This window comes from Photinus pyralis, unplaced genomic scaffold (genome assembly GCF_008802855.1).
Source record: "Photinus pyralis isolate 1611_PpyrPB1 unplaced genomic scaffold, Ppyr1.3 Ppyr1.4_LG1, whole genome shotgun sequence".
In the NCBI taxonomy this organism is placed as follows: domain Eukaryota; kingdom Metazoa; phylum Arthropoda; class Insecta; order Coleoptera; family Lampyridae; genus Photinus; species Photinus pyralis.
In genome coordinates, this window is record NW_022170249.1 from 41,625,379 (window position 1) to 41,769,557 (window position 144,179).

Genomic DNA, 144,179 nt, shown 5'->3' on the forward strand with positions numbered 1-144,179 from the left:
ATTAAAAAAAATATGCTAATTAGGTATGCTAGAATGTAGTTTATTTTATTATTGTGCATTTGTGCTACTAAATACCAACATATGTAAGCAAATGTGTCTAATAAATGACATCTTTGATACCTAAAATGGTTTCACTAATAACAACATATTTTGACAACTTTGTTTATGTAACAGCGCTCGAGAATTTTTGATATCTAGAATGGAGGCGATAAGAAGTCACCTTATTACGAAATCATCGCTAATTTCAAACGAACACACACTTTTAACCTGTCTTTGGACGCTGCCACTCCTCATCTATACGGACGTATAATAAAGATCCTTGTCACAATTTCCTACCGTTTGTCCATTTATGTCTGATACAGAAGTAAAAGAATTCGCATTTAGGATAGAAGGAATGGTATTTAATTAATCAGAATTTATTAGAAATGTAGATAATTTCCCATACGCAAAGCAGCCTATTACGGATATTGGGCGTTAATTACTAGATGATATACTTATGCAAAGTCGTTTTTAATAAGATACCGCACACTTGAAGAAGGAAATGAAATCTTGAATGGATGTAATTTGCATATAGGCTTAATGACTGTATAACTATAAATGTTACTATCAACCGAAGACGAAGGAAACGTAGAACAGGAAAAATGTGCACTCTCCTGTACTGTCCAAGTTGAAATGATTTTAAAAAAATGCCTTCATTACGGACATTTTGTTTGGAAAGTATGTCTTTTTTTACGGCCCATATAAAAAAGTAAAAAAATTTGATGCCGCTGCAGTGCAGGGCTACAACATTTTTTTTCTTTTCGTTTCCGACTTTCTGTATGCCTCATATTCAAAATTTGAACAAAACCTACGTACAGAAATGCAAAATTTGCTTAAAATCATCTAAAATGACGAATTTGATGAAATTTTAACATGTCCAAAAAACGGTAATCGTAATACCCACCAAGCTCGAGCTAGGAAGCTAAAAAGTTTCATGGTAATGTTTCTCATTCATGTGCCACTTAAAATTGCGACAACCCTACTGTTTCGTGCAAAAGAGAAGGACGCAGCGTAACAGCTGGTCGTGGCGTACGCATCGATGTAAGAGAGTGCGCGTGCGCTCTCTCTCTCTCTATGTGATAAAAGCAGAGAGATATATTAATTTCATTAATTTTCATTGAGGACATCTTTGATTTAATTTTTTTAGCACCCCCAAAATTGGGAGAAAAAGAGTTAGATTTTTCTTGCAATAATTAAAGTAATTTTACTTTATGCTATCCTGGATTTATCTATTTACACTTATCTGGAAAAAATCAGGTCTTGAATAAGAGGGGAGATTTCAAAGCATTTTATGATCTCTCCCCAAACATACATAAATTATGCATACAACATTATAGATGTGGGGTGATTGGTTAATTAATAAGTAATCCTTAATCGCTTAAAAATAAAACAACTTCATACAAAAGAACAAAACGGTACATTATTCAAACAAGGCACTGCTTCCATTAATGTATGAAACAAATAAGTGCAGGGAAGTAATGTTAATAAATTATCGCCTTTCTATGTTCATTTTCGAGTATAAGCAATGGAAAAAATGCGCATCAATCAATATTTTGGTCTTTGTCTACTTGCACATCAGTTCCAGAAAGGAAAGAAAAGGGACTATCACTATAATTATGACAATGGGAGATTTCCCTGTTTAACATAGGAAAACACTGACCCTATCACTCTATCTTAATAAGCAAAATAATTCTAATTTTTCTTCAACACTCCATAATTTGATTACGATTATGTTATAGTGTGTTCATTTTACATTTAGATTCGTTAGCACGTGAATATAAAAAATCGTACCTACCGATTAGGAACTAGAAATTTGAATGCCTAATTTAGTAGGTGCCATAAAAAGTAGTAATTAACTGATGCTTAAAAATGTATACATTTGAATTTATGATAAGCAGTTTTCATAAAGCATCCCGTATCAATTTATCAAAAGGTATAATCGAGCATTAGGACTTATGCTTGTAAAATAGCTTATTTATTTACTTTCCTCGCAGTATTTTCTGCAAATGTCAAATTTTAATAAAAATTGTAATTTATACGGTACTACTTTGTTTTCTTTAATATACCTGAATTCCGTATCGTAATTTATTCGAGATTTCGAAAATGTTAAGCAAATTTATGGAAGAGGAATCTTCTGGACGCATCTGATCTGTAATAGGATTGATCCTTTAACGACCGATGATAGGTGACAATTCATCCGGCAATTCTGCACGTGTATCCGGAAGTGAAAACAGGCGGAGATTTTATCGTCCTTTAACCAATGATCGGAAGCAAGTGGTTGTATGAACGCCCCCGCTGACGGCGGCGCGAATATACAAACTCAGTTCTAGCTTGGATTCTGTGGAAGTAAGTGCAGTGTTATTATTGTGAAATCGCGGCATGAAGCGTCGCGGCGCGGGACGTCTTGCTGCCGTCGCTTTATGGACGCTCCTACTACACCTCACCCACGCCGACTGGTGGTGAGTAAACAATTACACGTGAAATCCTTATTGTTGAGAGTTGCGATTCTGGTCTCAGGTAACAAAATTGTCGGGATTCGCCTTTCTTTGAAATGCAGCAGCTACCTACAGATTATCCCCGAAAACATACCTTTCCGTAATTATTTTAATTAAGAAGCGTTTCGCTCCGATGTTAATTTGAAAATTGTTTAAATACCTTGATGTTCTGCTTTGTACCTAAACAGGTTACCTACTTAATTATCCCGAAAACGTATCAGATTTTGAACCTACGCATTTTAGATGTGCGATGCATCCTCCATCGGCCTTATTATTAATAGAATTTCAAATTTTGAATTAGAGATCCTTGATCGTGTAAAGATAACGGTTTCACTTTTACAAGGCTCACAAATCACATATCACTAATAGACAAGTGGAAAAAATAGGAAATGTATGCAAAAGATGGACATTTAAATATTTAGTAAACTGTTTTCTTCTGCAGGTTTATGAATTATTAAATTCTGGAGACTATGGAAACTAATGTATTTAGATATACGATTGAAAGTAAACCGAGATGGTCAATCACGGTTGTAATTGAAGCGCGATAGTTCAGTAGTGCGACTATAAATCATTGAAAGAAAACCGAGTCAATTCCTTTCCCAGTGTGCGATTTACTCCCAATAAATAAAACCTGGACCATTTCGTCTAGAAATCTATTACTCTCAGTACTTCCAAAACAGTTGGATATTTCGGAGATTTCTAAATCTGCCCTTTGTGTTTTGCTCGTATAAGGCACAGATAATAAAATAAAAATTTTAATTAGTAGACCTTTCTATGATGACTGGTCCATCTATATGCGCGTGTTTTTACAAAAATCAGCAATATAATATTAGATATGGAATTAATCGAGCCACATTCCTTTGATGTGGAATGTATTTTATTGGAAATTGTTCACTGCAAAACAAGGTTTTTACTACATTTTTATTGTTGGAATATAAATTTTTACCCGCATCGCAAAAAATGTGGTTTTTTTGCAAGTCAAAATATTTAAATGAAAAAAGTACGTCGCGCGGAATTAAACACATAAGGTCCTACACAAAATGGGTAAGGCTTTTATCATTTTCGTATTTTCAATCATTATCAGACACATGCACTTTCAAAAATATGTTACGCACTTCACAAATCACAATAGGCCGTATATATAAAAATAGAGTATTTCCTTCTTAAAATATGGTAAAGGTAAAAGTAAAAAGTGGAGCGCACAAGCAGAAGGTTGAAAGAAAAGGTTTTGCTATATTTCGTACTCATAATCTTTTCTTTTTCCTGGCAAGTAAATCCTCTCAATAAAAGGGAAAAGATAGGAAGGCGCGGGATACGTTGCGCCACCGAATAAGTTACAAGTTGTAATCCAGATTTCACGATTTTACGATTTTTCTCACGATCTTACGATAAATGTAATGAATCTCACGATATTTAAAAAAAACTCAACTACCCCTTGCGGAAATATCAGCTCAACCTCAGCACAATAATTTTCATCTTTAATGACTTTTTCTATTTTCAAATATGAATTGATTTGTGGGTGGGAATTGCAGTAATTATAGGAATACAACGGCAAACAAGTTGTAAATCAGCATATGCATGATTAAAGCGCATTTTTGGTAATACAGGTCAGTATTTTATTAGCGAAGTTTAAAAATTATCGATCTCACGAGTAATTTTGGCTGCGTTAGTTGAGGGTATATCTTTATTTTGTAAAACAAATCACAAAGTAAATAATTAAGTTTTTATACTGGTAGCGCATCTAACGGTAAAATTATAGCACCTCCGAAAACCATATCTAAATTATTTTCTTAAATTATCGATCTCACAAGTAATCTAACTCAAAATAGACTAGAGCCTGCACATCTACACTACATTAGAAAGGTTTTAGTGAAAATTTGAAGTCTCTAGCTATTGTAGTTGCTGAGATCTCACCCGGACAGCCGGCCAGCCAGTCATAACGAATATAATAGCGTATTTTTTTTTCAAAAATGCGCTAAAAATGAACAGTGGTACATTGCATATCTTTCTAGTAAACAGTCTAGTTAGAATAAGAACCTAATATGAATTTCGTAGAGTCAATTTTTAATAAAAGAACAAATGTTTTTTTAATTGTTTAATAAATTATAGCTTTTGAATAAACAAAGATAATGGTTATTTATATGCAAGGCGATAAAGGGATGTCTTATCCATGGAGTGAAAGATGTTTTACAAGATGGTTTAAGTTTCTCTTTATCGTCGTGTATAACAAGACAACTTTATTTTATAGCAGAAGCCATAGAAATCACTATAAAACTTCTGAAAATTCTGTAGGTATTTAATTTAGACGTCCAAAATAGCAAGCTTAAGTTCTCCCGTCGTGTCCATGGAAATAACATAAATTTAGTTTTGAACTTCATTTTATTTTGTGCTCGGCGTCTTATTTTTTTTAAGAATGACATCATTGGAATGCACAATGTTTGTTTCTCTTTATCTACCCTTACTGTTAAAGAGATACTTAGCCTACTCATTTAAATCTAACATTTCAATTTAACATCTGCTATAAAATAAAAACTTTTATGCAACGTTGTTTTCTATTGCATCTCACCAGCCGTCAAATCTTTTAGAAAACACTAAACGCACAGATATACGCGTATATCTGTAGTAAACGTTAAACCGAGACGTAAACCTTCTGAATGCAGTAAAATCGCAGAACGCCTCCCTAACGTGGAATGGGTACACTTTTCGTGCTCGTCAGTCCACCATACCGTCATGGGGAGTATCTCGAAAACTGAACACCTTTGCTCTACAATTGCATGTATACCAATAAAGTAAACCAACAAAAGCGTCTGCGGACTAGATGCACATTTTCTGACGTAATTCCTTCAGTTTTAAAGCAAATGCAGTTTTGTATGAATTTTAAAAAAGTTAAACCTTTTTCTTTGGAGCAACCCCTTTTGCTTCTAGCACATACCTTTTTCTCCTTTTTCTTTTTGAATAAAATGTGAACTAAAAGCTTTGATTTTTGCAAGTAAAAGGTAATCCTTTTTCTTATAAATACGGCCTATTATGTTAAAGTATCAGAAAAACTTGAATCAATGATGCAATTTCTCGATCTTTTACGCAAATTACAAATTTACACGCTTATCGTAGGCGGCTACGAAATGTCCTTTCTTCTTAACTGTCGGCACCTGATAATAGATCCTGGAGATTGTACAATCTTTAAGTACATCAACGGTACGTAGGAGTATCTAATACCTTCCTACTGTACCCATGGCCTAATAAGAGTATATTAGGCCATGATTGTACCTATAATATGAATGACTTTCTAGACCTCTTGCGGCATTTTAAATTATGCAAAGAAGTCAAAATTATAAGAAACAGGTAAGTAGATAGTAGGTAGTTTCCAGAACAAAGTATCTTACATTCCAAAGCCATTCCCTTAAAACAGATGGCGTGTTTAATTGGAGAAAAATGGAGTTAAATAATGGGGATATCGAGGGGGATACTGTATGCACTAATTTAATAATTAAGTATAACAAAACATTTCATTGAAAGGAGGTGCTCCAGAAAAGCAAATTTCGCTTACTGAGAGGGTTTTCTCTTTGTAAAGTAATTTTTTGAATAAAAAATGTCTGTTGTACTTGTACGTATTCATGCTCATTATCTAGGTATTTCACTTATTCATATTTGATTTATTTTTATTTTGAGTTTAATCCAAGGCCGCTCTGCGAACCCAACCCTCTATAACGCTTGCCGGAACCCGAATTCGAAAAGGAAGGCCTTAGTGCCGTAATCGCGCAGCTGCTCCACTACACAATACGACCCGATATACCTAATGCATATAGTTAAACTACTCCATAGTAGTCATAAAAAAATATAGACCATAGCAGCTATCAATTAGCGAAAACCCGAAGACTGTAGGTGGCCCAGAGGCCGAGATCTCGTAGGAACAGACAGACAGACGACGGAAAATCGAGCACATAAGCGTTACTTCAAGTTCGGCTAAAAATATATGAAATCTATCGGTTTGCAACACGAAGGTTGCATTATTGATGTAAAAAGTACTAATCATTACTAATCACGGTCAGAGAAAATAAACAATTTTTTTACGCGATCGGTTAATGCTGACTACTTATACTTACCATGGGTGTTTCCATGACAGTAGTTGGAATTTACCATACCACTTCGACCATTTCGATTTATTTCGCTCATTAATGTTTCATATAATATTTATATTGCTTGCATAATTTTAATTCCGATCGCGCAGAAAATGTTATAAGCACGTCGAACGTAAGGGTTACCGTTCTCATACAATAATTGCAAACAATTGTCTTCGAACGGTAAAAACCCCTTACCATTATCCATACTTAATGTACTATCGTGTCTCCTTTTCTGCAAGCTTGGTTTTCCGTAGCCAAATGCATCACTTTCCGGCCTAGGTCGACAAAACTATCACTAAAAATTGTTTCTAGTCTAGTAGGTACTAGTCAAATTGTAGCCAAATTCATCAAATATCCAATTGCAAAGCCTTTGTAACTTTGTATACTCACACAAAAATATATTCTATTTAAGAATTCGACGAGCACCCATACATTAGCTCAACCCAAAAAGAAAGTCTAAAAACCTTCGCGGTGCCTGCCCACCTACGTAACGGTTCGTTTACACGGAGTCAAATTTTGTGTATATAGCAGGAAACGTTGGAACTAAAAAGCTTTGACACAGTTTTGCCTCTTGCAACACCAAATTTTGCAGTAAAAGCGCATGGTAAAACGCAATTGGTCCATTAACACTTTTCCAAAGACTGCTAGTAGCAAAAAAAACACGATGATGAGCGCGCGGAATTTTTCAAATATGAACTTGCTCCGTATCCACTTTCACTGTTTAAAGGTACAGGCGAAATCCGGAAGACAAAAAGTCGCCTGTTTATGATAAATGTTTCGTCCCATTGATCACCAGTTTGCTGAGCCCCATTGAAATTTATATTATTGATTGTGGATTTTTATTGCATCGGGTAATATAGAAAACAGCATTGGGCAAAATTCAGTAATACTATTTGATGGATACGAAAATGACCGGAGTATCAAAAAAAGATGATCAGTCTGATTGTCCCTCAAGATAAATTTTTGTCAAACGATAAGAATGAAATGAGGTTCTCCAAAATATATATAAATTTCTTTATAAAAAAACTCCCCTTAACTTTTTAGAACCAAAAAGCCAAAAGCTGCAATCGCGCTCAGAATGTCCCAAAGTGCCAAATTAGAGAAGCTGTGAACATCACCTATGAATGACTACCTATTTCATTTTTGAAAGTGTTTAAAGAAGTTTTCTGAATTTGACTGGTGCCACATTTCCCCCAGACTAAAAGCCCTTTCGAGCTCCAAACCTCTACTGAGAATGTATTCAGTCATATATTCAAGTGGTTTAATAGGACTATTCGTAACAACGGCTGAGAACCGGACACAATAAAAATACAATAAACAGTGGAATGACACGGTGAAAAAGACAAAAGGCCATTCACTCGACTAAAAAGATGGTGACATTGGTTTTTCAAATTGTTAGGTACCATATCTTTGTCGCTCGGTTGACATGTGATAGAGAATAATGAACTTTATTTGAAATTGGTTCACCAACTAGTAACGTTAAAGTCCTCTCTGGTGCAAACGACTATATTACTTTCGAAGAAAGTTTTCCACTTTTCAGTAGCGAATCAAAACGTTAAAAAACAAGTCTGTTGATTTTCGGGGGGATTATATTAATAAACAATGCCATCTTTAAAATTCATTTTTCTCTGATAAATAATCATGTCAGTCTATTTTGTTTAAAGGCGATCAGAAGGTTTTTAAAATGTCCGTATTCTAAATAAAAGCATTAAAATTAATTAAAATTTAATCATACCTTTTGACAGTTATCAAAAGTGAAGGTATTAAATTAAGAGTAGTAGGACGAAAGAAAAACAGCAATTAAAATATAAATGAACTAGTTGTATTTAATCAAATTGTTTTGAAAATGAAATAGTAATCAATCATGCTAGTTAGCGGAGCTAATAAATAATACGCAGTATAATCAATTAAGTGCCAAAAGAAATTATAAATCCGAATTAAAATTGTGGCAGCTTTCTTGTTTATAGACGTATTTTAATGCGTTAGAGCAAAATTATAAACTATTTAAAATAAAATTATTAGCAAAACTTGCAAATTCCTTTTCCATAAAGTTGTTTCCTTAATTTATTATGATCAACAAATTAAATATGCCTGCATTAATTTCGAATTTACAACACTTCCGTTTGTGTGGTTCGAAAAATTGTACAGATTCGTATATAATTTACAATTTTTTTTACCTAAGTATTTCCTAACAAAATTTTTTTTCCGTTTAGTCGCATATGCTGTCTGGATAGGAACCTGATTAGAAAATTTGCTAATGTCAGTAAATATAGTGTTGCTTGCTAATTCATTAGTTTCTTGACCGTTGTTGAATAATACTGAATACACGAGTGTTTAATTAATGGAAACTATAAGGTGCGCGATCGTGAATTATGCAGTCAACTTGCGGAGTCATTTATTTGTTGTTAGTTATATGCGGAACAGGAAAGTTGTAAAATTTTATTGTTTCCTTTGTTTCTAGACGTTCTACTATTACATGCTGTGATTTGCAGGATAATAGTATTCGCTAAAAGGTGTACAAATCGAATCTTATCTATGTAGTAGAATCCATACGTTTCATTATTAGAGGTTCGATCCTTTTTCCCTTACTGTTGGGATGTAGAACATGCGTGATCGAATAGTTTAAATGATTAGACAATTTGTTAACCTTTCTACAATGGTTTTAAAAGTAATGAATTATTCCTTGAATAGGTTGTGCGTGAGGCCAAATTAGTCAATTATTGCCAGCATTATTTTCTACATCACCGTTCTAGGTCGAATGTTACTATAGCTAGTTTGATTTTGATCACAAAAATTACAGCTTTGTATTGTTTGTGTAATTCATTTTTAGCACAATTTCCCAATGGTAAAAGTAGACATTTTTCCCGCCTTTGCGGTCCTTATACTACCAATTTGAGAATGAACATATAGGTAAGATCAATGTTTCCAATTCTTCTCGAAATGAAATGCGCTAGTTTTTTTGTTGTTTGTGTATCTACTTCTTCTACGTTGTTTGCTTTAATTGACTAATAATATGACAACCGAGCCGATCTTTCACGTTTCTGTCTAACATATCTGATAAATAACCTCCTACATGAATACATTTGTTTCCATAGAAGTTAACTTCCCCATTAACAGACTTATTTCTGAAAAAAATAGTTACCTACTCCAGCCAAATCTGTTACCGGCCATTTCCCAAAATGATGACATGATGAAATCTTGCTGGATTCTTTATCAAGTTCTGAAAATAGGGGTTTGTGAATTGGAAATGTAGGACAAAAAAATAACAAAGGCCCTTTTGACACCACCGTTAGTTATGAATCGAATTACATGAAATTCAAACTGGGCATAGCTTTACGATTACGATTCAACATTCAGAGTTCCTTTTTAGCGAGAATTGCAGGTGAAATTTTTAACGCACCCAAATGGTACGTTTCGACTGGCTAAATCCAGCTTGGAATCCCCGCTCTCCCACTTATCTCGCTATTTGAATCTTGCGGAACCTATATCCTGAACCTACCGACCTCGTAACTGTTTAAACGAATAGCAAATCTGCATAACCGAAATCAACGAGTGAAAATTGACTCAGTTCTATCTGATGTGTTGCCGGTTAACCAAGGGGTGCCGCAAGAGAGTATTCTTGGACCCATTTTATACATAATTTTTACTGCGGATCTACCCTACCACACAACATCTGAAATAAGCCTCTATCTCTATGCCGACGACACACAAATGTATATCAGCTGTAATCTTTTATGTATTAATGAATCTATTGATAAACTAAATACTAATTTACAACGTATATCTTCTCAATAGTCAAAAGATAACGGTCTATTAATTAATGCATCTAAAACAGAGGCGGTATATGCATAGGTTCCAACGCTGTGCGTGCTCTAGCCCTTTCAACTCTGTGCAACAAAATTAAATTAAACGACAGTGAAGTGCCACTATCGGAAGAAGTTAAAAGTCTTGGTCTAGTGATTGACTGTAACTTTTCTTTTAAATCTTTTGTGCGTTACTGTTACAGGTTACTGTTCTGCTGTATACTACAACTATTTAACAAATGAATACAAGCAGAAACTTCAGGTTCTCCAAAACAACTGTTTTAGATTCTCATTTAATGTAAATCGCAGGGACCATGTCACACCACAGTATAATGTACAAAAGTTACTTAAATTAGATTTCAGATTTTCTCTTTTATACTCTAGCTTGCTCTATAATATTGTAACTTGTAAGTGCCCATCTTATCTGTCTACATTGCTTACTCAAACACACTCAGTACACAAAAAAAAACCTTAGATATGCTGATTCTTATTGTATTCCACCCCACAAAAGTAGTAAATTCCAATGTGGATTTCATTACATAGCTTGTAAACTCCTAAATAACTTCAGAGTAATTTATCGAAATTGTACTTCTGTTAAGAGCTTCAAAAAGCAGTTAAAGTTAAAATTGTTAAACAATCAAGCCAATATCTGAGTAGTCAGAATATATACTCCTTTTTCTCTTTCTTTTTTTGCACTTAAATTTCATTCATTTATAGTAAGTATACTTAATCTTACATATAGTTGCTTCATATTTTTGGTAGGGTTGAAAAACGGTTAGTACCGATACCTCGCCTCTTCGATAAGAATTTCTTTGTAAATATGATCTAATAAAGTATAAATAAATAAAATAAAATTTTGCCACATGTTCGGCTTCACGCACACCGGAACGAAACTCTTAGGTTCGTAGAGATCGTGCAGCCGCGCTCACTTTCACCAATATGTTTCTTGTTGTCGCCTGCTATCGCCAGACATACTTTCGTCGACGGCGACGTTCGCTATTAAGCGGTATATGTGTAAGTTTCCCTGTTTAAATTATTTGCTTGACTTCGTTTATCTCCGTATACGTGATTAAACGTCCATTTGGGGCACCGATCTGGAGTGCCCCAGTAGGTACATGTTTAACTTTTGTGCGTGGTGTTAAATTCTTTTCTCTTGCTTTCCGGTTTCCGCGCGTATTTATCTACGTAACTTTGCATCTGACTTAGACGCAGCGCTTACAACGCAATATGAAAGGTTCACAGGCGAAATGGGGTTAAAAAACTATCCACAACGAATTTTTAGATGTAATGTAAATTTATTAGCAGGACATATTAAAAGAAAGCCAATCTGCATTCATTTTATGCGCATCAATAACAGTGCAAAAAAAGTAAAAAAATTTCCTTGTAAATTTGCAGTCATTTTCATTTTTTTTTTCGAGTTTTTGTCGGATTTTGTACCTTTACGTGTGCTAATCCGTTTTCTGGAGCCAAAATTGTCAGTGGTTCGCTTTCGTGCCTGATTACTCAGAGGCGGTTTTTTTGGCGAATATTCTGCCATTCAACGGGAACACATCTTGCCCGGTGGTGGGAGGTAAGAGGTATATATTCCTAGAAAAATATCACGAGGAGATTAATTTACTCGATGCCGATGAGATAAACTGTCAATTTCTTTAGTTTTCAGGTGGCGTGGAAAGCCATTCACATAACCGAAAACAAAAAAATTATATCTGAAGTAGAAACCATAGATTGGAAATACGATCATAAAATCGAAAGCCCCTGAATCAAAACGTAGTCAAAAACACGATGGCAGAATGTTTTGGAGGCTTGGGAACCCGTCTGGGGAAAACGTTTGTTTTGGTTCCCTCCACTACTCAATTTTGTTAGACCATGTATTTTAAGAAGGAAACATTAAGGAGCAGAAAATGCATTATCAGATGCTCTATACACTTTTTAGCGCATTTTACAAAAGTATTGCGATGATCCGTACACTATGTCCTTCCGCTCTCCATTCTTCAGAGGAACATCGTAGAAAGCTCGGAAAGGTCTCATTTACCAGGAGGATGTCCAATAGTACTTTTTTTGTTGCAGTAGAAATGGACGGTTATAATCCAACGTAAAAAAAAACCCCGGAAACGTATCATTTGATAGCTACGAGTATTTACCAGCGGATATTCAAATGGTTTTTTTTGCGCTGGCGGAGAGAATAGAGATTTATAAAACATCATTTTCGCTAAGATTTTTCAACGTGAAAAAGAGGCATAAATGTATATTTAATACGAACCACCTCGGAAGTTTCATTTGATTGAAATCTTATAACCAAAAGGCGGGAAAAAAACCACCGGTGAGGCCGAGGGCTGTACAAATAAGATTCACTATCGTATGCGTAGATCCTTCATTATTTGTTTGGTTTGTTAAGTTAAATTTAGGAATCACATTATGTGTCATTAAAGAAAAGAAAAGTTAGCAAACCGTTTTTGCTCCTAATTATGTACAGAACAGAATAATTCACAGTGCATTAGCTACCTCTTTTATAGACCTTCGCCTATTTTTTACCAACCCTTTCCTTTGTACTTTACGATCTAGACCCACTTTACAATTATTTAGTAATTTCATCTATGAAACACACATACAGCATTGTTATTTAGGGAATTCTATTAACTAAGAGTTCAGATGGTCCCACATTGTCAGCAAATTGCCGCAACCTTATCTCGAACCAGAAAAACAATATCATAAGGAAAGCTCTATCTGGAAATACATTATTTATCTTTTTCAATACGAATACGAACAACCCCCAATTTCTGCACGAATGAATGAAGCTCGCCGCAGTCGGCTAATAACGTTACATAAAAATGCATAACAATTACATTTTTAGTGCTTTTTAATAACCGCCGTGGTAGTTCACCTGTATTTAATGCTTTATTAAATGAACAAAAACGTGATTATCTCTTGTAATGGCATCTTGCAACCACTCCAAAGAAACGTTTCTCTTTCGAGTTTGTTAAAGTTTTATTACCAAAAACAAATAAGTTACAAATACCACCTTCGATGTTGTTTATCTTTCACTTTAACTCATTACATTTAACAACTTTCACGTGCATGTATTTCAGGGTGGATGTTTCCCATTACAAATCTTCTTACTTTATAGCACACAACGTATTGGAGACCTTGTCAAATTAATGTTCGTGAGTTAATTACTTTTAATTAAACTTCAAAGTAGTATGAATAATGTACCTTCCCATAGTGCAAATAATAGCATAATTGCATGACTAACAAAATAGCACAGGTCGCGATCGTTAAATGGCGGCTCGTTATTCCCAAATTTGTAAAGTAGTCAGGGCTAATGAAGATAATAAAAAAAACTAAATTACCAAAATTAGTGTATCCTCGCGTGTTTTGTAAAGTAATGAATCGGTTAGGCCATCATACGAAAATTCTTGGAAAGAAAATAACTTTTAGACATTAATGTATGCTATATCATTTCGACATGTGAATGTATGATTTTACACAACCCATCACTATATGTCCACTTCTTTTAGTCTTTCACCATACCTGTATTGAACTATTAACAAATATTTATAATTCAAGTCGCGGTCCAGCTAAAGTGGAATGTCTTGTCAGACATTTGTCTTGGGTCAAATGTTTGAATTCGTTTTATTGTTTCAAAAAAGCGCAGCGATACTCTTAGCTTAAACGAGTTCTGCTGGATGCTTACCCATTTCTATGTTTATTCTTTTGAACGTTCGCATTTTTATATTGCTTTATTACCATAAAATATTTCTATTTTTATGAGGGTTTTTGATGAGAACGAAACGGACAATCAAAACATCTCTTTATAAACTTCCTATTCCGGAATGACAAACAAACTTAATTTTTCGTTTCTAATTCGATGAAAGGTATGTTTGCCCTACTAAATTTGTCAGGTGGCGTCCTTGGTGTAAATAAGTGCATATTATTGATTTATCTTGAAATTAAGGTTCTTCCGACATTACTATGACAAGAATTTTCGAAATTATCGACTACAGCATTATTCATCAATCAGTGGTAGCGCACCGTGCAATCATCTGTTCAAGAGAGCAAACGTGCCGTGAGCTTTTTTAACGAATTCCCATGCGGTTCTTAATTAGATTTTAAGGAACAGCCGAACTGTTAATTAGCAGTAAATTTTAGATTATTACGTAATTTCTGATGTGTAATTTTTAATAACGTTTCAGATTAAAAATGTCGTAGGATGAATACTAATTACCTGCCCACTTGAGAATATGGCGGATACCCAAGGATTAAAATAAAAATGTTAAAAAGTAAAAGGTACTTACAAAGTAAGTTATTCAATAAACTTGCTTACGTTATTTTGATAATTATGATTACAAACATTGATCATTACAATGTGGTGTAAAAGTGAGAATGTGATGTGAAAAATATCAATTTTTCTGAATTAATTATAGGTTTCAAATTAATTATTATGAAAAGTAAATCTGAAAAAGTGTTCAAGCTCTCAATGATACCTTCTGAAAATTTGCACACTGACATAGTTCTTCATCATACATCGAAAGAAACCCATCAAACCCATAGTCAGGATAAAGTAACAGAGATGTTCCAAGTTTCCAATATTTCCTTTTTAAAGTTGTTGGCTACATCTTCTGATGTTATTCTATTTAGGGTTGTGGATGTTCCTGTAGCGCTTTTCGCTGCACTGTCCGCGATTTCATTGCCTTCAATTCCAACGTGTGCCGGTATCCACAAGAAGACAACAGTCTTTTTTTGGGCTATTAGTTCTTGTAGGCTTGATAGTATTGCTTGTGTTATCGGGTGGTATGAATATCTATTTTGAATGCTTTGTAGAGAGCTTTTAGAATCCGTGGAGATAAGGTAATGGTTTCCAGGATAGTGTATTAGAGATTTTAGGCATTGATCGATAGCCATTAGTTCAGCGTTCATTATACTTGACTTATTACTTAGCAGGTAGGTTGTCGTTTGATTATCAATTACATGAGCACAACTTGTTTTTCCGGCTGTTTTAGATCCATCTGTGTAGCATTTAATAAAGTTGCGGTAATCTTTGTTTATTTTTTCTTTGAAGTTTTGTTTGTGTTCAGTTGTGGTTGTCTCTGCCTTGGCTGATTTTGAAAGGCTGAAGTCAATTACTGGTTTTGATATGAGCCATGGGGGTATGTTTATAGGTGTATGAGGTAATGATCTAATGAGTGTAGTGGGGATTTGGCAGGTTCTCATAATCTGGGATAAGCGGGTGGAAACCGATGTTATTGTTTTGATATTGATGTTTGAGGAATACATTAAGGCATCGTTTATGATAGAATTTGTAGGGTTTGAGGGATTTGCAGCTATTTTACTTATATAGTTAGTAAGGAGTATTTTTCTTCTTACTGATAAAGGTGGCTCCCCTGAATCGATGTAAATACTTATGATAGGGCTAGTTCTAAAAGCTCCGATGGCAATGCGTAAACATGTGTTGTGTATTACATCAAGTTTTTTTAAGTGCACATTTTTTTTCGCTGGATACAAAATAGAGCCATAATCCAGCTTTGATCGTACTAGAGTTCTATATAAATTCAAAAGTGTAGCTCTGTCTGATCCCCAATTTTTGTTTGCAACTGTTTTAATTAGATTTATAGAGTTATTGCATTTGTTTTTTATTTTGTTGATATGTGGAACCCAATTTAGCTTCTGATCAAAGGTTATCCCAAGAAAGTTAACCGATGTTTCGAATTTTAATTGAACGTTGTTAATATGGAGTTTTGGAGTATATTGTGGGTTTCTTCGTTTGTGAAAATCTACGCATATTGTTTTCTTTGGTGATAGAGTAAATCCATTTTCAGTTACCCATTTATGGATGCCATCAACGCATGCTTGGAGGTCTCGTTCAGCTAATATTGTGTTGTGAGTTCTTACGAAAATAGCCAAGTCGTCCACATAGAGAGAAGTCTGTATTGGGGGTTTAATTGAGTTTGAAATTCCGTTTATAGCCATTGAAAATAAAGTTGCACTTAGAGTAGAACCTTGGGGAATTCCATCTTCTAACTGGTGTTCATCGGAGAGTTTTGTTCCTATTCTAACCATCATTTTCCTGTTTGATAAATAGTTTTTTATGAAAGTTGGTAAGTTTCCTTTAATATCGTTATTGTGGAAGTATTTTAGTATGTTTCTTTTCCGAGTGGTGTCGAACGCTTTTTGGAGGTCGAAAAAAACCGCAATGACATGTTCTTTTAGGTAGAAAGCTTTTTGGATTTCGTGCTCTATATTGGCTACGTTATCTAACGTGGATCTGCGTTTCCTTGATCCGCTTTGGTAAGGTGATATCAGATTTTTCATTTCTAACACCCAATATAGTCTCTTATTGATTATTTTTTCTAACAGTTTGCAGACACAGCTTGTTAATGCTATAGGTCTATAACTGTTGGTTGAAAATTTGTTTTGGTTTGGTTTTAGAATGGGAATAACTATTGCCATTCGCCATTTGGCTAAGAATAGATGTTGAGACCATACTTTGTTATATATGTTTAATAGGTGTTTTTTTGCTGTTAATGGTAGTTGCTTCAACATGATATTATGTATCTGATCAGGGCCGCATGCCGTATTTTTTAGATCAGCGAGTGACTCTTCTAATTCCTCCATTGTTATAGGTACATTATATGTTTCTTCTGGATTTTCGATGTCGGTATTTGTGGTCAGTATGTCATCGCATTTGTTATTTGGGTTTAGCGTCGGAAGCTGAAGAGTTGAGTATTCCGTAGCAAATAAATTAGCTATTTCTGTTAGATCTGTGATTATTTTATCGTTTTTTTGTATTGCAGTTATATGGTTGATTTTGCGTTTTCCAGAGATTTTGTGTACTGCGTTCCACACTTGTGATGTAGCCGTTTGAGAGTTTATAGAAGCGACAAATTTAGACCAAGATTCTTTCTTTTTTTGTTGCACTAAATACCTAGCATATGCCCGACATTTCTTGAAGTGAACAAAGTTTTCAATGATTGGGTTGGTTTTATATTTTCGTAGCGCTCGTTGCCGGTTTTTGATCGCTGTTGATATTTCCGTACACCACCATGGTACCCTTTTATTTCTTTTATTGTTTGCATAGGGAATGCTGTTTCTTGCCGAGTTTAAAATAGTGTCATTAAAGTGTTCAATTTCTTCATCTATGTTTTTCCACAATTTTTGCGTTGGTAAATTCATTTTTTGAAATGTATGCCAATCTGCTTTATCGAATAACCATTTCATTTGGGTTGGAAGTGCTTCTGTAGATTTTGTGAATGTTAGTAGTAGCGGGAAATGATCGGATGAGCATAAGTCTGAATGTACAGTCCAGTCAATGTCTTCTGCAATTGAAGAGCTAGCGATTGTGAGGTCAATCGATGTGAAGGTTCCATGAGTGGTGCTAAAATGGGTAGGGTTTCCGTTATTAAGAAGAATTATTCTAGAATTGTCATTTATTGATTTTTCTATTTCGTTTCCTCGGTGTGTAGAGAAAGTGCTTCCCCATAGGCTATTGTGAGCATTGAAGTCACCCAACATTATGAAGGGTGTGGTTAACTGGTTGGTGATTGATTCCAGGTCTTCCTTTTTGAATGCAATATTTTGTGGAATATAAATGTTGCATATTGATACCATTGCTTGTATCCCTGGTATTTTTGTTCTTATCGCGGTGGTTTGATATTGTGTGTTTATCTTTATTTCTTCTGTGTAAAGTGATTGTAAGGCGAAAATTAGTGTTCCTCCGCATGCTCGATCTCCTTCCAGGTGGTCGTTGCGGAACGCATTGTAACCGTTTATTTTGCAACTGTTACCGGTTTTTAGGTGACTTTCTTGTAGGCATATAAAGAAAGGGTTGAATTTTGATATAAGTTGTTTAATTTCTGCATGTCTAGCATAGTATCCGTTACAGTTCCATTGAATTATTACGCCCATTTTTATTTTATTTAAGAAATTTATTTAAGTGCGTGTTTTAACTTTAGGCTTGTTACTGGGTTAATTGTCATTGTCACATTCTGACGATGCGACGCTTGAAGAGTCTTCAAATGAGTCGAGGTCTAAGTTAGTAGAGTTTAATTTTTTAATTATTCTTGTGCACCTTGATTTCATGGCTCGGTGTGTTAGGTGCGGGTATACATCTTTTATCATTTGGATGAGACCAGCTGTATCTTCGGTGAAGTTTTTGGCTACGCTTTTTGGATCGTTGCTACCATGCACATATTCCATGAATTTTAAAAAGGCTCGGTATTGAAGAGTATATTTTTCTTGATTAGTTTCAATGAAACGTTTGGCGGGTAGAATTTGTTCTTCGATTGAGGGTTGTTGTATTGATGGTTCGCTTTGTGTGAGTTTTAAGTGTGGGTTTCTTTTTTCCGGTTTAAATCTTTTAGTGCGTGTTTTGCTTATCATATTAGGAGTGGAAAAGGTTGACTTGGTTGGTGACGATTTGGACTGGTGGTTATCTTTGGGTTGGCTCATTTCTGTTGTGTGGGGAGTATGGATTAGCGTTGTTGTTAAGGCAGTTTCTTGGGACTGTGATTGGCTACTAGTAAATTGGGGTTCGATAGCTTCTATTGGTGGAGATTCAGATACTGTGGATGAGGCATGTCTTTTGTTAGTGCTAATTGTAGTCTTTTCATGGTCATTATTTTGGTTTTCATTTTTGTCACATTCATGTGCTCTGTGGCCATTTCCTTTGCAGATGAAACACGTGAGAGCGTCGTTGATGAAGATTCTGTATTGTGTATTATCATAGTTAATTAATATAGTGGATGGAGTTTCACTAGTTTCATTGGGTATAATGTACGTTTGACGTCTAAAACTTAAAATGTGTGTATACTCTGGATCTGTAATTCCCGCTCTGATAAACGTTATAGGCGAGATCAGTTTCATGCCACTTCTTGCAAGCTCTTCTTCAAGAATTTCATGTGGTATGCTTGGGCAAACATTTGACAGAGTAATTCGTTGTGATGGGGTTATCATGCGCCTTACAGTTACGAGGTGTTCTTTAACGTGAATACTCTCGTTTTTCTGGATGAATTCGGTTACGGCTTGTTCACTTGAAAGGTACACGCAAATGCGATTGTTTGAAATTCGTGAAGCAAATTTAATGTGTCGTGCGCCACATATGACCCCTACGGCCTTAATATAATCAATAAGTTGTATTCCGTCAACTGAATTTAGGATAATGGCCTGCTCTTTCTTTGGGAAAAGTATTGTATTACTTTTAGCAACATTGGAAAAAGATCTTGGTTGGCTTATATTAATCGGTTGGTTGGTTACAAAGTTTTGCTGTTGCACATCCCTGTAGTCAGAGACGTGTTGAATCGATTGGTTCATGGTTTTAGGCCGCGTAAGAGCGACCAAAAAAAGGAAACTTAAACGTTGTATTCAAATTGCGGTTCGATTTTTAAAGTGAAATAAAATGAAAATGTTTACCTTAGATAAATATTTAATATCACTGATAACTTGTGCGTTCGCTTATCGTGACCGTTCACTTCAACGTTTTCTTAACCTTTATTCAAAATAACTGCAATTTTCGATTTTTCAAGATGCAAATCAATTTTTTGTCTCCTTTCTTTTTCAAAGGCTAGAAATGACAATTTGGACAACTTTGTGCCATTGCTATCCTTTGAGGTTTATTTATAATCGTCAAGACAGAAAAGTCGATTCGCACTACGAACCCAGGTGACTGATGACAATGATGTGTCTTTAGTTGCACTTATAGAAGGAACAATTTGAATATTAGTTGTCTTATTCGAAACGAATGACAAACTTATTATCCAAGATTGAATTAAAAGAAATAAATCCAGAAACTCAAAGAACAGAAGCGCATTTAAATTTGTTAAGTAAATATGGGGGGAAATTTATCTCATGTATAAAAAATCGCATAAGCCGCAGTTCTTCATTCTTCATCTTCACAGCGGCAAAAGTAACCTGCAACTTTTCTAGCGACAAATGCACTAGTGGTTTTTTCACTTAAATATTCATTTTCTAAACAATTATCGCATTATCCGTTCAATCAATAATTGATTGGTTTGGTGAATTTCTTGTTCGTTAAATTGTCCTGCCGAATTACACTCGAGGTTTGTATTTAAACCGAGTAAATTTGTGTTGTTGCAATTCAAATCTGTTTCCTTTTAGCAAATGGACTCGAAAAACTGTCAACCTAAAAATGTTTCACCTTCGGTCTATTTTTATTAGTTGATAGTTTTTCTCGTCCGATTGCTAGGCAACAGATTTTCATTACCTAAACAACCCAAATTTACAAACCTCTTGTGCAATTATATGTGATTATTTACGAACTAAGCACAGAATTAGTTCGTTTCATTTGAAGTTGTATTGCAATGTTTGTTTTTCATTTTAGAAATTGTTTGTAGTTGCGTAGTTCTTATTTAAATTTTATCGCCTTTCTAATTTATTCAATTTAGATAAGGTGTTAGAAGTAAGACTCATCTGGTTGTTGCGATAAGGAGTTTATCAGGGGAAAATTATCGTTGTTAAGAGATAACGAAGCCCCGGTGTTTCGAAGAATTGTGCGTTCCATATTAGAAGGTGGGGACGTTTGGCGCGTTCCGTCGTTGATTGGCGAGTTATTTGAAAATGCTTAAAGAAGGATATTATTTTAAGGTGGTAGCGGTGTTTCCTTAAATACTGAAGACAAAGAATAAACGGCGGTTGCTACTGCTGATAGGTTTCACGACGGTTAAAGAGCGTGTACATCGTGTTACGATAAATTACGGGCAGTCAGCCCTATTTGTTTTTTGATGACGCAGTTCGTCATTTTTATAATATTTCTGTGCAGAAACTAGTTAACCAAAGTTGTGTGAGAAGTTTAACGCGTGTTCCGATTACGGAAAAAGTTTTGTTATGTTGACAAAGGATAAATTCTGTTTTGAATCAAAATTATTAGTTGGTAATTTGTTTCAATAATTACTTTGTATTTTATTTATTTATTCCATTTTATTACATGTTATAAGATTAAGTTTATTGTTATTGTAAAAGCTATCTCCGGTCCTTATCGCTGCGTAAACGAATTAGTTTCAAGATAAGCACATGTTATCACCAAAGTAATCAGAAGTTAATTCTGTCGAAGACGCATATTTTGTTAAAGAAAGAGGAACGGAGGTGAGAAAGGGATTTTTTTTTAAATAGGGAGAAGACGTTAGTCGTGCCTTTTTGTTTGGTTAGCGTTAGTGTTGTACAAGAAAGTCTAGTCGAGTTACGCTCAAGTGTAGTTTAAAATATAAAGCTGTAATCTTCTTGTGCAGAATTCTTCTGGTTCGCACGTTGAGTTTGAATCTCCTGTTCGCCATATTGAATGAAAGTTCAGGTTGAGTGTATGTTACGTTAACATGGAGAAAAAGTGGAGTTAGGCGGAAGCATGTTTTACGTTTACGAAGAAATTTCCCAACACCCGTTACAGAGAGTTTAGTCAACCATCAAAGAGCCAATACTATAATTGTAATTACAACGAAATCAGTGTCGTTTAAATTTAGTGAAGTCAAAGAATTGAGGTTTCGAAGCATCATTCAGATCAGTGTTTGTGGTATGTCCCACATAGCATTCGATATCTTATGTATATACATTTTAAATCCATAATGTACAGGGAATATCCTGTACATCTTATGTATATACTATGTATATTCATTATAGACATTTGTATTTTATGTCCAGTATGGATATTCTATAAATAATCTATAAATATACATTTTCTGTGAATTACGGCGATGAAGATAGTAAGGTGCTATTGCAAATACAGTTCATTTTTCTAAAATCAGGAGTGTTATTCCGCGAGTTATTAATAAGTTTTTCTATTTCGGTGTTACAATGAGAATTTGTGCAACTGTTTTCGGCAAAAACAGTGTTTCGATGAGTTCCATTGTAACATTGTTTTTGGTAACTTTTCATCTCTAAGTTGGCAGTTCGCCAAGACGTCAACGTTAAATCATCAGATGTGAAATCAAATTACGTACGTAAAATATATGTGTTTTCCTTGATTTTTGGTACACGAAGAACTTAATACATTCCAAATCAGCAGTTTAGACATCCACCATAAATAAATTTATCTACGAGTAAAAAATTACACATTCACGGAATTTAAAGGTTCCAAATGTCAGTGTTGTGTTTATCTACGCTGCCAACTTAAAATTTGTCAACGTAAATGGTGTTGCCAACTTAAGACATATTAATTCTAAAGTTTCCTGTAGTTTTTAATAATTACTTTTTAATTAAATTAAAGCCCCGAAATAGAAAAAATTGTATGAAAAACACGTGTTACAATGCTTTATTGTATGTAATACTCCTATCTTGTGGACACTCGTGGCTCCGCTTCGCTACGCCACTCGTGCCACAAGATAGTCGTATTACAATAGGTCGCATTGTAACACTTGTCTTTCAATATACTATTGTTTGTCTAATTTGGACAGTGAAAGTAATGATTTTTATTTCGTGTGTGCATGACCTAACGTTCCAAATATGTGCTAGTGATATGTAAAGACTGAATGGGAATTAATATAAGGACAAGAATGGCAGGTATGTTAGCAACCTATTTGTTATGAACTCGCGCTATTATAGTGTTGAACAAGAACACGATCAAAATGACTCAAGACTACAGTGTTAAATAAAACCTCGAATAAAACAATAATAATTTCTTAAGCACATTTTCCATTGTATACTAGGAGACTTAATAAACAAAAAGCTCCACTCCGTGAAAAGAATTTATTTATGTAGGTATAGATGCTAGTAAACTTCCCGAATGTTAGAGGAATTTCTATAGAACATTCATTCTGAATGTATACAACATACATAGAATATCCTATTGAACATCTTTTGCATATTACAGGAATATTCATGGTATATCCAGTTGTCAGTACACCAATATACATAGCATGTCTGATGTATATACATGCATATACATAAGACATCCAAAACGTATATACTATGTATTATGTGAAGTCTGACAAACTTATATCCCATGCACATACATCGGACATTTGCGACATACTTTTCCACATTCTATGGATATACAATATCCCACGTGGAATGTACATGCTATATGCAATGTATATAGGACTGCTATGTGGGGTGCTAGTGCGTACCGGATGATACGGATTAGAACTTTAAATTTAATTTGTGCAATCGATCGCTTATTGCGTGGCGTGTGTTATCTGGCACCTAGTGCATATATTTCTTTCAGATAATTTAATTGTTGATGTTGAATACGTTTTTTCATCTGTAAATGGTTAATTTTATGCTAGTCCAAATTATGACCCGCCAGAAAAGAGTTTTCAGGATTTATTTATTAATTTCGTACCCGGAATTACATCAGGTACCTAGTAATTAAAATTTGTTAATTAATTCTTTGGAGTTATATAGGCGGTTAAGGTTGCTGAAAAACTAATAAAATGTACGTCAATATCGAGATTGCCGTCGTGGCGGAGGTTCGACGTGCCTTTTTTTATAAATTATTTCTTTTAAAGGTTTGGTTAGTACCTATACATAATTAAGCTAACTGGAAAGGTGCTTGTGAGTGGTTTTTGTAACAGTATCCCATTCCACATAGCAATATCTATAGTAGGTACTCTTACTTTCCTTACACATTTTCTATATGATACGGAATGAATGAATACTATCAGCTGATTACATAAACATTGGATTCTTTAAAAAAAAAAGATTAAATAATGATTAACATCAACCAAAAGTTAAGCTCGATCATATCGTTTAATATTCATACGATCCGGCATACGTAATTTTACAGTATATAGGGATTTTAATAAATCTTTTCGTAAACATAAGCGATATCGAAATCATAAAAATGTCTTAATTACAAATTCCTTAAGCAGCTAATGCAGAAAAATATTAATCAGTTTTAAAATTCTGCATTTTTGGTATACTACGAAGTAAAATTATGGATCAAGATTAGAGGTTGTTGGCTTATAGGCGTGAACGTAAATACAAAAATTCACCAACTTTCGACATTTATTTGTAAAACGTGTATAAGATGACTGATACAATTCGCGTTTCTTTTTCAATTCCAAAAATAAATATTAATTACACGTTTCGCTCTTACGATAGATGTGTTCATTAAGTTTTTAACAATTATTAACAAATTGGTAGCCTTCAGTATCTTAAAAAACGCATTCGTTATACCGTTTTAATTATAGACTGCGACGGTAATATCGAGCTGTGTGTATTCATTATGACAAGAATACCTACATGCTAGAATATGTAAAACTGTGGGTGGCAAAACTTATCAAACCCATTAGGATGCCATGTTTTCTATGTGCTATGACCATCTAAGAACGTGTAAACGGTACGGTTATTGTTTTAATTTCAGTCAATTTAACAGTAAAGTGAATAATTATTGGGGACGCTTCATTTATTATGCATTCTTTCTTAAAATGGTTGTTGTTTATAATTTATTGAAAAGAATGGCGTAGCTGAGAGCTGGTCTTAAAAGGTAGAATTCATCCCTTTAATTTCTGCGTGTGGGGTCTCAACGGCTTACGTGCTTTTATAATCCATGCCGGCGACAAAGTGCTAATCGTTACGTAATCACTCTCTAATTCAAAATTAAATAACTGTGTGGATACTTATTCTTTGTTTTGTGTTTATCCTTCCCCGAAAGAAAAATGCGGTTCAAGGTTTCATCTACAAGGCGTGAAAATATCCCGTCATTAGAGAGTAATTCAAGTTTCTCGATTTACCTTTCGTGACATATCATATTTAGTAGGCAATTTAAGTAGAGAAATATAACTCATTACGGTTGTCTACCTGCACACTCCAGAGTCATAAACAGTAAGATTGAATGCCTTCAGCGAGCGGCTTACGAGAGGTCGGTTTAAGAGACCCCCAAAAGTAACTAAGCAGCTTTGTGCTGTCCATGCAGAAGGATGTTTTCATAGCTTGTTATTAGTTTGTAGGGCTTCTTTAATGGATTCTTAAATATCTGCCGACAGCAGCTGATGGGAAACTTATACTTTACCTACCTCTCGGTCTCACCGGATACTTCAGAATTTCAGAAAATATTACCTCAAGAATTAAACCACCTAATTTTACTACGCGTTTCACAATCCGTCCGTCTACTCAGTTTTGTTAGATTAGATGTCGATCGCATCGCAAATGAAGTGAATTAATTATCATTCAATTAATATCGCTTATCTTAGAGATTAAGACGAGTATGGTTAAACTGTATATAAAATTCATTCAATGGCACAGACTAAACAATTAAGGCCATCTTTATTAACTTATGCAAATTCCGATAGCATCGTTAGTGTTGTATACTCTTTGATTGCTATACGCTCGAGGAATTCTCAAAAAAATTGCGTAAGTCTAAAATTACAACGAGCGTTGATGTTAATTACCGAAAGTTTAATTTGGCCGTCAAGACACATTTTATCAATTCAAGCATTAAGCGATTAGTACGAAACCACTTTCCTTGCTAAAATTGGCAAGGAAATTATTTGTAGATGGTGTTAGAATGAAATAATTGCCTGTTTTTAGATCGTGTAGAATAATTAATGATAACGCATATCATTAAAGTTGATTGCTGATTAGACCTGTAGCACTAGTTTTGATTCATTTGAATTAGCAATTTCCATAAATTTCCCATTTAAACTACGGTAACATCTTACTACCTATAGTAGAAATTAACGAATTTTAGTTCGCAATATTTCAATTTGAAGCTTAAAATTTGCTACTAATAGTTATTTATTATACAAGACGATAAAGGAATATTTTAACTTTCACGGTTAGTTTCCATTTATCGTCGTGTATAATACAAAACTTTATTTTATAGCAGAAGCAATATAAATCATTGTAAAGCTTCTGACAATTCTGAATTTAATTTAGAGACGTCAAAAATAGCAAGCTTAGGTTCTGCCGTCGCGATCGTTGCTATAGAAACAGAATTGTCATATGTTCTGGACGTAATTTTATATCGTGCATTTGAAATAAGAATGACAGTCATTAGAATGCACACTCATCTGTTTCACTTTATCTACCCTTACGGTTAAAGAGATCACTTTATCTATCCTTACGGTTAAAGAACGGCTTAGCCTACTCATTCAAACCTATTAATAGTACATTATATATCAAGGTAGAGAAGTACAGTGTTATTGCCTGAGCACTAAGATTACATCTCGAGGCGCTTGCGCCGAGGGGGGTAAGGTGCGAAGGCAATAATAGACTTTTCTACCGTGGTATATATACTATTTTTTCCACTACTAGCACTTGAAATCCTCTAAATTAACATATTATATTGATAAGAAAGTAAACGGTTGGACAGAATTTTTTGTTTCTTAATTTAACATGTCAATCAAGTACATAGAAGTACAAGTCAAACAGACCGTATTTTGTTCTGTCATTGAGATATTTTCAAAGAGTAATTTCTTTCGAATTTTTTCAAAATGTGATAACTTTAGGTATGTAATTTCTCTGGATATGGCGATGGTGGCAATTATTCATTTTAGAGAACTTGTCTAAACGTTTATTGAGCGAAATTTCGGGTTGTGTTTTCTAAAAGTGACAGCGTGACAGTTCTCATTATTGACTACTAGTTAATAATGTCCACATTATTAACCACTTTGAACAAATGCCGAGAAAGCCTACTTTACAAGTGGAAAAAAGGTTAATAATCATGTCATCAGACGCTAGTAGAAAAAAATATATATAATATTTTAACATATGCTATAAAATAAAATAGTTTTTATTTATTGACATTTTAAGATCGTGTATGTGCGCCTGCACCACTAGTTTAGGCTCAGTATAGGATCGAAGTAAAAAATGATCTCTCACTTTTTTGACGGGAATACACGTTTTGAAGGAACAGGAATAAGAATCAAACAAAATCTTGATGATGTCGGTCTGTTTTATGTCTGTCTGTCGGCCTCTCTGTCGGTCTGTCTGTACTCTTTTCCGGATAAACGGCTGAAACTATTGAATTGGATTGGAAATGTGGTACACGTATTCTTAGACATAAAAGAAAGAGCTGAAAAGCTTTCGGGGAGAACGCATGAGCGCGGGTGTGCGTGTGGTATATGTGTTAGCCACAGCAATTTTTTTCTATACACGGCTAATGGCCCAACTTCCATGACCAAATCTATTATAGCACTACTTTAGCTAAAATTCGACCTTGCAAAAAGCAAGGAGGCAGTTAACCCGATACCTTATTTTTTTCTTTCAGCACATACAAGGTTATTTATAAAAAAATTGGTATGTGGTCTATCTTGGAGATAGATTTGTGTTTTACAATTTGAAGATTCGGATAGTCCGGCACAGAGAACTATGTGATCGACAAGAGGTAAATTGCCAATTAAATGGATGTGGCCAAAAATGGAGAGGGCGGAATTCTGAATACTTTCTGAAGTGAGAAATAAATCACCGCTGGACGCGTATGGTACGTATAACGTAATGATTATAAAACAGGGCTGTTAAGCTTTTGACTTGCGCAAATGGTAACTTGTAGCGTCGTCCACGTCCACAAAGAGCCCTCTCTCCCCCTTTGGCGCTCGAGATGAAGGGATTTCTTATGACGTAACTAATGAGCGGCCTTATGATTGTCGCGTTTAATTTTATAAAGTTCAGATACACATTTCCCAACAAGCGATTACGGGAGGGCAATAATGGAAGCATAAGCGGCATACCCCGTCAAAGAACATGCCCACTTCCGAATTTTGAAATGCCCGTCTCTTTCGTCTTTCTTTGTCATTCAATAGTTGTTACAATCCGGGGTAACAAGGGTATGACTGCGCCGAACATTCCCTCTTAATAGGTAAAATAGTATGAAAGTATGAGTCGCATCTGTTTTTTGAATACAAAATCAGCATCAGCAACCACAAATTATATGGAAACGACACCAAGAACGGCAAAATCCTTCAAGTATGGAATTTCCAAATTTTAAACAAATTATTGAACGATTAATGGCCTATTTACACACTAGAAACTGTTTTAACATCAATATAACATTTCTAGCGTGTAGTGCACGTCCAAATTAGCGGGAATCGACATCCGAAACATCACGCAGGGTTAAAACTATCAAATTCAAAATTTAACCATTATTATGAAAATAATCCAAATTTGGGGCCTAAGGATCAGATATTCAACTATTTTAATGCCGCCATTGGCACGCAAGATTCTAAATCATTCAGAAACGACCCCTAGAACGCCGAAATTCGCCAATTTTTACAGGTTTAAAACCTTGAACACCCTTTTGAACAAAAGTATTCAAATTTTGAACCCACACGACAATTTCGGTGGGTGTTACGGGCCAAAAGTTTTATTTGGACCTAGTGAACATGTGTACCGAGTTTCATGCTTTTATCACAAAATGCAGCGAAGAGAAGATAACAGGATGATAATGGAAATCCTGATTATTTGAAGACTAAGCATCGACCCAAAGCGATATCGCAATATTTTTCTAATTAGACAATTGAATAGACCTTCACATTTGTCATTCGACCCAATTTTTTATGAGATGTAAAGGGATGGAATGAAAGATTTGAAAATAAAGTTCAAGTTGGTACTTCTTCGATATAAATTTGAAGTGTTCGAGCACTTTTTTGTTAATTATCCGCAAAATTAGTGGATGAAAATTTTTCTTGGGACTAAAATGGTCTGTTCATTCGTTAAGTGTAAAGACCCTAACGTTAGGTACCGTGTTACACGTCTACTTCTTTGACACTTGTGCAGTAAATTTAATTAAGCCGTCATTTTTGTAGTAACGACATTAGTTGTATATGCTTATGCAAACAACTGAAAGCCTTCGCCAAATATTTAATTTGCGTGTTAATTTAACCTCAACAATGTGTATGACCAGTTTTACATTTATTTTATGCATCAAGTCAGGTTTGAAGACATCATTTATGTGCACACATTCTTTCACATTTATACCAAGAATAATTGATAAACAGAAAACATGTCTCTTCATAAAACCTACAGAAATACGTAAGAGTTTCATGGGGATGTCTGTTATGTTAATGATGTTGGTTCAATTGGAGCAAATTTAAAGCCGAATCTTAAAATCATGACACTTTTGGGCTATAGTTACAAGAAAACTAGCACTTGAGTTTTTCAATTGAACAACTTTTCTGGTTAAAATTCCGTACACTATCCTTATTTTGATTATTAAAATACTTAATTTTCAAGAAAACACTTTGGAAACAAAAGATGTTTATATGTTACAAATAAGTCATAAACTTTTTGCAAACCAGTTTTGAATGATTCTCGGAATTATTAGTCTTCATGAAAACCAAACAACAAAATAAACAATAAATCAGTAGTGCTAATAAGCATTATTTATGTTTCTAGCAGATCGCGCTTTACTGTATTTGAAGAAGGCATTATGGTAATGACTTTAAACCAAATATTTAAATAAAACAATTGATGGTTGATGCAACTATCGTCTTTTGTTTCCAAGGCACTCTCTTTAAGGCTGGACAGTACACCCGTTCCGTTGCCCGAAAACGCTTGATTTCGTTCCACGATATCTGAATTCTGAGTGAAGATGCAGAAGGGGTAAAATATTCCTGTGAAAGGTGAATCCTTTAGCTAGACAATAACGACGGGATTTCTTGAAATGTGTTGATTTTTTTAGGGATAACTGGAGGCTGTTAGGGTTCCAACTTCGTTTATAGATAAGTTATCTTGGAAAAACGACTTAAAAGTTTACTTCGAGAGCGCGAAAAGATAGTTTCCGCCGCACCCCTTGTTTTATACAGATAGAAAATGTGCATTATAATTGGCCTAAGGCTAAGGCCGGATGTCCACCGCATCGGAACGACCAAGATCGGTGCGATATGAATCGTCCGATAAAGATCGCGCGCGTGCGCTTCTATTGAAGCCTGTCCACAGGCTCGATTTTTGTCGGGACCGATCGAAATCGCAACCGACTATTTTCTCCCGACGCGACGCTCTTGCACGATCATTTGTCGGCAGTAGTGTGTCATAATAATCAAAAGTGCTGATAATCTTTCTTCTACCGTGACACATCTTCTGTTGGTGTCCCTTTTGGCAATTCATGGTCGAGCAATGTCAGCCAAAAGGAAAAAACTACTCTGGGACATACGATACATACATTTAAATTTGTGTTCATAATTCCCAAGTTTACGGGCACAAATGAAAGCACCTCTTTTTCTATTATTAGTTATGTACGGATGTACCGAATAACTGTGGCGGCGAATTTTCTTTCTCCTGTGGTGCAAAAGCATGACAACTGCTTCGTCTTCACTTGACATTTATATGTCAACTGTCAACCCGATAAAAATCGTTCGAAAGGCGATCGACCTATGGACATGAATTGCCAATTTTAGTCGGCCGGATCAATCTGGATACGACTACAGTTGGACCGATCTGCGTCGCCCCGATTTGGTGGACATCCGGCCTAAGACTATCGAACATAAATGACCAAATTTGGGGACTGACAATAGGCAACTTTACATACTCCGTTCTGTATGTACTGTCCAGCCTGAAAGTATAACTTTTCTGGCCAGATTGACTGACAGTGTCCACTAGTGGCTTCTCCTACATTTTGACGGTTGACAACAAGCTTTATTAAGGATTCGATCACTGTAAATGAGACATTTATTACCAAGCTGTACAATATGCTCACATGTATTACTATTGAATGTACATTTTGAGAAATGGGTAGCCTCGGCGAAGGGCTGACGCTTCGCCTGTGCATATCTTCTCTCTTCGGTAAAACGTAGGTAGGTACTTTCCCGCTTCGTATACAAACTACTATTTCTGAATATTGATCCTGGAGCCGGCTAAACATCTCAACGTGTTTGAGTATAGCTAAGGTCTTGCAGAACATCAGTCTTAGTCGTCAAAGTTGTACCTTCAGAAGTTAAATTTCCGTACAGCCGTCCACACTCCAATCAAAGATGTAAATTTTGTAAAATGTGTGAAGGTTGCCTCGATATGGTTGACTAACAGAGAATCCGAAAATTGAAAATGTAATTATTAAAGCGATTTAGATTAAAAGAAAGTTGGTCTAATGAAATTAATACACGATCAAAAGGTGGTTTGCGTGTCTGACAGTTTGGCCAGCTGTTTGAAACAACCCTTAAATGAAAGGACATAAACATGAAAGCTATAAGAAAATCGGAAAACCGTCTGGACAACAATAGACCGTCGTCTGAGGGCGAGATTTAGACCAAAGAAAATGTTCTGTAGTCACGACTTTTACGATCTACCACTTGGGGAATTTTTACACCCGCGTAACACCGTAATTTTGTGTTATAAAACTGGCATCACCTGTATTTCCACTGTGAGTCATGAGCTTAATAATGCACACCACTATAATAGGCAGTGCTTGATTCAAAGGGAAGCTAAGAAAGGTATTTCCTATGTTGCATTACGTTTAATTAAGGACATAAAGCGATACCTGCCTCGTCTTATTTTCCGAAGGGATTTTTTCGGGCGCATTAAAAATGTTTGCGGGGAAAAACGAGCGTTGAAGAATGCTTAATTGGGATTTTTAGTCTAAACTAAGACTACCTTTTTAGTCATTGGGTGTATCTCGAGATTCAACCCCTAGGGCTGCTACCCTCTTCATATAATTAACTGTTCGCGGTCGACCGCAGTCTACCAATATCTCATTAACCTCGGGGATACACACCTCTTCGGATTCTTCATTGTCTGTTTTGTTATCACGATACACAGTTGCTAAACAAACTCTGAATTAAAAGCCACCCTTATTACAAAAATAGGACAAAAAGGTTGTATTTTAAAGAGATTTTGCTTACCTGCATTGTGTGTGCGCGCTTGAGATACAAATAATATTAAACTTTTAAATATTTTGCTGGAGCGTGTCGCAAATGGGTCATTAAAAAATTACAACACTATGCTCTTTAGAAAATATGTCAAAACTGTTCTAAAATTAAAAGATGAATGGGGTAAATTTAACTTAAAAGTAACCGAATACGCATCTTTCATAATTGACAACGTTGTAGTTACCTACATCAAAGATTATAAACGAAAACAAAATGTGCTATTTGTCTATGTCGTAGCTATTGTACCTACCATTAGTTGGTAGTGACGGACATTTTGTACTATTGTGACACTTCCTAACTTACCTTTGAAAATATATGAAACTTGTCAATTACAATAATAGAAATTATTTAATCTTTGTGTTTAATGGCATACGGTAAAGATAAAATTAAAGGACATTTAAAAGTGGAAAAGGTGAATTTTATCTCTGTGGATAAATAACCACGGTTTCGGGTATTACTTTCTCGAATTTTGATGTTGGTTTCTTTGGATTCACCGTTAATACGAATTTTCCTTCTGCCAAAATTGGCATTCGTCACGAAGATATAACGTACAGGGGCAGTGCAGGAGGGTTAGCTGTATCGTATAGAATACATAAGATCAATTCATTGCAGAAGAAAATGTTACCCAATTGTATAAAATAGTGGTTGGTTATTTTTAGGGATTTTGGATATTGATTTTTTTAAATAATTTTAATTTTTCCTGAAGGAATCGACCCATGAGAATTATTTGCACGAACAGATTTGTATGATAAGGATCGGGACCAAGCAAAGGAATACCATTCCTTTGATTGGATTAAACTTTTGATTCGTATTCAAGGGGTGTGTCTATTTTGAACAGGTGAATGCACCACGAGATCAATAAATAGGTGTTGCATTTTTGGTATTGATCGCTTGTGCTTTACTTAATATATTCAATCAACTAAAATTTATTGGAGTTCAATCAAACTAGAGCATTAGATTTTGAATTTCAGAGGCCAAACTTCCGCAAGGTAAGGGGCATAAAAAACAATTTCTTCTTCAAACTTCACTAAATTAAGACATTTTGTCAACGTACGGACGTCTAAAATGTTAAAGAACGACGCGCTCACGGCTACCTATTACGATCGGATTATTTTGTCATTATTGTCACTTTTGAAGAAAAATATCTTATGGCTAGTCAGTATTTTCAAACCCCGACTTGGAATAAAAAGTATCACTTTAACTACTTATAATGTAATATACTATTATTACTGAGCTAGCCCTGGGTAAATTAAAAATTAATATTGTCATATTAAAATTTTTACCAGTACCGTAGTGGCTCAATTTTATTTTATGTAAGTTTCGATCAAAAAAGATTAAAGCACAAATGCCAAAGAAAAGAGCACAAACTAGTGCAACTTTACATGTTAGTTTTTTAATTCAATAAAACCTCCACAAAACTTATAAGAGCTATACGAACAAAAATGTGGTGACTCAATTTAGAAGAGAAGCAAATTGTATTTTTTTCCTTGATAATCTTGTAAAAGAACCGTTTCCTAAAAAAGAAGATGTGCACTACACATTAGGGGTTGTATTTATAATAGTTATCAATCATGCTAATCCTCTATGATTCGTGTCTCGTCTCGTAACTTGTCTCGTCGCAATATGATCTCCTTCCCTTATTATGAAAAAATGATAGGGGTCGCTTTCTATACAAAGATGGTTTTGCTAATCATTATACAGGGTGACAATTTGAAAACTTACCACCCCCCATATCTTAGTAAATAAACGAGATATTTAAAAAAATCAAAATCCGTTTCGGTAATTCGGAAGGAGAATCACAATGACATAGTTGGCGACGCACACCCCCTGCGCCCTAGCCACCCCAACTTTTAAATCTTAAATAGTGACTCCCCATGTGTGATACGTCGTTGGAAAGCTCTGAAAAAATGCTTTCCAACCATACCAAATAGCATTACATTTAGGTTAGTAATTATCGTGCAAATCAAAAAATAAACATGGAAAATCGTATTTAACTTGAACTTCCAAACCCGACTTGACAGCAACTCATTTTTGATCGCCAGTTATAATCTATTCTCAAACTCTTGTCGAACCTTTTCAAATGTTGGTTTTGCAATATTTCGACATTCTTGAATTATTCTCTGTCAGTTCGTCTAATGTTCGCCGGTTGCGTTTTAAATACGACAGATTTCAAATGTATCATATTAGTTTATTTTTTGATTTGCACGATAATTACTAACCTAAATGTAATGCTATTTGGTATGGTTGGAAAGCATTTTTTCAGAGCTTTCCAATGACGTACCACACATGGGGAGTCCCTATTTAAGATTTAAAAGTTGGGGTGGCTAGGGCGCAGGGGGTTTGAGGGGGTGCGTCGCCAACTATGTCATTGTGATTCCCCCTCCGAATTACCGAAACGGATTTTGATTTTTTAAAATATCTCGTTTATTTACTAAGATATGGGGGGTGGTAAGTTTTCAAATTGTCACCCTGTATGTAGTTCATTACACAAGCAAGAGATAGAACAAATTACACAATTCAACGGTTTCTCCTTCATGTTACTGTGTCATAAAATAAGTATTCAGAACAGCTGTACCCAGAAAGTAATAGTAATATAAATCGTTAAAGGGAAAGATAATTTTCAAAATCGTGACAATATAAGGCAATTAATATACCTTTTATTCTACCAGCAATCTTCAATTTTCACATCTAGTCATCTGTGTCTATAAACTGTGTGAATCTTTAAGCAATTAAAAACATACCTACTGATAAAAACGCTAATCGAAGGTAGACAGTTTATAATTTTAAGTAAGTAATGAACGTGTTTAGTAATAAGAGCTTGATTAGCTTCCAAGGAATTAATTTAATGAGTCACCGATATGCAAATCGAAGCGGTATACTCTCAGAGAAACACGAATTGATAAGCAGTACAAAGTCTATTAAGGTAAAACCCATACGGAATAGCAATTAGAAATTCGAAGAGATTAGGGAAACGTTTACTGAAATCCCATTCGATTTGTATTTCAAGGTCGAAACCGACACGCCAGCATCTTTCAAATGTTTAATTTGTACGTAGCCGCCCTAAAGACATTCAGATATGGAAGATGAATTAAAATGATTTATTTTACGGTGACACACAAGCATCCGTGCAGGTATCTTTTCGGAGTATCATAGACCATCTTAAGAATGGATTAGCAGCTGTGGACAGGTTATTGTTAACACCTTGTGACGAATTGCAGCGGCAAAGCTTAGGCTTGGAATGTTGATGTTGATACATCCGTATGGAGCCACAGAGGTCGTCTGTGGAGAGGCACCTTCTCGGTCAACACTGAATTACTAGAAATAAAATATTATATTTTTGGGATAGTTGTATTCCCTTTCCCTATAAGCTGTTTTACCTTATATTTTAAATGAAAATACTTGAATGTTATGTCGAAGTTATTCGCACGCACAGGGTTGGGGATTTCACGATTTATTGTTGTTGGCGATCATTTTTTAAATGTGTGGAATTCCACATATTGCAAAAAATTCATCAAACGAAGGTTATTATTATTTATTAGTCACGCGTTTTGTGGAAATATTCGTCCCAATATTTCATCAATGACGAGCAATAAATAAGTGATTCAAGGACGTAGCCAATTAACCTGTCAACGTAATTACCACAAAAACAGCAATGAGATTATATCAATACGTACAAGTGATGATGGCAGCAACCACCAACTAATAAATTATAGATGGCCACTTTACACTTTCGGTGTAGAAATAGTTCGTTTCTCTTTTTTTCGGTACTTTTTGTTGATAGCTTGTTTGTTTAACAGCTGGGATCTGAATTGAAAGCCTTCCTACTACTGTAATTCAAATTCGGTAACAAGAAAATTGAAAAAATTTGAATGTATTTACGAACCCTGATTCTATTTGCTCCGAATGCAACGCAGCCCTAGCGAACGTGAGAATCTTTTGATGATTTTCGTAAATATCTTGAGAATTATCGCATGCACCGAAAATATTCCGACCCATTCTTTTAAAGACGATAAAATTACCTACTCTATAGGTATAATGAGTCCTGAGAATACATCCCTTCAAATATTCGATAAATTTTTCCAAAAATTGACAAAATCCGCTTTTAGTCATCTGTTTGTTATAATATAATAGATGCTCCTATACTCCTATAATCCGGGCATACTTCCTAATATTGCAGCGAACCTCTAGAAGAAAAAGTAATTTGGCCACGGAGGCTACAATTTCTACTCCAAGAGTGTGACTTTTACTGAAATTTGATTCTAGAGGTTTCCGAAAATCAATCTGGTACACGAATATACTCGCATCTCCTCTTTTTGTTTACAAATCAATTTTCTTGGTAGGGTCTACCACAGTTTATCATTGTCTATAGGCTTTCATTTCAATTCATGCTTAAATGCAATTTAATCAAACGAGTAACGATAAATTCTTATACGTAATTTATTTTTCCAGAAGTCGAAACTCCTTCATGACGAATCCACAGTACCGTAGAAAATAAATTATTGTATACACATTGTGACTTGTAGCAGTGAACTACCTACTATTGTTTCTGCATGCAAAGAAGAGCATGCGGCAATTGTGTATTCAACAATGATGACTTTTTTTTCTAATGAAACCGCAATACGTTATCTACGAAGAGCTTATTATCTGTGCACCTGTACCTTACAGTTCTTAAAGCATGATTTGCTACTAGGGAATGCAATCCCGCAGCAAAATCTCGATCCCGGTATTTGCGGGATTGTTAGATCTTAATCCCGCGGGATCCCGGTATTTACGGGATCCCGCAAAACTTTAAATAAATTGGTAAATAAAGAATTCTCTGCGGTTAACTTCTGTATTAAAATAAATCGCTAATTATCACAATGTTTAACAAAAAAGTACCTTCAGCTTAACTTAGAACTCAAAAAAACCTCACCTGTAAAGCGCAAAAATGCGAACTTCTAAAGTGCCTCAAAAATCATAGTACATTTTTAACGAAAAAAGTTTAACAATTATTTAAAAAATAACTTCTCCGTTATGCGTTTCATTAACAAAGTAAACAGAGTCGTCCCCTTGGTCGACAAATTCCTCAGTCCCGGAAATCCCGCGGGATCCCGTTTCATTTATGTGCTGGATTAATCCCGAAAAAATGCTGCGGGATCCCGGTATTTCATTCACTATTTGCTACTAACGGGCGATCAAACATGAGTGGTGGTCGAGTCGCTCTTGGAAGTTCAAGTTAGGTACGATTTCCCATGTTAACAAAAATTCCGACTCGACACAAACTCATTTTTGATCGTATAGTATAAGTACGTAAATGGTCAATTAAGTTCAACATCTCCACATATTTCATTATAAATGTTTCATTATCCAACTTCACTCACTTTGGGGGTAGCCTTTCTCGTGAATATAACTGACTTTAAAATCTGGTTGTGTCATCGTTCTTCAATGCTTTGTTTTCCGTAGGCAGATGTGTCCAGAAACATAATTTTCCTGCCTGTTTTGATATTTCTAATTAAAATTAAATTTGTTAGAATGCCCAAAATATTCTTAAACTTTCGCTTACAGGTTTTCGTTTAGTGTGGTTATGACACGTATACAAGGTATGGATGGTAAACTTAGTGTCTATGGCAAGAAACAGAGTACCCAATTAAAAAATCTCCATTTTCGTTGTCCAGTCAAGAATTGCAGTGAAATTTTTTTATCAAAAACCCCCAGAGACCAAATTTCGTCGAAATTAGAAATTTTTTTCGCACCTTCATTTAGGGGTGCGCCCTTTCATGGTAGGAATTTTGAAAAAAAGAATTTGCACAATCGGGAATCAAAACCTATTCAAAGACGTGTCACCAGTCTTTCTAACTCTTACTTGCTGAAAAAAAATTAAAGAAGAAATGCAAATTTCACCACTTTTTTCAGGGTGACTCCAAAACGAAACACGTTGGGACCTCGGTTTATTTGGATAAAGTGCTTGTTTTGATCTTCTGTACCATCCAATTTTTTTACATACTTAGATGTAACACCCTGTATAATAATAAGATAAACACACAAAGACCAAAACTGGTATTTTTTTCCAAATTAACGGAGGATCTAAAATGATAGAGCTCATGAATTTGACTAGGGTTTTGAGTATGTCCTTTTCGGTTTTGTAAAATGTTCTCATAATTACAAACCCCAAATTAGGCCACCCTTAAACGCGAAAAAAGCAATGCAGTTCAAAAATTTTCCAGATACTAAGTCCTGTAGATCAGAATTTTTGTCATCCCCTCTTAGTTATGCAAACATTTTCATAAAAAAAAGGTCTAGTCGAAATCCTTTAATTCCATTCTCCTAAAGTGTAAGGAATGGTTTATGAGAACTTTTTGGGGTAACTCCCAAACGAGCCATTTTTTGTATCAACCCCTTTTTTTGACACTTAATTTTTACACCTTGTGCGATTAAAAGACTAAACGGGGCTCGACGTCGATTATCGAGAGAAAGGGCCAATATTGCATTTTTTTAAATGGAACAATCAATGGAACATTATTAGTTCTTTGCTTAATATTAAGCAAAATTATAAGAAGCATAATGTACCTAAATTCATTGCTGTCATTTGAAAATGAACACTATTGTTTTAAAGTTTATTGAAAGAAGAACAATAATTAATGGCATAACGAATTTTCTTTAAAAACTTGTGATTCGATTTAAGTAATCATATGTGACAGAGGCATTGAAGTGTAATAATATCAAGTGATTCAAAAACATGTAATTCGATATTAGAAGCAATGATACCCAATTTCCCAATCTACCAAATTTTTTTAAATTGCTATGAAAGGATTTGCAATCTACGATTAATAATGTGATGTGGATTTTGCATTGTTTATTATTTGTGATTAATAATTCACTGTAATTGTGCATATGTTGAAATTGGAAACTTTCTGTTTGTGAATATCTATGTCTTATTATAAATTTATCGTTTATGTACTTCCTTGTTTGAAAAATTTAAAGGTGTTTGTGTCATTAGAATCTATCCTTGCATGAAATGTGTTACAAACTTCGCGTGCTTTGAAGTGCAACAAACTTTCATGACTTTACTAAGAAGGTTTGCAATATTCCCATCATAAACTTAATATATTGTAAATCGATTCATTGTAAAATACTGATTAGCTTTGCAATTAATTCGCATTTATATTACAACTATGTAGGTAATATATAAATATTTTATGTTTATTTTGTAATTTGAAGATACACATGAGACAAATTATCCATTATGTGATTTTAAACGCATGAAGTAGTCGTTTTGTATTAGTGGAAATCAAGAAAATAAACAACATTGAAATGAGAATCTGAAGAACGTGGTGTGACTGTGAGAATAAAATAAAAATCTTTTATAAAAGTATTTTGCACAAGATACTCAGTGTAGTTTATGTAGCAATTAATACTTTTAGCTTGACGGTTTGCAATTTAATGGCTGTCTTTATTAATGGTGTACATTTTTTCACATACTCCAAACCTTGTAACCCTATGCGCCAATTACTCTCTGAAAAGGAACTAAAATTGTCTTGTGACACTGATACCTTATTTTTAGGTAATATACTGAGAGCCAGTCTTCAAACTAAGGCCTCTTAAGATTTATACATGGATAGACTTGATTAGTCAACTGTTAATTTAAGCTAAGGGAGCAAATAATAAAACGTGAATTTATGGAGTGAACTAATCTTGATCAGATACAGTTTGTTCTCACATATATCCATCAGGAATGAGAGATGGAGCTATTCGAGTTTATGGGTTCAGATGTGTCGTGTCTTCTCATTAATTTTAATGGATCAGTCATAGTGCTAAAAATTTAAACATTTAATAACTAAGTTTAATTTCCATACTAAACCACTTATGCCCTGTATTATGACGGAGAGAAACCTTTGTTTTCAGCATGTCAATATGTTACCTGCCTTTTTTTGGATGGGCCGTAATACCACTCATAATTTTAGATTGCGTAATTTTGAGTATCTCATGTTTATGATAAAGAGTAGTTATGCTATAGATGGTACCTATTTGTTTAAATTGAATTTATTTGATTTGATATTTTAATTGATAAAATTTTGCAGATGTTTTCTTTCTATAAAATTTCCACATCTTTATAGATTATTTGTGTGTGTTAAAAGTTAATGAGTGGCGATAAGGTAGATAATAATTGATAACAGATTGTTTTATTTTGTGAAAACAGTGTGCCTTGGGAAAAGTGGAAGTGGTTCAAGATAACACGTTGGTTATAAAAGCTGCAGGAAAAAATGAAGTGGAGGCTTAGAGACGCTTAGACATTCTCAGTGTGCCGGCATAGGGTTGGCGTATGCGCAAACAAGTAGGTCAAAGTGCACCAGAATCGGTGTTACTATACTACTCACGTGCGCTAATTACACCTCGTCCGATAACTAAATTTATTGCAAAACACAAGATGCGCCCACATCAAACTATCTTAACTATCTTAAAATTCAAAGAAGAAAATAATACCCAATTACAAATAATTGTTACTTTACTAAATTGAAATATTCCTCATATACAGGATGTCTCCTCATTCTTTTGTGCTATTTAGACCGAAATAAGGTATAACGTTTTTGTAATAAACACCTGTGTCCAGATTCTATTGGAGAACGTTGATGACAAGAGCATCTCGATAGTAACGATAGTCAGGCAGCAATAACAAAGTGCTGAAGATGCAAGATGCAAGGATGGGGAGAAAGAAAAGACACCTCTGCGCATACCGTGCCATTGTGAGAAGATGCTTTTTTAAAGACACATAAACCTTAATGGAGTGATTATAAAGGTAGAGAGCACAATAGGCCTCAACGTCGCGGTACAGGAACCAAACTAGGATATTACCTTCAAGTTATTAAAATATTAATAACAAATTTGACAAAATCGCTTCAGAAATAAGAATCGTACGCACATGTAATGTAAGAGAAAGACACCAATCGGAAATATTATAGGATAAATTAAAATATTTCGCATGATATACGAACGCTTAAATTACTATTTAAATACTGCTATGTGTAATGGTATGCGGCCAACTTCACCACCCACAAAATACATGTCCAGCTAGCTCAAACAAATCAAAATTGAAACTTGGAATTTTTATAATCTCCTTTTTTTATAATTTCTCATCGTACACTTCCGGTATTTGCTACAATATCAACTTAAATTAACAATTTGGACGACTCTGTACCCTCGATCAACTTCTAAAAATTGCAAAGGAAACGCTCGAATAAAAGTAGCGTAAAGAATCATACGCTTGCCAACCGTCGCGAATCAGCTATCTTGCAGCGTCCTGCTTACAGTATTCAACGAAACACCACTTACATAATAAAATAAAATCTCATCTGGTTTTTACAGATAAAACGCTAATTAGCCTTGATAACACCAGCCTCGACAGAACGCGTCTCCATTTACGCAAAACTGACGCGCACATCGTTAAATATCATTAATCTCACCTTTCTCTGCTAACAGCGATAAAAAGCACTTGCGTTAAGTGTATCTCGTCTGATAACAAAAACTTTTAGCGCAAACGACCAGATGAACTTACATTTTAATACGCAATTCACGTTTTACACGTAAATAAACGAAACGCAATGCAAACAATTCTAAAAGGAGAAATAACGCTACAGAAATTCAAATTCAAATGAAATAAACCAATTCTGTGCTTATTCATAAGTAACCCCCCAGATTTACTCTACTAAGTTGAAATACTTCTCATACACAGAGCGTGCCGTCATTATTTTAACGGAAATAACGTCTACAGTACATGTTGTCGCTTAAATACACTTCTTCACCGATCGACAGATAGCGGATCCACCCTAAAGAAGCGAGGAGATTGGGACTGTTTCATAATTTACGTTGTAGTGAAATTTTGTTTTCCGATTAACTACATGAGAAGAGTTCGGAATATACCTAATGGCATTCAGAGTTTAGCTGGGGTATATTATTCACGAAAGAAAATTCCTGTATCATTAAGTTTGGTAATTATTTCGATTATCTGTAATTTGACTGTATTGAAATTTTGTTGATTGACGCCTTGGTGTCAGTATATACGAGGATTAATCGTTTTTTCTTAGGGGGAATACTTAGTGCAATTTGAAAATATCACACAAAATGAGCTTTTCAGACAGCTGAATTTACGTTAGTCGTTACGCGCTAACTTAGAACTTGATCGTAAGGAATTACTTAAAATCGCACAAATTCAATTAAGAATCCTTACCACCGAGTAAGTATTATGTTGAATTTAATTATTATTAATGATAACTTCTTCAGGAGATGTACGACATCAAACTCTAGCCTAGACGTCAACTCGTTACAACTTGTCACGATTATTAAGATTATTTAAATATTTCCCAACACCTACATTTGATTCAATTATGCACGCCTTTTATTTGAACACAAGATTAACATTAAGTAAATGAACAAGTTCTTTGTACTTTTTTCAATATCATGATTGCGTTAAGAATGTTGTGATGCTGTCAATATTCATGAATTAGTATTATTAATGATGATTGCGTAAAGCCTTTTCTCAAACGCCATTATATCCTATCGTGACCTTTGCACTGCAGCCTTATAATTATAACATCATCACCAGGTACCTATAATTTCCTCTCGATACCTTTTTCGACATTACGCTGCTATGGCGTTATTCACGCTTAGGTATACCAGTAATTATAGGAATCGCTCGTAAAATGCCTGCTTTGTAAATTAAGCAATCATTAATTTTTAAACTTTCTTTGGTATACCTTTATGTTCTCGAAAGTCCATCGGGAACTTTTCACAATTAAATTAACCTACGAAGTTGGTATTTTAAGCACAAAATAAAGTTGAGCCATATAATTTTAATAACTCGTTTAAATTTATTACGAGAATTTTAAACAGGTTGTTAAATCGAACAGAAAATTTTGATGGACCGCTAAATAGTAGTTTGCAGCCGTAAAATTTTCCATTAATATTCTCTTACATGCGTAATTTTCTTATATTAGGTATTTTTAATTCATCTCGATTGTAACATTGATACTTATCTCTCGACAACTGATCCTCTTCACAAGAATTAAATTTCATCTTGTAGTAAGACATCTACCAGTTTATTGATACCCAATGCCAGATTACACAATGTTCTACAAATCTTATAGCTACTGTACAAGGCTTATAAGGAGTTGATGGACCCTGTTTGCTTTAGTATATAAGCACAGATTACGTACAAGGAAGAAGTGCTTCCTCCCAATGTTAATTGTTTTATGGCCTTGCTAATTGTATTCAATAATAAAAACACTAGCTGATCTGAGATTATGTTATAAATTAAGATTCCTTCCTCCAAACACATAGCCCTCTTTAAATTTATTCTTAATTTTCATGCCATTGTGTGCTTAAAATTTTAGGGTTTTTTCTTCTAGCAATTTGGCAATATGTTTTGTTTTTTCCACTATCAATTTACACTGGTGCCAATTTTTTGAATGTGTCAACCGGGACTATAGGGAATGGAACAGTGCTGTTATTACAATTACCAAACACAACGACCATGGTCGCAAATAAGTAAGCTGAAAATTTTAACAAGCTCAAAATTAGAATAAATAATGTGTAAACGATAAAACAATAACCAAAAAATTCGAATCTTCGAAAACTTGAGGTGAGTGACGAGTTTCAAAATATCTATAAAACTCAAGTAAAAAAAATGATTTAGAATCTATCAAAGAGAACGATGAATAACTAAACTATGTTATTAAATTAAGTATTTGGGTATACTAATTACAGGAAATTACGCATTTGACTCTTTAATATGTTTAAACCGCCTATTGGAGCGGTTTGGCTTTGTCAAAGTTTTTGTGACATTATTTTCCTATTAAATCACCTTTATTATACTTTCGGCTGATGCATTCATTAAGCCAAAGTGTAAAATGCTGTTTGATTAACGCTATTTTGACGAGTGGAAATTTATTGCACATAAAAATAGTAGCGTTATTTCTAATTTTCTGTCACGGTCGACCAAATCAATCAGCGCAGCAAGGTTTCTAGGCTAAAAGTTACAATGTTCGTCCGTTCCACTTCAGTACCATCAGTTCTACATCAGTTAAAATCAAAAAGTATTTATTGAGGAAGGCATCCATAAAATTCTACTAACAGTCTAGACTACGCTTTGTCTATTCAAGGACACGATATTGTAACGGTTTTGTAAGGGTATCAATAATGAAATTATTGTCGGTTATGGCTAATCGGAAGATGAAGAAGATTCACAGAAATAAGCTTCAAAATCATAATCTATGTTTAATTTTTTTAATTTATAAATTTAAAAATCAATTAGGTACATTCCCAAAGCCTGTAAAATAATGCTTCACCGTGCAACACCAAATAGGTAACTCCTCCTGCACTGTGTCCATATCCATACATGCATTTTGGTGTAGATAATGTAGTATTAATTAGAATGAGATAAATTCCGTTTTAATGAAGACTTAATTACTTAAGCCAATTTAACCTCACAAATACAAATCTAAGGATATCTAAAAAATATTTTTGACCATATTTTTCTATTATATGTAAGTAGGTACACTAACTGAAATGAAAAACGCATAATCAAAGTTTTCACAGCCAACTTCGTTTTTAACGAGGTTTTTAAGAGTCTTCTTTACCTAAGCGCAACTTTTTTACATTATAGTGTGTAGATGATTATAGCTGCAAGAGATAAGTTTATATTCTTGCTTTGTCAACTCCTGTCTTGGTCCTTAGTTAGTTCCCACCGACACTGTGCAGCGGCGCCACTTGTTACACTCAAATTGTTGATTTAACGCCCGCCAAGATACAGACTTTATTTACAAAAATTATGATTTCATTTTTTGGGGTCATGTTTAGAAGTAACTTATCTAAAAAAACTGTCGGTTTACTTTTTCCATAAATCGTCTTGATCGAGAGTAAAAAAATAAAACAGATTAGCGCAATAATCGGTGCGAAACATCTAATCTTTAAACAATCGGTATTCAGTTGCTATAAACTTTAAAAAAAAAATAGTCCGAACATTTTGTAGATAAAGGTCTAAATTTATAAAATAGTTCTTAAAAAAAATTGTTTTTGGAAAAACAAATAGAGTTTTTATGGCGGGCGCTCTTATGGAAATTTACATTGGATGCAGTGGGTACAGAAGACTCTTAAGTTATAGGCTGACTTTGCAAATTTTCGAATTTCAGATCGCCTTGCATGTAGAACTCTGAGCTATGCAAAAACTTATTCAAAAGATGAAAACGGATTACGTAGATCGGTGGTGTACTGGATTCTTTATAAGCGTCACCGCCCCCTTTATAAAAAAATATTACTTACCTATATAGTTTTATTGAACACCCATTTTTTATGTTTTTAATTTCATAATAATAAATATAACAATGACAAAAAAATTAATTGCGCGACAATTGGTCATCATCCTGGTTCCGTAAAGTAGATGTGATAGGAGCCTTCTTCTACCGGCAATACTTTCGAAGACACAAGTTCAAAAGCAGCACTCACGGGAACAGGAATGCTGTTTATTACGAATCTTCCTTTTTTATAGCTCCGGTAAGGTAAGAACGGTACGCCCCGAATGGATAATATGGCAACGCTTATTTTGTATTAAACTCGAAATTTGAAAAAAACTGATCCCTGCCGCCTTCGACCACCTTGATGGTAAATAAGTGCACACAACTTGAACAATCACCTTCAAAAACAAAGTTTGAATATGATCGTGACTCAGTTAGAAGACTTTCGATATTTAATATTGAAAATGGAAAACTGGACTACTTCTCCTAACCGAGTCCCTACACGAATTTTTGCTTTTATATCAAACAGATAGAAAATAATTGCATCGAATCGTTCAACAATATTTTTAATTCGACGACTTCTAAAATTGTAACTTAGATACCTCAAGAGACAACGTAAATGTAGGATCCTAACACTATCATCTAGGAGGTCCGAGTCTGGGAGAAGGTGAGTGGTATAATAATTGACGTATTTATCTCTGTTTCACTACAGTACCTTTTTAAGTTATTGCATGTTGATTATCAATTACTTAGAGGTAAAGAATACTATGCCTGTGGAATGTGTGTTTGTGTAGGCAGTTAAATACCGCCCCATTGCCATTAATTGGAACAGGATTGTCACTCGACCAATGTTGGAAGGTCTCCTATTTCGCAGGCGCGCACATGCCGGTAGCATGTGGTCCTGGTCTGGCTTTATGTTGAGTCTTGCACCTAGATATACAGTGTGTCTGTATGTAGCTGAGCACTTGGCAACTGTTATTGTGCATGAGGGTTACGTAGGCCCCCCTCATGGGAGTTACGTTTTCAGTATGAGTGCTTCCGGAACAAAGCAAGTCACGGTATGAGTCGCCTGGCGTGATAAGACTCTTGAAGACTCTCGTTTAGTACCACGCATGGGGGTAGGGATTGCACAGGACATGAGAAGATCTTCTGTTCTCGTTGACCCAGCTACTAAGTGTAGCAAGTTTGAGTGTTGGTGAGTAACATGATTAGAGTAGCGTTGTAGCTGAATGCAAGACAAATGCGCTTCTTGTGTTTCTTGTAATTACAGTGGTCCAGACCGAGAGCATCCATGGGGACCGGGTACTGTTAGAGTCCTTGAGGATCCTGGGGTGAGTTGATTTATTGATTATATCGCTGTGCTCTTCGTGTATAAAGGAATTGACTGATCTTACGTAAATTATGGCATCGACGTGTATAAAAGATGTCATCTTTCTGTAAGCACCGTCTCTGTCTGTGAAAATGTAGACTGGGGCGCAGTTAACGCTTCCGTACTCCAAAAACGAATGCCTTTGATTCTCTCTTCTCTGGACCCGTTCCTATTCTTTTTCACATGACAAGAACACCCAAAAATGGCGCTAATTAGCTAACGCGGCCATCTTTAATGATTAGCTCATTTTATTCGTTTAGCCCCACGAACTACGCGCGCACTGCTGCTATAAATCAAACCCTGAAATCATTCAAACTACTGAAAAAATGAGTAAAAACTAAATTGATTTGAAGTGTGTTTTAAATAGGGAAAATAGTATAGACACCAGACAAAAAGTTCAGAATTTCCGATCATTATTGAAATAGTGTTGTATGTGACAATATACGATTATAATTGACAATTATCCGGAGTTTGTTTCGCGTTCTATAATAGTTTCAGCTTTGTGTAACTCGGGGCGAACTAATGTCCTGGTGGTTATTGTCCTGAGTAATTTCACTCGTTTCGCTTTCCCTTTCGTAAGACTGGTTCACTAGTCGAAGTAAGTATCGGTACATTTCACTCGAAGTAGTCGTCGAAGTATTTGAAATGGTGGTCGAAGTACTCCAATTAGTAGTACAACTACTTGAAGTACCTTTCAAAGTAGTCGAAGTAGTTCGGCAAAATGAAGCACGACGATGTTCGCGCAGACGCAAAAGAAGTTAATGTACAATTTTCTTGTTTCGTGCTTTTTTTCCAACTTTAAAGGATATATCTTCAAAATGGTCTTAAAAATTATGTGATAATTTTGAGTGCCCACGTAACCAGATAAATGAATCCGGGCTTCGAAGCTTATAAAAGTTAAACTTAAATTCAAAAGGTCATCTTCATTGAGATTTCGGACAAACTAATCACAGAAATTCCGCGTTTTCGTGTAGTTGAGAGCGTTGTAAGTGCTGAACAGCAACTCCTGCACGGCAAAAGATTATCATTATATAAAATACCAATTGAGAAAGTTTGCACCTCAAATGAACTTGTACTCGGTCCATAACTTACCAGTTTGAGCACCTACTTAATTTACGAACCTTCTTTTGTATGTTTTCTTACATTTTCTATCACTTCGGCATTCTGTATCAAAGAATTGTCAAAAACTTTATGCGAAATTCAAACATTCCTGTTTTTTTGGATCGCTTTGTATATTACCTAAATACCGATTGTTGGAGTTTGATCATTGCTAAATGAAAGCCCACACGTATGCTTATGTTTTGTTTTTAAACTATTATAATAAAAAAGAAAAAAAGTGCGTGGGCATTTTGGTTTCGGCGGCATTTATCAATAAATGAACGAAAGATGTCATTTTCAACAGACTCGCTTTGATAAAACGTATATGAATCGTAGGAGAACATTTTTTCAGAAAAACGGTTGGCTAAAAGTTAAGATTTCTGTGTGATTAAAGCGATGTGACATTGAACACCATAATATTATAATATAATAATTTTTCAAGTGATGGGGGAATTTACTGAAATTTTTATAGTAGACTCTTCTAGTAGAAGAAATACAATGTCGGATCATGAAAAAAGTAGTACTAGTATGCGGTAAAATTGGAAAATCAAAGAAAGTTGTAAAATATTGGTACACCCCGACAAAAATTAATTCGTTATCGCACATTTAAGACTTCGACTTGTTGATCATCAAAAAATATAAATTGATTCTGATTTGAAATCCTGCAGTTATGCCCTTTTAAACCTTGACATAAGCAGTAAACTAGAGGTATGTTGCACTGACAGACCTTCAACTACAACAATGAAATTTTTGTGTTCCCCACAAGAATAAGAGATCTAAAAGCATGGGTACACCCAACAGCTGTACTGATTAACACCAGAGCTGCCGTATGACCTTCTTTGATTTCTGGCACACGCGTCGCTTATCTGCGGGCTCCATCTTTTAACAAGTACTAATTCTTGAGTGATGTATCTGCCGTGAGAACGGCAAATATTCATCTACTACAAATTCAACATTCATTCAAGTTTTTGAATGAAATGTAACCGAAGATACAATCTTAATATTCCGAAATCGGTGACAGTCTGCACATAAACAACCTGGACACCGTTACTTTTTAAGAAATGCCCAAAATTTTCAGGTAAACCTAAATTGCCTTCTTTATTATAATAATGTTACTGTTAGTCTAGACTGGTGCAGAAATGCCCCCCGAAACTTGTCAAATACGGTTAGATAGTTATGTCCGATGGAATTTATTTTCGTTTAAACGATTAGTAGTCTTTTGAGAGCCTGATGATTGCGGCCAATTTGGTGTAATTAGAATATTTCATAAAACACTTCGCTTTAAGGAGGAATTAACATTGAAATGCTTTTATGAATATCTATAGTGGACAGATTACACGTAGGTACTCCAACGAGCTCGTCTTTCCAAATTAAGAAATATTTGATGTCATCGTGTTTCCCTTTCGTTATAATTACGACCATACGAACCATTTAATGGTTAATGATGTGAGGGTAAAATAAGAAATTACTAGTTCGAGATAATCGAAACTCACAAATCTGTATCATCCGTTAATTTCTCGCAATAAATTAGCAGTAAAATTACAGCAGGACTTTGTAAAGGGATGCCGAAACGCATTATACGTCGAGACTGTGAAGGTGAAATGATAAAGAATGCTGCATTAATGTAGGTACGCCGCGTTTTCAGAGGCACATCCAATTAAGGTACTATCTTTAACTGTACATTTGGTAGGTAGTTTATGGTTGCACATCATCGATTGTGATTGAATACAATGTGTTGCTTAATCTCTAGTGCATAACTTGTAATCGTGCGATTTCATGCCTACGGGGGACATTTCGGATTAATGCTCATAAAATTATTAGTACTCCAATCTCACCTGTAATTCTTGATATTTCCCGCATGTAATCATAAACACGTCTACTTTAATGTTTATGACACAATTAATACTCACCTAAAAAATTCAACAAATTTTATTACTTAGTAGGTACATATTTAATTAAGGACCCAAATGATTATTAATACAAGTAAACGGTGAAGTATATAAGTCCCTCAGTTGATCTGTTACATCCTCAGTTGGGACCAATACCAAAAATGCGCTTAGGTGACACTACATTTACGTAATGTTATGATCATTTATAACTTTTTGGCTCGTACGGAAAACAAATTGAGATAGGTTTTTGGAGAGCTCGCGACATAAATTATAAAGTAAACAATCCAAAGAATTCCTTACTCTGAAGAACAATTTGAGGTGGCATGGTGAATATTTTTAAACTTAAGAAGTTGCCTACAACTGACTACATAAAAGTGTCGATATCATGGAATACGTATCAAGTGTCATCGCTTCCAGTCTGTAATTACCTATTCATTATGAGCTTTTAAAGTTTTCGTACAGAAGATGAATCTTTTAATTCGAGTTGCGCGTTACCTGAGTAGTGTGTAATAATTAAAAATTAAAATTTTAGTTCAAAAATATTTCTGTGAAAACTACGCCATGCGGACGTTTTGTTTGACTTCGCCACTTGCAATAACAATGGGATACCCTGTATGTGCGTTTCAATTCTTGTTAACGTTAAATGTTGGTTGAATTTAAGATTGGAAACAAGATTCGATCATATTAGTTGAATTTGAAGTTAAGGCTTTGTATCAAAATTATTAAGCGGCAGAGCAGATGCAAGCTTTATAGGGGAGTCGATGCTCGATCAGAAAATGTTGATGTAAAACCATGCATGTGTTTGTAATTATAGCATAATATCAGTAAGCAGTTCTCACATGGTTTACATAATTCACGTGTAAATTATTTATAGATCAGCAGCATCATAATTAAAATATTTACCAATTCGAAGCATGACTAAGGCAGCTTTTAACTCATTATATTAAGAACCATTCTACATTCGGGTGTATAAAACGGTCGATGCTAATCGGCGGTTGATTCGAAAAAGGCGGTCCATGGAGGATGTGAGAGGTGTCCCTTCTCCTCTCGGGTGTACAGGGGGGTCCATGCGAAAAGGGTGGTCTATGGAAGATGCAAAAAGTGCTCCTTCCCCTTTCGGGTGTACACTGTACAAGGCGGTCGATGATAATCGGCGGTTGCTACGGAAAATGAGGCCAATACGAAAAAGGCGGCCCATGGAAGCTGCAACAGGTGTCCCTTCCCCTCTGGAGTATACAAAGCTGTCGATGCGAAAAGGGCTGTGTATGGTAGACGTCTTCCCTCTTTCGGGCGTACAAGGCGATGCGAACAAGGCGTTTGATACGCAGAAGGCTACCCATGGAAGATGAGAGTGCCCCTTCCCCCAGCGACGTCGAAAGTATGGGTCAGAGAGGGCGAGTCACCCCTTCAGTTTTTACACAAAGGGGGCCGCACCCCCTCTAAGAATGAGTAGATAAATCGCTCAAAAGCGACTAACACATCTTCTACTGCATGTGCATGCAGAAATTTCAAAAAATGTAGAAGTACAGGATATATTGAAAGAACCTGCCAGCAAAACTGCAAAACGGCGGAAAATTTTTGGATATATTTAATTTTTTGTACTTACTTTTTTTACAATGCTCAATGGTGCAATAAATATTAACAAAATTGGTCGCTAATTGTTGCCCCCCCCCAACCGTTTTTCACTTCCGACGTCGCTGCCTTCCCCGCGGTAGATGCGTAAAAGGCGGTCTATGGAACATGCGACAAGTGCTCCTTCTCATCTCAGGTGTACAAGACGGTCGATGCTAATAGGTCGTGGACACGGAAACGGCGATCCTTGCCAGATGCAAAGTGTAACATGTAACCCTCTCGACTGAGTGAATATTATTGTCGATTTGTCTTCTCGTGGTGATTTTTCAGTTTTTTCCTATCTCCTTCTACAGTTGTGGTCCAATTGTTTTCAAACTGGTGTCGTCGGAAAGATCTTGTAAAGGCGCACAACTCCTACGTTTTTTTCCCTAAGGACGAAATTAACCCTCTTTTGCAAGGCGCGCGTCTTTTACTTCGACTTCGGGCGCTCAAAAGGTATCTTCCACTGCGACTTTTGTCACGAAGTTTCTTAAAAGTCGAATCGCGGTCTCTCTCGTGTCGCCATAGAAGCTCGAGCTATGAGAAACGCCCCAAAAATCGAGTACCATTTTGGGGAGTGTTTTAACGAAAGCAACCAAATTACGAATTGCGTGTGAAACGGGACGGCGGAAGCAGGTACCGACAAAGAGAATTTGGTAGCCCCAGATCATGGTGGAGTTAAAACTTCAAACGCTATTTGCGGGTGAACGGGACGTCGGAAGTCCCTTTGCTCTTACACGGGATATTTTTTTCAATTTGGAAAAGTAGACATCATTTACACTTTTTCTGTCCATCTATTCGTTCGTTGGTTTAACAAACTACTGTTTTCTTAAAAAAAATATTTATAGTACTTTTCACTGGAAATCTCCTTGTTTCATCACATGTCTCCAGCTACGTCAGATCTTCTGTTTCTGCAACCATTTATTGACAAGTGTCATTGACCTAAAATTTCGATAAAAGTTTTCTTACGGATAAGAATGTTGTCCAATAAAATAGCTCCGTCTGTCGACCTCCGCCTTCAGGTGCTGGACCCTCTTATTAAAATGAAATGTTGAGACATTTCGTTAATGTGAATAAAGGGAACTAGGTAAAATGGGTCCTTCAATCTTTAAGTTACGGATAATATTTGTTTCTTTTTGGGGTCTGGTCCTCGGCTGGGTGACTAGCTGCATGACCCTATGATTCGACTTGATTTGCCAAAGTCCAGAAAAAGGCTCACAAGACTATCACTGTTTTTCTTCATGGATTAACGCTCTGAACATTAAACATCGGCGGTAAGATAATGCATGGAAATCTTTCAAAACATCATTGGGGAAAAGTAAGACAAAAAAAATTAAGTTAAAGCGCAAGTCAATTCAACCGGTAAATAAGGGATTTGTTTGAATGTTTGGATTATTATCTGATTTGAGCTCAAATTTTTTAACTTTATAAGCAAACAGTGCCATTTTCAATTTACATAATGTACCTATATAGCTTTATAGTTAAAAACGTTAATGTGCTTTTTAAATTTTGTTTCCTGAAGATAAGTTTTGGTACATTGATGTTATACATTCCGTATTTATTGAGATGTCATGGTTTCGTCATTTTTGAAAACCTGTTTCAATAAACTGAAATATGTGCAGAAGCGTCTTAACGGAAGTTATGATTTAAATTAAAGAGCTAACGCTCTACATGAACCTCCCACAGGAACTACTCAAGAAAGTGAACAAAACAAAGTACATATTATGAGCACAGACAACATATACTATGTCTGTGTTATGAGTAAAACAAAATTACGCGTTACTCCATCGTAAATATCACCTGTAATTAACTGAAGCCTGCGGTAAAAAAATATAGTGATTATTTATCATCTGTTGAATCGAAGTAGTAGTATTGATGAAACATTGTGGGATTAGGCCTTCGTTAACCTTAAGGTTAAACATCAATGTACTTGTCACAACAGACGGTAATTACGTACGTTCCTATAAAAAAGGTCAAAATATGTCGAAAATTGGGGACCCCCTCTAGATTTTGGAGACAATTAACAAGTTTTACCGCCCACTTGTCTCCGTCGTAGGTCTACAAGAGAATCATTACCAATTCAAAACGTGTTTAAGTTATAAAAACGGAGGTATTTAGAAAAACGATATCGATACTCTTCGCGATTTAATATTTGGCTGCCTAACTAATGAACGCCGATGCGCTGGTAAAATTTTTAATTTGCGTCCTTTTTTTGTATCGTTCATTAACTCACTTAAGTGCCTACAACCGAGTTTATTTTATATACGTTTTCTTCGAAGTGCTATATTTTTGTTACCGGTATTTGCAATTAGTTTTAGTACGAAGATATTAATAGAGCCGAGCTTAATGCTTTTATATTTAATTGCGAACGTAACAACCGTTTTAAATATGAGACTTAATTACGATTATATACAGACGGTGTCCATGCATGTGTCTGTATAAAGTATTAGCTCGCTTTTGATTCACATCGCCTTTTGATATCCTCACAAATTTATAGCGAGCTTCGAACAAAGCCCTTTAATAAATTTCATTGAACTATCGCTGAATGGACCTACTTAGTTATTTTGGTAGTACCTACTGTGTCAATGTCGATTCACTGACATACTTACCGTAATTAACCAGATTTTTTTTTTCATCTCAAAAATAGTTATAGTTTATAATGTTTTTCCCAAGATTATTAACGAAAGTTCAATATTAATAATAATAATGCAACACTCATTATAATTTAGGCCTAATTTATTACGTATTCTCGTTTATCTTACGTTGGCGCTTTAGACTAATTTTTTAATCTTAATGATTTTGTTGAAAGTTCCACCACACTGGGAGTGACCTAGGATATTGGGATCTCGAGGTCATTTTTGTTTTTAATTGTGCCTAATAGGTTGCTAAGTATTGAAATTTTAATGTTTAGTTATTATTCTAAATTTTATTGAAGAAGAGGAGGACAAACGTAGAAGAATTCCCATACCAACGACGCAGAAGAAAGTTACGTGCTGCCATTGAATAAGCCAAAATTGTGTATTTTTATTACCGAATCCAAATCTGTAATTAAACACCCGGTATATTACTACATCATATTACAGCTCATTAAATTCTTTACAAAAGTTTTTAATGTATGTACTATGGCCAAAACACGTCAAGTAACCAACATTTTTGTATAGTTTTCATTTGGATCTAGTTGTTCATGAAAATACTAATAAATACATCATAGTATTTTTCGATAAACATTGTAACTTTCTAAAATATGTTATTTTTCTGGGTGCGTAACAACGTCATTTGATCATGTTCATGGGGAACCAGATCGAAATGAAAATAAATGACAAATCTTAATTATTTCAAATATTTTGACTATGGTACATAAGAATTTTTGTAGAGAATTTATTAAGTTGTCATATGACGTAATAATATACACGGTGTCCATATTAAAAAGTCGCACTTTTGTTACTATCTGAATGCGAATGCGGTGGCTTATTTTGTTTATTACAAATTTGAATTCAGTAAAATATACAATTTTGATAGTTTAACCGTCCGTAACACTACAACTAAGAAAGTTTTTTAATAGTGCCGACTTAATTTGAAACATACTGTATATTGTAACGAATGTATATCTCTTCTCCTACTTCTTCTAGTTCATTGAATTGGGAGTGGTTCTTAGTGTATAATTATATTGATATGAAAAGTGCGCGCCTCGGCTGCGCATGACAACTGGCGCGGTTCGACGTCTGAGATTGCCCGTGGAATCACGTAATTTCTCACTTCACTTATATTTATATCCCTTCGCTCAGTATCTACTGTAATTACGTTCCAGTTATCTCAGTAGTACGACGAAGCGTTTATAAAATCAGCGCCTACTCTTTTACCAGCTTTTGTCAAGTTAACTTCGGTACTGAATAGACTTATTTAAACGAACTCCCTTGCAGTTACTTATTGCAATGACTCATACTTCAATTACCTCATTCCGAATTACACTTTTTTCCCGCGGGCGAATCCGTATAAGGATAGTCAGGTTATTCAGTTTGTTCGATGCCTTTTTCTTCCTTTCCTTCCAATTTGTAGGATTCCTTCTTATCAATTGTTCTTCTTCGATCATGTCTTCTTTCATCAATTTTTTTTTCTTTATAAGTAATTGTGACTCTTGCAATCGTTATTACTCGGTCATTCTTCTGGTCGATTACCTTCATATTCAAAAGTCCCATAGTATTCTTGAATACTCCTAGTTTTCTTACTAAAATGGCAAGAATGGCTTGGCGCGTACGTTTGGATTGATGGTTTTTGATTCGTGTGTAAGTTACTTTGATTTAAGGCATGACATTCACTTGATTTTAGTGACAATTTTTTTTAATAATTAAACATAATTAAAGGTTGGCAAATAAACTGAACTTGGATTAATTGCCAGAATGCGGCCCTCGGATTTTGCATTTTTTTTATTTGCAAGTGGCAGAAGTGTAACGATTTATGTCTTAAAGAACAGGTCAGTTTTTCTGCAAGTTTTGTACAGTAACTAGTAGTTTGCTTATTTAAGTTACGATCGTTACCTTTGGAGTGATAGGGTTTTGTAAATATTTTGTTTTTACTTGGCCAATTTCTACTAAACAAAACTATGCCAGAAATGCCACATACCTACCTATAAAACTCATCAACTGAAAAACCCTACTCTACCACCAAAATAACAGAAAAGCTCAATTAAAAATTAACATAATGAAACCCGCAGATTATAATAAAAAAAATTAATAACTGGTTTGTAATTGATTACTAGATTAGGATGACAAACAGGAGAACAAATTTTTAATTAGACTTGGCCATAATCCTTGGGGGTTGTTTGATAAAACCGAACAAAGGGCCCACCCTCAGTATATATTAATTTTTATTTAATACTATGACGGGAGGTTTGGTGGGTACATATATCTTAGGAAGGTCAATAACTTCGAAGAGGCACAACTTTGTAAGCCATGTCGGCATCCTAAAAACGGAAAACCCTTTTTAAATTTAGATTATCTAATAATTTTTGTGCACACTTAAATCTATACGAGATGCCTCTCTGATCATATGAGGGCTGCGATCTCATATGAAATTTGAAATTTGTCAATATAGGAAGCGGACACATGTTTACGAGCGAGAACCCTCCGGTTTACGATGGTCGCCAGAATTTGATTGCTAATACCAGCATTTATTGCCTACTGCATAAATCTTTGCCCCTACCTACCAGTGGCGTTACGTAAATATATTGCGGTTTCGCTAGTAATTTCGTTGACACGTTTAACACCTAAAGCGTCTGTAGATTAAATTGCGAACTATCGGTCCCATTGCCGCGTTTTAAAGTCTCGACTACTTCATCTTTCTACAATTCCACCCCCAAGAGCAATAAATAGCGGCGACACTCTACGCCCGTGCACTTTCACGTGCGATTGTCTGCGGTTGCATATTACACATCGATACTGTTTCTCAGCAGGAAAGCATAATCCACGACAGTATATCTAACATTAGATTTCAATGCCCCCATTGTTCGGTATTTGTGTAAAAAATAAGGTTTCGGGAAAATCGAACAGGCCGTTTCTTTCCCATACATTTCTCGTCACCATTATAGTAGTAATTCGAATTGAGTAAATTAATTAAAAATTGTAATATGTTTCGAAATGCTATAGAACATAAAAGCGAGGGTTAGTTACGTTAGGGTCATAGCCGCATAAGGGTAACCCTGAATAGGTAACTATATAACGTCGTGGGCTGGTCATCCTCTATCTATCTTTCATCGTAATAAAAGTAAAGTCTTAAAACTTCCCCCGCGGCGTATTGTAAATGGATCGAATACATCATGATAAGGGCGACCACCTTTTCGAAGTGTTGAATGTTTGAACTCTGATCCCAGTTACACAAATTAACTAACGTGGTAATTTAAAATTAATTTTTGAATTGATTTGAAAGATACTCCATAAATTCGGGATGATCAACGCCGATCGTGATATAAAATTGCTTCTTTTTTTATACCATTTAGATTTTATCTAATTTATGATGGGAACACTTCTTTGCCTGTGAAGTTATTTAGTTTCTTTGGCGTCAGCCCCACCACTCAATTTAGTGATGTGGGCAACCCTATTTTCCTTCACAATTCAGAAAACCCATGTTTTAAATGAAAAGCCAGTTGCCAAATTCTTGACAATATTTAACAAAAAAAAAGTTTTTGCCAGTCTTACATTATTGTTTTATTACTAAAAAGTAAATTGTTCAAATTTCTCTTTATTGTAAATTGGGTGCAAAAAAATGCGTTAAAAAATTTGAGATAATAAAATTCCACGTTATGTTGGGTATAATAGTAAATATTTACAAAAATACGAAAGGTTCCAGTTAACCGACTGCTGAAAGTAATTAATTTTATGAACCATGAACGTTTTCATGCAGCGGAGGCATCCTTTTTGTTTTGTAGCTATAAAGTAGGTACCTAGACCTATAAAATTATAAATTGTGTGAAAGATGTATGGTTTACACTTCCAAGCAGTTGCCGAGGAACGTTATCACGCATTTAATGATTAGAAAAGAATTAAAATTAAGATATATGAACATTATCAATTGCGATACACGCTTGTAGTTATAAATAATTAACAGAGAAATAAATCTAATAAGCCGTATAAGTGAAACCGGAAAAGTGCATACGGTAAGTAGGTTGTTTCAATATTAATGAGCGTTCCAGCTAAAATTACAGGTAAATATAAACTATACATCACGCAGTCGGTTACTTTACACTTGTTTATGTAAGTTGTCGAGGGTTAGATACATTACGAGAAGAAGAACATGATGCTGGATGCGATATATTCCAAGATTATCAATAAGCTTTAAAAATTACACGAGTGCAATTTTGCCTGTTAGGTATAATAACGTTCTTAAGGTCAGATATATAATGTAAATTGCTGGGAATTACTGGCAGGGTACATCCCCAACTTGATATAGAGCCACCATATAATGCACGAACGAATAATAATTAAAGCGTTATTGTGCAGCTCATTGCAATAATGCACGCCTCGTAGCGTATGAAAGAGCCCAATGCATGCTGTACATTGATGGCATAATAAAATGGAAGTACGCAGTCTTTGAGATACGCTCCGGAACACCTGACAAAGACTATCATCTGCAATTTTATTTTATCTATTACCGATTTAATATCTCCGTATTGTCTGCAATGCAATCGGAAAACTATATATTTCAGGCAATATTGCCGCAACATGTTACGTAAAAACAATATTGCTTGACGTTATCCTGGTAACCATGACATTCGTGCTTATGACAGTTCTTTTGTTATTGTTCCTTTTATTGTTACTAAAAGAACTAGAGTGGTATTTAAATCAATACCAAAAACGTCAATATTGAACTAGTAATTTTTCTTTTGGGGCGATCACCTTTTGTAAAATGCGTATAGTGTGACCAATTGAAATTAACTTGGTCATGTTTGTTTTACGGAGTAGACTTTAAATAATATGAGCCAATAATTTTTAATTAGTAAAACTTGAATAATTTACTTAGATCTTGAAGTCGGATAGTTTAAGTTTTAAATGGACCGCAAATATCATGATAATTACATTCCTAGTGGAGATGGATAGATTTATCTGTACCTACCACTCGTCTTAATGGTTTGGTCAACAGAGCTTTTTGTGTGTTGGGGTTCCGATCTTCGATTTAACTCCGATGCATTCCAAATTTCATAATTTTCTTTATATTCAGACGCCATCTTTGATTTCTTAAACATTATTTTTTCTTTTGATTACATGTGTCAATACGAATTGATTGACACCCCAATCACTAAACTCGGTGCAACCGTTTTGGGCCTATACATTTTTGAAGTTATGCAGTCCCCATTTTAGAAAACGTCCGCTATTTTGAATTACAGTGGGTAAAATTTTCATTTCCTCGGATGAAATCATTCATATTGGTCCCTAGTATTACTGGGAAAAGCGCTTTCTTTCTGCATAAAATGCAGCTTCCGATGTAAATATCGCTGTAAGCCCTAAGACTATTGACACCCACAAAGTCCCGCCAGATAATGCTAATCACAGACCTCTTTAGCATGTGGGTAGAACCATTCCCAAAGAGAAAAGCTTCTGCAACCGCAGTCACCAACACCTTGGAACACGAGGCCTTTGCGAGATACGGCTTCCCGGGAATATGGATCTCTACATTGGTTGGGACCCGTAAGCAAACCCCGTCGAAACCCCGACTCTGGGCGCACCTCATAGGGAAAAACACCCACGCCTGGGCAATTCAAGCCAGGAGAGTGGAAATCCCGAGAACAATCACCACAATCAACAAGAGAGGGGTGGGAGGAACCAATACAAACGGTCGCCAGAAACGCGAACTACGGACCAGCCTGCATTCAATACCATGTAGGCGGCAGGGTGATGGAGATATCCAAGAGCAAACACGCCGGGAGCTCTTGCACCACAGAAGCCGAGGTGGGCACGAACTCTTACCGGAGGAAATGTCTTGGTAAAAATTCACCTAGACGACCTGAAGTCGGTACCCCGTAGAAACCCCGACCGTGCACCACACAACCCCAACCCCGGACTCAATTCGTCCAGAGTGGGAGAAGGGGGCGGGCTGTTACCGGAAGGATCCAATAGAAATTGCGCCCCAAAGAACAACACCCACTGGCTGACGTGCAGACGACACTGCAACACTGCGCCGGCTGTATAAGCAACGCCGAAAACCAACACCAAACAATTTGAGTTGGACAAACCTTTATTCCCTCGCAAGCTCTTGAGGCTGGGAGTTTGAATCTAGCGCTAGCCCGTCCGCCTCGGCAGTTGGAGTAGGCGCCATCACCGGACACCAGGCCGCACACTGTTCGAATCCTGTGTATTTTAAATAAAAAATATTTTGTTCCTGTAAATGGTTTGTGAGTATAGTTTTGTTGCCCACCATCCACTTTCAATCCGGAAACAACGAAATTGGCCCTCCAGCTGCGCTTTGCACGGATTGACTATAGAATTCTATGGGGTGTTCCGTCGTGGAAATTTTCAACTACCTTTCTTTCTTGGAAATGTTGCGAATATCTTCGTACACAGTGCGACGGTGGCTCGATGGAGATAATTTCTAGCTCTTGTTCGAGATCAACCTAGCGGACGGTTTAAACTTGAAAATTGCACAACGCCCTCTCAAAAAACGATCAACGCATATTACAATAACCCGCTTCATTTACATCATCCCGACTAGCGCAGTATTTATTTAATATACATAGGTTTCTTTGAAGACTGTAAGGTGTACTTCGAAAGAAATTGCCGAAATTTCTACGGGAACGTAAAAAACATGATTTCCCAAAAGCGGTACGAAGTTTGCCGGGTCAGCTAGTTATTTCATAAATAAGTGGAGACAATTGCACCTCAAAAGGTGAGTGGCATACCGTTTTAAGTGGAGAAGAGTTTCCAATTAGGGACCGCGCACCTCAGTGCATTTATTTGTTATGTTGTTTTGTTGGCAGTGGCGTTGTAAAAAAAATATCCAGTATAAGTAGGTTGTTTGCCTAAGCGAGGCAATACAGGCATTTGCAACGCAAGCCATTAGAATTTTCGTGTATTTAGTGCTTTTATAATTTGCTTGTTCTCAAACTAATCGGACTGGGAAGTGTTAGAAACCGATTTCTTTCAGATTGTATCTTATACAGTACAGAATTTAGGACGTAAAAATGGTTTCTACTGCAAAGTTAGTCTTCTCGTCCTCTTTGCATTGTTCGAGGTAGTAGGTAGGTACTACAAAGTTTATAGTCCATATACGGAGCAAGATAAATATTTTATTCTTGAACAAAGTATTTACTTTAATGTTAACACATCAGATACTTACAAAACCAGGTAGTCTTTTACGTTATAAAACACAAAACCTATTTAACCGTTGTTCGCATGTTGCAGATTAATAGCTCTCTGGACTCTGAGTCTTAGATTTTTATATCAATAGTTATACAAAATGGCAACATCCCTTCAAACTACAATATACTTGCTCTAGCAAAATTATTTGCCGCGTCTCATCTCCGAATGTTGAGCATTACTATTAATCTTCTTTTAGCAACGATTTTTATCGATGATCATTCCACGAGCGCCATTTACTCGCCAACATGAAATTTTTATATACGCTTTAAATGGTCCATCTTTATGGATTATAATGTTGTATGAACGTTAAGTTTAATAACAGTGTTATAAAAGGGAAAACGTAATTACGCATTAAACCGTTTTCGAATACTCGCCCTTAGTTTCTTTATGAACACTAAAAGGAGAAAATTTGTTTTCTATTCACCGAAAGCTCAGTTAGAATGATTACTTTAGCCTCAGCAACGCACAGATACGAATATCGAGTCTTTTAAAACGCCCGTATCAAATGCATTAAAACCATCAAAAATAACCCCTTGGGTGTATATTAATGGCCAGCATGTTGCGTGAATATTCTCATCTTACTCCAATGTATTCTGTGGTAATTATATAGTTAATCCAAATTAATCTGAAACAATCCGGATTTGATGTAGGTATGTTTACCTACTCACAATAAGGACATGTTAGATGTTAATTTTACTGTTCCTGTTCCTGGCAACTGCAATGACCATTAGCATAGTGTAATATTAGTTACGTACAGTGCGTTCTTGTACAATTTTATGTAAGCTAATCGTAATTACGTAGATTCCAATTAAGACATAAACATAGAAAATCTGCACCGATTTCACCTGCTGAGTGCTTTGCACTATAAATATTATCTTTAATTATATCGAAAGGCAATAAGACGTTAATATTATTTTAAAAAATCCACAATGTTACAGTGTCTTCATAATACGCTAATTACGGTTAGCGCTTAGATAGATTTAATAAACAGGCGCGTTAATTATTATGGTTTAGATATGTGCTACCGCTGAGAATTAGCCTGAATTTATAAAAGATACTGTTTCCGTACCATATAGCGTTAAAGATAAAATTCATTATGCAGGATTTTTTTACAATTTTGTATACGAAAAGCTTGAAATTCAAAATAAACTAAAAAGTAAGTTTAGGAAGACATTAATAAACAGATTCAAAGATAATATTAGTGTTTAATTTTCTTAAAATTTGATTCCACCCTTTCGATAAGAAAACTACACATAGAATTTAATAAACCCTAATTTGATTATACAGTGCGTTCGGGAAGCAGGTCACCTCAATATCTCTTGGATTTGGCAAGATACGAAAAATTTGTCAAATGTAATTTTGTATGTGACATTACAATCTATCTGATCGCGTATTCAAACTTCCGACTTCACTTCCGGTTTTTCTTTTTTTGTTTTTCAAATGCAATATGCCTTTACGATAGTTGAAAGAGGAATCAGTTTCTTATATGGCAACATAATATATGTATATGGTTGATATACAGAAAAATGGAAATTATGTTTTTATTATTATGATTTTAAAACCCTGAAAGGAATTACATGTAACACCGCCCCTCTAACGTAGCACTCAACATACCTCAAACCAATAGAGGGTTACTCATAAATCAACGAAATTACAGCAACAGTTGCTAATTGATCTGTTCAACTTCTACAGCAAAACCCAAAATATAGCCTCCCAAACCTTGGATAAAAATGCAGAAACTCAACAAAATCGGGATCAGCAAAAATATAGGTTCAATCGCCAGAATAATTATAATTGGAAGTTGCAAATAGAACCTTATGGTTTTCACCCTGTTTACTTAACGTGTCGAACTAAGGTGTGCTTGTAGTCGAATGGGGAAAATGAAATTGAAAAGCAAAGAATTCGCGCGGAAAAATCCACCGATAGCGACAGGTGGCACCATAATTTAGGTTTGCCAGCGAATCTCAAACAATTAATTACAGTGACCGTAAACCAAAAAGTACCTAAAAGGATATGGTAGTTCTTCCTTATGGCAAATTGAGGCATAAGAGGGTCCACCACCCCATCCTGGATATGCAGACCAACTACTTCTTGAAGGATGCTACAGTGTGGTCCTATCCCGAAATCCCTAAGGTTTAAGTCAAAATGTTGCTCGCACATGGAGATCCAGTGGGGGCAAAGAATAGAACCTTCACTACATCGAAAACAACGCGAAAGATTCAAAAGATTAGTCATTGATGCGAAGCAAAGGGCCTGGGGGGGGGGGGCCTGGCGAGAAAATGGAGGAAGAAAGTAATGGAAACCAAAAACTTTTTTATAAGATGATAAAAACGTTAAGAAAAGGAAAAACTGAAAATATCGTACCAATTAGAAGCAGAGAAAGTGAAATGTTGACAGCAGAGGAAGACGTAATGAACAGGCGGAGAGAATATTTCCAAGAATTGTTAGAAGAATTTTTTACAGGCAGGAGCGGAAAAGGGTGGTGCAACACCCTGAATTGGTGTGTCGCTTTTTTAACCGACTCTAATTATTTGGGTGGTAAAGTACCTACCGTAATGCACCGGATTACTAGCTCTGCATGAGCGGATATCTCTCTTTCTCAGGACCAGTGGGCTAATAAATAATGATTAAAAACAACTCTAATTCGACTAACATTTATATCACTACTAATATACCTAACGCTATAATAAGTACACTTTACTTGTGGATACTCTTAATAACAAACAGACACAATAACTGTCTACCGCCGCAATGTCAGGACGAAATCACTCACGACCTGTTGACAGATTTACAAAATAGGTAGGCCTACCTTTTTGATGCCGGCGCCGTTTATCGCAGTTTCTTCGGAGTTCAGCTGACGATGATGGTTCTCTGGTATCCTCAGATACCTTCACCCGCACTGTCGCAAAACCACTCGTTTCAATGCCACAACACGCGCACTTTAATTCGCGGCAGGCAAAAAACGAAACGTCGCCAAAATCACGCACTCTCTCCCATTAACCAGAAACCGCTGGATTCTGCCGCGGTTTTTGACGTGCGCTGCCGAAGACGGCTACTAGCGAACTCCCTCTGTTTCCTCCTGGTTCACAAAGGGAAAAATTACCGCATCTTGGATCTTGCCGCCACACATGGTATCACCGTTGACCCTAATAATTCACATTGGCCCGGAAACCCAATCGGTTGCACATGTGGCAGAAAGTCCATGGGCCCTTTCATGCGGAGGCGTATTATCTTACAAAGCAGGGTGTCCACAAGTTCAACCTAACTACTTATATACTTAACTTAAAAAATACTATATACAACTCGCCACACGGGTCCTAATAGTAACCGGTGCGTTACAGTGGTGAAGAAATGTCAATCACACTAAATGAAATGATATATGCGTTGGCTAAAATAAAACTAGGGCACTTGTACAAGATAAAATAACCGGTGAAATGCACATAAAATCTAGGAGTGAAAGGTATGAAAATGCTACTTGAAATATTTAATACAGCATGTAACAAATAACCATACCAAAAGACTAGGAAGTGGGATGAATAGTACCAATATACGCTGACTGCATTGAAATTATACGAGCGCATTCTAGAAAGAAGACTAAGAACATTAATAGAAACAACTCTTAGCGAGGCACACAGAGGATTCAAATGAGGACCACATATTCACCCTAAAACAAGTCATTCAAAAGACGATACAAAAGAAATGTAGTGCATATTTCGCTTTTATAGATTTACAAAAATCTCTTTACAAAATATTCATGTGGGACAGCACCGGGTGGGTCTGGGGGGATATGGAATACCCCCCAACAGAAGAAGGATCGATCACTTTTTCTCAAAAACTATAATGCCAGTTGCTTTCGGAAAAGGTTTGTGAAATTCTGGTACGCAAATGGACTAAACGGAAAATTAATAAGAGTAATGCAAAGTATATACATAAATAGCAGTAATTGTGTTATAAATGGAAATTTAACATCAGAAATGTATAAGACCAAGGAAAGTAATCAGTCCCCTATTATTTACTATAGTTTCCCGCCGAAAACCAAAATGAGCTCCAAGACAACCAGAACATTTGGAACACAATTTTAGATGGAAATGGATTGGAGATTAATAACAACAAGACTAAAGTAATGTCAATTGCTCAAGAACAACTAGATTTGAAGACTAACATAGAAGGAGCAGAACTTGAACAAGTGCCACTATAGACCTACCTTCGTGTTCAGTAATATTTAAACCAATCCGTACCTACATATGGTAGTAAATCATGGACGCTCGAGAGAAGAGAAAAAAGTAAAATACAGGCAATAGATACGAAATATCTGCGCAAGGTAAATGGCATCACAAGAAGACATCATATACGAAACATAGTACGAAACGAAGATGTCAGGAAAGAGATACAAGTACGGTCGATAGTAGAAGAGAGCAAACAGATAAGTTGTTGGTGGGGACACCTTGCAAAGAATGGGCGATGAGAGACAAATCAAACAGATATGGGAAGAAAAAATCCAATACAAGAGAAGAGAGGAAGGGGCCGGCCAAGGCTATCGTGGGAAGATTCGTGGGAAGATGCGACCGACGAAATCGCATTTTCCCCGCACAGAATCAGTAATAACCCAAAAAGGAAGTGACTAATCCAAAAAATCTTTTGTCGTTCTGGTCTCGGGACTGTGGAAAAATTTGTAGGTATGTGACATATAAATTGTAATGTAAAAAAATGTATTGTAAACCGCAGTACACCTAACGGTAGAATGTCGTCTGGTACCTACATAATTTTTTTGGAAATCTATGCAACATAATTCAAAAAACCAAACTAAATAAAATAGAAATAGGTATTAAAGAAACAATTTAATATGCTGCCTCCATGCGCCTATAAGGACAGATAACGTAGTCGAGGTAACTCTTAAATATGTATTAATCCTGCATTGCGGCAGTAAATAATAAAACGTCCATCATGGCGATACCATTAACGTTATATCCAGCTTTCACCATAAGGTTAAATTTTAATATTGCGTCAAATAAAAAGTAAAAAATATATATAATTAATTCCATATAACTTCGCTAATAAAGCAGTAAAAATAATGTGCGCCATAAAACGAACTTATATATTAAAACAATAACGACCCAGATAATTGAATCGATACGTATAACCAAGAATATAAAAAATTTAATAACATAAATTTTATGTTTCTGAAAATGTGTTTGATTTCCTTGACTGTCAAGCAAGTTATTGCATTGAATTACAAAAATAATACGAACGGTAGAGAATAAGAAAGGTGGATGCATGGTCATACACAACACATTTAGAGAAAAGTATGCAAATAGAAGATTATCCCAGAGAAGCGCTATGGGTGAATCACAAACTAAAGAATTAGGAAGTACAAGTACATTAAAATACATCGCAAACAAACATAATGCAGACCCTTGATTTGATCATGTTTGCATTTATATAGGGGAGTTGCCCTGTACAGGAATAAGTCAAACTTGAAAACCGTATTATATCATTCTCTCCGCAATTACCCGTAATAAATTTGTTTAACACACAGTAGACTTTCGTTTATTTAACCTAGCAATCAGACGTAAAAATTATTTATTGTAAAGTTAGATGTAATGACAGGGAAGATAAACTATTATATAATTATAAATAAGCATCAATTGCTTATTTTTCCTACTATTCTGTTTTGTTTTTTCTTATGATATGCACGACTGGAGTTGAAATTGGCAAACTAACAACATCCGGAATATACGGCATACTTAAGAAGATATACGACTTCAAACACACGCTATATTAATATCGCAGATGTAATAATTACTCGTTGAAAGCTAAATTTGTACCTAAGGAATTTCTTCCAAAAAATCCAAAGAAAAGACCGATTTGTTTCGGATATATCTAATAAGAGTAGTCATGATATAACGCGCTACTCCGTGCTGTAAACAGTTAACAAATCTGGGTAACGTTTGCAGTTAATCGGCGCTTTGTATATTGTTATATGTGTAAACTGTTTTCTGATTGTGTAAACGAATTTTTTTATTTTTATTACACATAAAAAGCCAATAAAACCTTCGTCTATTTTGTTTAAATACAGTACAGTGGGCGAGACTTTCATTATTAACGTATAGTCGTAAGCATAAGGTGCAATTAAATTCCTCTATTAGTTTTAAAGAAACTTATTTCGGTGGTTACATATAGAAGTTATGTAAACAAAAAGTGTATTTTAAATCTACCAGGTTGAAATGAGCTGACAGCTGGCAGGCATCGATGTTCTCAAGGATGCGTCAGAATTGTTTCTGTTACTCATTAAAATTAACCAATTATATTGACGTTTACTAACAATACTTCAGCGAGTAATATAAACATGAATTCGAAAATTGATGTCATGCGCTGTATAATTTGTCCCTTTAGGGATATGCTTAATTGATAACGTATGAAAATTAATCTTAATCCTTTTCAAACGATGACATGCGAGATTTATTACATTACTAACATCGGATAGCAAATATAATTTGTTTCCCACTTCATTCTGAATCCCATGGCGTAGGTAGCAAAACCATTATCTGCCATTCATGTTTCGCCTTCGTCGATAGGTATTTTTGAAAGGTTAAATTTTAAGGTGACTTATAAGATACCTATGTACGGTCTAAACTCATCTCTTGCAAAGATGATCAAATAGAGTGAAAAGGACATCAAATTCTCTGCAGTTTTTCACCTGTGGACATTTTAATGCCATCAAATCTAGTTCTTTCGTTTGAATATTCATTATGTAATTTTATCTTCAATTTCCTTTCTCGTTTTATTGGTTTTGATGATACAGCAAACTTTCTTCACTCATTGCTACTCCAGTGCTAACCGCTTTCCAGTTTTTGATTTTTTTTGTTTCTTGGTCTGATGCATATTATATTTTTTTACTCTCGACTGTATTGAATCGCTGATGGATACAGAAAAATTAATCCTTGTTCAGATCCAATTGGTTGGCGATGACAATTGTGGTAGTTTTTGTTCACTTTATATCCAAATTGTTTTAAAATATTATCAAATGTTACTATTTTCATCCTCATAATTAAAAGAAACGGATTGAGTCTTTTCTTAAATCTTTATATTTCTCCATACAACATACTTTTTTGTTTAATGGAAATACCTACCTATCGTCATGTTTTGACACTTTTTGTTACTTGAATTAAGAATCTGAGCAAGAGGATACCGAAAAACTGATACTAAAGTGCGGCGCTCCGAGCCTCGTAGTCAAGAAAATATTAATATTAAAACAGGCTTCCGCAGAAAACAACGAAGCTATAATCGTTAAGTGAAGTCGGCGAAAAATAAAAATTACCTTTGAATTCTGGTCGAGCGGCCGTCTGAATTCAGAAGGGCGCGTTCAGCCTTTGCTGTGACAGAGAACAACACAAACAAGGGGTAGTGAATAGCGCGGCAATTAAAATATTGCGTAAGCAATTCTATCGTCTAACACGGAGGCAATCGGATATAAAAACTGTAATTGACACTCAAAAAGAATTACTTTATACCAGCAAAACCAAAATTTTGATCGACCACGAATGAGATAAGAGCATAAACGTGATGTTAAACTCAAGAAAAGTACTTTACGATGCTACTAATCTAATCAATTCAAAACATAAACAAGATAATATGACCCAATACTTCGGAGTAAAACAAATATCGTAACTAAAATCTTCGGTAACGACAAAAACAAAATGCGTAGCATCAGGTATAACGGAGCCATTTACAACATCGTTAATCTCCAAATGGGCTTCGTTAATACTTGCAGTTATGAACTATCTTGAAATCTCCAGGTATTATAAACAACTTCCCGGTCACAGGTAAAATCACATGTTTAATGTATGTAGAATTACATGTCGGTAATGCAGAAACTCACCCACAGTGTACGTTCGTCCACATTAATCTCGCTAAAATGGCGGGTCCACGTAAAAGGTAATCCATAAACTTAAGAGAAATAAGGAGAAAACTTTGAGGGTTGAGTATTGAGTGAAGAGAAAACCCATAACAAACGTAATAATGTACCACACCTCGTATTGTTTAAATGCAAATACATATTCGTAGAAACGATTCAATGGGGTCACTACAGACATCAGAAGAAAGAGAGTAACCACTCCAAAGGCAATATGCTAAAGCCAAAACAATAAATCCCTTACGGTAGAAACGAAGTCAGAAATGTAATGGCGTACCAAAATAACATTATGCATGTAACCAACGCGAAAGCGGAACTTCCACTGACGCGGAAGAAGTACAACTGCGCGAGCCAGAGAAGCTGTAAGAAGATAGAATTAAGTGCAGAAAGGTACAAAGCGTGCCCTCTAACAACAAGACAAAGAAGTAAATAAAAGAAACCTCCAAGACTAGGATAGCCTCTAAAGGCAAAACAAAGAACTATAGGTAATAAGAAATCTACACTAAGATATTATTATATTTACTGCAGGAATAACGAAGTACCTACGCCACCCACCAATTTGCATGAAACTCTTAAAATCCAGGATCGTAATTTGAATTCAAACTAATACAAAACTGTTCATTTAAATACAACACAAATTTACTCAATAATTGCAATAGTAAAAAAATGGTGACAGTGCCAGCGACAAGAAACAACGCATGCAAGCGATCGATAGAACAGGTTAAAAAAAGACTTAAATAAGGTTGATACTGTGAATAATTCAAAAATCAGTTGTACACTACCATGTAAATTAATCGAATACACCCACGAATACAAACACCAATCGGAAACTCAATTATTTTAATTTTCACAACCTCTTAATTTATCAAACGTTTTTTTAATAAAGTGTACTTCCCCTAAACTGACTGACTTGGAACAAACACTACTGTAATTACTTCAATAAAACGTCTCACGTTTAAAGGTCTAGCCACACATAAACGAGACGTGCACGATACGTGCACGAGACGAGTGTCGTGCGACGCTCGTTTTTAATTAATAGCACAGGTTTAAATACATTCAGCCTCACATGAACGTAACGAACACGAGACGACTACGAGATTCGGTTAACGACAACGAGCCGACGAGTTTTGTTTAATTTTTCTCGTGCCGGTGCCGCTGCGCGTATAGGTCCAGTATGTGTTTTTAGTGCAATTAGGTAGTAGGTACATAATTTCAGCGTCATTTGAATATTTACCTTTCCTAAAATGGATGTTGAGAAACTTATTGAAGAAGTGCGACGTTATCCCGTACTCTATGATCTCAGTAATAACAAATACAAAAATAATGAGTATAGAGAAAGGGTTTGGAAAAAAATTGCAGAAGATCTACAGGTAGAAGGTAAGTGAACCTTTTGATTTACTATTTTATTCAATTTTATTCTTATAAAGCTGTAGATATAATATTTTAGTCTATATGTAGATTGTGCCCTATAGGTCTGTTGCTTTGTGTTGCCATTCTACCTGACCTGCTGGAGATACAAAGTAGGTTCTAAGGAGATCTCTAACTTGAAATGCTGCATTTGTTGCTCTTCCTCTAGTCGGACGTAAGCTTTGTAAATTTTCGGACGTTTCTAACGTACTATCACCTGAATCTGATACTCGTGCAATATGGGCGTATCTCTCACGTTGTCTTATAAAATTGTGCAAGACACAGGTAGCTAATATAATAACTGAAAGGTTTTCAGGTGTGCCCTTCTTGCTCTTCTTGTATATATACGAAACTTTTGTTGAAGAATTCCAAAAGCATTTTCTGAAACTCTCCTTGCACGAGAAAGGCGATAATTGAAGATTTTTTTTCATTATCCAAGTTTGCTCCTGGATAAGGTCGCATTAAATAGGTTTTCAAAGGAAAGCCTTCATCACCAACAATTATCATGGGTAGGTCAACATCAGAACCTGGAAGCTTCTTGCCTCTTGGTATATTTATTGATCCATTTTCTAAAGACGTCCCAAGGTTTGAGTTGGAAAGTATGCCTGCATCAGAATTTTTGCCATAAGCCCCGACATCTACTGCAATAAAATTATACTAGAGCTAAAAGAACCAAAGAAAACGTCTTTTTGTAATTCCAATAAAGACTGCCGCTATTTTTAGGAGCTTGTATTACACAATGCTTGCCATCCAAAGCTCCGATGCAGTTAGGAAATTGCCACATTTTCCAAAAGTAATCTGCAATTGTATTCCATGTATCTTCATTAGGCACCGGCATAACCTCCTCTAAAAGAATGTCAACAATTATTCGGCATGTATGATGAATGATGGATTGCACAGTTGATCGACCCAATCTAAAGCTGAAAGATATTGTTTTGAAAGAATCCCCGGTTGCTAGGAATCTGGAACAAAAAAATAGTAAATTATATTATTATATTCATCGGTGATTGTTATGTAACTCATCATAAAATAACAGAGAAAATGTATATGGTTGTTTATTCATTGCAGGGGGGCCAATAACATGCAAAACAAAATGGATCCATATACGTGATCAGTTTCGCAGAATTTTAAAGAAAAGGAAAACTACAACAGGTATGGCTGCTGGCCCCGTAAGAAAATACAAATATGAAGATATTTTACAATTCATATTGCCCCAAATGTCTGAAAGAGAAACTTTATCAAATGTATCCCAGTTACAAGATGAAGATGCGGAAGGTGATGAAGATGATATAGAAGAGACCCAAGAGAGTGATACACTCCTTGCAGAAAATGACGAGTTGGAGAAGACAATAGAAAATGCTGAAAGAAACGCAAGCAATGATTCATTCATTCCCGAAGCCCATACACAAAAAGAAAAAGATTTCTGCTAACACAATCGATAAACGTCAAGATCAAAGTGCTTCATCTCAGCTGATGTCATATATTTTGGAAGAAAAGAGAAATGAAAGGCAGAAGCAACCTCCACCATCTTCTGAGCAGCTTCATCCAGTTGATGCATTTTTAAACGGCGTATCACACACATTGAAAGCCCTGAATCCAATACTCTTAAATGAAGGGAAGACAAAGATTTTTGGCATCGTTCAAGAGCTGGAAAGAAAGCAACTCCTGGATAATCAGTCAAAGGTTGTGCTACCTTCCCAAGTTCGAGTTGTTCACGTACCTCAAGCGTCACCACTAAGTACTTACTCTTCACCTAGTTCTTCTTATGCTTCCACCCCACTTCCTTCCCCTCAATACAATCTACCACTGCCTTCTCCAGAATATAATAACGCTACTCAATCAGAAATGCAGCAGAGCGACCAACACCACCAGCCACCATGGTATTAAATCATAAATGTAATATGTATGACAAGGTTTTTTTTTCAAATAAACGTTAATAGAGCGGCCATATATTACTTGTAATCAGAGTGGATATATTTAGACCTACTTCATGCAAAAAATATACGAACAAAATACTCACCTCAATCTAACTGCTAACCGCTGTTTAGGTTCAATTGCAGATCTCCAAAATGTATCTTGTTTTTTTAACTGATTTTCTACTTTTCCTAATAGATCTTGAAACGTTGCCTGTGTCATCCTAAAATATTCGTAGAACTTTGTTTCATCGTCTAGTAAATGTGGATACAGTGTTATAAATTCCCCTTCTGTATCCCTACTTTTCCAGGCATTATGGACCCATACTTTCTTCTTTGATTGAGTTTTATAATTATCCTGTTCATCTAGTGCCAAGGCTATTATAGCCAATTCAGTACTAGTAAAATTTGAAAACATCACTGAACCCTCAAACTAGGTTAGGTATACTATCGCTCGCAACGGGTCTACGTTACAGTGTGACTGGGACGTCAAGGGACGGAGCTCGTGCCGGCACTCGTATCGTACACGTCTCGTTTATGTGTGGCTAGACCTTAATTCACATAAACGGCAAAAACACGACAACGGCAAACAAAACAAAAGGCGAACGCGGTAAGAAAATCACGGCGCGGCGGCCGCAGGCTAACCGGTCACGTTACTTTCTCATGTATTTAGCACATTTACCTCCTTTTCATTCCACTTCTTAATTCAAAATACGAACATTCTCGTATTCACGTATGTCAAACAGAGTCTCCCTCTGTGGTTTCCAAACTCCCCTGCATGCCTCGTCGCCCCTCAGACGTTATCCGTCTTCTGACAATATGGCTCCTTCATACTTTTACCCCAAGCAATGTTACACAATTGACAAATTAAGTTTCGAACTGCATTGTCTTGATCATCAGAGAAAAAAAGATGCGGATGGTGGTCCGCTGGACTCAATCTTCATCCTGTTTTGTTTCTTGAAACAAAGCTCCCCCTTGAACTTGAACTGCTTCTCGCATCTGGCGTATAGTATAATCAGATTTCCTTTCCTCAGAAAAACCTGCTGATGAAATTGAATTTCTGTATTTTGTGAGTCTTTTGATTAACCCAAAGTTCCTGTCGTCGACTTATTTTCCTTGTTCGTGTCAATGTAAAACTATCCCTTCGACGAGTAGACTCATTTCTTATGAATTCTGATAGAAAAACTGACTCGAGGCTTGACTACCTTAACGTGTGAAAGCAGGTGACTGACTGGTTTGGTATGATTGGTTTTAACTTGAATGGATGCGACTCGACTGGACTGACTTGGTGCGAAATGTTAAACTTTCGACATTCAAGCACAATCGTTTCTAGACGAAGATTTTTTAGTTTTGATAAACGGGGTTGCCAAAATACCTGAGTGTGATCATGATGGAATTGCGTTTAAAAAAGCATTTGACAAACATCAAGAAGAGTAATACATTTCCGTATTCGTAGCATCAACCAATTTCAAGGGCTCTACCCAATTCAACTTTTGGTTAAATTTTCAATCGGCAGACCATGAAGTAGTAGCGTTATTTATATTTACAAATCAATCTTCACAACGTTTCAAAATTACAAACTTCACACGATGGCCAGATGTTAATACTACACGGCTTTTGAAAACAAAAACGAGTCAACTGAAGTGTAAATTAATGTATGTACCTACTTAAAATTAATTATATACGAAAATGTAGGGTACGGCAACACCTTTCCTCACAGAAATCTCATAGTGCAGAAACACAATGTTGACGGGTAAGTACATTATACAGCAGGAGTTTGTTTTAAAACATTGAGGAGAATACTGATAGAAGTAAGGCTAATAAATAAACATCAGTCGTTATTCAAACTTAAAAGTAGAACATTTTGCAATATGTGGTGTATCTAATTGTTTTGAATCAATTAATTAAGGTAGACAAGATTGGAGTCGATTTGTAAATCATTTTTTTGCAACATTAAAGAAAGCTTTAAATAAATATTATGTGTGGAACCGAATGTAAATTAAGTCACCCACAATCAATTTATGCAGACGTTCACACATAATTTCATCATAAATTAATTAAAACGGTGCCACGAAATAAATAGAAAAGTTCAAAGTCAAGGTTTTCGACTTAAGTCGAACTGTACAGGAAACCGGGTACAATTTTTTCGGGTGCACAAATAGGGTTAAAGTGATAATTTTGAATGATGCCTGTATATTTTTACGTCGTTGGGTGCGGGCATCACTCATCGAACATCAATCAACACCTTAAGGTTGTTCAAATAAACCGACAGATTTGGAAACTGTTACACCATCCATATTTACACGTCTAACATTCTTTTGGGAAAGTCGAACATCCTCTCAAGACTGCATTCACTCGACCACATAACAAATGTTTGGATCCTCCGTAATCGTTAAGGACAATTGAATTAATTTAGATCGGCTAGTTTAGAGTTTCGGATTTAACATGACAGTATAATGAGCATTATTAATATTATCACAATGAGCTCTTATAAAACGGGGGTAGGGCTCCAATTATAATTTTCATAAGTTTGATTGACATTTCATGTCATAAAAAACTCGATAAATAATAATAGCACAAAGAACATGAATAAACTAACAATAGATTCTCATAGAAATAGATCGCTATGTTTAGAACACTGGAAATAATCGGCCCTTTTTTTCTATACATAATTGGCTCGGTTATTCGAAAACACTAAAACCGTTTTCTTCACTCAAGGCTTTTTCAGACTATTATTCCATTGTAATGTGCGTGAAATTGTCAGATTTACAAAGCGTAAGTAGAGGTACACATACGAATTAGAATAGGATCAATCAAGATTGCAGAAGTCACATGAGTGCTCTTTGATCTTAAAATAGCGAAAGTAAAAGTTTAAAATTGACGTGGAAGGAAGAAAGGCATTTTTTTATATTACTCACTCTTCGTTGGCCTGTACACAATAGACATTTGTTTTGTACTAAGACAGTTTGAGGATTTATACTTACACAAAATCTTGGAAACGTGCATATTATTTTAAACTACATTTAGAGGAAGAGGAACATTGCAATGTTTGTTAATTATATTGATAAAGAAAGTAGGAAACCAAAACGAAGTAAGTTGAATCCTTCAATTTAATTCCCCGTAATTTATTCGTCGAAATCCTATTAATATGCAGTGGTATGCGGAAAGACCACCATCTCAATTCTTCATAAAGAGGAGCGCATGTTACTTAATTAATTTAGATGCACTGTTATGGGAGCAATGTGAAGTTTTACGCTACCTACTTTATTTATATTTATTAGTATAGCATGTAACCATGGTAGATCTATAAGGTTAGTGATTCAACGCATGCAAGAGAAGGAGACCCGGAAATATTTATCGAGCTAAAGGTCAGTATAGTATCTCACGGCACTCCTAATTTGAAATCAGATTCGACTACTAATCTAATTACAAATTTTGAAAACTCAAAAAGACTATCTTATCAGATATGCCACCCCACTAATTTTTTGCATTTTTAAAGGCAATAAGCAAATTGTAACGTACGACCAATTACGCAAACACAAAGTAATTGAAAATCAAAAAAAATTCCTAATCGCCACATCGCTATTGTATCCGAGACGAGATTCAAACCAAAACTAATCAATCTACTTTAAGGAATTAAATATTGTAAGGAACGAACGCGATTATGGCTACGGAGGAATAGAAATTTTTACCAGGACGGAGGAATTCATTACCATCATTAAATAGGGTACGAACTTATCTCCATTGCGATGATTTTCTTCGCAAAATTGAGCAATCAGGTTTTCAAAGTTCGGTTGGCAGATTCTACGTGTCAATAAGAAGGTTTTTAAAATGTCGGCTGTCATACTGTCCCTCATTACCGGTTATCAAAATTTTTGGGGTACCATAACGGGATATAACTTCCTCAAATGAAGCTTGAGAAATGGCGTGGTGGCTTTGCGGACGGCTCTGAAACATACCCATTTGGTGAAGAAACGGTCTTGGAAAATGCGCAAGTATTGGTTTCCTTTGGAGGAACGTGGAACTGGGCTTTAATTATTATTAAAAAAATCAAAATAAACTATAATAAACGGCATCATATCAAAGAATCACTGGAATTAGTGGTGGGCGCAAGTAGTTCCGATGAAGGGGAAGGGCATCGGCAACACGGTTACAGTACACCTCTTCGGTATTCGATCTCGAAATCGTACTGCTGCAGGAATATACTCCATCTTGCTGGAATGTAGGCAACGCAGATCGCAGACTGATGATCGGATAGTATGGTGAAATAATTGCGTTATAGATAAATTGATTCGCCTTTCTTTGAGTGTTTGGAAAGCACAATGTTGAAGTTCACCCCAAGTCTATTTTTGGTTCTTTCGGAGGAGTTTGGTCAGTGGAGCTGGGGCTACGATGTTATAAAAATTCGGAACGAAACGAAAGTACCAGGATGTTACTTCAAGACATCTTCTGATGGTTTTAATTTTGTGGGGCGTCAGTAATTGTCTGGATCGGTTTCAAGACGTGGCACAAATATTTCAGAGACGGACTGCAAAATTGACATTTTCGGCGTTAATTTTCAGACTGACCCAACGGAGACGCCGGAAAACTTCTCCCAAGTTTTGTAAGTGCGCAGTGCTCCAGATGTGGGAACGTCTGTGGCTATCAGACAGTCCAAAAGCCGTTGAAACGTGGCTGGTGTGTAATCCAAAAGGCATTACTTTAAACTGAACAAGTCTTCGGCCGGCTATGGTGAAAGCGGTGATGGGTCGACTTTCCTTGGTCAGAGGCATCTGCCAGTAACCTTGTTTCAAATCCATGCTCGAAATGTAGCGGATTTGACGAAGGCGGTCAAGAATCTCATTTATGCACTGTAACGGATAGGCATCTTCAATAGTAACTTCATTGACCTTACGGAAAATAATACAGAAACACATCTTGCCATCTTTGTTTCAAATCATGATGATCGGCGAACTCCACGGACTTTCAGACGGCTCGATGATATTTTCGGCCAGACTGCCATCCACTTCTTCGTTCTTGTAATTCCGCTTCTTCGACGGCGGATACTGGTGAGATAACGCGACAGGGAATACATTGCTGAGGAACAGGACTAACTCGAGGAAATTGCCAAGGAATAAATTTCAGGTTTTCATGTTGAAGTGTAGGTTGGTTCGGGAAAGAAAATCATGAGCATGAGCCTGATGTACCAGATAAAGGATTTCGTGGTTTGCAGAATGGGTAATTACCATATAAGCGCTATGGATATTAACAGGTTGGTATGAAAAGCGCCTGGCTTGATTTTGGTTGGCATTCACCATAAAGTTAGCGTCACCACGGTGGTAGCAAAAGTTACCGGTACCGTTGATGCGATCTATTTTCTTATTTTAAGAGGGACGGCATTTATTTCAGGGAGAGAATCAATTGTAACCTGAAATCCACGCGAGTTACTGTGAGCTGGTTTGAATTTTTTTGATTTGTATAAAAGAGGGCTGGGTTAGTTTTAGAAATTTGCATATTAATTTTGCTTAAAGTAACTTTGATATTCCTGAAGAAATCGACCTATGAAATTTAACGGGTACTGGGAAACTTCTGAATAAACATAAAGCACGCTTCCGCTTACTCGACTTAACGTTCACTTATAACAACTAACTTTCTTCTTAAGAACGTAGAACTGGCAACACGAACGGCAAATTACGCTCAAATACGGCTACGTTTAAATGTCCAAAAAATTCGATTCACGTCTTCCATCAAGAGACATACATTTAACGTCCGGTTCGCTTATTTAAAATGTTTTCCCTTTCCATTTACTTCCTTCCTTCTTCCTTTACAAAACAATGCGCCGTCGAATAATCTGCACCTATATTAAAAAAAACTTCGGCGATAACAAGTCTTTATCTTTAAACTAATTAGCTTTGCAGCGATAATACAACTTTTTATCCTACGACCGGAGAAATAAATAAGTAAAACAGGTTGGTGTGGCGAAGTTGAATTGAAGCTTGACTGCGGCACTAAGGGTCCCTAGTTCTAATCCGGGTTCGGGCATGGGTGGGTGGGTTGCCTAGGCTGAAACCCCGCCTTCTCATAAATAAAGGTCAAAAATAAATAGAAAATAAAAAATAAACAAAACAATTATTTACACAAAATCAAATATCAAATAATTAAATAATTCGGATACATCAACATTGTCCTCCAATTGAACTAACACGATCGAAATTGTGTCTAATCCAAATTCGAACCAACATTTCACGTTAACAATAAACAAATTCACATACAGGGCGAGCCATCATTACTGTAGATACCTACCGAAGTAGGTCGACGTCATCCAAAAAAGATTACGCGCTTGAAGTTATTGGGCCAATATTCCGGTGGGTCAGCTTTTCGGGGCATACTGTGGAACGGGTTTTCTGGGAGCCTATTCACCGTAGTGAAATATTGCGGGGCCGAACATTGAGAGCACGAATTTAGCTGGGGCCGAGTTTTCTTAAGGGCAAATTTTCTGAGCTGAGCCAATGATGCTATCCTAATTTAGTTAGAAAAGTAATGTCAATTGTGCTATAATTAGTGATTGTGTCTATCGTCGCAAAGGACTAATATAGTAATATCACCTGCTACACATAGCAGTATGCTTGTGATAGGTGATGTTAACCTACATGTGTTTAAGCAACGCATCATCAAAGAACTAATTGTTCGTAGTTTTCCATCGATTCTCACAAAATGGGGACGTCTTTAAAATGGATCATTGTTAATTTGAATTTGTCGGAATGAATAGTGTTCTGCTACTTGTAGACAAACATCGTTTCTGCGTATCTAAATTTATAAGATAGCTGTGCCAAATTGCGGTTTCTATGAATCTTACAAGAACATAGTATAAATATATGTCCGAAGAATGTCTATGGTCGAGCGGGCATACGTAAGTAGTGCCATTGTTCTGTCAATAAGACCTTGAATAATGTTCAAAACATCCACAACTTAGATCTTTTTTTTGGTGCCAATGATTCACATTGCCAACTTCTTCCATTTCGCGTTTCATAATTTTAAACAAACTAATGTGGTGCAATGAATGTTGGAGTCTTAAATATAAGTGTAAATCCACATAAATTTGTAGTTAATACTTTTATTACTTATTAATGTTGAAGAATAATTTGTTGTTTTTCATTACCTAAATCATATTCTACGATGAACGAGTACTAACTTAACGCAATAAGTTTTAATTAAAATAACTTTAAATGGTGAACATTTATTTTCAGAACGCACCTGCTACATGCAAATTTATTGCTGTCATCAGAACTTACCCATTCATTTCTGTGATTCAAGTGTATGACTACTTAACGTAAACAAGTACACCTATACTAAAATGAAATATTCCTTTTGACAGATATATTAAGTGATACACAACATATAGGAGAAACTTACATAGCAACCATCGTTCTTGTATTGTATAGGGTCGATATGGGTCATCTCCTATGACTTCAAAAGGGAACTATAAGTGAGTGGTTTGAGATATTCAAACACGCCTGTGAAAGACACAAAAACATTTGCTGACAAGTTCGGGAAACTTCACTTTGTTTTTTAAAAAAACTGGACTCAATAACAGGAACTAGTATGATAACAAGATGAAGAAAATTCTCGGCGGCTGCTCTGACGGTAGAAACTTTTAACTTTCATTAAGACAAACCGTTTCAATAAAACGAATTGTACCCCAACAAAATTCAAAAGGCGTCGCGAACTAACAACAGCAGCTCCCTTTTTTCCCTTACCTCGCGTATTGAAGGGAACACCACTTCCATCACAGAATAAACTCCTTCCTCCGGTATTTACAAATAATGCGATAATTCGAACGCCGGCTGCGAAGGAACGCGTCCCCACTTACGCCGAAAATAATGCGCCCATCGTTGACCACCTGTATCTTTTGTTATCAGCTCCAGAACACGTGCTCTAATTAACTTACATCCGATAACAAAACCTCTCATCGCAAATAACCAGATGTATCTACATTTGAACACGTTTTACAATGAAAGACAATAAATCTACAAAACCAAAAGGAAAAAATAAACATTCAAACGAAATAAACCAATTTTGTGCTTATTCGTGAATCGAGTTCAAATTTCGCGAGCACAAACTTAATTACATTACATACAGTGCGTTCGAGATGAGAGGGTCACCTCAATACCTTTTTTATTTGGACAGATACGAAAAATTTGTCAAATATAAGTTTATAAGTGTAATTACGATTACACAGAAAAGACCTATCAACAAGTTTTCAATAATTGAATCAAGAATTTCTCCATTTCTTGTATATCCACCTAGTTATCCACCATATCCGTATTTCACGTTGTCGTACGAAAAATTGATAGTTCTTTTCAAATGTCGTAAAAAACATAGACATTGCATTTGAAAAACAAAAGTTGCATCGATGTCTGCTTAAACCGGAAGTGATGCCGGACGTTTCAGTATGCGATCGGATAGATCGTAATGTAATGTATATTTGAGAAATCTTTCGTATCCCGCCAAGTAGAAGAGATATTGAGTTGCCTATCTTATGTTGAACGCACTGTATATGGTTTTTTATCTTTATTTTTATCCAGCACGTTCGTTTTTGCCATTTGACTTCTCTAACAGCAGAAACGCATTTGACTTTCCAGAGTGGGAAGGGAGCCACGATGATTGTCGTGCACCAAAGTCCATGCCCAGCATGTTACGCTAATGTTCAGGGTTAATACAAGAATATTTACTTTGTTTCCATTCGGAGCTCGAACGAATTGTCTTCTAAAATGGTCGGTAAGATTGCAAGCTCTTAAAAATGTGTATATCGTTCCTGGTTAAATAGATAGGGTAACTTCAAGGCACATTTTGGCTTATAAAAAAAAGCACAAGTTATTCAACTTTTCAGTGAGAGATTTTTAATGAACTAAATTCATGATTGTATGATCTCAGATCTGTTAAAATCTTTGGAAATCAAATCTTGATATAAATCTTCAAGCGGAATTTTAGTAATTAATTTAATGTGTAATTATAACTAACATATACAACATTGCGACCGGCCTTAGATTTCAGTACAGAAATTGAAAACAAACATAATTCCGGATAAATTTCTTTCATAACCTTAAAAATCACTAAAATTCGGACCCAAAACCATTTATGATAAAAGGTGCAGGTAGGTACAGAGACGAGGACACAAGATAGTATATGTATAGACAGTAAAAACACTCACATATCAAATCTTTTATTACTCAAGGAGGAAATCTATCACTTCTTGTCAGAATTTGTGTTTTGTATAATACTAAGCTTTATGAAAGCGTGTCAAGTTTCAAACCTTTTTTCCGATTATTATATTGGCTTATTATACCCAGATAAAAATTCAAATTACAACCTTCGAGATTATATATTTTAAAGTGCACAAAAGCAGTGACCGCATAAGTATCGCTAATAAGCCTATAAAGTATTTTACGATTATATCTAAATTAATAATACGGTAACAAAAATCTATGCTAATTCGCATGTTACTATAACGTTAGGCCATTTTGTTACCTCGAAAAACAATTCTCGTATTTTATGTGTTCAAGTCCCGCAATTCCATATGAAAGTTATTGATACCAAAATTCTTTCTTTTGCTTTTAGATTTTCTACTACACGTTCATTACCATTCCGCTAACTATTGAGATTGTCCGTTATCCACGTTATTTAAAGTCAGATTTATCTAAATAAAGCTAAATCCTGTGCAATTACATTTATTTTTACTTTTGATGTGATATTAATTGCGAATAATTTGATGAACGTTTATGATACCTTGAGAATGGCATATGCATTAAGAAATAATAAACGAAGTTATTACAATCTCGTTTATTTAATGTAGTAGTTGAAATGCTATAAGCTTCCACTTATTTTACATTGAAAGAAGTTATAAATTCTAATTTGAAATCGGTTGCTGTCAGCAACGGTGTCATTTTTTATGAGACTATAAACTTGACATTTTATTTTCTTTTAATATCTAAAATATGATTGGAGAGCTCATCTCCACCTTATAATTATTATTTATCGGATGTCTGTGTTGCTTTTTTTTGTTACTTTTGTATTATAATTCGATTGTTGGTTCTCTCTGGATTTAATTGGAATGATAATGGTCTTATGAATCAGCAGGTTCTTGTTGAAACAAGGAGCAATTATTCTCGTTTACTTGATGTAAATATTGAGAAATCGTACCTTACCTAACGGAGGCTTGTTTGTGAAAAGCATTGTCGCGTGCTAATCGTCTGCAATTATTTATCTTGGGTTTTTAAATTATCGACTTTCATTAATGCTTTGTGTCCAGTTCATTATTAAGATTAACGACATGAACGACAAATCAGTTATGTCAACGTTCTTGTAGTGTTGACAAAGTTGTTTTGCGTGGTCTCTTCCTTTTATTTGAGTAGCATAGAATATTCTACTATATTATTTATTATATGTATTTCTAAAATTACGAATTTGTAGTATTTGGCAGTTAACTGCTGTACATATTGTAGGACTATTCGAATCAACTCTTTGTTGCTTTTGCTTAGAATCAACAAGTTCAAGTTTATATTGATTTTACAACTTCCGGTACCGGTATTTTGACTGATTTCCGGTTTCGCTACTTGACCTTCTAACAGGACACAGGTTTGCGCGTACTCTAAGACGAAAGCTTCCGGTAATAATGTTCACGAAATTTAAAATCGCAATTCAAAAATCATCCCTTATAATTTAAACTGATTCTATTCAATTTCTTAGGGTTTAGCTGATTTACCTATCTCGCAATTTCACCAGTCCTCGCAACTTTACGGCGTCCGAATTAAACTTTTCCGTGCAACCACTTCACCGTGACGGCAATCGATACTTTTTACGTACTTACTATAGCGGTGTCACGCGTAATTTCTTCCGAACTTTTTTTGACACTAGCCAAATTTTTTGAAAACAAGTTTTTCATGTGCCATCACTAGATTTTTGATGTGACAGGCTGTGATGCAAGAATAACTTGATAGTACCATTGACTTATAATCCAGTTAAATTGTATTTTTACCAGGAACGTTGTGGGGTAGTTTTGATTTCTTTGATTCTATATGTTTTTTGAGGTGCTGAATCCGAATCTGAGGTTTGCTAACAAAATTTCATGACGCAACATTGAAAAAAATACAAAAGAAGTTGAAAAAGATATTTTTTTGGCAGTTTTGTGCTTACAACTGGAAAACCATCAACTTTTCGAAAATAACCTTCCTATTCAAAATCAAAGTACATAAAATTTCCTACAGATTCCACTATTTAGTTTTTTCCTCGATAAACCGTTCGGGCTCAAGCGCCAGTTGAAAATTGGCGTATTTCGGCTGTCTCCACAAAACATAGTTTTTTCGCACTAAAACCCTAAATTAATATTAAGCGTTGTCAATAAGTGAATTCCTTGCATTTACCTATTATTATTTGAATTTTATATGTAAATGTGGTTTTTTCTCATTTTCATAACGTTCAAGGTGTTTATTGTAGTCCAGAATTGTATGAAAAGTTAATTTCTAACGAACAACAGTATATCATATTATTATATTATTTATAATATATAATACTTAGTATTATACTGTGCTATCTAAAACTATTCCCACTCTCTTCCGAACCAGATAAAGAAATCACAAAACCCTACCGTAGCATGTTTGGATAATTTATTATTGTTGAATTTGGGAAAGTGGCGCTGTGGTCATTATTAATTCAAAAAATTCAAATGGCAAAAGGGGTATATTGATTTCCTATTCAACGACATTATCCCTCTTACTCCGGTGTTCTGAAGAATCACGTACTCCTCGGAGTGGGGTAACGTAGGTTACCCCAGCCAACAACTGAACCCGATTTATTTCTTTTCTCTTTACATGTTAATCAGCAACAAAAAACGAGTTCATGATTTTGGACTGTCCGTCCGTTCATCTGTGTAACTTTGTGCGCTTGTGTATGTATGTGTATGGGAGGAGGGCCTCGAGACTGCAAACGTAGGTACACGGGGACGTAATGGGCCTTCGCTCATCTGTGAAGGAGTGGGAGAGTTTTATACCAGACGGAACACTTATAAAATCTTTTGAGGAGACCGGTAGACAATGAAAAGTACGGATTTATATTTGCACAGAATAATAATAAAATAATAATAAATGATGAGTATTTGCGGATACAGCCGAAATACGCCAATTTTCAACTGGCGCTCGAGCCCGAACGGTTCATCGAGGAAAAAAACTAAATAGTGGGGTCTGTAGGAAATTTTAAGTACTTTCATTTTGAATAGGAAGGTTATTTTCGAAAAGTTGATAGTTTTCAAGTTGTAGCACAAAACTGCCAAAAAAATATCTTTTTCAACTTCTTTTGTATTTTTTTCAATGTTGCGTCATGAAATTTTGTTGGCAAACCTCAGATTCGGATTCAGCACCCCAAAAAACAGATAGAATCAAAGAAATCAAAACTACCCCACAACTTTCCCGCTAGATGCCCGTTTGAGCACAAATGGCCTGTATTATTATTCAATGATAGTACATAGGTATCTAATGCCGAAACGCTGAATCATCTAAGGGTAAGACATTCCGTTACCGAGATCTCGATCGATTTATAAAAGGCCTCGAACGAACAGATAAGCGGCCTATCGAGAATTAGTGAAACTACATGCGTTCTTTTCAAAATCAAAAATTTGGTAAAAAAAAACAAAAAAAATATATGCTTTTACAGTTTTGAACCAATATCCCGACATTCATAAATTATCGACTTCCCGAAACGGCATTGAGCTTTCAGACTAAGCGATGCGGGAAAGCTCGATAGTACGAATATAATGCCGAAAACCCGAAAGTTGTACGTTAGTCCTTTGGAAGTTCTCGTTCAGTTTATAAAAAGCTTAAAAGGCGTCCGAACAACCGACAGTTAGTTAGTGAAAGCTACTTTTTGAGAATCAAAAATGCACTATGTCGAATAACATATGCTTTTATCACAAACTAGCTAATGTATATTGTTTACTAGACTCTCGTTATTACTAATATGCGTAACATACCCTTTTCCGTATAAACCGGGTTTTTTAGGCAAAACAGAGTTAGCGTTTACGATCTTAAACACAGAAACTATAATAATTTATAACATAAGGTATGATCAGGATCCGATTATGAGACTAAAGCATTAAAGGCGAAAAATTTAGGTTTCTAGCATGCGTCGTTCATAAGGTATGGATATAGGAACTTGTAAAAAAAGCGTTGGGGAAGGTAGTCAAATGTACCCGTTGACATGGGAAAGATGTGAAAATGTACAACTTAAACGAATAACTTTCTTACTAAAAAAAGAGTAATTGGGTCGTTTAATGTTTGACTAAAAATGTACACAATCGATGAAATTGAATTGTAGATGTGAAATGTGAAACGTAACCAGGTATTTGTTAATTATATTCAGTTCGAATCCATCCTAGAAATACGGCAAATTAAATTTAGTCCTGTGAAACTATGAAATCAAGGATTGAAATTAAGTTTACCAATTACGCAACCGCCGGCTAGTAAATTATATTAAATGTAGTTGAATGAATCATTTTGATTGCTTCTGTTATAATTGACTTATATTTCAAGCACTTCATGAATATACATTGAAGTGTTTTAGAGAAAGTTCTACTGGGTCAGGTTGGTTTTGGAATGTTTAAGAACATTTCCGCTCTAATACCAGGTCGAGATTCCGTGGCCAATCGGTGCCGAGTACTGCCATTTATACTGTCGGTAGTAAGTACATCGAAAATTAAGGGTCTCAGTCAACGAAAGAGAAGTATGTATCACCGCCACATCCGGACTCACACTCACCAGCGCCTGGGCATCCAGGTTTGGTGACCATGAAACATAAAATGTCATCCAAAGTCAATCAAACCTGACCCAAAAGTTGGAAGATCGGTGATGTCGTTTTCCCAATGACGAAAGCTATTAATTCCTCAATGTATGTTGGCATACAGTGCCATCTGACTATTCTGGAACGTCGCGCCCGTACGCTTTCTAATTACCAAGGAAGATAATCTAAATTCCAAAATGTTAAGTAAGGAATAAACCTAAATATCTCTATAATGTCTTTAATTTAGCATCTCTGCGCTACTTCAAATAAAATAATTGGCAGACGACGACCTCTATTGTAACTACAAGCACAACGTAAAATCTAGCGTCCTAACACTATCATCTAGCTATAGGAGGTCTGACTTGAGAAGAAGGGGAGTGATATTATAACGTAATTATTCCTGTTTCACTACAGTAGGTACCTATACCTTTAAGGTGTGTCTGACAGCGTTCAAATTTTGTTGTTTTAAGGGAGGGTGCGAGGGAGGATGAATGAATGTGTCTCAAATTTTGTAAACGCATGCCCTCTAGTGGAGATAGTAAAACGTTTGAAAATAGTTGTGCGCTTCATGTTATTCTAATGAAAGGGTTCATCGAAAGAAATTGGTTTCTACAAACTATAACTTTCCGGTCCTTTTTGAGATCAGTGGGTGGCTGGAGGAGGCGGGGGTCTTAGAAATTGGTTTCATATTTCATGGTATTCTAGTTAAAGCTCTCAACGAAATAAACTTTTCCAAGCGGTTGTACTCTCTTGCAATTTTCCTTACTCGAGATGCGCGCATTTCTAATTTTGCAACTCGTCGAAAATTCTGGCTAAGATAGAAAAAGTTCCCACCCATCGAAACAATGCGTTTGGCAGATTCCCCCACTAGATTGGTGAGTAAATATTGGTCTTCATCCAATTTGTACCTGGACTTCGATCTTAAAGTTATATGTAGATACTATTACTGCTACACGATACGAAGAAATGATTAAACAATCTACATAGTTTGTAGTACAAAAGTAATGCGATAAATAGAATGATTAGTAAAGTAAGACCGTTGCATACTACAGTCATAATCTTTTAGATAGACTGCAGGTAAAATTAACAGCCACACTTTTGGGTCAAAACTTGTTGCTTCTAAAAGATTGTCGTTTTTATTTGTTCATCAAACTGTAGTTTGCTTAGATATCTTCAAATGGTGGAATTTTCCGAGTGAACAAAAAATAAGAAAACTCGTTCTTTCCCTATAAGAAAGTGCCTCTTTGCAAATATTAGGTACGTATGTATGAAGAAAGAGTAAATTTTGACCCGTTGTTCACTTAATTATGAGAAAGCGTCACAATTTACTTGAAATTAGAATACTAATCCCGTTTTGCTGGAATTTAATTTTTAAGTCTCCTTTAGTATTCGAAAGAAAACATCATATCAAATTACGTAGGGTTAAAATGATGTACTAATTACTTCAACAAAGCTAGGGTTGGCCGTAGGCGGCCAATAGAGCGCAATTTTCAAGGGTTACTTCATGCCCCATTGGTTTGGAACACGTCCATTGTTACTCGATTGTTGACTAACAAAAGCTCTATTATACGCATTTGCATTCATGTTAACTGTATTCAACAACTAATCAACATTTCCATGTCTTTGTAATGGCCAATCGTGCGTGCTTGTACACGCAAATTAAAATGGCGGATTTTTCTTGATATAATTAGCTCTCGACCTCGGCGAAGGGGTTACGTTGTTAATGACATATTTCTACTGTCTATAAGATATAATGGGGATGAGAAGTTAGCATCGTAATAATTGATGAATGAGAGCCAGTTATTTAATAAGCGATTCGTAGTGAGCGAGAATACAGACGAATATTTTTTGCGTAATAGTATTTTCGTAGCAGAAGCAATGCGTAATTTTAACCCTAAAGGGAAGAGGACAGGATAAAAACAGATGAGGTTATCGCCTGGGGACAAGTTTGGCGCGATCGTCCACCTGAGACCAGAGTCAGATGCCAATATCTTTAATGCTGTCTGCACAGCGTCTGCGACCATATACTACTAGGGACGCTTTTCAGACTTGACTAAACAAAGTTGAAATCACTTTTAAATAAACATGCAAGGAGATGTGATTTATGAAAGCTTTTGTTTCAGGCAATTGGGATTACCTAGCTCTCTATCGAATTCGGTGGATTTAACACCTACGTCTCATAAAGATCGTTGCCACAAGCTTGAATATCTCGTCGATCGACAAAGGGAATTGTGTGCGCAAAATGATAGGGTTCTATCGGTAGGTTTAATATTTTGAGAAAAGCGAGAGTTTTCATTTTAGTTCTGTTGCAGATAATCGGCAATGGGGCGAAACTGGCCATGGACGAATGTCAACACCAATTCAGAAACAGCAGGTGGAATTGCTCCACGTTTCCTGAGTATAATTCCGTTTTCGGTAACGTCGTATCAGTTAGTAAGTTTATTACGTACTTACTCCCGTGCCTAAATGCGCATTTAGAGATGCACAAAATCATAATCTTTTAAACGGCTAAGTTGTATCGAAGACATGAACCTCATTCAGCCTTTTAAGATTATTATTTTACGATTAGCTTAAGGCAGAGAATAAATTGAAGCACTCAAATTGTAATCACTGTTGATGTTTATAATCTTCCGCATTAAATTAAAATGTAAACTCACGACGAAACAGCTGTGTATATCATATTTGTATTCATTAGGCAATATATGCAAAAGCGATTAAATTATTAATAAATTTACTGCTTCAGTTGGTAAACTGAACCTGCGTTACCTCCCTGCTGTTTAAATTTTATGGGAGATTCGTCATCTGTGATTTCCGTTCTCAACATCTTTACACAGAAAGGTCTTACGCAACAATGTTGCCTGGATGTCGAAAACAGAGACATGCATCAATACATTCATTACAGAAAGTGCTACGTGATAGACATGATTGTCAATTATATCCAAAATAAGAAAGGTTACCTAAACATTCTATTTACGAGAGGGGGTCAGCGTCAGTATGAAGGGAGTATCCCATTTTTGGAAGTGAGTGCAGATCGTCCGTTTTTCAATGAGAAATGAAATCCATGCTTTTCGCTGTATGAGCTATCTGTCCCATTCTAACTTGACTTGATAAGAAAAAGGCTCGCACCCGCCCCTTCATTTTGGAAAATCCCCTCTATTTTTAATATTAATTAAGGTTCTTTTATTCATGTTGATCTGGCAATTCCAGAAGTACAAGCACTTCATTTGAATTTTTCAGACCCGATTGTCTAACTTCTCTTCAAGCCAAAATTCTGTTGAACTTAAAGAATTGGGGAATTTGATTATGTATTGAATTTTGAACCTGCTATTAGAGATATACAGATACCTTTTGTCCACTCCTTTTAGTTTACTATATGAGTATTATCTTGCGATACTTCGTTCTCGAGATATTCACACTTGAAGTATTGACCACCATCAACAGATGTCTCATTCTTTATTTGAAATCAGGAACTACGACCGACACGCCAGAGAGTCTGGGAGGGGGGCAGAGGTCGATGGAAAACAATAGTTTGCAAGCCCTAATTAAAATTTTCAATAATTGAAATATCAAATGAAAGTACAGCAAATGACTCTTGTCGCCATATTAGAATAATCCAGGATTTCTTTTCTGCATGAAGCGTAATTCCTTTCTGAAAGGAACTATAGATGAATCGGATAATTAATACGTTGAGCGTATAATTTGCAACGATTGAAGACTTGAAGAGGTACCGCTTTAGGTGAATCCAGCGTTAAACGCCTTAAATGAAAGAACGGCGCAATTACATTCGGAAAACTAATATTTTAAAGATAAAACTTACCTTCGGTGAAGGCGCAGGATAACGAAATAGGAAGACACAATAACTTAGCACACATTCATTTGGGCCCGAATCTGACATGAAGACTCTATATGGGCCGCACAAAGAATTCTTATAAATACGCAATTAATTGATTGTCAATGACAAAAATTAATTCCGAAAGAGAAGCTTACAAAGATTGTTTGGAGATAATATCACGCATACAAGCGGTCGATAACTAAAATTCAAAAACACATCTTAAATTACTTAGTTCTTTTATTCTCTAATAATCCAAATAATCTGGTTATAAAAGGTTTACGATTCTCATGTGCTCTTATTATCAAAGACACAAGACATTCGCTGACAGCTTCAGGAAACTTGACTTTCTTTTTAATAAACCGATCTCAATCGACGACTCGAACTGGCTTGATAAATAACATGAATTAACGCTTTGGTGGCAGTTCGGGCGGTAGAAATGTTCAACTTTCACTAACCAGACAACTGCTTTGTTTACTCGCACTCGAACTAACTTTTTCTGAATACGGACAAACCATTTTAAAAACTTTCCCCGCACTCTGAGTACTTCACTTTAGGATAACTTAAATATTTTATTAAGGTTTACTTCTTCTGCACACTTTACCTCGAAATCGGCGAACTGCATCTTCAACAAAACAACTAGGGTAGATTTCCCGAAATTGTGCATTTAATACGCTCTTTAACCGTCGCGGAACTTGCAGCAGCACGCTTGTTTTTACATTGATTGCAGTATTTCCCTACTTCCACCATTGTCTGTTTTCACAAAACTTTCAAAAACACCACCAATCGCAATTAGACTCGATAACGCCAGCGTACAAGGAACGCGTTTCGCGTGCCCACTTACGCCGAAACAATGCGCACATCGTCCGATAAACACTAATCGCAAACGACCAAATGTACCTACGTTAACGCGCAAATTCACTTTTTACAATTAAATACACAAACCTAAATAAACAATTTAGAAAAGCGATGCAATTTAAACAAGAATTACGTAATTACAAAACTTCTAAAAGGAAAAGCAGCACTGAGATAAATTCAAGTGCAATAAACCAACTTTGCGCTTACTCGTAAATACTCCGCCACATTTCATTCATTCATTCATTTTATTATTTGTGATCTATACAATAGTATTTTCACACGTCACCAGGTACAATTACATTTAAAAAAAGGCAAAGGACACGAGAACATGATCACACAAGGTACTGTTGCTTTTAAAACTTAAATGTTATCAAATTTATCTTTTAAAAATTCTTCATAAGAATAAAAAGCATTTACGATTAATAAATTGAAATACAGGCGTCCGGTCATTATTATCGGTGTTCATACCCAAATAACGTCTACATGGTTTACACAACAATATTCATCCCTCAAAATACAAAGATCAAGTGTAGGTACTTAGTTTGAAAGCCCATCCTGCACGGAATTTAAATCCGCAAATCGCAATTTGTTAGTTTCATTGTTTTGAGGTTTCAAAATCTCATTAATGGACGCAAGGAAGACGCCAGTACGCTACTGCTTGTTGGTAATAGACAGCAATTCATTTGGGGATGGAGAATACGCAACAGTGATTGTCTATATTTATACGTAGGTACGTGTCGTTAATATGCTTACTTTATTGTAGAAGTAGACAATGTAGCCAATATAAAATAAAATTTTTTGAGAAAATTATGTTATGATTTTTATTACTTGTTTTGACAAGATATGCAGAAGTTGAGGCATTGTAAAAATTCGCAGAAATGGGAAGAGACGGAAGTATCCGAAAAATTCGAACAATGTCAAGAATTCGATTAAGCTGCAGGATCAAAAAGATTGAAGATTGGAAAAGTCGTGAGAGTGCAAAGAATTTGAAGAGACTGAATAATTTGAGGATTCAAAAGAATATTATGAATCTGAAGAGCTTCAATAATCGAAAGAATTTGAAGAATCTGTAGCTGAAGAAAAATCGGAAGAAATCATAGAATCCGAAGCACCTAATAGAATTTGAAAAATCAAAAACAAATTGCAAGAATCTAAAGAGCGCAATGAATGAGAAGAATTGAAAAAATTTGAAGAAGCAAAGGAAATGAGAAAAATGAAAAGATCATATATCAAATTAAACAAATCTAAGGATTTCGAAAAACTCGGAACAATCTGAATAATTTAAAAACCGGATTTGAAGGAATGTAAAAACTGAACAAATCTGGTTCTGATGTGATGAGTAAACAAAAAATTGAAATATCGAACAAACCTAAAAATCCGAAGGAACGAAAAAATCGAAATAACGTGAACTCGAAGCATTCAAAGAATCTAAGAACATCTAAGAAAAATCTGAATTCGAAGTTTCGACAAATCTGATGAATCTGACGAAACTGAAAAATAAAGATCCGGCGAAACGATAGGATCCGAAAAATCTGAATAATTTGAAAATTATTCAAAAATCCACAGCATCTGAAAATGACGATTTTGAGCAATCGCTGAATCTGCAGCACTCGTAAAAAAGGAAGAATCGCAAAATTTAGAAGTAAAGAAACCGGAAGACCCCGAAGATGAAACAATATGAAGAATCTGAGAATTGAGGTAACAGAGGAATCGGAGTTATTGGTCTTTTAGTGGGAGTCGTAAAAAAATAATCCCCGAAAGCAACATTTTACCCTGTTATACTCGATACTCGCATGGAACGTATCTCTTTCAACCCTCGTATAATAGAAATATACCTACTCACTATTACTGTTATCATTTTCTTGAACATTTTTGTAATATGGTCGAAATTTTATGAAAAGGGCAAGGTGGCGTAATCACCGACTTAGGTATGCGATCTCCTGCGTTTGGTAAATAAAATATTCCTACTACATATATTTCACAGATTACTTTTCTAGTATAGACTTAAAAAGTAAAGCCATTTTTACCGGTTACCGCAGTCATGGACCGCAGTTACACGGTGCAAATAAATTTGCGATAGGTACGATGACCACAACTTGATCCTTCGTGTTTAAGCGATTTTGTTATATATATTTATTATTCGCATATTTGCAATATATACAAAACGAAAAATTGAAGACTGCAAAAAATCAGGTTTGCGTGACGTGAATACGCCGTGGAGGTACCTACACTAGCTTTATACACAATGATGGATTGCTAACTTTTTCCACGCGTTTAACAAAAGAGCGCATTTTAAACCAATAACTAAGTTTTGCTACTTATTTTACTTTCAGAAAGCAGAGAATCCGCGTACATATACGCAATATCCGCTGCAAGCGTCGCCTTTGCGATTACTCGGGCCTGCTCTAAGGGCGAACTCACCGACTGCTCCTGTGACAACCGTGTCCGACAGCGAAAAGGACGTTTTTGGCAATGGGGTGGCTGTTCGGAAGACATTCAGTATGGCGAACAATTCAGTCGAGATTTTTTAGATTCCCGTGAAGACGCAAACACACCTAGCGGTCTTATGAATTTACACAACAACGAAGCTGGAAGAAGGGTAAGTCCTACCCCATAACCCTGCTACAGAAATTTACAGTTCGTTTTGCGTAGAACATTCGACAAAGAATGCAAAGAGTGTGTAAGTGCCACGGTATGTCCGGTTCTTGCAGTATGCGTGTTTGTTGGAGGAGGCTACCTCCACTGCGACAAGTCGGAGAAGCTCTCTTTCAAAGATACGAGGGCGCATCTCACGTCAAATTCGTGGAAAGACGGAGAAAAAAGCTTAAAGTGATAAGTCCCGACCTGAAGAAGCCAAACAAAACTGATCTGGTGTATCTTGAAGACTCGCCAGATTATTGCGAACGAAACGAAACGTAATGGAATTAATCAAGTATTTCCTCATAATTTGCTCGTTTTTTAGGCTAAATGTCCTGGGTACAAAGGGAAGAATATGTAACACAACCAGTCACGGTATCGATGGGTGCCGTTTGCTGTGTTGTGGAAGAGGTTACCAAACTCGGGTACGCGAGGTTGAAGAGAAATGTAAATGTCAGTTTGTATGGTGCTGTAACGTTGTTTGTGAAATGTGCCGATACAAAAAGGAAGAACACATCTGTAATTAACACAAGTAACCATTCCTAATGTTGACGTATTGATCAAAATACCGTAGAACAGCCAAAGGAGACAGGACGGTAGATGGGAGAAGCACCTCTTCATTTCGTAATATTGTTATTCTATTGAACTGTAACAGTGTTGTTTCTGTAGTAAAAAATCTTAAACTTTTAAGATTTAGAAAAGCTCCGACTCCTAAGTAAATGGCTAGTGACGCTATATTAACCTGAAAATGACTGAATATGTTGTATGATAATTTTTATATTTTGTACCTTTTTTATGCGTTAATTAAGCGAAATTTGAGCAATGTGAAAATGGCGCTTTCATCTGCTCAATTTTCTCTAAATTATAGATGATTGTAATATAAAACTTGTTCAAGATATTGCGTTTTACTGAGTTGTACATTATTATTTTTCTCGCGTTCGTATGTATTCAAACGGTAATTGATGTCTACATATGACTCCATGTACATAGATTTTTTTAATAACTCTCTATTAGTTGCTAGATTGATTAAAACATACTTAGGTAAGGTTTCTGTAAATAGGTTGTGCATTATTAATTTAGATATTAATGGTACAGGTGTTATGTATATGTAAAATGTACTTATTTCGTATTCATTGTAAAGGTTCATCTTTTTAACAATTTCATAAGTATATAAGTGTGCCATAATATAATATATAATTGTAACTGTACTTACATCCCCATTTATATTTATTGATACTTAACTGTACCTACCTACTTATTTATTTATGTAAAAAGTCAGTATTAAATTATAATTAAAGGTTTTATCTATACACTTACTGATACGCCCAAGTCTTTAATTTAGATCTAAATACTTTTACTATGTTTCAATGTAAAAAACGTCGCTCCGTCGCTTTGTCTACATTCTAACTTGTCTGCAAAATTGATTTGGGTGTTAAATGAAAGCATCCATTTATCTTTATCATAAAAAAGGCACCAGTGTGTGTGGGGGGCCCTACCAGATTTTGCCGGCTTATCTATTACGGATAAAAAATTTATTCGATTTTTTTCGTTATTTCTGCGAGAACTATAAAGTGACACGGCCGGCGGATGAAAGTGTTTGCTGCGCGGTTGCCGTATATCACTTTATCGTTCTCATTCGCGCACGAATAACGAAGAAAATCGAAAAAATTACTTTCCGAATTCTATATGAGGGTGCAAATTGAAAGGTAGATTTGATTAACTAAGACTAATGTATTTGAATTCCGCAACACTTTTGTAAAATTGTGAATATCCCAAATTTTACCCATTCACTAAGTTCAATGCAGAAAATGTTCCAGAGGCATGAAAAGGTTTTAACTATAGTCTGTACTAATGTGACAAGCATTTGCACCCCTATTCCAACACTTAAGCATTTCTTCGAGCCCGTGTCATAGCTAAATTTGACGCGCGAATTGAAAAAATTATAAATAAATGTATTTTCATTTTTTATTTTAATTTTATATCATATATTGAATTGGAATTTCAATCAGTTTATGTGAGTAGGCTAACCCGCTCTTTCACCGTGAGGGTAGATAAAGTGAAACGGCTGATGGTGCATTTTAATGACTGTCATTCTTATATCAAATGCGCAGCACGATATACAATGGACATTCAGTACATATGACAATTCTGTTTCTATGGTAACAACCGCGACGGCAGAACCTAAAGGTTGCTATTTTTGACGTCTAAATTAAATTCTAAATTGTCAGAAGCCTCTTTCCTAGTATAAGTCAGAACAATGAACAATGATTTATATGGCTTCTGCAGTAGCATAAAGTTTTGTATTATACACACGACGATACAGGGAAACTAAGCATCTCGTGAAAGTTAATTTACCTACTCGATGGTTAAAATGTCCATTTATCGTCTTATATAATAAATATAATGTGGAAACACAAAATAAGAGGTTGAGATCTTCCACAGACACAGCGGTAGTTCGTTTTGGGCATATGATTTTTTTTAACTTCGTTGCACTTGCCGATAAGGTCGAGCGCCACTCAATTCTATCTTAACTTCCCCCGTATAAAATTGAGGAGTGACGAGGGGAGTAGCGGTAATAACAGTTCAAATCAGTTTGGGTACCAAAAGACATACTGGTCTATTCAATCACCAAAATGGCAAACATAAAATACAAAATACTCGCCCAAATGCTCAAAATGATAATTTACTCACAAGTTACTCACAAATCTTAAATTTACAATTGAAATTCCCCAATTTAATAAAACCCCAATCAAGAATGATCGATTAAATCGATTACTGAATCTTAAAACAGCTTTTCACAAATAAATTGATAATTGCTAATAAATTGATAATTTCGTTTTCATCTTCCCTAGTTTAAACGGTCGGAAGTGGGCGGTTCCCGTTAGCACCTTCTGTGGGCACTCCTTTTCTGAGAGTCTGAATTTGTTATCAGAGTTTCCATAACACATAGATGTAGAAGCTATAGGCTACTACTTGCTTATTTCTTATGGATTTTTACGAATTGAGATAGAGGACAAAAAACAAATTTCTTTAATGCATCGCCATCATAGCGGTGTTGATTCAGCCAGGTCTAGTTACCCGAAATTGTTGCACCCCAGAATAGAAATTTAAACCCTGTATATTCTTACATTTTTGGATTTTGTAGACACTTTTAAACCAGATAGGTAGAGATACTTTAAAATCTTAATTACTACACAAATCAATTTTGTCTAATTTCTCCAATAAAAAGGATTTTAAATAGTTTTGAAACTCTCAAAGCTAGCTTCATTTCGTGAAGCCATTTTTTTCAAATAGGACCACAATAGCTTTCCTGGGTATTTTGAAGCGCTTTGTATATATCAACTATATATAATTTTGAACTCGAGTTGAAAAACTTCACTTTCTTTTCTAGTTGTACAAATAACTAATTTGGAGTAGTTACTCAATTGGTTTGTCTTCATATCGCCCACCAAAAAAAGAAGTACATTCATTGTACCAAGAAATTGTTACAATGTTTTGGTAAAACTGGTCATGATTATTCAAAATAGAATTTTTCGAAAATGGTAAGTATTGGTACGTATTGGTACACAGAATTCTGGAAAAGTAGTTTGGGGAACTATTCAAAATCTTTCCGGTGTTCCGCGTAAAGTTGGCTGTGAATTTTTGGAACCGGATTTTCTGAAAACGACTTGGGTACAATGAAAACGAATTTTGGTACATACATTTGGGGCATGCTGAATTTTGAAGAAGGTACATTAATACTTTTGGGAATTATTCGAAATGTTTCCCGTGATAGAGTGAAGTTGACCCTGATTTTTCGGAAGCGGATGTTCCGAAAGGGGCGTGGGTACAATGTAAAAGAGTTTTAGTGCATTGGTTTCGGAACCAGTCAACACCATTGTGCTATGTAGGTATGAATTATTGTTTTGCGACAAATGTATAGGCAACACATCAAACCCATCACGTACAGGGTAATTTATCTGGATGTATTCTACGAGTCGATCTGATCTGTGGTCTCCGGCAATGGGGAAAGGAAAACAAAATCCCTAGACAAATCAATCAAAATTTAGGGTTATTTGCAGAAACAACTTTTTTTAAAATTATAAATCGAAAACCCGTTAAAATGTCGTTTAGTTTTGGGACTTCTACCACTAAAAGTGCAACTGGGTTTACATTACCAGTAAATACAACTGCAGGTTTGTAGCGTAGTTTGTTTATAATCAACTTTATCTGAATTTTGGTTAGGAGCAACTCCAGCCAAGTTTAGTTTTTCTGGAGGAGCTGGTGATCCGAATAGCACGAGTGGAACTGAAGCCAAAGCACCTAATTTGTTTGGTTCAAGTTTTGGTTTAAGCAGTACTACGGTTACTACATCTACACCGTCTACTTTCCTTGGTCCTTCCCTTACGACATCAGCTTCAACCGGACTCACTTTCGGTCAATCAGCCAGTAAGTTCTGCTCGACTTAAGATATGAGCTTGACTTATTGTACAATGTTGCAGCTCCATCTGCTCCTCAGTTTAGTTTAGGTTCGAGTCTCGCAACTACTACGACTACCGCCTCTAGCATTCTAAACTTTGGTGCAACACCAATCAGCTCTGCAGCACCTGCTTTCTCGTTAACATCAACAACTACTACAACCTCCACACCTATAAGTTTCTCGACGTTAGGTGCTGTTTCAACATCTGCACCAGCATTCCCCGCGGGAACAGCCTTGTAGGTACTTGATCAAAATGACCACCAAAAGTCACTGTGACAGTGTTTTAGAACAACTTTAACCACATCAGGCATTTCAACATTACCAGCTACTGGTTCTATGACATTTGCGCAACTGGAAGACACAATTAATAAATGGACTTCTGATCTAGAAGAGCAAGGAAAACTGTTCGGAAATCAGGCTCGTCACCTCAACGCTTGGGACCGACTACTAATCTCAAACGCGGAAAAGGTAAGCTTCTGTTTCTCATTAAAATTGGCAATTAGTTTTGGTTTCAGATTTTAGGAGTCAGTAACGGAATAGAACGTATCAAACAGCAACAAGATCAATTGGATCAAGATCTTGATTTTGTATTGGCACAGCAGAAGGAACTGGAAGATTGCATCGCTCCTTTAGAAAAAGAACTGAGTGAAATTGTTGTAAGCGACGTTGACAGAGATCAGACTTACAAATTAGCTGAAAATATCGATACTCAATTGAAACAAATGTCAGAGGATTTAAAGGAAATAATCGAACATTTAAATGAGGATACCAATAAAGTGCAGGAAGCATCTGATCCGGTACGCTGGTAACAAGTTTTATCACAATTGTTGATAATATTTTCTTTTTAGATTGCTCAAATTGGACGCATATTAAATGCACATATGAATTCCCTACAGTGGATTGATCGGAACACCTCTCAAATAAGTTCACATTTGGATGAAATATCGAAAATGCACGATCTTAACCGTAGAAACCATGAAACATTGCATGGAGCATAACTTACCTATTTTGTTTATTGTTTTGTATTGATTCAACATTCAATTAAAGAACAAGTTTTGGTTACTACTGAAACAGAAAAATACATTGTCAAATATTGTGTTAAATTATAGTTATCAGTCTTTTGTTTTTTCTTTTCTCAAGTATAGTATGTATACTATGTTCCTACTTCTACACTGGGTGGTGGATAATAACTATGTCAGTACAACAGTATACATAGATTGATGTGTATGCACTGCTCCCATTTTAAGAAAAGGTTCAGTGTCTTAAGAATGGTGCAATGACATCTACTAACGCATTAATTTCAAGGCCTAAAGAATTATGCATCAGTCTCAATTTTAGAAAATCTGAAATAAAACTGAAAGCATAACAGATAGGTATAGGGAATGTAATAAGTGCTAGACGTAGAATTTTTTGAATATTTTAAGTTCAAAAAATGCATGTTTCATTCGAAAAATCCATTTTTTAAGGTTTGAAGTTAATAAAATTAACATTGAATAAGTAATTATAGGTTACACTTATTCGATATGCCATTAGTTTTAGAACACTGTAGAAGGACGATCAAAATCTAAATCATTCTCATGTAGCATCAAGTCAGTATTGTTGAAATTCAAAGTCTCAAAAGAACAGCAGCCAAACGTAAAAAATTTTGAAAAATCTTGAATCACTTGATGTTGCAGATTTCGAAAATGCAATAAAATACAGGGTGTTCTATTTAAAATAAGAAAGTTGCTATCGACCTCTGGTACAACCGAAAGTAATACAATCATGATAATATTTTCTTTCGATACCTAGATCATAAAAAGTTATGTTGGTATGCAAATTTCGAGATTTAATTTAAAAATGAAAGCCTGAATACTTTTAGGTAACGGTTTCCGTGAAACAGCCTGTATAACTATCTACACAGTTTATGAATATGTTGGTCTTCTCTTATATATATGGTGTAGCTGTAGAGTATGGTGGCTAAAAATACGCACTTGGTTTCTGCATTCAATCACTTGCCTACCTACTATATAGTAGATCCTCTATTGTTTGGGATATTTAAATCTGTGGTCATTCTAAGATAAATCATATTTATCACTTTCTAAATATTTTTTGGCGTATAGGGTTGCGCAAATTCCTACCTTTGCCCTTCTAATGAAACAAAAGTAGGTATATCTACACCCATACACTGTTGTTAGGTAAATCAAAACTGAATTATTGGAAATTTGGCAATAAAAAAATTCATATTTTCGTGTTTGTAAATTGATCTTTTGATACTCATCTTCTCGTACATAATACAAGTATACAGGGTGATTCCTATAGTACTTGCCACCGTTTGGGAGCGTATAGGGGGTGCCTAGGGGAGTATTTTGATATAGGACACTTGGGGTCGGAAATCTAAAATAAGGGCGCCAGAACCAAATTTATCTTCTGGAATTTCACGCCTGTATGTAAGCAACCCAACCGACCGACGTTTCGCGCGGAGCGATGCAGAGCGAGTTAGCGCGAGGAAGCGACATGGGAGGGAAGGAGGGAAAACGACAGTCAAAAGCAATAACGTTTACAAGTGTTCAACGTGGCCACCGTTGTTCTCAATGCACTTCCTACATCTAGCCAACTAATTATTATACTATTGCCATAGTGTTTATTCACTTGATACGCGTCGTTGCAGACGGGATTTCGTGGGTTTAAACAAAATTCTGATCAAGTGTCAGCCACACATCGCCGCCTGAGATCGCTCCGTGTGCACCGCCGGCCGGTTGGGTTGCCTACCTACAGGCGCGAAATTCCAGAAGGTAAATTTGGCTCTGGCACCCTTAATTTAGATTTCCGACCCCAAGTGTCCTATATCAAAATACTCCCCTACGCACCACCTACACGCTCCCAAACGGTGGCAGGTACTATAGGAATCACCCTGTATATAGCGATTTATGGACCAACCTAAAATATATTGATCCCAGATTGGTCCACCTTTGCAAATATTTCTCGCGGCTGCACAGGCACTCGCGGATTTAATTTTTTCAGAAAAGTTATTCCTGTCCTCTACAATAGCATCAACCATAAACATGATTATTCACATCAGAGCTGGGTCGAGCGTTCTAAAAAACCGCTCGAGTGACGAGCGACAAGCGCTCTAATTTTCTCAAAAATGCTCGCGAGCATCGAGTTGGTTTGCAAAGCGAAACCCCTTGCGAGTTCCGAGCACTCCTAAAAGTGCTCGAGGCGCTCGAGCGCTTTATCGCAAGCGCTCGGGAAAAGTGCTCGTGAGCGGAAAAAACGCTCAAGAGCGGAAAGTGCTCGAGAGTGGCGCTTAATCGTTCAGCGCTTGACGGTTAAAAGCGCCCAGGAGCGGAAAAAGCGCTCGGGAGCGGAAAAAGCACTTGCGAGCGGAAATAAGCTTGCGAGCGAAAACAGCTAGCGAGCGGGAAAAAGTTCATGAGCGAAAAACCGCTCGTGGGCAGAAAAAAGCGCTCAAGCCCGAGCACTTTAAGTAAACGCTCGAGTATTGAGCACCAAACGGCCGCTCCGAAAAGTGCTCGCAAGCTCTTTTTGGTTCCAGCAGTACCCAGCTCTGATTCACATAGCGCTTATACTAATGCTAGGGAGTTCTTACTCCCTTTACTGGAGTGAGGTGCATAACGCAGGTAGAGCAGGCGTTCAGATTTGGTTGATTTTTTGACCCAAAAGGGCTAATTTTTCGTCAATAATTGTGACATTCATTTTTAAAGTTAAATGTACAATTTTAGGCCGGAACGGTTTTTATAGAACCCTTTAGTTTGGGAGGGACAGCTTTTCGAAATGCAATTATGCAAAACACAGATATGGAAACTGAGAAATAATAATTTTGGGTAGGTACTTATATTAGACTGTACAGTACATTTGTATGCAAGAAATAACACGAAACCTTCACAATACTAGTACTTATCTTCTTTATTAGAACTGTATACGGATTGTAAATGATAAAGGTGGTACATAGATGTAAAATAAACAGATTTCAATAAATTTAAAGCTCTTAAAATCGAAATTACTTAAGCTTTCGCTAAGACACCTAAATCGGCTATACATTTATCTATATTTTGCTTCTCCTGTTCGCTTGTTATCGACCCCATTACTTGCTTTATCACCCAGTTGACAAGATTCTTCTGAGCCACACGACGTTCAACTCCTTCACGTTCAAGCTGGTAATCAAGATACCTTTTTACTTGGTCGTACGCAGTCATGAGACGTTGGCGATATTCGGCTTCGAGTTGTAACTGAACGTTCTCACGTTTAGCATTGACCAACATTAATTGCCCTTCTGCACTCCATTGATTGCGTTGTTCGTTCTCAATTGAAGCTGTAAGACCTTCTTGTTCACTTCTACGACCGGAGCTCAGTTCTGCTTCGTACGCATCAACTTCTTTATCTAGATAGGCCGCTATTTTGGGACCCAACTTTTTCACACCGAAAATACATAAGATCGCCAAAGATAATCCGTTATAGAATTCGTGCTCAAGGACGTAAAACTCCTTGCTGACCAAGTAGGTCGATAAACCAACAGCAAATGTGTATGGACCGGTTACACCAGTTTTTTTGTAAAAGAATGTAAACCATTCCTCAGGAATAAATCCCAAGCGAACTTTACCCGGTTCTTGCCTTACCTACAACATGCTTGCAATTCGTAATTACCCGTGGGATTTGAGGTTCATTTTTGTTGTCTCCAACTGCAGGGCATGAAGTTGAAGCAGTTACATATTTCGGTTGCACTAACGATTTTAAGTGTTGACCAGAATACCAGTAAAGTGATTACATAACCTAATTCATCATCTGATTAATCGCATAATTACCTTTCAAAAATCCAACCCTCGACAACATTTTGATAAAATTTTGTAAAATAGGAAAAATTTCTAAAACTGTGTTAAAATGCCCTTCAACAGACAGCCATGGGATTTGAGGTTCATTTTTGTTGTCTCCAACTGCAGGGCAAATGAAGTTGAACAATTTCGTAATTAACACCTGGATGTTTGCATTAAGAGAAAGTCTCAAAAGGCGTTGTAATCTTTAAATCTAAAGGGGCTACTTGAGTATTATCTTAGATCCTTTAGTTGTTTATAGCCCATGGAAAATTCGATGGCATGACTGAACTATTTAATTGTCTTTATATGACCATAATTACCGATATGCACTTAAACAACTACTCTAATATTCAATAAAGCTAGCATTTTGGGTATAAGTGTCCAAAATGCTATCTTTCCTACAGCATCAATTTTAAAATGCTAAACAATACTTAGTACATTTCTGCTTGAGACACTTCTTAAAAATGGTGGGACGAAAATTGTCACGTCTAGACAAGGCGCATAATGCGTGGCATGGGCCACGTTTTCCAACTAAGAATTGAGAAAATTTATATCAGGCGTACTGAAAATAGTCTATTATTTTTAGTTTCAATTATTCTATTGGGGATGAATTCATTACGCCCTCTCTGATAGAAACCCTCGACCTCATTGGTAAAAAAATGGGCCATTCAATTTTCACAAGCTTGGGGCGAATTTTTCACCAGCAAAGTCACTCGCCACACACAGGGAGAGGTCGTCATTACTTGGTGCTAGATCCGGATTACAAGTTTATGCATAAGAACCTCCCAATCAAGTTCCCGGAAACTGATGGCGAATTACTATCGGTGTGTCTGTGGCCTGATGTTGTTCTGATAGAACACAATTCCTCTCTTATGTTCGAAAGCTAGCCGCTACTGGGAAATTTCCTCCTTCACATGGTCCATTTGTTTTCTCTTTGCTGCAGTACATCTTTGGCGCACGCTCAAAGAATACTGAGCCAAGCAATCACAAAACTGCCTAAAAAGTTTCTTAGTATGAAATCGCACTTACACAACGCGAGATAAATATTAATATATTATTGGAAAAATAATGGATGTCATTTTGCTACACCTATTATTACATGTCAATCGCACTATGCATTCATTAAGAAACTGCTATGGGTGGTTTTTTTTGTCTCAGTTAAAGTTATGTGAATACATTTTTTTACATGTAAAGCTACTAATGTAAGTGAGGTGAATATCCCGATGATGAGGAAAAAAAGTCATAAAATATGAGAAAAACCATTTCTTGTTTGCCAGCATCGTAAAATGTACTTCTAAACGCTGTTACGGTTTTGAGACACCATTGTACTTTGCCACTTGGTATACCAAGGATCTTCGAAATTTGGTCAACATTCACATAGCGAAAGCGTTGTCTAGATCCGATTCCATATTGCAGAAACAGGTTTTAAACCTTTCTGATGGAGGTTAATCGCAGAGGAAGTCAGTGCTGTACTTGGCGATATGCTTCATAGCCTTGTAAATTTTGTACCTACATGTTTTAATAACGTACGTTATGTTTTTGTTTTGTTAATGTGCATTTTTATTTATTATTATAAGTGTATATATTAAAACAATGGAAGATCTTGGGTTTCACTGCGTGCGACGTCTTCAGAACGTGTGATAGGGAAGCCTTTCATGCACTTCCGATGCCCATAGGTTATTTTTCTTACCTAAAGGAATTCCCTGGCCCCAAAAACATAAGTCTAGACACCTTACATGACCCGGTATGCCTTAGAAATACTGTGCGATCAAAAATGAGTTGCTGTCGAGTCACCCGTGACATTTTTGTTGGCATGGGAAATTGTACTTAACTTGAACTTTCAAAGCGACTGGTCGACCGCCACTCATTTTTTATCGCTCGTTATAATACGACCAAAAGTCGGCAATTTCCTAAAAATGGTGGCTTTTGACGGACTTCCTGCATCCAGATTACATTTCTGGCGCTACCATTGGATTTCTCGAGTTAAACTCAGGCGAAATTGACACCCAAATCTCGTCTGTAGACTATATTTAGTTTTTTCAACAATTTTACAATAAATCACGTCCCCACCCCCTCTAAAATCTACCCACACGGAAAATGTCAAGAGTTCTTCGGGCCAAATCGTGGTTCTAAGGAACAGCTGTATCGTGGCACCTTGGTATCACAAAATGCAGTATCTTTCAAGAATTGCCGTTGTACCGCTAGTATTAAGTCGGCTTGTCCATAGGTCGGCGTAGTAGAGATAACTTGCATTCTCCTGAGCTGTTGCAACTGCGAAGGCTCAGGTTGTGGGAAATATTTTCTTTGCTCCATGCAACAAAAGGCTGGTTCGTCAGTTTGGATATTCAGTCTGAACTTTGAATAGCAACGCTTTGAGCTCAGGTAGCTCACAAAGTTGAAAGTTAAAATTTCAAAAATGGAGTAAGTTCACCGTCCTTTAAAAGCAAGCTGCAAAACATCTTATAGAGAAGGGTCTAGCTAGTAGGTACAAAACATAAATCATCAACATGTTGAATGAATGACTCCATGAGTGAGCTCTATTGTATATACGTAAGTATATAGTAAAAACCAAGATATTTTTATTTTAGTAAGAGCTGAGTATATTTAAGATTTACGTTCCTTTTAGGCGATCGATTTCGGATTACGGCCTGAAGATGCATTTAATTGAAAATCCGGAATTGATCGCCTAAAAGGAACATAAATCTTAAATACAGGTACTAAGCTCTTACTAAAGTAAAAGTATCTTGGTTTTTACTATACACTATACAGGGTGGTGACTTGCGTAACGCATCATAGGGATTTCAATGTAATAGTATTTTACATTATTAGCCAGGTATAAGTGAGTTTTTACTGGCGATAGGAGAAGTTGACTGGCGAGCCGTCAGGCGAGCCTGTCATCTCCTAGAGCCAGTAAAAACTATTACCTGGCGTATAATGTACAATATTTTATTTGTTACTCATTTATAAACAATAGTAAACGTAAATAATTAGTTCTTCAATTGATCTCCAAAAAATGTCTAAAATATCATGTTATCCATGTAACAGAGACTTCGCATTAATTCTGGCCAATGAAATTACTAGATTACTAACTTGTAAAATTTTTACAGGTCAGCTGTCAGTTTTACAAGTCAGTAGCGTTTAAACATGACGTTTACCCGTTTGCGTTTTGTCTTGTTAATCAACGTTTACAACTGAGTAACAAATAAAATTCATAACATGCGATTATTGGTTCCCCATTCCCCCCATATTTTAGAGCAAAAATATATTAAGGTTTTTTTTTGGAAAATTTTTTTTTACATCAATCAACCGTATTAGTTTTCAATTTTTTGCATAATAAAGACGGAAAATTCCAAAAATAAAACCCCCATCTTTTTCAATAATCTGCATGTGATGCCATGGAATTTTATCACACAAAACTACGCCAATATCCGTCATGCCATGGAATGTCTGCTATAAAACAAACGAAATTCTATCAAAACGTATTATATTTAGAACAGCGAATTCAACATAAAGAAACACCAAATTGCTAAAAACGGTTTCCTAATACAACAATTTACAATAAATGTTCGAATAGGTTACCATTAACTGCAAGACAGTAACCAAGTCGATCATAAAATCCATTTCGAACTGCTGCTAATTGATATCTTTTTGTTTTAGAAAATGCCATGGCAATGCTGATTATTGAAAAAGATGCGGGTTTTATTTTTCCAATTTTCCGTCTTTATATGAAAAAAATTAAAAACTAATACGGTTGATGGGCGTAAAAAACTACTCATGCTTTGCGGGTAGGTACAATCACATTTTAACATTGTAATTAGCATTAAACGACACAAACAATACCTAAACGTAAACGGTCCCCGATGCTGAAAACTCGCCGTTAATTCGAAAATCCTCGGAAATCGAAATGTAATGCGTTTTTCGTAGATTCTGCCAACGGATTTCTTTTCTACTGAAAAGTCTCGTAGTTGAGGTGTGTATCGGTGCTGTTTGTACATTTATGTAGGTACAATGTATATACGGTTAACCAAAATTTCAGATGATAATATGATATATATCCAGTTAAATGGGCCAACATTTCTTGCAATTCACTAAACATTGAACTTTGTAGATAAAGGTCAACAAAGCATAACATGTAATAGCAAAACCAAGTTCAGCATTTGCATTTCAATCGTGAAATCATTGTTTAAAATATGCGAAATTGAGGAATCTAGTTTCAATTTCCCCTGTGATGTGTTTAGAGACCTGACCCTACAAACTAATTGATAAGGGTTAATTGCTAATGTGACATTTAGAGGCTGTATTAATAATTTGTAGTACTTTAACTAAAAATAGATAATAATGCTTGCACAAATTTTCATTTGAGCTTTACCTTTTAAATAACTTATTTCGTTTTATGTAGAGAAGTTAAAGTAATTATTTATCGCACCCAATTGTAAAAATTTCAGGATTCGTAAGTACCAATCGTATGTATTGAACTAAATCTCGAACGAGTTTCACTCATATCAGTGTACTCTTCAAGAATTTGATTATATCACATGGGTTTCGTAGATCCGTCCATCCCTCCACCCAAAGATTTGAAATCTCAGCACTACATAAATGTAATGAATGGGGGTGTCTATGATTAGCATGATGTGCATGCAACAAATTGTGATTTAGCGTGCACATCTTGCCTTATGTGAACTATCAGAAATTAATTATTTAGACCGTTTGAGTTAAAAATAAAGGGATATTATTATTATGGTCGGTGTTTCTCGTGAGAACTATCCTGGTTAACTAATCGCACGGGTTAAAATCAAGTAACGATTAGTGTTTGTCGTTCGTCTGGTCAAGTTTTGTCGAGTCCTAAATTTTATTTTTAAAAAACCACACATTCAGGAAACATAGAAATAGTATGTAATTCATACTTACCAGCTGAAAACACAATTAAATAAACTTTCTCAGTTGTCTTGTTAACGGCTTACAGACTGTAAGAAAGTATGATTTAATAAACAAGTACTACCTAAAGATTATCAAGTAGGTCAAATAATTGGATTGATCAACGGTACCGATAAGGTAACTGCATTTTTTTCATAATTGCTCATTCCAAATCTACAGAACGTATGAAACAACCAAAAACTTGTGTAGAAATTAAGTAAGATCGATACAAAGAAGAACATGTATCATTGCATTCGGTACAAATCGCATTTAAAATTGTCTGGCACAATAAGCGGAAGGATCAACCCCTTAAGCGAAATGGAAAAACGAAACCTAAATGTTTCTATAAGTCTAAACAGAAATAAACCGATACAAGGAAGTTATATTTCTAAGATCAAATTATTGTTTGCAGTTACCGTACCATTTCCACTAGTATGTTTGTGGTGGTTAGCGCAAGTTTCCTGTCCGTACGACTCTACTCTAAAGCTCAAAATGTGCTTAAACTTCAATCCAATGATAAACAAGTTACAAACACTTGCGCTCGATCTAGCCTTTCAGTACACAAATTTAAACATGTGTCTATACGTAACTCCACTGAGATTTTTCATATGAGCCTAAGCTATAATAAAAAGCAACGGAACCATTATGAATTAGGCTTTTATGAGATTAATTATCGTAATACGGGCATAAATCAGTTAAACGATTAACGTAATTAAATTCAAACTGTACAAACTACTCGCAGTTCAGAAATGCCAAAGTAAATTGCTTACTTACTGAAACGAAAATTACGCTGATATTCAACTTATCTAATAGTACCTAATTATTGAATACCGAACCCGAGTCCGCAAAAATTCAAATTAAAATTATGTTCCTGCAGTTTGGCTGTTCAAACTCCCTCTCATTTATCGAAGAGGATTTCAACGTAACTGAAGTGCAAGTGCGGTACGGAGAGAAGTGCTTGAATTTTTTGAAAATGCGGGGGCGAGTTTGCTCGCGTCTAAAGAGCGTACTTATAAATGACAAGCTTTCCCGGAGCTTATTTGAATCATGCTTGTAATTATTAATTCATAACATGCGCCCAATTCCGAAACATTCTTTTGTATAATAATGACTACTTAGTTTAGAATGTTCTTGGAAATGTGATAAGTTCGGAGGAAAAGGCTTTTAATAACGTGGAAACGCCGGAAATGTTGGGTTACGTGATCTTGCACACTAATTTCAGATTCTTATACGGAAAATAATGATGCTGCTGTGTAGGTATTACATTACTCACGTAACATTCGCAATTTCCATTTGTCACTTTTATCTTGCGTTCTAACTCAAGTTTCGTCGATCACCTTCAATACATAACGTCTACACGGGCGAAATGAATAATATATGTTGTTTTTTATTATATTATATTGACGGTCTGTAAATACAAAATTTAGGTATCTCTTTGTCCATCGATTTCTTACAATTCTTCCAATACTCCAGCGAATTAGTAGTTTTTAAATCTCCCAACCCTTATCTGAAGAAATAGCCTCCGTTATTTTTCCATCTCCCACACTCCGGTAACATGTCCACTTGGTAAAGGACCACGCGCTTGTTTCACTGATTTTAGTCACAAAAGTATTTAATAAAGCTAAAGCGTATTTCCCAGACGTACCGAGTTATTGAGTATATTTTTACCCCCCCCCCCCCCTTCTCTACCTGAGTGTCCATTCAGTTTAATACAAAAGTTATTTGGTCCAAGCACAATTTGGTAGTATTATTTATACAGGGTGTCCCAAAGGCGGCTCGCCAACTTGAAAATTCTAAATAGAACCCCCTATATGACTATACATTAGGCTTAGGAGTGTTGAACGCTAAGACTATTGAATGTGCATTTGTGTGTGCAGTAAAATACTGCTTGCCCCGTTGGCTCTTACCTCACAGAGAGTACGTCGGGCATAGGGCTAGTTCCATGCCCGTGGCGGGTTATAATCTCATCTGGAGTTACGTTTCAGTAAAAAGTGTTCTGCGCCAATTTTAGGGTGTGTAGGTGTGCCTTCTGCTCATACGTTACTATGTGAAAGAATTAGTTGATGTAAAGATGTAAAATAAATTATGGCATGGATGCGTCTAAAAAGATCCTTCATCTACTACACGTGACCATATTTGTACTATGTAATTTTCAATAATTGCAATAATAGCAATTTTGGTTTACTCCTTTAGAAAACACGAAGAAGGATCTAGTTAGAGGAGTCGTTCTCATACTACTCTTTCAGCCACCGTTTCCTGTAAATCCGTGAATATATCCTAGCGGATATGGATTCATGACGGTTCGTGTTAATTCAACATAAAGGAGCGACGATTAATTTTAAATACCTCTACAACAATATAGTCTCCAGACGCATTAACATATCGCACACCCACTTAAAGCACGACTACGTGTCTCAGAGCGATTCCACTTCAGCAACCGCTAGAGTTGAAAACATGACAATACTATGAATTACGATCTTAGTTTCGAATGGAAAAGCTTTTCACTCCTTCAATAAGGAATGTAGGTGTATTGTTTTCAGAGTGAATTACATTTAATGTTAAATAATTATTTCGCTCAAGAGATAGTAGGGATGGAGCGGGAAGATGGATCGAGTCGGTATCACGCAATGAAGCCCAATAATTTTTGAAATGAAGTTATTGTGCAACTGGTAGTAGACGAAGTTTGTGGGAGATTGTTCGAATTCTTTAGAGTAAATTCTCCTTAGTCGTGCCCGGAATAAAAATATAAAGAAACTTGCTGACAGTAGGGATTAGAGATCTTATAAATTTGTTACCTCGGAACATATTTATTACTCTACCTAAACGTTTTCAGCTTATAAAGACGTTTGCTTGTTTATGGTCTTGATTAGGTATATGAAGCTGTTTTAAATATTAAACTTACCTATGCCTTTTAGCGTTTCATTGGCAAATGTGTGCAGTTTATAATCCATAAGGAAATTGAACTACCATATTCATTGTTCGTTCCTTGAAGTGTGCGGACGTGTTTTTAAAGTGTTACTTATAAAATTTCATATTTAATAGTTAAATTAAAAAAAGCAGTTGTACGTGAGCACAGGCAACATGCCTGCTAGTGTTTGCGGTGAATGTGCTGGTGCGATTAGCAGATATGATGATTCAATCGCATGTAAAACCTGTGGTTTTCTGTTTCATATCAAATGTGTTAACATCTCTACTGAGAAGTACGTCAAACTTCAACAAAATGCCTCAAACAACCCTTGGAGTTGTAAGAAGTGTGAAGTCCATTTGAATAATGAAGTAAAAGTAAGCCTGCCGGAATCGAACGCTTACAATGCCGAGTCTTTGAATGATTTACCTTGCCAACATGATATTAACCAATTGATAACTAATGCGGTAAATTCAGCTTTACAAGCATTTAATGCTAAAATTGTTTTACCATTAAGAGCGGAATTAGATCTAATTAAGTATCAAAATTCCCTCATTCTAAAACAACTGGAAAGTTCTCAGTCTCATGATAATACTAATCACAACAATGATAAGAAAACACGTACGTTTGCCAATATGGTGAAAAGTACGGCTCAAGTTATTCAACCTCAACCGTGTAATGAAAATAAAGATAAAGTTCCAACGCCAATACAAAAATCGTCGCAATCATCGACAACGCTAAATGAAAATATTAACATTCAAACAGGGATCATGAATAAGATTCTCAAAATTAACAGCGACGTTCGAAATTTAACTGTTAAGGAAAATGTTCCTGATTCCAAATCAGACCCAAATCCTATAGCAGAAGAAAAGCAAGAATGGAGACAACAAGGTAGGCGAAGAAAAATGACCAGTTTAGCTACTGGATCCTGTGATACAAATTGTTCCATTAAAGGAATTGTTAAAAGATTGAATTATCATGTGTCACGCCTAGATCCAACTACTAATGCTGAACAAGTTACTCATCACCTTAAAAACAAGGGTATACACTCAGCACAAGTTGAAAAATTAACATCAAAGCATCCTGACACATACTCTTCCTTTAAAATCTCTATTTTGCCAGAGCTCAAAGATCAGTTTTTGTTACCAGCGACTTGGCCTACTGGAACATGTGTGAATACTTTTTTTTGAATAAATCGGACCCCTCGCCAACTAACCTAAGTTTCGCTGTATCTCATACTACCAGGATAGTGGATGCTGAAAAATCCGTCCTCCCAACACTTAAATTATTCCATGTCAACATCCAATATATTTCCAACAAGATCAACGCTGTTGATGTCTACATTAATGGCCTCCAACCATCTGTGGTATGCTTCACTGAATATGGGTGTAATGCCGAATTTCCTAGCATTGCACTATCTAATTATCGCTTACTGAGTAAGTATCTACGTACATCACTGAAAGGTGGTGGAGTTGCTATCTACTGCCGCCAAAATCTCCAGTGCACTGAGGTTAAACTTAAAACTGCTCCTGTAGAACAAATTTGTGAATATTGTGTTATCAAAATTTGCGGGACAACTGATCAATATGTACTAATATGTTTTTACAGATCACCAACTAACATTAAAGCCAATTTTGACTTATTTTTTAATATTGTTAATTCTGTCTTGTTCGAAGCTTACAAAATTTCTGAACTAATGATTGCGTGTGGTGATTGGAATATCAATACATGTGTAGAAAATTCTCAAACCATGAGGTTATTTGAAATTTTCAATTCTTATGGAATGCAATCGTATGTCAACCAACCAACTCGAGTCACAGCTGAAACGTCCACTTGTATTGATCACATGTTCACTAATATTTCTCATAATGATATACTAAGCTGTCATGTTATAGACTGTACCTTATCCGATCATTATGCTCAAGTAATGGAATTAAAAGCATCAGTGTCAAACAATAATACCTATATTTGTAAGCGCCTTTACACGTCAGACAATGTGACTTTATTCTTATCTAAAATATCTACTGAGAACTGGAAGGACATGCTAGGCAGTAATTGTGTTAATGCTAAGTATGAAGCATTCTATAATATATTTTATTACCATTTTGACCTTTCATTTCCAAAAAAAAGAAGACTTATTAAACTTCGTACAAATAACTGGATGCCAAATAATTTAACACCGTGGACTAATTACATTAAAGATCTCTATCGCCTGTATAAAACAACGCATATTGAACTAGTTAAACAAAAATATCTTTCAGAAAAAAAGAAATACTGTGCATTCATAAATAATTATAAAATCTCTGTAAACGAATCACAGATCGCTATGGCCAATAAAAATAAATCTAAAGTAGCTTGGAACATAATTAATGGCATCATAGGAAAATCCAATAATCACAATCAAATAGAACTTCAAATTGGTCAAACTTTAATTACTGATCCCCAAACGATAGTCAATGCGTTTGCTAATAAATTTGCAGAACTACGTATTCCTGCGCATATTCAGACTCACACCGTGAAAGACATTGTGTCCACGAATGAAACTATTTACTTCTATCCAACTACCCCACGTGAAATTCTTAATGTAATTACCTGCCTTCCAAATAAACAATCAACAGGTTTAGATGAAATTCCCACCAAAATTGTAAAAGCGGCAGCCCCTTACATATCTGCACCTTTAAGTGAATTGATAAATGTATGCCTCTCTACAGCTGAATTTCCCACGATGCTAAAAAGTAGTTCAAAAACTATTCCGCTACACAAAAAAGGAAACATGGGTGACATCAACAACTATCGTTTATTGTCAGTTCCTTCTGTATTTTCAAAAATATTTGAAAAGGTAATATTTGAAAGAATGCTGAAATTTCTGATAAGGAATAAGATCATTTCTGCGTCACAATTTGGATTTATACCGAACTCCACAACTCATAACGCAATTTTTCATTCCATATCTCATATATTAAATGAATTAGACAGACGTCAATGTGTCGCGGCCATTTATTTCGACTTATGTAAGGCGTTCGATACTCTGAACCACGGTGTACTGTTATCAAAATTAGAAAGATACGGTTTTAGAGGAAATGGACTTAAATTAATTAAATCCTATTTAGAAAACAGAACTTTAAGAGTGTGTTTTACGCATACTGTTGACAGTAATTTACAAACTGCTTACTCATCACCGTTGACCATTAACCATGGAGTACCCCAAGGGTCGATACTCGGTCCCATTCTATTCGTACTCTATACCAATGATCTTAGTCATTCACTCCCCGTAACGTCAGTCTATCAATTTGCTGATGACACTTCATGTATAATATCGGCGCCCAATGTTTGCCAACTATCCTCCCGAGCATCTCATATTGTCTATAAAATGGACCAATGGTGTAGGAATAATTCCTTAGAATTAAATCACAAAAAGACGGTATTATCGGTGTATGGTAAAAATAATGCGTGGTCATTGTATGTGCGCAATGGTGACAAAACGGTACCACAAAGCAATGAAACAAAGTTTCTTGGAGTTACATTAGATTCTCAACTGAAATGGTCAGCGTACTGCAATCAGCTTAGGCGCAAACTAAGTTCAATCTGTTACCTTATAAGGCGTCTTAGGACTCAAATCTCTATAAATGGTATTAAAATGTTTTATTTTTCGTACGTTCAGTGCCACATATTGTATGGCATTATGTTCTGGGGCTCTAGTAGTCACTCTCAGCAAATATTTATCGCTCAAAAGCAGATAATAAGAGCTATTTCTGGCGCAAAACCACTATCATCTGCTAGAACACATTTTACTGCATTGGGCATAATGACTGTTCCTGCATTATATGTATACTCCCTAGTAATGTTTGTAAAAAAAAATCCCTCTTTGTTTACTACTAACGCTGAAACATATGACGCAATGCTGACTCGTACCAACAAAGATTTGAGAATTCCTCTACATAGAACTGCATCATTTGAGAAAGGACCTTATTAATCCGCCATTAAAGCATATAATATGCTACCACTGTCACTTAAAAAAATAATGCCAACGCATCGTTTTAAATATGAGTTGAAACTTTATTTAACACGACTAACCCTATACAACGCCCATTTCGTATAATCTTTATTTCGTATAATCTTTATTTTTTCTCTGACAATGCTAATGTTTACAAAATGTAAAACTTATGGCAATAAATTATTATTATTATTATTATTATTATATTATGCATCCATGCAATGTGAGACGCGTGTGTTCTCTTAATAGGGGGTGCAGTAAATTGAAATAAATATATTTTTGAGAACAACAGAAAGGTGATGCCATCATTGACATAATATCTAGTGCAGCGGAGAGAGCCGCGAAATCGTTCAAAAAATTTTTTCGGAGTAGAAAGAATTGGGACCCACACCATTTTGTTCAGAAATGTTTGAACCTTCAGAATCTCGCTTTACGACATTTTCCCGTGGTCCTGACAAAAGTTATAGGCCGCTAAAGTTGAAATTTACTCATTTTCGCGCGCGCGACTAGACCACCGAAAGTATTTATTTTCTCAGCAACTAAGCGATATACATCAATAATTCCTTTTGTAAAATGAAAGTACATTTATATCAGAATCTAAAGCATTCAATTTACCTACCTTGTTATGCACAGTTTTTAGAAAAATGACCGTCAACTTCCAAAATTCGTGTAGCAGATGAAAAGTGCGCACTTTGAACTCTCATAACTTTTTATTTCACGATATCGATTTCCAATATTTATAGCTCATTCGATGCTCCAAAGCATTGTGATTATTTTATTTTCTATAACATTACCGTGAATTTTTCATAATAAAAAAGTTACGGTCATTTAAGTAAAAACCTACCGACCTCGCCGAGTCGGGAGTCGCGAGTGAGACGGAGAGGGAAGGATAGTCAGCAGCGTTCGCTAAACAAGGAGCGATGCGTAAGAGTTTTACTTTACTAAGAAATTTCTCTCCGAATACCAAAACTAGCTATTTAGGCCGTTTAGTTTACAAATGCATTCCGCCGAGTTGCATTGTAAAATCTCAAACAATTCATTAACTCCATGTATCTCAGTTCTTTGGTGAAATATATAGGTACAAATAGGTACCTTTCCCTGTAAATTTTGGGGGTTACTCCACATCAGGTATCTCTTGTGCTGTGCTGTATATTGCAAGATCAGCAGTAACAACGGTATGATTTTGTCCCAAAGATTCAGGCTTGTTTTTTGATTTCACTAGACGATTCATTCATTCATTCATTCATTTTTATTTAATTCCTTCGACAAATAACATTTGTATGGAACAAGTCAATATAACATTAATTAAACAAACGAACAGTTAAACAAACAAACAATTAAATATTGGAAGATATAAAAAATTCTTGTATGTTGTAGAAACACCCATTGACTAGATAATCGTACAATTTCTTTTTAAATTTTTTCCATGTAAGGCAAGTTCGATGGTTAGGATGGTATTGTAGCTCGCTGGTGGAGAATTCAAAAACGGCATAGGTATATTATATTGAATGGTAGATACCGGAACTTACTTAGGAGGATTATCAGCAGGTACTTAGGCTGTTAAAGTCAGTTATCTGGTCGTTATCTAGTGATAGGTAAACGAGGAATTTGGATTTCTTCTGTCGATGTATCTCGCTTTTGAAAAAAGACTGTGCGTTGAATTTTTTTCGTCTGTTTCCACAGAATATGGCCTACTTATTCTTATTCTGTGACTGTTTCCTCATTGATGTCGAAGTTGCTCGCTGTGATAAAATTATCATTTTTTATTTGACAAATTTTTGTGAAATGTAGGTAGACACCCTTAGCAGAACATGTAATATTGACGTTTACTGTACTTGTTATGCCACTGTCGGAGAACATTTTCTGACCCGAAAGACCAATTTGCAAATGAATGTAACTTTTGTTTGAAAAATGACCTTAAGAAAAACTGTTCAATAATTTTGTTCCGTAAGTATGTACCTAGACAACAAACTTCGTTATTCGTTGAAGTTTTTAAAAATAAAAGCGACTATAGCTTCGGCGTACTGCCATCATCAGGCGATGTGAAATTTAACAGGAAAACGGTAAGTTACAAACGTTGAAGACGAATAAGACGAACATGTTGTTTTTTAATTATTAACTGGCCGAAGCCAAGTGAAAAAACCTGAAGGGTGGTTAAACCGGAAAGGTTGTCCTAAGTTTCAAAACGAATTATTATCAAGCCTTGTTAAGTAAGACAACCAACCGGAGGGTTGAATTATTACATTAAAAGTTGAAAGTTGAATTTTACACATTTCAAAAGAACCGGGGGGAAAAAATAAACTCATAAAAGTTTTGAAACTATTGAGATGACTACATATTTAAATTATTTAAGTTAAATTTAAATTCGAGATCATGCAGACGGCATGTCTAGAAATGATTGACCACCAGGTTTACCTATCACTAGATAACGACCAGATAACTAACTTTAACAGCCTAAGTACCTGCTGATAATCCTCCTAAGTAAGTTCCGGTATCTACCATTCAATATAATATACCTATGCCGTTTTTGAATTCTCCACCAGCGAGCTACAATACCATCCTAACCATCGTCTAGTGAAATCAAAAAACAAGCCTGAATCTTTGGGACAAAATCATACCGTTGTTACTGCTGATCTTGCAATATACAGCACAGCACAAGAGATACCTGATGTGGAGTAACCCCCAAAATTTACAGGGAAAGGTACCTATTTGTACCTATATATTTCACCAAAGAACTGAGATACATGGAGTTAATGAATTGTTTGAGATTTTACAATGCAACTCGGCGGAATGCATTTGTAAACTAAACGGCCTAAATAGCTAGTTTTGGTATTCGGAGAGAAATTTCTTAGTAAAGTAAAATCTCTTACGCATCGCTCCTTGTTTAGCGAACGCTGCTGACCCTCTCCGTCTCACTCGCGATTACCGACTCGACGAGGTCGGTAGGTTTTTACTTAAATGACCGTAACTTTTTTATTATGAAATATTCACGGTAATGTTATAGAAAATAAAATAATCACAATGCTTTGGAGCATCGAATGAGCTATAAATATTGGAAATCGATATCGTGAAATAAAAAGTTATGAGAGTTCAAAGTGCGCACTTTTCATCTGCTACACGAATTTTGGAAGTTGACGGTCATTTTTCTAAAAACTGTGCATAACAAGGTAGGTAAATTGAATGCTTTAGATTCTGCTATAAATGTACTTTCATTTTACAAAAGGAATTATTGATGTATATCGCTTAGTTGCTGAGAAAATAAATACTTTCGGTGGTCTAGTCATGAGTAAATTTCAACTTTAGCGGCCTATAACTTTTGTCAGGACCACGGGAAAATGTCGTAAGGCGAGATTCTGAAGGTTCAAACATTTCTGAACAAAATGGTGTGGGTCCCAATTCTTTCTACTCCGAAAAAAAAACTACCTCAAATAAGCGAGTTAGCGCCGGCTCTCCGCTGCACTAATCAGTCAATCCCTTCATACACGATGGATACAGCGATAAAAATCAATAATTCAAGCCTCTCACCCCAAACGTCAGGATCATCAAGCCTCTATAACAGTACCTGGTCCCTCTGGCTGCTCTTGGCCTGGACCACTGTAATTATAATACCAAATACGTACTGTTCAATGCGTAAGGAATCATACCTCCATGAGTTAAGGACCCTTACAACGTCGGCCGGCCGCACGCACCCTTAAATTGGTCCGGAGTGCTTACGCCGAACTGTGCTTTAAAATTAAAGAATGTTAGCGGAATAAGAATTTTTTTTTAAATTTTTATAATTTTTTATAAATTTTTAGAATTTACTTTCTTTTAACTTTGCAGCTTGCTGAGCGGGCCCGGCAGTAGAGGTTGGCGTAATTAAGTGGAACCAAGCAATGGTATCACATGTTGCGTACCAAACAAGGATCTATCCATTTCTCCACGGCATGAGGGACATCCAGAGACACTTCTCACGACTGCTTCTGATAACGTTTCTGCAACTCATTAAAATGTCAGTGATTAATTATGCTTACCCAATTAAACGCGTTCAACACCTAATTGGAATTTCCCGGTACAAGAACTGCTGTGGTTATCTACACACCTGCACACTGTAAGACTGATAACGTGTAAACACCTTGATTGGGAACTCGTTGTATCCGTGTTTAGACTTGCTATTGGGAAACTAAAATCGATTAATAATTAATTAAAGGCGCTGAAATCTCAAAGTATTAATTCGCCTTCATCTTCGGCGGCTGTAAAAACAATTTAAACGAACGGTTGTAAAACTGATAAATTAACTACAAAACTTACGTGCGTTATTGGGGGTAAAATAAAGAATTAAACAAAAAGGAAAACACTCAGTCCTCGTCCCCTAGAGCAAATAAGTAAATTCCGAAACTGCCATTTTTAGTTCCAACGTTGGTCAGGTGACCATCCTGTTACAATTAATGGCAATATAATGACAGAATTTAACTGCAGGAATAGTATTCAACGTCCCTAAATACTAATTAATAATCAAGACCCTCTTGACACTTAAGACAAGAAGGTACCTTCGGTAATTAGTACTAACAACGCTCGTATTCATATAAGTAATTCATATGTATAACATTTCTAAGGAAAGTTACGCCTGTACCCTTTTATTATAAACGATGAGTCTAATTGCACACATACAATATAAATGATTACACTTTAAGTAATGTAGATTAATCCAATAAACGAGTGCAAAAAGTGTCGGCTGCAAGTGAAGTTTTGTAAATGACCCTCCATGGTTATCGTTACAGCGTGGGGTTTCCTGGATACTTCCACACAAAGCAGTTTGGGAACCACTGCAACCAGTACCTATAATGGATTGGTTTGTGGTACAATGTTTCATTATCCAAATCTCTCAAAATAAAATTGAGAAGGTTTTTGACGATAAAAATTCACAGCTACATTATTTGGATTTAAAGGTAGCTATAGACGAGGATATTTCTGTTTAATTTAATGTTATTCAATATCGGTTGGAAGCCATATTACTAATTAATGCAGTATATATTAATTACATAAACAAAGTTCAGTTGCATCCAGTCAGTAGTAGGTATACTAACTCCTTCCATATTAGTTTCCGAATTGCAAGAGTAGGTACCTTATCTAGGCTTCGAATTTAGAATCGCTCACTTACTTCTTAATACGATTGAATTAAATGTACCTACCTATGTATATTTCTAGAATCCGCGTTTAGTGAATTAACGGATAATAGAGAGTAATATCGCTTTTACCTGTTCACGTTATTGAAATTAAATACACATTCATTCAACCAATCTCATTAGCTATAAGTGATAATAAACAACACTATTTGAGTATAACATTACAAAACCAATTTGTAAAATGCACCAAAGTTCTCATATAACTATTTATATTATTTGTATGTAAACAACAGGGACGTAGATATTAAGCTTACCGTCAAAATTTTGTGAAATTAAACTATATAACAGTTTTGGGGTTCTTCAATGTTAGGCAGTAATAATTTAAAATATACATGATGAAAGGCGTCCACACCAAAATTGCATTTTTTTTAATGAAATACCCTGTATATTCTTCGATATTTCAATTCTATTCTGCGTTGTACTTACAATTATAGTCTTGGCCCTTTGAGGAGAACAAACCCCTTTAACTGATAACTTGAACACCTTTTCTTAAGGGACAAACGCTCGACAACCATAGCACTTCGAATAAACTTGTTCGTAAACGAGAAAAAAACGCTTCTGCTTAAATCGTCTTAACGTTCATTTTTTAAAATGGACGACTTCAATCTTTTAATACCCGTAGCACTTAACTAACCTTTTAAATTTCACAATTAAACAAGACTATCTCCTCAAAAAGCCTCGATAATGACAATACTGATTGTCTTGCAAAGAAATACGCTTAAATACGGCTATATTTTAACGTAAAAAACTCGATTCACGTCTTCCACCAAAAATACGTCACCAACAAAAGGCGCCGTTTAACGTTCGGATCACTTATTTGAAACCTTTCTTTCTCTTCACTTCCGTTCTTCTTTCCTTAAAAAATAATGCGCCTTCAGAAGATCAAACTGTACTTGTGTTTCATACGGCGATAACACATCGTTATCTTGAAATTTAATGAAGCCTATGCAGCGATAACAAAACTTCTTATTTTCGGCCGGAGAAAAACATAAGATAAACTTTTACAAATATTACGCAAATATTCCAGATGTTCAAATATAAACACGTAAATTCTTTATAATGAAATAAACAGAGCAATCATTTAAACGCAATTAACAACTAATGGTTCTGCTACAACAAAATCGACTTCGAGAATCAAATAACTTGATCAACATTGCGTCCAGTCCCAACTCATGACCACATCTAACGTTAATAAGAATAGTTTACACAACAATGTGCCCCATTACCTTTGTAGGCGTACGCTAATGGGTACAATTTTAATGTATGCAGATTGAAACGGCACAGGATTTGCATCCAATGAGGAGTCATCACTGAAACAAACGCCTATGTTGAGGGACTTGAGAAATCCTATTATTTGTAAGGAATAAAAAAATTGGAAAAACGGTGGAAAATTAAATATATCGTCCTAAGAGGGGACTATGTTAAGAAATAAAACGCTTATAACACCGAAAAAAGTATATTTCATTCAAAAAGTCACGGACTTATCGAACTCCCTCGTACCTTCAAAACAACGTTTTTTTAAAGAAGCTTCTTATGGTATTGTAGCGGACGAAATGTCAGGATTTAATTTTCTCTAATTACTTTGCAGAAAAGTGCATCACATCCTGTACCGACAAGGAGGTTAAATATTAAGGGTCTTTTCTTTAACCAACAAGAGTGTTATTTCAATATAGTTTAGGGTTTCAGATAGGATCTAATACGTCTTCATGATACCTTTTAATAACTAAGAATAATTATTATACATTGCATAAATGCATGGAATGCATTTTAATAATTTGTACTTAATGTACATGAGCAATTATTTCTAATGTGGACATCCAAATGTTATAAACATAGTACTTATATCTTTTGAATCTTTGAAAATCTCAAATAGTCGCTGAAAATTTTCATAACGGTGTCATGGTGAATTTTTCACCAACAAAACGGCTAAAGCTCATTGCGTTCTCGGCCAACGAAAAGATCATCATATTAAATGCCATTACAACACGACAATCCTACGTGCCTTGTAGACAGTGTTGTGGAGATGTGTGCAAAGTACACCAGGATGTTCCAAGAGGTCAATTTATAATTTAAGAAAGGAGGACAAGGAAGGAGTCATCACGGATCCTGCTCTCAAATCAGGGAGACGACCACTGGAAATTAATGAAGATGTTAAAACTGCAATTCGAAGAAAGGTTCATTCATTTTATTTTGCTAATGAAATGAAATTCATGCCGCTTTGCAAGATGATGTGCTGGGCATCAGTAGAACTCGATTGTGGACGATACTTCACGAATTAAATTTTTCGTGGGAAACCATCTCAATATTAATGAACAGTCAGGAAATCGTTTCTTGGAGAAGGCAGCATCTTAAAAAAATTAAATAGCACAGAGAAGAAAACCGAAGAATATGAGACGTGGATAATGAAGGTCATACGGTTTCCAAGCTGTGTTGGAGAGATGGTCCACAGGTATTATCGCATCGTCGGGAAAAGCGAGAAGACTTACAATTACCCACATTGGGAGTTCTGACGGTTTTTTTAAGGAAGGGTTGCTCCTATTTGAAGCCAAAAAGACGGGCGACTACCACGAAGACATGAACGCTGATGTGTTTAAAGAATATTTTGAATAAATGCTGAAATTTATACCAGAAGGTTCGATTATCGTTGTGAACATCGGCTTTGTGGTTCAGAGCGTTGGACTAGAAATCCGGAGGTCGGATGTTCGAACCTGGGTTGAGGAGGTTTAGTACAGCTAGTTATACAAGGTAGGTCAGAGGGCAAGAGAGGGGTAGGACGGCAGAGGCTTAGATACATGGACCAAATAGTTAGGGACAAGGGCAAGGGCAGTTACGTAGAAATGAAGAGCTTAGCGCAGGATAGAAAAGGATGGAGGACTGCGTCCAACCAATCAAGTCATAAAATAGTGTTCCCCGAATACTCTCAGATAAATCAAAATTTAGATTGGGCGTTGGGATGGGCTTGATAACATGAAATCATCGCAAATGTATCGGAATGAGGAAAATATAGCGTGATTATTGATTTCCTAAGAGGCGATGTGTGCTTTATAAATTAATAGGTTCCCTCTGATTGCGTTATCTATCTGATATTACAGTGTAGATTGTGATGTCACTGGGCGCAGTTATAGGTGACGCATTTTGAGGTGTTCGTCCAAAACTAAGATGTCGTTAAAGGAATCAGGCAAAAGATTAATACCGTTTGCAGCTGCTGGCCTAGGAATTGTAAGTTACATTTTCAATATTCAAATACTATCTTTTTTGAAAAATGGAATATCTTGATGATTCAGTATATGGACTGAATGCCATTCCCTTAAAAAAGTGAATTTAGACTTTGGTAATTTGGTAACGTACAATGTATTTTAGTTTCAAGGACTGGTATGGACGATTCTTGCAATACTAGGTATAGTATCTCGCTTTCTCGTGATAGACCAAATATCATGGATTACCCACTCGGAAAAATTAAGCAATACCTTAACTGCAATAATGCAGAGTAAGTATACAGTCGGTTCTAAATAAGTCTCCCATACAAATAGGTTGCATATTTTGTACGTAGGCTGTTTGAAAGGTTTCTGAAATCTAGCTTGTAAACCAGCTTTATTGATAGGTACATCGTTTAGGTGGTGACGAAATGTAAATTTTTCGTAATGTATACCCAAATTACGACGAGTAATTGTTTGTTTTTTTTTTCAAACTAATCGAAAGATTCGAAATCAATTAACGTATATCTGTCATGTGTATTTTTGAAGGTACAGTCACTACAGCAACAATCCAAATATTTAAATAACAACATATGTCTGCCAAAGAAAATTCATTCAGATAGAAGAAGTATGCGTAGAAATTTAAGGAATTGTACCAAAGAATAACACAAAACGTAAAAATATTACCGAGGAAATTTTATCGAATTTCAAATTGGGATGAATTAGCGTTTTTTTCTCTGAATCTCAAGAAAATATACTCGAATTTTCCTTTGTTTGCACGCAGGTCATCAATTCTGCTGTTGGGGAATACTGTTATGCAATAAAAAAATTATTTTAAAGCACAATAAACGTTGGAATTACAGGTTTATGTTAGGCTGATCAATGTATTACAAAATATAGGTTTTTGAAGCAGAATTGTATGTTATTTAAAAAATAAAACCAAAAACCTGTAGTCAAAAGGGATTTTTGTTGTGTTTTCAGGTTACCTGTCAATCGATTGTGCTAGTTTACGATTATATTGCGACAATTTTACAATGTACACAATGCAGCACTGTCCGTATGACTGCCTAGAAAATATTATATAGATTTTCTTTAGTTTGCTCGCACGGCATTGGTGTTTTATGACGTCATCACTAAGTATGTTTACATAGCACCATGCAATCAAGAGAGTAGAATACGTATGTAGGATAGACATTTCATTAACGACTTTTACTGACCAATTTATTACTAAAAAATATTTCGGTAGTTGTAACAATTGTAACAGGTTGTCTATGTCGTGACCTTTTACTAACAAGGTGTGCATTATTATTTGGACGTAAAGGAAATTTAAAAAATATATCACTGTAGTTGTGCTTTTTTGTGCTGAATATCGCAGTGAGATTTACAGAAGTTCTTCTATAATTGTTCGTTATGAAACTAAAGGATTTTTATCGGTTAATGTAACAAAACGCGACAAAATAAAGAAAACGGCAGCAAACACTTGTCAAATTTGACGTGTCGCAATGTAAACGTAAACTACCACAATTTCGATAGGCAGGTAACCTGAAAAAAACCATTTTCACTAAAGGTTTTTGGTTTCATTTTTGAAATATCGCACAACTCTGTCTAAAGAACCTATGTTTTATGAAATACGCATTGATCATTCTAAGATAAACACCCAATTAGATCGTGTAATGTAGTTTAAAATGATTTTTTTAATTTTGCTAATACGTTGGTAATGTTCCCCAAAAACAGAACTGATGATTTGCGAGCAAACTAAGGTAAACCGTAATTTACATCTCCAGTGATTGCATAGTGATGGTGTCATAATACACCGATGACGTGCGTCAATGTCGGCAGTCAAAAGACAAAGTAACAAAAAACTATTGAGAAGATTAAAAGCCAATCACAAATAAATCCAGCTAAATATCGAAAAGAATCTACAAGCAAATTGAAAGAAAATTGAAGGTACGAATGGAACAAAACCGACAACAGCCAAGGCAAGCCAACGAAATGAAACTAAAAGAGTAACCTCGAGTTGACATGAAGGAACAAATGTAAAGACCTAGTAATAAATAAATTTGAACAATAAATAGAAGGGAACCCAAGAGTTTCAAAGAAAGAGTGAAGATTGTAGTAAGTGAAATGGAAGAGAACCGCAGTACAGGAAGACAAAATCGTGTGCCAGACATCGCCGACATTAAAGAAGTGATAGAAGGCAATTGAAATTTGTGGGGAAGAGCCTTTCTACAAAGTCTCCAAATCAAAGCATTTCCCCATAAGCATAGAAAATTCGGAGACATCATCCAACTTCACGAAGAGGAAATCAACGGAGCTGTGGAGTTCCATGAGGACAATTCAAGGTCGTGGGGCTCCCTCGGAAGATATTCAAGCTAAAATCAATACCAAATTAGCGCATCTTGAACTGGCGATGAAAGAAAAAACTACTGGTACACGATATTACCCGTCATTCACCCAAGGAACATATTTTAATTGAATTTGAGTCTAGGCATACCAAAAACAATGAAAACAGACAGAGCATAGATAATCGACAAGGTGGGCCCAAGAGAGAGGGCCACTGAATACAGTAAAGTACCTACCGAAGGAATCGAGAAGGGAATGGACGACGCTATGGAAACACTATCGTCGCGGACGATTCAACCATGTTGACCATGTTACGTGGAGGGGGTCAGATGGAGCAATCCAACAGAAACAGGGAGCTTTACCGATCCAGCATCAGAGGCAGGAGCAGGCCGACCGTATACCATTTACCAAATTATTTTTTTAATAAGATAAACGTCGGATCCAATATCGTCCCACTATCATTGCAAGCTTGAAGGCGGAAGAATGAAACGACAAATACATGATACAACGATTTAATTAATAGAAAATAAAAATCAGAAAAACGATGAATTTAAAAAAGAAATATCCGAGCAAGTGAAGACTGGTAAACGTAAAAGAAGTTATGATAGATGAAGGAGAAAATCAGTAGCAGAAACAAAATAATGTACAAACAAGAGCAACAAACAGGAACATTTAAAATTTTTATGGAAGAGCAGAAGTTGAAAAAGAAGTCCAATGTCGCTATTCAAGAAGTGGTGTCATTTTTCAATCCTTAAGAGAACAACACAAACGTAATTGTACTAGTTGAGAGAAGAACGTCGCATTCACCTAAAAAGAAAAGAAAAAAAATGTTAGATAGAGTTGTTAGATCTATTTTTTTTTTTACTTATCTCAGTTGGTTCAAACGAAAATTTTGAGTGGGTACTGTGCGCGAACACGCTGTAGATATGATTTTGGGTATAGATTTCTTCTCTGTTGCCTACTGTAAGATGTACTAAATTGCGCAACATACCTGATTTTGTGAGAAAGCAAGGTCGCAAAATGTTCCAAAAAAAAAACAAAAAACAAAAGATTGAATAGAAGTTCTTCTATATGGGTCACATTACGTAATTGTCTACTGTACCTTGTATAAATTACAGTATAATCGACCCTACAGTAACAGCTCGTTATAACTATTTTAATTTTTTTAGATGATGCATCTGATGGTCCATTGACAGGCGTAGGGTTGTTTGCAGTCACAATTGTGTACCTCGTCATGTCAGTCCTTTGGGTTATTTTGTCGTCAATATTATTTATTTGTAAGTAACCATTGCACGATTCCACCACCATTATGTACTTACATTTACAAATTCGTTTCACTTGATAGGTACAAGGGCACAACGTCACGATTATTTGAATGGAGTAAGAGTTGCATGGGGAGTGCTAACGCTAGTCATATGCATTTATGACGTGATCGTTACAGGAATGTTGGGAGCTAATTACAAGGAATATCTTGATTTGTATAACTCCACCCATGCCTCGGGCGTTCTATACGTACTTATTGGATATGGTACTTTATTTTCTCTTGCAGCTCGTGGATACGTCTTATGGATTATTAATTTAGTGGCTTCTATCTTAATGTTAAGAGGTGAACTTAATCAAAAGACGAAGGTAGGTGTACCTACGGCTTACACAAGAGTTAATTGGATTCTGACATTTTAGGCAAATACCGACATCTACGACTCAAGTACAATCGATGCATTTGACGAACCCAGGTAATCAACTACTGATTACCTTCCGAGATAAACAATCCTCGATCTCGTTACAGAACTCCATATCCAGGTCACAACAATCCTGCCTATGGTTGGGAGAATGAGCAACCGAAGTTCGATGCAAGACCGTCATCCGGCAACCACGACTATCCAGGAGGAAACAATTCCCGGCCGCAAGCAGATCGTGTCGCTGGATTGGGAAAGCAGGGTCCTAAAAGTTATCCACAAAATATTTTGCCTGCGGAACAGCCGAATAATTACCGATATCCCACTCCGCACATACCTCAACCTGATTACTACCCTCCGCAGCAATCTAATCCCGCCATGAAGAGATTTCCGCCGCCTCCTCCTAACCCTAAGTTTAACCGTAATGAAAGGTATTAAAAATTAGTGATTGCCGCCTTTGACTAAATTAAAATACACGGTTATGATTCATTGCTTAGCTATATTTTGTCATTGCGTTTGTTATATTTGAAGAAATACAAAAGAAGTTGCAGAAATGCTGTAGTGTAGTAAGTTGAAGCATAAAGTTCTTGCCCTTTGTGTATGTACGATTGATCGTTACCTAAACGAAATTGGTAAATACCAAGTTAGGTTTTTGGACAACTAATTATTCTAAATCCCTTCTAGGAGTTAAAATACCATGAGTTCATAAGCAGTACATAAAAACGGTTGGGTTAATAGTAGGTAATAAAACAAGGTATCTGTACAAAGGTGCAATTAAACATTTTGTGAAAAACTATATAGAAAAATATATGGTATCTGAGGAACAATCCAGCGTTAAATCAATGGAGTTATTGCCAGTACTAGAGGGAGTGTTGTCCGTGCGGAACGTGCTTATACTACACATGAGTTCCGAGATCAACCAAAGTTGGACTTTGGAAATAGCGTTTGTTACAGTCCTGGAATTGTTTCTTCGTGGAGTTGGTAGTACATGAAACCAATTCGCTACTTTCTACATAAACAAAGTACCAAACAAAAATCGATTCGTTGAAGAAATGGACACCTTAATTATGTGCTTCACTCCACTCTATACTTACAGTTGGTAACTCTGGGGGAAAAATAGGAACAGAGCCATCTAACTTTCAAGGCGAAAGACGGGCGTTTCGGGGCACTTTTGAATCTCGATATCAGTCGGCTAGGACCGGGTGTACGTTGTGTAACACATGTAAACAATGGTAATACCTACTAGGACGGTTCTTTTATGTGTTGGGACTTGAGACATCATCGAGAATGGAATTGAATAAAATTCAGCATTTTGTGCGTAAGAAAAGAGAAGAACAAATAAAATATATTACGCACACAACTGGGCGATATCAGGGAAACCATCTTCGGGACAAAAATCCCGATATAGTCCACACATGAAATAAATCAACTACGGCAACAAAATGCAAGAGAAAATACACAAATAAAACAGTTTAAATTCTACGTAAAAATCAGTTTATCGAATCAACTGCAGTTGAACAGATTCATAAAAACAAAACACACGAGACATAATAAAATCAAATGGAAAACATGCTGCATGAGATGACCAAGCGAAGGTTTGGACTGTATGGGGTACCTACTCCACGGAATATAGTTAAATGACTCATACGGAGAAACATCAAATTAGAGGACCGACCTTCTCGTATACGCTAAGGCACAAGATCTGCCGTCCGCACGAGAAGAGGTAGCAATATATGCAGCTGAGAATCGAACTGCATCCGGTACTCTCTTCAACAAATAATTAAATTGAAATGTACATAGCAAGAGCACACTGGTAATAAACGTGTATCGTTAATATACAGGGTGACAATTTGAAACCCTACCAGTCCCCATGTCTTAGTAAATAAACGAGATATTTTAAAAATTCAAAATCCATTTCAGAAATTTGGGGGGGGGGGAATCACAATGACATAGTTGGCGACGCACCCCCTCCAACCCCCTGCGCCCCAGCCACCCCTACTTTAAAATCTTAAATAGTGATCCCGCATGTGTGATACGTCGTTGGAAAGCTCTGAAAAAATGCTCTCCAACCATACCAAATAGCATTCTCGTTAAAAATCTAGTACTTCGTGTTTTGAAATTCTTCAGAAAATGACAGGTTTTTTTGACAGTTGTAGAAAAATAGATTTCTTCAGGAAAACTAGAGAACCTAACATATAGGGAATCTCGAGAATCAAGAGCAGCTGGCAGCAGATACCATAGATATAAAGATAAATAGTTACTGAAGGGAAAGTAAAAATTCAAGATGAAAGAAGGAAACTAAGCAGTGAAAATTTTATCAACAAAACGAACTAGAACGAACTTATATGCGAAATATACAGATGGCGTAACGAATTACCAATGGAATGCAAATGGAATATTTAAAACTGAAAAAAAAACATTACAATGGATAGGTTCATTGTGTTGGGGTTGCGGTACCTAGAGAAACTAAAAGACTGCAGAGGCTAGAATATATGGACGTATAAAAGAGTCGTCAAATTTAAGTCTGCTTCAGCTGTTAATATCGAAGATCTCCTCTAGAGCTACCGCTGCTAATAGCGTAGACCTGAACACCTACTGCTGCTTCATATCGTATGAACCCCACCGCTCCTATAGCGTGGACGTATCACATGCCACCTTCACTTACGTCAACCCGTTAATAAACCTCATAGACACACAACGTTCGCAAACTAGTAACGCAGGGCTCACTTTTCGCGAATTAAACTGTAGTTTCGTTGTGCGGACAGAGAAAGTAGAAAAGAAGTTGAAGTTGAAAATGAGAATTGAGAAGCTGCAACCGGAGAAGCTTGAAAAGTTACAAAAGCAATGGAACATCAAGATGCAAACGTAGCTGGAAAAGATAACAGACTCAGTCTAGCTGAGTTATTGAAAGGAAAGTGAAAATATAAAATCGGAAAGACCGTATAAATTGAAGAACTTGAAAGCACTACTGAGGACAGAGTTAGAGAAACTGAAAGGGTATACATAGACAAGTTGACAAAGTGAGAGGAGCTGGTATGGAGTTTCTATCAAAAGCAAGAAAATCTGCGGTACTTGTATAGATAAATATGGGAAAGACTGAGGAGAACAGGAATTGGGTGAAATATTGAAACGAGCTAGAGAAGCTAGAAGACATAGTAGAACTGCACGGGGTCGATAAGCCAGGGAAAAAGTAGAGGTTTAAGAACCTGGATCCATTAAAGTGTGGGACGTATAGGCTAGCATTACTACGGCGATGAAAGCTACAGGAGCCGAAGGGCTTCAATATCTCAGTAATCTAGGTCCGGATGTGTTAAAGCACCTACAAAGGATGTATATCTTTAATAAATTTGCTAAATACCAAATAGATCGAAATAATAGGAAGATTGAGATGAAGTACAGACACTCAAGACACTGGAAAAGGTAAAGGAGTCGAAGATACTTAAGTCAAATGAAATGACAAAGATAAAAAGCTCAAGATTTTGAAAAAATCGAGAAAGTTCTGGAGTCGGAGTTAATGACAGGTTAGTGAAGCAAGAAATAGAAGACCAGACGGTGGCTTTATAATTTGATGGTTGACAAACTAGGATGTGCTAGGGAGAGCGCACAGAGAGATGGGATCACTGTGGAAAGATGATTTAATTCTGGGTGCGAGAGGGGCAGAGAAATTAAAGGACTGAACAAACTGGATTAAGCTGAAGTTGGAGCATCTATAAACGTTAAAGAAGCTGGTAATGTCCTAAAAGAAGGGGGAAAAGTTAGAAAATAGAGACAAGCTGGAAAAGCTCTTCATATAGAAAAGAACGCAAACGTTTGAATTAATAGGAAAACTGAAATGAAAACTTTTGGGCTTTGATTGGGTGATCTACTGAAGAAGCTGTAAGTTGGAAAAGTTAGAGATATTGATTTAATATACAGGGTGACAATTTGAAAACCTACCACCCCCCATATCTTAGTAAATAAACGAGATATTAAAAAAAATCAAAATCCGTTTCGTTAGTTCGGAGGGGGAATCACAATGACATAGTTGGCGACGCATCCGGCGAACATAGACGAACTAAGACAGAGAATAATTCAAGAATGTCGAAATATTGCAAAACCAACATTTGAAAAGGTTCGACAAGAGTTTGAGAATAGATTATAACTGGCGATCAAAAATGAGTTGCTGTCGAGTACCGAAACGGATTTTGATTTTTTTAAATATCTCGCTAAGATATGGGGGGTGGTAAGTTTTCAAATTGTCACTCTGTACATATGGAAAATACACTATTGTTATAGCGTATAACTTGATAGAATTATCGAAACCCACAGAATGACACGTTTAGCTCTTCAAATGTTTCCCCACTCGGTTATCCTCAATTTTTTTTTAAAATAAGGCATACTTGATTCGAGTAGCAAATTTCCTAATGGTCAAATAAATTTGATCAATACCTCAAGTGAATGCGTTACTCCTTTATAGCTGTAGCACAGATTGTATTTAATCTGTGGGTGTAGCAATGTAATGTTTGGGATATTTTGTGACCGACGGATTTTAAACCAATTTATGAATGCGCTAATTAGTTTTAAATTGAGTTAGGAAGTCGCAAACAATATCGTCAGCAAATAGAAAATCAGGTTTGAGTTCATCAATAGCACAGTATAGTCTCAGCATACCTAGTGAAAAAACAAGTCAAGTTCATTAAAGTTTACTGTCGGGAAGGGATTTAAAAATTTCCAAAGTAAACATTAGTATTGCTTAGCTCTGTACAAATCTAGGGTGTCCATCGTACGTGACCCTCATTTCTAAGCAGTAAGCGCTCGGGGAAACACTACATTTTTTCTTCTAACGGAAAAAGATGGGCGATCCATCCCTTACCTGGAATGATAACAAATTGGCCATATTAAAAAAGGCAAGATATCTGAATCCTCTCGTAGATTACTAGCTTAATATCATTAAAATCTTTTACGATCGCCATAAAAATATCATTCCATAGTTCCCACGATTTATGCAAGATCACTTTTTACGTAAGCCCGGGTTAAGAATTCGATTAATTTTTTACTCGAAGTCCGCATTTTCCATTAGACAAATAAAAAAGGCACCTTCATATCGTAAAAAATTTCAATTACTTTTTTTTAGAACGAAATCGATTTACAAGTTTACTTTTCATGAATAATGTATACAAATGAAAATGTGTTGTTAGAAATTCAGAAACGCTTCTGTGAAAATCGGAAAGGTTTATCTGTGCAGCGCAACTGCCCATTTTCATTACATGCGAACAACAGTGTTCGTTGTCAGTTTGAAGATAAAAAATAAATATAAAAAGGTTTTTATTGATTTAGTGTGACCTGGTGACCTGCACTGCTTATCCATCGTACGTTATTCTCACTTTATTGTCCATCAAACTCGCGCACTTCCCAGTCGTAAGTGTAACGTGGGATATCGAGAAAATAATGGATCCATTTATTCCAGATATTTCACTGCATCCACGTCACGATTGAGATAGTGTGATGAGATGTAGATTTGGTAAGACGGCATGGTAAATTCACTCAGATAGACAGTAACACAACTTCTTTGTCGAGCGATTTTAAGAAAGAGAGGTTGATAAATATTGCAAATGACGTTCCAACGGAGCAACTTTTTACAATAAGCGATCCTAGAAATCCATAAGCTCTTAGCATCTGTCTGTAGTGTTGCAATACATTGAACTTCGATTATCTGTTCGCAAACTAAAAACAGCATTTTCTCGCGGTAGTGCCGTTTTTTCATAGGCCCAAATTTACAGAACTCGACCTTGAGCAGTGATAACAATGACGTTTTTCAAATCGGCTTTCGTTTCTTGTGACTTCTCTTTTTCATCTGTTATGTATAAAATTCGTTGGCGCAAATACTTCCATTGAAAAACATAAGCGTCTTACATTGGGATATTTCGTAGATTATTATGTTTTTTATGGGACATTCTGTTAGAAATATACACACTTCTTAATGCTAAACAAAATTTTAATCCCGCCAAAGGAATGGCATCACTTAATTTAAATGCAAAATTCTCACTCAATAAAGCTAAATAACCAAAATCCTTTGTTTGGATTCGGTTCTTATCAATAACTACAATACAAAATTTGTTCCATGGAAATAATTTTTACGGGTCGACCACTAGGTACTTTGTACCACTCCAAAAATTTAAAATAACTTACAGTTATTGAAGTGGGTAATATTATCTTCTCTCCATGGAAAATGCTGCCCCTTTAGAAATATGGAAACAGATTTCTTCGATGGTACAGTTGACTTTCTGCACCGCCCGAATAACGTTCTTCGTGATGAATGCCCAATTTGTCGGAAGAAAAGTTTGTATGAATCGGCTACAGATTCTCGAAACTAATACTCGAGATAGTGATTACGCACAAGAATAGGTATAATGCCAAATTTTCCACTGTTGTGTTGATATGAATTTTGCCCAATTTATTAACTGGGCTTGCAGGTAAATGCACCGCTTAATTGTCTCTTAAATTCCCTGCCGTATGCAAAATAATTGTTTCACACACCGCTATTTATACGTCGCCGCCCCTGAAGTTAACACGGAAACCTTTTGTCAATACAAAAGGGTCAATAAGTACCCTAAACAAACCAACAATAATAATAAATTAGCGTATCCAAATTAGTACATGTTCGCACTCCTAACTTCTCTAAAAATTGAATTTTGCGTAGTACGTGGCCGCTTGCGAGAAACAGCTTCGAAGCGCCCCATCTTCCACTTCTTTCGCTAATTGAATCTCGCCCACGGGAAGAACCGAAAAGGGGCGCAAGATTCCGACTGGTGTGCCCTAACAACTAACAGAAAACCCGTATTTTCGTCACGTGCTCGCCTTTAAACAAAACGGAAAAAACTTTTAGGTCCCAATAGATCGTGGCAATCGCGCTCGCTTTCCTCAATATGTTTCTTGTTATCAATCGTTATCGTCAGACATTCGCTCACGTTCCCTATGAAGCGGTATAATTTTTCAAAACTGGATATCAGAATACTCATCTGACACATAAAAATGCGCTGTAGTGCTTTCGATCCCACATAAGGACTTTGATAATTTCTTTTTTCTACTCATATGGGTTAATGAATACATTAAACGTTCCAATTTTATGAAGTAAGAGTATTCATCACATTATTGGATAACAGCAGTGAGTAATAGTTCATCACTGGGCATGGCTTTAAAAAAACTCACCGTAGCCAGCCAATGAGAAAGTTTCATAAAAAACAAAGAATCAATCTGTCAATTTATCTGGTTGTAACTTCCCTTTGTATCGAAATATAGGACTTGCCCAAATCTAAGAATTAGATTTAATAACACAAAAAACAAAAATGTGAATGCAAAATTGTATAATTGAAAATCAATATTAAATTAAATAAAACATCCCATGCTAATTTAGACCGTTTTTAATATAAATTAAGTTGCTGAATTGAACTCAAAGGAAAAGATCACTGTATTACCGACGCATCCAATTTGAAAGTGTCAAGAGGGATAGCGAAAATGAAAATAATGAAGTTGTACGCCGCCAAATATAACAGAAACGGCAAAAAAATTATGTTTAAATTTATAGCCGGAAAAGTCTAAATATCTTAGATCGATCTAAGCTAAATATAAATATGAAAATTTGAATATTTCACTCCCATTTTCTCGACCTAAAAGACAACTAATTACTACTTACAAAAGGATCTTCAAAGTGTAAATAGTGAGTTCAAAGTGAAGTTATAAGTATTCGTACAAATTCTGTTATTTCGTAAGTCGCACATACCTGTTATTTTGTCGTAGTTTTGGTAGTACCCGCATTATTCAATGTTTAGGCGATTAGCTATAATTACATATTATAGCAATAAACCCACAATTTAAACGATCAAATGAGAAACGAAAGCTTGACAACCTTTTGATACTGATATCATCTCAATTCTCACACTGTCACAGTATGACCAACTTTAAATATTTATAAAATAACTCAACTGCAATTGGTTTGGTAACAAACGTCAAGTTTGAATAAATTCATTAAATTTTGCCAAATATTCGTAGAAAAAGTATAGTATTCTATTCGCATGTAATGGCTATTACTCATTCGAAAGAATTACGGCACTCGCCTTCGGCTCGTGCCGCAAACACATTCTCATGAGTAATAGCCACCATTACATGCTCATGGAATAATATACTATTAATATGAAAGAATGTAAATAAAGGGTGCATTTTCTTGAAGTACATGTCAGAAATAAATTGTCGTATAATATGATCTGACTGAAGGTGCAGCTTTGACAAATAACTAAGAAATTAGAAACGGTATTGTTTGCAGGTACTTTGTTCTTATTTTATTTCACACTATCCAGAATATGGAGGTAAGCTAGGAGGGTCGAACAATGTTACGGATGGCTCCGGGTCCACCCGGCTTCTGAAAGCGCCACTGCCTTCAAGTGCAGTATGTAGTAGGTTGGTGGTTTTCGAAAGAACAGAGATAGCGTGGATTTTTACCAAACATACACCTTTCCTTCCGTTGATTTGAACTACGGTTTCATTCATTGGCCCCAGCGGAGACAATTTGGCAGTATCATCTTATTATGCCATGCTACTAAACTAAGAATGTACAATAACTACATTGTAATGTACTACTAAATTGAGTCAAAACGTTATTTAATAAAATATAGTTAAATCACAAACTTTTTGCTGTATTTCATCGTATCATTATACCAGCGAAAAACCACTTTCTTCATTATACGCTCATAACCTGATTGTAATTGTATGGGTACAAAGTTCCGGAAGTCCATTACTAAAGTAATCGTATCCATGAAATAGAATAAAATGATAAGGTAATAACAATAAAAGACATTAAGAGAAGAGCAGCGAATTCCAAGCATAATTCATGGAATGAAGCACTTAACACGATTGGAGGATAACGTGTTATCCCACCAAGAAATTATATTTCATAACGTATCCACCACGATATCGAAACTTTGTAAATCGAAATGTATTTACGTCATGTTTTAGCGATTTACGCGAACAAATAAAAAACGAGCGATTTAATAACATACATTTCCATTAAATGGTATTTCAGTTCATATGACTTGTGCATTAATCAACTTTTAAATTGAGATTTAGAAAATTTAATTGAAATGCAACCTCCGACGGGGGCTTTTTAAAACAATTTGCTGATAATTCAAACTGTTTTTACATATGAGTTGATAGTTTAATTTTACTCTTTTGTTTCTTTTTCTTATAGGAAAACAATATGCGAATTCAAATGAAAACGATTATAAAACTGTCTTTAGAGTTGTTCATGGATTTCCTAGCGCAACCTGGTAAAAAATATTTGCAATAATTGAATATGGCTGTTGATTGGATTTGGATCAACACGTTGGATGCTATATCCTGAATACGGTGGCCTACATCACACAGTTTGCCGGTTTGTGTGTGTATAAAAAATATGCAAAACGGATGGATTTGATACTTTCAAAGCAGGCTGTGCCGTTTCAGTAGCAAACTAATGGATCTGTTCATTTCAATAGGAATGAATTTCTAAGTACGCTTGTACCTAATTAAATCAAAAGGGTGCAACGCAATTATGAACACTGTAAGAGAGAATAATTGATTTTTGAAAAATGTAACTTGATTTAATTCCTCCTTTTCCACTCCAGTAAATAAAAACAAAATCTGTTAAACTGCAAGTGCGAACTAAAACGTGTTTCTACGACATTTCATTTCATCAAACAAAGCTCCATTTTCCTCTGTAGCCACATTTCCATGCAAATCAGCAATACCGTAAAGTATCACAACTTAATTTGGACAGGCAATTGCAGAACGATTTCAATACCTTTTCCAATGTTGTTAATGCAATGCAACAATTTAGAAAATTATATTTGCTGAATGCAGGACGCCTTAGATAAAGTTTAGTGGTAGGTTTACACATCGTATGAGCGATATTGATTAATCCGTAATCATAAGGGTGAACATGAGCTACAAGAAATTCATATTGTATAGGACTGTAGGTATTAAGCGGGGTATAAGACAGCCGGTAGGAGTTTAGCCCTAGACACTCGTACAGGGCACATTTTTGCTGGTGGCCAAGTAAAATAATTCCGGCAGCGGTCCATTGGTTCATGCCCGGTTGTAAAACTAGAGATTATTTGAGAAAGTAGTGAAAGTGCTTACCATTCTTACCAATTACAATTACTAATTACAGAGATAATACCCGAAAAAATACGCCGGATTGCGTGTTCTATAACAATAGTTAAATCGTAAGTAGTGCAACGCCCCAAAGCAGAACCGCGCATCGCAACAAATAAATTACACGGAGTGATAAATTAAATATACTGATAATTAAGAACAGAAATTAATAATAAAATGGAAAATTTTTCATTCCTTAATACACATCCAAATAGGCAGCGTATTGTTTTAAAGATGCAGCGTGTTGTTTGCTTTACATGCGATTTGTTTTCAAATGATGGGGTTTTGTTTATGAATGACGAAAATCGAGACGTTTTCGTTTTGGTGGATTCGTCAGAATCGTACAGTGAGTATCGGAAGACCCGACAAATGATTGACCTTTGACTTATTTACCCTAAATTCCGTGTTTTAATAATAATTCTTCATTGGGCCAGGAGAAAGCAATTTCAAGCCTTCAAGATCTTTCGTTTCAGAGTCATTCCACGGACGGAAGACGAACAAAGCTCAGTTTTAAAGAAGGATCTGTAGGGTACTGAACAAAGTTGCTGTTTTAATAGAAATTTAATGAGTAACTTCAAGAATGAGCATTTTAACTTAAATACTTGATATGTCAAACGAAACAAAATTGACATTTCGTCCTTTTACTAACTCTCCTTAACAATTTACGACTTCGCAAAAAAGGATACCTTAAACACGGTTTTCTGGTTAAAAAAAAACTACCGAATCGCAGCAGGGAACTAACTAAATAGAATATGATTTAAAATGTATAAGTAATTACCTTTACCACAAGAATGACCTCAAAAACATCAACAACCCAATTATAAAGGCGACATGTGTGAATTTGGGTTTAATTATTAGGTGCGTTCATTAGCGAAATGGATTTCAAAAAAATGAAAGTAGGTATATTATAATTAAACGTGAAAAATAAGCCAATGTGCTTCTAAAACCAATTAAATGTTCCTGCACACATTTACAGGCGAAAACACATTGCGCGAGCACGAATGTAAATTTCAATTAACCTGGTGCCGTTTAATAGTATTACTTACATCACAAGTACGTTAAATAAATGAGAGAAATTAAATCTGCAACTTTGTCTACGAACGCGTGAGTGAATTACGTTTATGCGGAATTGCGCCAAATATGTTTTAATACACTCACGTAGGTCATTCAATCAACGTCACACAGATACTTGATTAATTAGTTTTTCTTAATGTAAAACTGTGGGAAGGTTGCATCTGCACTGTAACTAGATACTGTGTTTGGCAGTTGTCACAGAAAAGTATGCAAAAAGTGGTACATTGTAGTTGGCCGATTTTTAACGTGCTCTCCATTTTAGGTGCGTTTTTACAAATTGAAATCAGTTTTTTTCACACCTTACGTGTTTTAGATGTGTATTTGTTAACACGTCCATCCATATACATTATATTATTAGCTTAACTTCGCTGGTAGAACTAAGACTCAAATATTTATTCCGCGTATTCGAATTTTCCCTGTTGATTTATGCGAAAAGAAATTAACAGGAATTCCGGTGTTGTGGAACTTGTTTTGTGGAAAGAAACGTAGGGGGAAAGAACGTCGTCATCCCTCGGAAGAAAAAGTACAAGTACAATTGTTTTTCGTAGTTCGAGTGTTTAGTGTAGTGACCAGGGGTGCTCTCTTTTGCGTTAATCTGGTGATGTGTTTTGTTTCTTTTTATATTTAGTTTATTTGATACCGTATACCTGCTCGGGCGCCAAGATGTAAGGCCAGTTCGTCTGTAAGGGTCGAAAGTGGCCTCCACCAATTTACGTTTCAACCCCTTTTTGTCTTGGTTTTCTGTTGTATGTTGGGTTGCTTACCTTCTGGATTGAACGTAAATGAATACCCCAATTGCTTTAGCCGAAGATGTTAGGTTCTAACAGTCACAGAATAAACTAAACTTTGTAAACAAAAGCATTGCTGTGTGCAATGGTATACGGTAACTATACCAACCAACTGACACCTAGCTAGCTCAAATTACACAATTGTTTCCTTTTTCCTTTTAAAATTTTCTCAGGACACGACTGGGTTCCGTTACAACAACAAAAATCCTAACATTGGCTAAAAAAATTTGAAAGAGCCAATGGCTTCAATGAAATTCCGTAAATACCAATGAAACCACTACTCAAATTAGGATTATATATATAACATGTTGAAGGAAGTGGGAGAGATAATGCGGAAGAAAAACTGGCGGTAATTACGAATTCAAAATACATTGGTCAAAACTACCGCTCTCTCTAGGTGGAAATTTGTCTTATTTGAAGAATTCCTACAGAAGTCATAGAACGATTAATTCTATAAATTTCACATCATTTATGATTGCGTTGCGTTATTTTGTTGAGAGTTGCATTTTTTAGAGGTCGTCGACAAGGTAAATTAAAGACATTATAGAGATATTTAGGTTTATTTCTAAATTAACATTTTAGAAATGAACTGTTTCCTTACAAACATTTTACCCATAAAAGACATTACTCAGCACTTATTAACTACGAGAACCCGGACTGGCATTAGGAGTTGAAATGGACAGTGGTCCTTACAGAATCCACAGATAAGGCACTATTTGACCTTACTGTCAGCCGTAGTAGAACACTTCAAGGCATATTCATTAAATGATAAAATTAAAATAAGAGAAGGAAATAATTAATCCTTTCAGGTAGGTTAATACAATTTACTAGCACATTGCATAATAAGCAAACTTAATCCCATTTCATTAATTAATGTTAATTGAATATAAATTACCTTGTAGTGAATTAATCCAATAGTGGTTCGCACTGCATATAATTCATAAAGTCTTCTAAGCCGCACACTTCTACTCAATTGGTATCAATCTTGCACCTTTTCTAACTGGAATCGATGAATTTCATTCAACGACTACATTGCATCTCTTTTTACAAAGTAAGTACTTCTTTACTCTACTCTTTACTCTACCCCGAGCGCTTTCGTCACAATTTAGTTTAATTTAGTTTGGGTGAGAAAGTTTTGAATTTAAATCTTGAGTTGCGCATGCGCATTGTCTCGTATCTGGGTACGTTACAATGCTTAAAATCCGTGCAAGGTGCGGAAGAACACAAGAATGACGTTTTTATGAAAGAATATTTGTGATAGTGTAATAAATAACAGAGGTATGATTTTTTTATTCGGCGTTTTTGTTGAAAATTCAAAAAAATGCTGCTCATTGATAGACTAAAGGATGTTAACTCACATGTTGCATACACGTTGCTGAAAAACTGTCTTTTTATACCTAAACTGACATTTTTATTACGGACATGTCCTTTGTGGAAATTTAACAATTTGATAACCACATTTGACTCGCTACTATTAGAATCTTTACAATCAATTCTTAACATTACACTAAATCAAACTCAATGGATTCAAGCAACGTTACCTATTCACAAGGGAGGACTAGGTATAAGAAGTTTTGGTGACATATGTCTACCAGCTTTCATTGCTTCTGCTAATGGCGTGCACCCTCTTGTCTCTCAGATTCTCTCATTTATGGACAAAGAGGTATGCACTTTCCAATTTGATGAAGCGATGGAGGTATGGAATACAATCAACAATGATACTTCCACATTACCGAGTGTACAGAAAATTTGGGACAACATCAATACAAATAGAATAATTAATAATCATTTGTCAATGACCGACCCAATAGATAAAGCTAGAATACTGGCGCTAATGGAGAAAGAGTCTGGTGCATGGTTACATTCATTACCATCAACTACCATTGGCACACAAATGAATAATTCAACTTTCCGAACATGTGTTGCATTAAGACTATAGGTTGTAAAATATTTCAAATACATCCATGTTCAAATTGTGAAGAAATAGTGAATGAAAAAGGATACCATGGGCTTAGCTGCGGAGTGAACAACAAAGGTCGAATGTCACGACACACAGAGTTAAATCAAATAATTCACCGAGCACTTACTTCCATCAGCGTATCGTCTACTTTGGAACCGGTTGGACTATACCGTTCTGATGGAAAACGACCTGATGGGATAACGCTTACAGTATATGCTAAAGGCCAATCCCTTGCATGGGACTGTACATGCGTGGACACTTTATCCCAAACAAACATTAAAAATACTTCAATAAGGGCCGGAGCTGCAGCAGAAGAGGCATGCTCAAAAAAACACAACAAATATCGAGATTTAAAGAAAGATTATATATTTATGAGACTTGCCTTCGAGACACTTGGACCATGGTGCAAGGAATCACGAGATTTTCTGAATAAAATAGGGAAAAGTTTAATTGCGGAATCCGGTGACAAACGCGCTAAGCAATTTTTATTTCAAAGGATATCCTTGGCCATCCAACGTGGAAATAGTGCATGTATCCTGGGCACTCTCCCAACTGAAAAACAGTTCGACGAAATTTTTTTGTTATAGTTAATTATTGTTTTCTTCTTTGTTACACAATTTTAAATATTTCGTTTAAATAAAATTTTATTATTTCAAAAAATGCTATATTTATACATATTTATTCACACGTCGTGTATTATGGGGTTTACGACTTTAAAATTATAAGTGAAGTCATTAATCTAGTTAAAAACGAAACCTCTTTACGTACGTTCTTCCTTCGCGTGTATAATGTGTTACCTAACCATGTTGGCAACACTTAATAAACGGAGTTACATAGGTTAGAACTAGCATAGAAACGTATATCATACGTCTATTGAGCGGTTAGTTCTCTTTTTATGTATTTTTTTAAATTTTGACAGCACAACAAACAAAAGTTTATTAATAAACATCTGCAACCATTTTTGAAATAATATTGGAGAGAAAAAATAATAGGGCGATAGCATATTGACAGACGTTTTTCGTTGTCTATTCCCTTGGTAGTATATATTATGTGATTTTTCAAAAATTGCTAAAAAAATGTTGATTGGCAAAGGCTGTCAAAGATCAAATGTATTAATGGCAAAACAGACGTACGACATATCTTTATACGCTAGTTCTAAATTGCGGTTACTAATCATCGCACATCTGGTCGTTATTTCTTGGTCTATATTAACCAGCCTCTGTTTAAAACGTGTATGTCCGTGAAAAAATGAGGGGTTATTTTTTTTACTCCAATGCAATACCTCCCTTACTAACGTGCGGTAGAAATGCACCCGCACAATTTGACTATTGAAATTCCTCCAATTTCGTTAAAAATAGTTTTCGGGAGCGCAAACTGTATCAAAAGTCTTTCCTTTTGCCCAAAACTGTATAGGTACTAAATAGAAAGTTGTGTTTGTCAATACTGCTATCAATTCTTCATAAACGAATAAAGGACACGAAGACCGAATGATACACATCGATACACGCCAAGAATGAACTCGCGTTAAATGCTAATTGTGTCATTTACGTTTGCTTTAAATTCACTTACTCCGTGTAATATAAATTATTAGCTAGAATTGAAAGTTAGTGTAGAAACTGTAAGGGTAAGGTAAGGGTTTATTGCAGGGGCAACTTTATAAAGACCTTCAGAAATGAATTTACTTAATCATCGGATATTATTTCATCATGTATACGGCTAACCTATACAAGTGCAACAGGACGCTAACTAATGGCACGGACGGAATACCTACAAAGAAAATTAAGTAATTTTGTGAACTTTGCAAAGTACAGACGAATAGGAATTAAAGTTTATTGCGCGGAAAGCCTTGCGGAATCAGCAACGGGGATGGTAGCATAAAGAACTGAAAAGACACTCGACAAATGGAGTAGAAAAGGCTGGACGAAAAGCGGAAATGAAATGACTTCAACATCATTTTTTTTACATCTGCCTGAACAAAACGATAGCATCTTATTCACCCCATTTTCTTATATAAACGGGCACGACAACTGTTACTGATAATTTTGTAATCCTAGGGATTCGATTTCATCTGTTTTTGACAGGATTGAAACGCAATTCTTCTTTTATTATATCTTTCGTTTTACGATTTCTGATTAAAATATATCATTTTTTTCACTAACATTAGACTAACCCAATTTATTTAGTAAATTGATTGCGTAAAAAAAGAGTAATATTGGGAAGGAGACAATCAAATTCTGAAAAAGCAATATCAAACTAATGTATTTGCAGAATGATAGACATTACCACAAAAAATTGCAGGAGGCAATAAAAGTTGAAATATGCATATTTTTAAATATCAACAGTCGATTATGAGCCCAACACTAAAATATTGTACTTAAATACTTTCGTTGGGTACCCTTAAATGATATTTTCTTAATTCTTGTTAAGAATAAACAAGGGTTTATATTACTTGAAACTTTTGCTTATACAAACACTGCCGCACTTAAAACAATACGTATAACTTTCTCTAACTACCAAAGAATGTAGAAGTAAGTAACTTTGTTATCGTGTTTCACTTTCTATTTTATAAAACACTGCTCTTGTAATCAAATAGCGATGGGAATTAAAAAAAATCGTCTATAACCTTGAATCGCCGTGTTAACCCACAAAGTTTAAAGAAATTTGCTAGTTGTGATGAATTTCTTCAATATTTGTTATCGATAGATGAAAGACTTGCTGCGGTGTGTACCAGTTTCAGGCTGCCTGAAAGTGACAGAACTTCTTCATTGTTTTAGTAATAAAGTGATTGGTCCAAGGTAATATTTAAAATCAAAAATTTTATAGTTAACGAGAAGAGTCTGTAACAGGTGCTTTAGCTTTAGAAAATTTTGGTTTTGATTTTACAAAATTGCCGGTATAGGAAAATAGGTTTAATCGATGTATAGTAAGTACCTATACATTTTCAAAAACTACATATAAAACTTGTAAATTAAGCTCCCAAATTTAAAGATGACTGATAAATGTGTAGCCAAGATGATAACATTTTAAAGCCAATAAAATAGAGCAAACACTATAGTCTTACCTCTACAATTCATAGAAAATTGTTTTAGATCGACCGA

The 144,179-nt window shown here is 35.7% G+C and overlaps 5 protein-coding genes across 5 annotated transcripts; 4 read left to right on the forward strand and 1 right to left on the reverse strand.

The window, feature by feature from the left end:
* Nucleotides 1-2,366: 2,366 nt before the first annotated feature.
* Nucleotides 2,367-94,857, forward strand: LOC116158998 (protein Wnt-4-like). Its single transcript, XM_031471887.1, has 6 exons — nt 2,367-2,498; nt 88,431-88,566; nt 88,620-88,740; nt 93,328-93,593; nt 93,647-93,909; nt 93,957-94,857. The coding sequence occupies exons 1-6, from the start codon at nt 2,419-2,421 to the stop codon at nt 94,156-94,158; spliced, it is 1,068 nt and encodes a 355-aa protein (XP_031327747.1). The 5' UTR covers nt 2,367-2,418; the 3' UTR covers nt 94,159-94,857.
* LOC116158999 (transcription factor Adf-1-like) lies at nt 70,160-72,529 on the forward strand. Its single transcript, XM_031471888.1, has 2 exons — nt 70,160-70,558; nt 71,657-72,529. The coding sequence occupies exons 1-2, from the start codon at nt 70,426-70,428 to the stop codon at nt 72,016-72,018; spliced, it is 495 nt and encodes a 164-aa protein (XP_031327748.1). The 5' UTR covers nt 70,160-70,425; the 3' UTR covers nt 72,019-72,529.
* A 2,792-nt stretch (nt 94,858-97,649) lies between the features above and the next one.
* LOC116178987 (nuclear pore glycoprotein p62) lies at nt 97,650-99,212 on the forward strand. Its single transcript, XM_031498675.1, has 6 exons — nt 97,650-97,806; nt 97,856-98,059; nt 98,113-98,326; nt 98,378-98,558; nt 98,606-98,887; nt 98,939-99,212. Exons 1-6 carry the CDS (start codon nt 97,734-97,736, stop codon nt 99,086-99,088), a joined length of 1,104 nt encoding a protein of 367 aa, XP_031354535.1. The 5' UTR covers nt 97,650-97,733; the 3' UTR covers nt 99,089-99,212.
* A 2,762-nt stretch (nt 99,213-101,974) lies between these two features.
* LOC116161390 (ATP synthase subunit b, mitochondrial-like) lies at nt 101,975-102,923 on the reverse strand. The gene is made up of 2 exons (XM_031474728.1): nt 102,912-102,923; nt 101,975-102,709 (listed from the first exon to the last, which is right to left on the reverse strand). Exons 1-2 carry the CDS (start codon nt 102,921-102,923, stop codon nt 102,098-102,100), a joined length of 624 nt encoding a protein of 207 aa, XP_031330588.1. The 3' UTR covers nt 101,975-102,097.
* Nucleotides 102,924-122,960: 20,037 nt separating this feature from the next.
* Nucleotides 122,961-127,649, forward strand: LOC116158737. The gene is made up of 6 exons (XM_031471569.1): nt 122,961-123,101; nt 123,243-123,369; nt 126,589-126,696; nt 126,765-127,048; nt 127,100-127,152; nt 127,206-127,649. Exons 1-6 carry the CDS (start codon nt 123,042-123,044, stop codon nt 127,531-127,533), a joined length of 960 nt encoding a protein of 319 aa, XP_031327429.1. The 5' UTR covers nt 122,961-123,041; the 3' UTR covers nt 127,534-127,649.
* Nucleotides 127,650-144,179: the final 16,530 nt, after the last annotated feature.

Bases quoted from the DNA above. Each gene is read 5' to 3' on its own strand.
- LOC116158999 (XM_031471888.1), top strand. From the start codon at position 70,426: ATGGATGTTGAGAAACTTATTGAAGAAGTGCGACGTTATCCCGTACTC. The intron at 70,559-71,656 runs GTAAGTGAACCT...TATTCATTGCAG, and splicing joins AGAAGATCTACAGGTAGAAG to GGGGGCCAATAACATGCAAA.
- LOC116158998 (XM_031471887.1), top strand. From the start codon at position 2,419: ATGAAGCGTCGCGGCGCGGGACGTCTTGCTGCCGTCGCTTTATGGACG. The intron at 2,499-88,430 runs GTGAGTAAACAA...CTTTTGTTTCAG, and splicing joins CTCACCCACGCCGACTGGTG to GCAATTGGGATTACCTAGCT. The intron at 88,741-93,327 runs GTAAGTTTATTA...TTTTACTTTCAG, and splicing joins CGGTAACGTCGTATCAGTTA to AAAGCAGAGAATCCGCGTAC.
- LOC116158737 (XM_031471569.1), top strand. From the start codon at position 123,042: ATGTCGTTAAAGGAATCAGGCAAAAGATTAATACCGTTTGCAGCTGCT. The intron at 123,102-123,242 runs GTAAGTTACATT...AATGTATTTTAG, and splicing joins CAGCTGCTGGCCTAGGAATT to TTTCAAGGACTGGTATGGAC. The intron at 127,153-127,205 runs GTAATCAACTAC...ATCTCGTTACAG, and splicing joins GATGCATTTGACGAACCCAG to AACTCCATATCCAGGTCACA.
- LOC116178987 (XM_031498675.1), top strand. From the start codon at position 97,734: ATGTCGTTTAGTTTTGGGACTTCTACCACTAAAAGTGCAACTGGGTTT. The intron at 98,327-98,377 runs GTAGGTACTTGA...ACAGTGTTTTAG, and splicing joins TTCCCCGCGGGAACAGCCTT to AACAACTTTAACCACATCAG. The intron at 98,559-98,605 runs GTAAGCTTCTGT...TTTTGGTTTCAG, and splicing joins TAATCTCAAACGCGGAAAAG to ATTTTAGGAGTCAGTAACGG.